Here is a 144,179-nt window from a genome sequence, read left to right as displayed (position 1 = left end):
CAGTGTCAAATGTGAGTAAAAATCGGCCCTGACGAGTATATGAAACTGTCAATCGCCAGTTGACCGGTATCATTTATATGAATTCTAACAATGCAAGGTTGTGAGAACATGAACGTGAACGAAGATTGGGACAGTTGACAGGCCAGCGCTGCATCTTCACAAGTGTTTAAGACGCGAAAGGGAACTCAATTTGTTGCACGCTGTCTGGAAAGTTTTGTGAATATAAGCAAATACTGAATTGAGCTCTCTTTCACGTCTTCTTGCGCTTCAATGGACAAATTCACCAAAAAAAAATGCCCGTTTCGGCGAGTATCCTAGTAAACACAGTCGGTTATGAGACATCAGTGAACGTAAACAGAAGAGAAAGATGAGTCAGTATCAGTATATTGGATCAGTGCTCTTGACTGTTGTAACATTTATAAGGATTCATCTGTTTAATTTATACAGTGAAGACGGTTCAGTGTTATTTTACATTTGATTATTTTATTCAATGTCTCTACCTGAAAACTACAGTTACTTGTCTTTACTTGTTTTACATTTATACTAGTTAGGCTAATAGTTTTAGCTGTGGTATCGAAATTGGAAAAGAGAATTGTGAATTTTCACTGGTAGATTATTTCTGTCTGTTGGTGTCTAACCACCTGTTTTTGCAGAAGCAGTAAAAAATATTTATGGCTGGTAAATTTGGTAAGTCTCCAGCCACTGGAAGGTGTGGCAAAAAGTTCAGTTTTAGACCCAGAATGTAAATATCTAAAAATTAATTAAGAATAAATGCTGTAAAAACTTGTTTTTGTAAAGTCACCAAGGTAATTCTATTATAAAAATGGGATGTCTGATGACATGTACACCTTCATTTTAATCTCTGCAAATAAATACATCAGAGCAGATGAACATAAATCAAAAAGCATGTTAGACGGAAGAACTTTAAGCATTTGTACAATATCCATTACGGAACATCATCCTCAATCATGCATGTCCCTTTAAGATGTAAGAACATCCAGGTCATTGTAATAATGTTCTGTAAACATTCAGTACTGTGCTGGTAGATAGTGACTGATAAACAATTCAAGTTGACAATTGATGCGCATGATGAGCAGTGTGGGAAGCTAAAAACCCCACCAAAAATTATGCTTTAGATAGATGCATATCTCGCTCTTTCTTCCTTTTTTTGATAAAAGTGCACTCATTCTCTGCCCGCTAAAGAGAGAAGCCCTGCAACTGACAGTCTTTCTACCTTGACATCAGGAACAGACCAGAGGAAGAGCCCTTAGTATGAACACAAAACATATCCCTCTGATCTATCATCAGACATCATTAATATACAGCCTTGCTTTAATGCAAGTCTCCTGAGTGAAAAACAGTCATTTCAGTTCAAGTGTGCACACACATCATTGTTTCTGAATGAAACTTTGGACTGCAGAACTACTGTAAAAGAGGAGTGTATTTTTGGCTGATTGAATACACTTCCTCTGAGCATGGCACTGTCATGAGCAGTCTATCACACACTAACATGACAAACATGGCACTATGTCAGGAACTATCTGTGGGTGGGGATTATTTATTTTGGTAAGCGAGAGTGTTTGTGCCGTAGAGAGCAATAAGCACTGGCTAAAGCATCTTCAGTGTCTGTTCAGTCTGCAGAACAATCCGGCGGGCCGATGATCTCGAGCCGTTATTGCAGCTGAGATACGCGCAGTGGAGTGACACTGCTGAAGTCCAGGAAGAATGGGCCTTCTTGTTTTGGCAGGAAGGTAGTGGGGATGACATTGTAAATCCCAGCAGGGAAGCTGTCAACATCCATATAACAGAAACCGCATCTGAGGATAAACAGATCAGATTCTGTTATATAAGGTAGGATATTGCACCGTTTTGAATCGATTTTAGAGAACACATTATAAATGCGCCTTAATCTTTGAACTACTAATGCTAAGACCATCAACAAAGCTAACAACCATGCTACTGTTATCAAGATGAGATGGTGGATAAACATTTTCCTCAGTCTGATCAACTACTGTATGTCTGACCTAGATTTCTTTGTGAGGCAAGGCTGTGCTTTTCAAGCATTTGTATGCTGATGCTTAAGTGGAACGACCTACACAGTTTTGCAGTTTTGTCTATGCACGCACAGGGATATAAACAGGCCAACTGACTGTTAGTGTACTGAAATAAATATACCAAATATACCAAGGGAGAGCCAAATGGGTCAAGGGTCTTATGTGGGTATGGAAAAATTTATAAATTACCGTTCAAAAGTTTGGGGTCAGTAAGATTTTTATTTTATTTTAGACTTTTGTAGAATACAAGACTTTTACAGTGTTACTGTTATGTTAAAAATTATCCTATTTATCAAAGAATCCTAAAATCAGCATAACAAAATTATTTCTGAAGGATCATGTGACCACTGGAGTAATGGCTGCTGAAAATTCAGCTTTTGTCATCACAGATATTATAATTATACAAGTGTATTATTATAATAATATTTCTCAATATTCCTGTTTTTACTGTATTTTTTATTAAATAAACGCAGTCTTGGTGAGCATAAGAGACTTCTTTCAAAAACATTAAAAAATCTTACCAACCTCAAATTTGAAAATGATAATTATTTAAAAGGGAGGTTCCTCAAAAGGGAATCATCATATTTGGGGGCCTTGGCATCTAAAATCTGTATTATACAACTAAGAACAACTAACCCCACCTTTTTGAGAGCCTACTCTGTTCTGATTGGTCAGACGGCCCAGTCTGTTGTGATTGGTCTACCGCTTTCAGAGTGTGCCGGAAATGAAACAGCTATTACCATATTCTGAATTTCATCTCCGACAACAGAAATCAAACTCTTCCAGACCTCAGCTGCAGTGTTTGAGGGTCAAAGTAGATGCTGTTCATGGGTAGCCATTATTCAAATTTGTTACAGACCTACGTAGGTTCGTGCAAGAAGTAAGACTGGAATTACTGGCGACTCGTTTCAGGAATTTCAAAATCGGTTCTTTCTATTGGGAGAACTTTGATCGTTGAAACTTTGCAGACCTTTACCATTCACAAACAGCTATACTACACACTACATAAAAAGGTATTATCTGAAAAAGCATAATCTACTGATTGAATTTTATTGCACAATGCCCACTGTTTCACACTAATTCTAAAAGAACTGAAGGCATTATTTAAGAGTATGCAAAAAGCAGTACACTAGCATTCCATCCCAAACATAGCCAATGTGCCTAATATGGGAGAATGGAAATGGACACGGGATTTCAGACAATGTAATTATCTTTAAAGCAATAAAATAGGCATCTAGTTTTCTTCATCACAAAGAGAGTATTTCTTTACCGGTAATCTCCACTGCCCCTCTTTTGAGAGCCTGATGATCCAGAATCCCCTGCAGTAGAAACGGTCACCACCTCAAAGCCCACACTGTACTGCCTGCAGTGAGAAAGCCAAACTCGTTTATATTCACAGACATCACGCTACATCATACATCCTCACATCACTGTGAGAACACACTCTCACACTCAAAGACAGAAGGGTTCTGAATATGCGTAGGTGTTTCCTCTGTGAAGGAGTGATTACAGAGAACGGCTCTGTCAAACCTGGTGTCAAGGGAAATTTGACGGCCCGTGTAATCTTACCCCCTTCGTATGGCTAAAATAACTTTTTTGGGGCATGTTAGAGCAATTTATCTTTATAGTCCTCTTATTAAACAAAATACAGCAATTAATAACTTTTATATCATCACATATTACATTACATTTAAATATGTACACTATGCGTTAAAAAGTTTGGGGTCAATAAGATTTTCTTAATGTTTTTGAAAGAAGTCACTGATGCTCACCAAGGCTGCATTTATTTAATCAAAAATACAGTAAAAAGAGTGATATATACAATTTAAATATGTTTGAATATATTTTAAAATGTCATTTATTCATGTAATGGTAAAGCTGAATTTTCATCAGTCATTACTCCAGTCTTCAGTGTCACATGATCCTTTAGAAATCATTCTAATATGCCATCTGATGCTCAAAAATATTTCTTATTATTGTCAATGTTGAAAACAGTTGTGCTACTTAATATTTTTGTGGATTCTTTGATTAAAAGAAAGTTCAAAAGAACAGCATTTATTTGAAACATTATACTGTCACTTTTAATCAATTTAATGCATCACTGCTGAATAAAGGTATTAAACTGTTACTGACCCCAAACTTTTGAATGGTAGCGTACAAAAATATCACATTTTAAAACAGAATCACAATCTTTGTCTTTGAGTGTTCAGCTTCCTTAGTTATCTAAGCTAACATAACCTATGCAAGATACACCTAATCAAAGCAAACCTTTATGGAAATTAAGAAAATTACATATTTAAAAATACCAATTTTTCTTAAATGATAAAGGCCTTCAGATCATATTTTGATGCTCAGGTGTCAAGGGACATACATTTATCACGATTATTTTAGGGGTACCACTTTTACTTTGAAATGTAATGAAAAAATGGAAATGTGTCCTCTGGTGGTGTGAAGTAAAATAACAAGCAGTCTGACCTTGAGCCACGGAGTTCGATGAGCAGAGGGCCTGTTTTCTCCAAGTTGAACTGGTATATGGGGTTGTTCTTGAAGCTATCTTTGTAGTTTCCACAACCTCCTGCACTGGCCCCCTTCCACTGGCCATTTATCTATACATCAACAGCAACAAAGAGAGAGATGTTAAAAACAATCTGGAAATAGCTTCCAACAATAACCACCACAAACACTATAAAAAGTGATAGTAAAAGTTTGAACTCACTCTTTTGGTGTGGGTGAAGGGTGTTGGGATTTTGGAGAAATTAAACTTGCATACCGAGTACACCTGGAAAGGGCATATTCATGACAGCATTTAATAATAGGATTCATTTAATATGAAAATAAAAACCATCACACTTGAATGTGTCCTACCCTTAGTGTGTAGTTGATGGTGTTTTGTTTCTCATACTGAGAGACCACCAGTGTAAAGGTGTGAGTTCCAGGACTAGTCAGTTTGATCTTGGTTAAGTAGTGAGGGCTGTTGATCCTGATACCATCAATGAAGGGAGGAGGTTCAGCTTCAGAAAAACACAAACCAGGGCACACAAAATGTAAGTAATGAACTATAAAGAAATCAGATATACACAATTTCTTCAGTTTCTGAGAATTTTACCTGGATAATAGACTTTCTTTCCATCGGTCTTGTAAACTACTAAAGTAATAAACTCCCGATTTTGAGCAAAGTCATCCTTGAGAGTGAATGAGAAAGTAAGAACATTGTTAGAACTAGTATTCTCAATCTGATTGTAGTGTACTGCACTGAAATCTGTAGTTTTACCTTGTCAGTGATGTGTCTGGTGAGTAGCACCCATACTGCAGCGCCCCCTTGAGGACACTGCACCTCCAGCTTGTACTGAGGATTATTGGCCAAACTGTAGACGTCCTTCACAGGTCCCTGTTTGCCATCCCAGCTACTGCAATTGCAAAATACACAGACATTTTCTTATTATCTGATAACATGACTAAGTCTAAAACTTATTCTCAGTTTAGATTTTTTCTCAGGTCTAATTTCTTTTTTGTTTGGCTGTTCACATTATTTTTAAAATGTGGTCAATATCAGATTTGTATGTAAGCTTGTTTCGCCTTTCCATCAGTTACCTTAAAAACAGATAATTGCAACTTTTTCTCTTACAATTATGACTTTTTCTTTCAATTGCAAAGAAAAATCACTATTTTGAGAAAAAAAAGTCAGAATTGTGGGATATAAACTCACAATTCTGCCTTTTTTCTTGCAATTTCAAGTTTTTATCCCACATTTCTAACTTTTTTTCTCAGAATTGTGAGATATAAACTTGCATATGCGAGTTATAAAGTCCGAATTGCGAGATAAAAGGTCACCATTCTGAGATTTAAAAAAAGAGATAAAATTCACAATTACCTTTTTTATTTTGTAGTGGAAACAAGCTTCCATAGATTCGAGTGTGAAATGATCATGATCCTAAACTGACTTGCATACACACAAAGAACAATAACAAAATGACACGCTGTCATATGGAAGGCCACTGAATTCAGTGTTTATGCCTTAATTTCTAAGCTGATGTGCCGTGGAAGCCAGTGATTCGTAAACAGGCAATTGAGACGAAGACAAAGATAATATTTAAATATTTACAATACAATTCCTCAAGATTTGCTTGTATAGAACTGCCGAAATAATGCTAAGGACTTCTAACACTTCGCTGTCCCTCTACTGTCTACCTACCTTAGTAGTGGTCTTCCATATTTACCTAGTGACCAAAGAACTAGTGATATGTAAAATCTTTGGAGTGACGCCCATCAGCGTAGAATTGTGACGAATGTCGTTCCAGAGTAAAAGTCGCATGAATTTCGATATGACTGTTCAGAATGAGGTCGCACTGCAAAACCTCAGACCTGTATCTGATCTAAGACCATATATGGACCATATTTATAAAAAAAATAGAACAAAAACAGATCTGAGTCACATATGAGCAAAATAATTTGGGCCACTTTTTCCCACAGTCTAAACATAGCCTATCACCAAAGACTTTGACAGAATACTATTGATGATGTAAAAGGAGTCGGACCTTTGTATACATGAGGATTCTTTGAACAGTGCTGGATTCCAGCTCAAGTAGATGACATCATAATACTGGCACAAGTCTTCCCAGATGATCCAAAACACCCCTTAAAGAAAAACACACAGGTGAATAAGAACATTTGACTCTGTGTCATTGTTAGATAAGCACTGGCTTACCATTGTCAAACTTCTGTGCGGTTTTGGGGTCAAAATTTAGGTATTTGAGAAGATCTGGTGTCCAGTTCTTTTCGTCACGTTCGCAATATCGACCTTTCCACCTGAGATGGCTCCACGGGTTCTTCAGCTGGAGGAAGCGTTTACCCTGTGAAAACAAGGAGGAGATGATGATGTTTTTGCTGTCATGAAACCTCTCTAAGCAGAAGATATTTAACAATGACCAGGAGTCATGGGTGTCACCTTATATTCCCTGATGTCTAGAACAGCGTAAGCATGTGTGGGCACTAAACCCCACTTCTCCCCTTCCTCCTCAGTCATGACCCCTGTCGCCGTGGTGATGAGAACATCTCCTCTGTGAAACCTGCCAGAATAGATCAGTATTGTTATTGTTAACTAAAACTGAAACTATTAAAAAAAAAATTCAAAAAACTGAAATGCATAAGCGGAAAAAATATTAGATGAAAACTTAACTTAAAAAAACGAGAAAAGAGAAATGTTGCATTGGCAACTAACTGAAATAAAATAAGTTACAATTATTTAAACAAACTTAAATAAAAATAAAGTTAAAGCTACAATAAGTAATTTTTTTTTCGCCGCTAGGGGTCACTAACCTCTTACAATAACAAAGGCGTAGGTTGATGACACAGTGACAAGCAAAATTATGGAACTTGTCGTCATGCTCATGGATCTAATAATGTTTATGGATGAGTGATGGCTGTGGTATGAAGCAGGGTGCGATTGCTAATGAGAGACAGATATCAGCGCCACACACGAGTCCCGCGGATATAAAGGAATAAGGACATTTCATTCTACCGAACTACCCGCAAGTGCAGAATTACTGCTCACACAGGTCAGTTTATTTGACGAATTAAACTTGTGAGGTAACGCAGCGCTGTTTCACTTGGTCTAACGTCACTATCACACTAAACAGCATTTGAGTGTGTTGAAAGTTACAATGTTATTCTATGTGTTAGTTTGTTTGCTATATGAGACTAGCAGTAAGCTAGATCAACATTAGAATAACATACTGATCATATTCTAACATTTCATCCTATTGAGCTATATATTTGTTTTATGTACATTTGCTCACCTGTCTAATAAAGTACATGCAAGAGCGGCATCTCGGTCAAGTCCAAGTTAGTCTCGGACGTGGAGCTCTCGGCATCTCGAAAACGCCATGCCGATATTGATCCTCGTTTTAGTTCTCCTTTTGTCCCAAATCTGCTTGCCATGATCCATAATGTTTGAAAGAAACAACAACAGCGTGCCGCTAGACGTTACGCACTACGCAGTTGTCAACGTCTGTCGCCATGGTTATTATGGCAGTACGAGCGGAAACCAGGGATAACGCGGATATTACGTCATTGACAGGTGACAAGTGAACATTTAGGATAATGGAAGTACACAATTGAAAGAAATATATAACACTGTGCAAGTGGTTTTTGGATATTTTGATACAAAATTCTTACATATTGTACCTTTAAATAGACATATAAAATAAAATAAAAATTATATAAAAAAAAAAGAAAAGCTAATTCAAAATATTAATATATTCTATATTAATATATAAATAATATGAAAACATCACTGCAACATACAAACTATTTATACACAGAATCAAGACAGGCAAGTTGAATAATGCCAGTAAAGTACTGAAGTAGCTGCATACTACAAAAGGAACATATGACCTTACAGTGGCTAAAAATCAATCTACACCAGTGGACGTGTGTACTGTGAGTGTGTGCATACCTCTGGTAAAGCATGCGGAAAGTGTCATCTTTGTTAAAGGACTGATTGTCTGAGTGCATAGCAATACGCTCTGGGATCCAGCCAGTGAGAGCGTGCAAATCGATATTCTACAAATAAAAAACACACACAAACAAAAAACATGTGTCACCAAGCAGTATCATTCAGAATAATGCAGAATATAATTTAAATTTTTTGTGCTGCCTAAATTCACATGTAGCATGTAAAAGGATTGATTTTAGTGTAAATTAATGATTTCTTAAGGATCATGTGACACTGAAGACTGGAGTAATGATGCTGAAAATTCAGCATTGCTATAACATGAATAAATTACTTTTTAAAATATATGAAAATAGTATTTATTTATTTTAAGTTGTAATAATAGTTCTAAATATTTACTGTTTTAACTATTTTTGATCAAATAAAAGCAACCTTAGTGAGTAATAGAGACTTGGTCACAGAAATGTTTTGTTTGGAGCAGCATCTAAATCTGAAGTGCAACTCACAGAGTTGGAGCCTGGGAAATCATATCCTCCCATGACCTTCATGTAGGCCTTCTCAATGAGCGACACCCAAAGTTCGTTGCGATTACTGGAATAGGAACAAAGCAGCTCGCCGTTGCGGTCCACGGGTAGAAAATCATCAATGATCACCTGATAGAGAAACACGCACCTGAACTATTACAATAGTCTCAAGAACTCGTTCATCTTCAAACAATGATGAAGGCAACAGATAAAAGGAAGTTTATTTGAGGAGGCGGGGCTTAGAGAGGTTGAGTACCTTTCTCGGGACACCGTTAATGTGCAGCTTCACCATGTACTTCCCACAGGGGTTATACTCTGGCTCTCCTTTCCTGTTCTGTGGGAAGATGATGCTACATACAAAAACAAATAGACATTTTTATATCATTATGGGTACCTCCCACTGAATTATATACTTGTTATAATTAATTAAAATTACAGGACATTAAAGGTGCTTGTTCAGGACATTTTTTACATTTCAGCCTAAGGACACCAGACATTCACAAGCTTGATTCAGTCCATGAGCCATCCAAAAGGATTACAGTAACACATGAGTCACACTATTAGTGTGAACGTCGCTGTACCTTGTGATTAACTTTTTGCTGTAGCGTCTCTCGTATGCTGCACTGATGGCCAATGAGGCAACGAAGGAACAGTCTGACACAACCGTCTGCAAGCATGAGCAAACAAAACAACATTACGCGAGCTAAAAGTTACAAACAACAAGAGCTTTTTGAATGACAAAACTGCTTTAAACAATAGGCAAAACCATCACTGTTTAATTTGTTTCCAGTTAACAGATTAGCAAAGTTTTAATGAGAAGCAAACTTAGTCAATGACGCATAAAGTGAGACCTGCTTGATGCTGAAGCTGGACACAGTGAAGATCATGGTGGGGTTATTGCAGATGTCATCAGGACGAACCCAGCGTGAGAATATGGCTTTTTGCTTCGGTGACAGAGCCAGTTTCCCACATTTGTCCCTATGTGTAAACACAATCATGTCACTGAGGTCTTTTAACTATTCCACATTTCACTCAGTGTTATCGGACCACTGCTCTTAAAAACACTAACGCTCAAAAGTTGGGATCAGTAAGACTTTTAAGTCTCTTATGCTCATCAAGGCTGCATTTATTTGATCGAAAATACAGTAAAAATAGTAATTTTGTTAAATATTACAACAAGCTGTTTTATATTTGAATATATTTTAAAATGTGGCAAATTCCTGGCAAAGCTGAATTTTCAGCAGCCATTACTCCAGTATTCAGTGTCACATGATCCTTCAGAAATCATTCAAATATGCCGTTTTGGTGTTCAAGAAACATTTATTATTATTATTATCAATGTTGAAAATAGTTGTGCTGCTTATCATCTTTGTGGAAACTGTGATCCATTTTTTTATAGCATTCTTTGATGAATTGAAGGTTCAAAAGAACAGCATTTAAATGAGATAGAAATCTTATGTTATGAAAATTATGATTTATGAATGCCTTTGATCAATTTAACCCTCTGATACTGTTCGTGTGTCGGTCAAAAATTACAGATTTTTTTTTTTATTTAAGTGAAATGAAATTATTGTACTATATTTTAGTTTGATAATGTTTTTTGGGGAATTTTATGGTACTAAATTATATTTATGCAATAGTTATAATCCATTTATTTACTTTTTGAGCATGGACCTAAACTGTCATAAGTCTTGAATGCTGACAAATGGCAGATTATTGCTGAAGTGAAAAGGTTTTTCAATTTACAATGCAGTCATTTTTGATCACGAACAATACAAGTGTGATTATTTTTTTCTGAACCATTTAACCTTTTCGAATCATGTCCATGATTTTTTTTGTGCTCACATAGCAAGTGCCAAAACCTTTACCAAGTTTCATACCATTCCGATGAAGTAAAAACTTCTAACAAAACATACAAAATTTCGGTCAAAAATGACAAAACAGCACCAGAGTAACGGTTAACGTGTCCTCGCCGAATAAAAGTATTAATTCCTTTAAAAAAAAATATATAAAAAAAATAAAATCTTACTGACCCCAAATTTTTTAGCCATAGTGTAAGTGTTAGTGAAGGACAATATAGTTGTTGCAGGGTACCAAAATACCAGGGCATGTGAGAGAAGCAGCTGCACTTGTATAAATTACACAAGAATATAAATAAATACTCACGAGAACGGAACAGGAAAAGCAAACCGTTCCCTAAGATCAACACTCATGAATGGAACATATTCAATTCCATTTATCTTGGAGGTCTTTCTAAAAAACACACAAAAAAAAGCAAAAATAAAGAACTGATTATAATTTCAAAAATCTCAACAAATTATTTTTTTCTACATGCATTGTTGAAATCATTTTAAAAAAATCATAATCATCATAATTTTTCATGTTATGACTGATAACCAATAAATTAAAACCAATATTACAATTTCTATTCTAATTTGTCCAAATAAATCTAAAATAAATCATTCTAAATGCCACAAAGTGAATTTAGCCATCACAACACTGTAAATGTACAGTATGAAAAAAAAACCCCAGATATTAATTCATTCATTTAACAGTGCAATTACATTTGTACTGCTTCTGTAAGATTAACTTTGGTGAGTTTTAGTTAGATGGCAGATAAAGGCGATGGGGAAATGTATAGTGTTCTCGTGCAGTTTGTTATAACTCTGACTAAACACCAAGTTAAACCGTTGCCAATGAAGACAGAGTTGTAGTAAGGTTGATCATTTACTGTCACACTTCCTTTGTATTGCCTCTATGATGCAATAAGGTGGATGCAAGTGGATTAAAACAGAGAGCACACCATGTCTGTCTCATTGTTTCCATGCAGTACCAGGGAGGACAAACAGGAAATGACTTAATAGGAAGTGACATCACATGCCACAAATACGATACATTTTTACAAACGAGGTAGATAAACAGAGAAGTAATGATAAACTTTACATTTTTACCTGAGAATGTATGTATATATGTACCAACAAATGTTTAAAACAAATATTCTAAAGTTAAATTCCTTAAGGCGAGACACTACAGGTGAATAGGGTAAATTTTTTAACTAGCAGATATCACCATGAAACTTTCCCAGTTGATTACCTACATTAAGATGAGAAAAAAATGTATTACAAGTTTTCTGTAATTTAATGTTTAAATATGCAAATTAGGCTATATCTAATTAAATATGCGCTAATTTGTATATATTTTAAAAAACGAAATCTGAGTATTGGATAAAGCCAGATTAAAAATTATTTTTTCATTGTGTTCACATATTAGATGGGAAAAAAATTACAGAGGGATTTATGGATATCTACTTTTGTTATCCTGTAAATCAGAATATACTGTCAATAGCCTTAAAAAAATATATTTTCGCCATGTTTTTTGGAATAAAATGTTATATAAATCAGGCTAGGAATAATATATTTACAAATCCCTCTGTAAATGTCTTTATAATATAACTAGGAACAAGACTGGAAAGTTTGGTGTATATCGGTGCTACTGAAGTGGAGATTTCGTACTTGGAGTATGAGAGAAAAGTCATTTTGAGAAAACGGGCTTTAAAGATTTATCATCAGCCAATGAGATTGCGCATTCAGCCCTTTTACTTTCGCGATTGGTTGCTGATAAAAAGGAAATGACCATATTTGGATCTGACAGCATTGTACAGTGAAGAGAGAGCTTTCCAGCCGTGCCTGTGATGACAGAGAGCAGACAGAGATCGCGGATCGGCGGGAGGATTTACAACGACAACTTTTGTTGAATTTACGCAAAATCTACAGACGCAAACAGACAAAGTGTAATAAAATAAAGACCTAAATGTGTATTTCAGACTTTTTTTCACCACAGTCTGATAGAAGACATGTTATTGAAGACAGATATCCAAAAATCTCAAAATTGACCAGTAAAAAACAACAATGTTTTTGCCTGCCGTGTCTCGCCTTAAAGGACAACACAAAATGAGCATCCGCTATTAAATATCTGACATCATGTTTGCTCTGAGCCTACCTGAGCACCTCGATCTCCTCCGCTGTGTAACGCTGACCCTGTGGCTCGCTGGACTGCACTGCTCGGACCGGCTGAGATTTGTCATGGAGGGAGAAGTCTGGGCCTAGCGGGAAGAACTGCCTCACCTGAGCAGGGCCTTTGGATGCAGAGGAGACGGGCTTGTCCTGGTTTGCTGATTTACTAAGAGAGTCTTTCAGTCCCTCTGCCCTGGATGAGGAAAAAGAGATGAAAACAAAGGATTATAGGTAAAATGTATATCATACTGATTGTACATCATTCTATTTCCAAATGTGTGAAGCACCTGTCCAGAGCCTGGCGAGCAAGCTGCTTCAGTTTCCCCTGTAGTGCCTGATCTGACGTCTCATTGGACTGTGTGGGAGAGAGAAAGAGTTCAAAGCTGCGGCTCCGTTTCTAATTACCAGAGGAGTCCATATAAGCACCAGTCAGAGATATGAAACCAGAACAACCAACTTAACACCAACACCTGTTGCAAAGACTGACTACTGTTACGCTACAACTGCTGCTAGTAGTTTCTGAGTCAACACTGTATACTTATACAATTTTTACACTACTGTTCAAAAGTTTGGGGTACGATTTCTTTAATGTTTTTTAATGTTTTTAATGTTCATTGTCTCTACAGCAAATCAGTAATACTATTAATACTATATTATTACAATTTTAAATAACTTTTTTATTTGAATATATTTTAAAATGTAATTTATTCTTGAGATGTCAAAACTAAATTTTCAGCATCATTACTTCAGTCTTCAGTGACACATGACCCTTCAGAAATTATTCTAATATGCTGATATGGTACTCAAGAAACCATTCTTATTATTATCCATGTTAAAAACAGTTTAACCCCTAATCATTTTCAATATTTTTGAAGCTGTGATCATTTTTCTTTCAGGATTCTTTAATGAATGGGAAGTTCAAAAGGACATTTATTTAGAATAAAAATCGAATTATAGAAGAATTATAAATGTCTTTACTGTCATTTTTAACAAATAAATGTGTCCTTGCTGAATAGAAGTATTAATTTCTTTAACTTTCAAACTTTTGAACTCTAATGCAAGTGTTTTCTCCTTATGTGACGACTCACCGCTTGAATGCACAATTCCACAGCCTGAGTGTAGAGTTCAATGGCCTCATCCGCATTTTCCTTCTCATCCTCTTCAAAAGCCTGTGTCACCAGAAAGTACGCTCTCTCCAGATCCAACTGCTGTTTACTCTTCAGAGGGTCACTGCTCTGTGCTTGAACTGATCACAGAGATTCAGTCAGTTAACTGAGGGGTTCCAACAGAGATAGGCCTTGCAGGAATAGTTCAACCAAAAATCAGTGCCTTTATTTACTCAACCTCATGTTGTTACAAACCAATGTGACTTTCTTTCTGTACAAGAACACTAAAACAGAACAGTAAAGGAGAAAGAACTGTGTGCCGTTCTTTTCAAAGCAATTACAACAAATGGAGACTTAAGCTTGCAAACTTCAAAAAGTTTTCAAAAGCACAATAAAAGTGATTCATAAGACTTGTGTACTATATTCCAAACCTTCTGAAGTCATACGATAACTTTAGCATTTTAGCATTAATTAATGATCTTTTTAAGGAATCCATTGATGCAGTTCACAAAACAGACTCAATGATTCTGTTGCAATGGTTAACAGTTCACTTGAAGTGAACATTAATTCTATCAAATCAAATCCTAAAATTCAAAACATATGGTTTCTGAAGACTTGGAATACAGAGCATATGTTGTTTAGGTCACTTTCATGACACTTTTATGGTGATTTTACATCCATTTTGAAGCTTGAAAGCTCCAGTGCCCATTCATCATTCATAGACTGAAAAAGAGCAATTCCTCCTTTTTTGTTCCATTGAAGAAAGTCAGAGGTTTGGAACAACCTAAAGGTGAGTAATGACAGAACATTAATGTAGAAAAACATTATGTTGTTCTCAAATTACATAACACAACAGAACAAGGAAGAGAATTACATTTAGCTGTGAATTACGCATTCATTTGTGATTCCCAATTGCTGCATTAGTCACACCACTTACAAATAAGGTATGTAAGCTTTCTAAAGGTTGGGCTGTGGAAAATATGAGCATAATTTCTTCTTCTGCAATAGGGAAGAGGAGTAGGTTTCACTTTCTTGTTGACCACAGAGAACAGCAAACTAAATTCATCCTTAGAGGATCAACTTAAATAAAATTAGATGTAAATCTTGATACCGAGTATTAATAGATGAAAACAGCTTTTTGATGAGGTCACACTGGTAATAGTTGGTGTAAACTGACCGGCACTGAGTAGAGTCTGTACTCTGTCCAGGTACTCGTTCACCTTGTCTTGAATATTCTCTAGTTTGGATCCAGCCATACCTGCGTAGATGAGAGCCTGGGCAGCCTCCTAATCAGAACCCAAAATACAAAATATGATCAATTATGAGTTTTATCCAAAAATGTATATCCAACTCAAAGTAAACATTGTTTAATGACAGCTTTTATTGCCATAGTGTGGAATGCGTTGCCATTTACATTAAAGAATAGAGCCTTTTCAGAAAGGTTAAGGTAAATATTATATTAAATCAGCTTTCAATGTCAAAAAAGGAGAGCTTGAAGCTTACCTTATAGTAGAAAACAGCTTCATTGTATTTCCCCTGTTGATCATTCAGTACAGCTGATTTAGCAAATTTAACAGCATCGAGTTCAAGAGCTGTACAATCCATGATTGACGTTTAAAGACGTTTAACAGATAACGTTATATGACAAATCATTTTATCCTGTTCTTCATTAACGTATAGGCTGCTGTTCCTCCGAGAATTTGCGTTTCTTTCTTGAGTTGTTCTCGTTACGTGAACTTCCCAACCTCCAACTCCGAGATAAAATGAGGCAAGACTGAAAAATATTGATTTCAAGGAGCTTTCAAACTTAGTTACTGTAAATAAGGTGTGAACACATAACGCTTTAACTTGCTATTATGACAGCAAAACAAATGCTTAAGCCCGCAATACTTCCGGATGCGATGGGCGTGTCCTGCTGTTGTCACGACACGTCATTCGCTTTCAGCGCGGCCGCCGTCCGACTCATTTCCGCGAATCGGTTCCTCCAAATAGTTCAGTTCAAAGAACCGGTTCGAAAAAACAATTCTTATTTCATTCAGTGCCTGACATCCTCTAGCCTACCACTAATGTTATCTAGTCTAAAACACATCTTATCGATTTAATATATATATATATATATATTTCTAATCGTACTGGTGAAATAAAAAAATAAAATAAAATAAAATAAAATAACTGCTTTACTAAAGCAAATGCACCGAAAAGATCCGATACAATACAAAGAACAATTATTTTACGAATCGAACATCATCGTGAAATCCACCACTCTTAACCAGAAATGAGTAAAATCTGCTGGAATTATTCTCGTAATTATTAAAACTTTCCCGTGACCGGAAACATTACACTCATGTTGAAGTTGTTGAAAAATAGGCTGTAGGCTACACAAGTAGCCTACGTGCAAGTCATTTAGTTTAATTATGCCCCATAAAAATGGATAAAAACCAAATTCTGTTTACGGTGTTTGTTTATTAGATGATGCCTCCAGCTCCAAACAAAATGTAATATGGACGAAAATGTTTTTGAACATAGCTACAACAACAATGGCATGATTTATATTATAGCGTTAGTTACACACTATATACATGGGCTAAATTATTTTTAAGTTTACAAAATAATATATATTGTGTTATAACTCTCCAAATAAGTCTGCAATGATGTGAGATTTAGACCCAGTTTACATCTGGTTTTACTGTGTTCACATGTGAGCACATCCTCTATACATAAACAAACTCATCTGACCTTGTGTACTTTAACCTAAGCTTTTGAGATGAAGGTGCTGTTGGCTATAAAATGTTGTTTGATAATAGAAAGTAATGGACTTGACCCTGACCCATAGTGTTACAAAAATGTTAATTAACTCTGCCTGGACTTCATACTCCTCCCTCCATCAGCCTTTCATGATATTATGAGAAAGAAAAAAAAAACAAGGAAAAGACTGTTTGACTTTATTGCTTAGAAACTATTAACATAACCAAAATACTTTGCCAGATAACACTAACTGACACGTAAAAATGAATATCTCTTGATTTTTGAATAGCCTACTGCTGATTGAAGTGAAGTGTATTTTTTGTTCAGTTTTTTCTTTTTCTTTTGCAGGACACAGCTATAACATCCACTGCAGATGGACTCACTTATCACCTGATGTTTATTTCAGATAAGACATTAGTTTACCAGTAGAGCTGGACATTAAGTGCATTAAATGCAGACAGTAAAAGTGTCTGTCCTAAGACTGTAAACATGTCACTAAGAAAAATGGTTTGTATACATTTTTCCTCTGACTTAGACATAACAATGATTTGTTTGACATTTAAAACATGTTTTGGCATGAAAATGATTTGAAAAGATGAAATTGAATTGCTTTTTTTACAACCCATTGTGCATTTGGTAAAAATATGCTGTTTTGGTCTGCGTATCCTTAAAAATTGCCTCAAAACAAAAAGCTATATTTAACTGTGTGAGAAACATCAAGGTTGCTCGCAACACATACATTTACAGGAAATTTGAAAACCACGGAATTTGCACGAGATAAATCACAGCTTGCTGGTTAGGCATGAAAATCACTTTGGCAACCCACTGAGTGACTTTCTCAGTAAAAACAGAAAGATGGGAAAGAGTGAGTGAGACAGGGAGGATTATCTCTATAGGGTCTCTCCTAATCTAGAACAGTTTACAGCACCATATGGTCGACGTCTTGGATCGTTTCTGGGTGGCCTTGTTAGAAATACACATCATTAATCTAACAAGAGTGAACATCAGTTCAAATATAAAAAGTGGACACATAAGAGGCCCAATGAAAAAAAAAAGTTATTTTTTCTGAATAAAAAAAAAAAAAAAAGAACCCTGAAAGAAATCAGTACTTTTATTTAGCAAGGATGCATTAAATTGATCAAAAGGGACATACATGACTTTTACATTGTTGAAAAAAGAATATATATACTGTATATATATTATTTCAGAAAAATGAAACTTTCTATTTATCATCCTGAAAAAAGTATCATGGTTTCCACAAAAGCAGCACAACTCTTTTCAACATTGATAATTATAAAATCAGCATTATCTTGATTTTTGAAGTGACACTGAAGAAATTCGTCTGGAAATCACACAAATAAATTATATTTTAACTTACATGTTTGGCCTTATCCCTCTTTTATCTGTACTTTTTATACTTTTTCTGTTGTTTTTGGCCAGATTGTAAATCTGTTATGTAATCTGTTTGTTCTAAAACTAGTTGTCTGACCCTTTTTCAGAATTACGACTCTGATTTCAGTTTTGGTGCTAAGTTTGGACCAAGTTTATATTGTGGTTATAAGGATATATTTAACTTTATAACCAAATAATTTGCTTTAAATGAGAAGAATAAAGGCATAAAACGTTATAAACAACACTGTAAAAAATGATCGTGATTTTAACAGTAAAAGACTGTAAAAATGCTACAGTGAAAAACTGTTAATTGGTTAACAGAAAGTTTCCGTACTATATACGGTAAATAACTGTGATAGATCTAATGGTACATTTAATGTCATTTTACTCTAAAATGCCGTTAAATTTACAGTTTTTGGAAGTAAAAACGAACAAGTCATTGTATAATTTACAGTGAAAAAACGTAAATTGACATTCCCACAATTCCCTGCGTGACACTTCACATTTGATGTATTTTTGTTGAAATAACTATGTTTCGTCATAGTTTTCTTAGTTTTTTTTATAATCAGTTATGTACATTAGGGGGTTATGTTACATTTAATGTTGTTAAATTAATGTTTATTGTATTTTTAAAATTTCATGTGTGTTACCATGATGGTGTTTAATGTTTGTGTGAATGACACTGTGCACCTTCTGTATATATTATTAACTCTCTTGTAGAAGAACTACTTGTGATGAGCTTTGATCATTCATGTAACTCTCATTACTGCTGAGATTGTTGGTTTGTCAGTGTAATACTATGGTACAAAACAGATATTAATACTTCAATAGGTCATATAACATTATATCATATTACTGAAATCCAATGTTAAATATACATGTTTAAAATGTTAAATTTACACGTAACTCCGTAAGTATGTTTACGGTTTGATGTGTTTTTTACAGTATTGTTCTGGTAACCACAGCCAGTTTTTTTCCGTAAAAACTTTTTTTACAGTGAACATAAAAACCATTCCATGTTGAAAGAACATTTTGTTTTTAAAAGTCAAAAGCCTAACCTGACTTAGAAAACATCCAAACCTCTGTAGACTATAGGAATAGGAATACAAAAAGAAATCATGTAAAAATGTTTTCTTATGTCACAACTCTGACTCACTAAACTGTGAAAGCAAAACAAGACAAATTAAATGCAAGACCTCAACTTCAGGTTGGTTAAAAAACAAGTTGGTTAAAAAAAACTCTAAAACGTATTTTCAACACAAGCATCAGATTTGTTTGGTCATTTCATCAGCCTAACTGACATAATGTTACTGCACTGTCCAAAATCAAAAGCCAAGTTCAACATCTGCTGTAATCAGAGAACATTCAATGCTAAAAGAATTGCTCCTTTTAAAGCAATACCGACTTTATGACTTTGAATAAGATGAAATGTCTAAGTTGAGTTTCAAGACTTGAGTATTTTAAGAAAGAGAGTAAGGTTTCGAGATCGTGATTTCTCCCTAATCCTCCAGAGCTCTCAAACATGATGGATTTTGTAGAACTTCAGACTGAAAACATTTAAGTCTTTAGTCTATTCGCTGTCAATAAAGAGACGTTTCATGCCCTTTTCGGTGTTTATCCCATGGGCGGTAAACAAGGAAACTCATTTCCACATAATTGATGTAATTAAGCAAACTCAATCAAAAAATCTTTGGGTATTATCATGATTATCATCAAGCAATGTTCTAATAATGGTTTAGCTTTTGCCAAGGGTTTTGTGTCAGAAACATATTCAGGAAATATCCCTTAAAGTAATATATTATTATTTTTTTTATATTTATATTATTATTTATATTACTATTATTTAATAGACCAATAAGCCACTTCGCTAAAGCAACATGCAGTCTTAATTCATGTGTACAGAGACTATTGAATATTATGTTGACTTTTTTAAATTTGTTAAAGGATAGTTCATCCAGAAATGCAAATTCATAACATTCATCATGTCATTTCAAATCTGTATGACATTCTTTCCCCTGCTGAGCATACAATAAGATATTTCAAGAAATGATTTTGAGTGTAAAACAGAACCATATGAGTGATGGTGAGGGCCAGATGGCAAAATTCTGAAGAATCACAGCTAGATGCTGGCACACAGTTATTCATCCCTCACTGTTCTTTTGGCAGGGATATTGTTATACAAAGGAGTCACAGCTGTGTGAGAAAAGTAAAGAAATGCAACAAGACTCCGTTGGCATCCCAAGTGACAAAAGTATTATGGAACATAGCTACAGTAAACAGAAGCAACTGTAACAAGATTCAACTAAAGAGACATTCATTTCAATATTTCCCTTGGCTCATGGGGGGTATTCCAGAAAGCAAGCTTGTTGATTAACCCAAACCTTGCTTACTCGAGAAATGCACGTTCCAAAACTGTGGTCAGGAGTAAGTCCAGTCAACCCAGAGTATGAAACTCAGAGTTAAGTAAATCATACTTCTTTATTCTTCTTTTTGAGATTTACATTGCCATCTACGGAGCAATTGCACAAACATTTTTTAATCTTAGCTTTTAATCTTTACTGTGAACAAGAATTATAATATTTGATATGAACAAGAATTATAATATTTGACTTTACTGTGAACAAGAATTATAATATTTGACTTTACTGTGAACAAGAATTATAATATTTGATATGAACAAGAATTATAATATTTGATATTTGATGCTAATTAGCGTTGAATATGACTATAATGTTTCTTGTAAGGTGAGATGTATCACATATTAATTTTTATTACAAATACAATATAAAACGCCTTGTTGCAGCAAAAAAACCTTTTGAGTGTGATGTGTGAGTTGAGAATAATATAAAATAGAGTAAAATAAACATTTCTTTATGTTATAATAGTGCTTCATATGTAAAAATATAACACTGTGCGAAATCTGTCACTCCCACTTGAGCTTCATCAATAAGGCACATACAGTGAGGAAAATAAGTATTTGAACACCCTGCTATTTTGCAAGTTCTCCCACTTGGAAATCATGGAGGGGTCTGAAATTGTCATCGAAGGTGCATGTCCACTGTGAGAGACATAATCTAAAAAAAAAAAATCCAGAAATCACAATATATGATTTTTTAACTATTTATTTGTATGAGAATAAGTTGACATATACCCTGAAAGTTACCTAAGGTTTTGTAACCGACAGTTGAGGTTATCCGATTACTCTTCAAAGTTTGCGTTCTTGGGCCACTAAAACGCCATTGACGCGTACATGAACGGCCAGAACGCATTAAAAGTTTTCTGTTTTCGCTTGAAAATGCTGTCGCGTAAGCGGCCCCTAAGATAATAACTAATGATTTTGACAACGAAACTGAAACAATCAAAAACTTAAGCTTGACAATGACTTTCTTCTAGAGCTGCTGTACAGCCAAAATAATCTTTGTTGCGTTCATTTCCTATTATCACTTTAAAGCTGCTTTGAAACAATCTGTAATGTAAAAAGCGCTATATAAATGAAGGTGACTCGACTTGACTTAACCTGCTTTCTGGAATACCCCCCCTAGTGCTCTCTGAACACATACGTTTTGAAAGAGATGATGGTGTAAAAATTTCTCTTAAAAATCTTTAGAATTGAATTTAAATAAAGTTAATAGTTGTTATACAGTATATGTAAAAAAAAATATTTTATTTTTAAATTTTGCTACAGTAATTTGACTTTTTCTTGTGGAGCTCCACTCTTTAAAACATAAAATGTATAGTTCCTCCACCATGGTACATCTACAGAGCAATTGCACAAACATTTTTTAATCTTAGCTTTTAATCTTAAATCAGCAACAATCAAAGCAAACAGTGACTTCACAGGCAGCGTTTTGTAAAGTTCCCTCTTAATTGGTTTCAGACGGGCTTCCAAGGCACCATAACATCATGCTTAATGATCTAGAACAGTGGTTCTCAAACCCTGGACAAAAAATGTTAAATGTAAAATGCCACTCCCATTTGATAGAAAAAACAATATTGAGAGAGAACATTGATTATCGAAATCCATAAAAGGAGATGGAGCTCCTAACTCTGAGTCTAGATTAAAGACATCTTGTTAGCCAAGCTTTCATAAAATGCACCTCATAATAATCTCTGATGAAAATGTTATATGACATTATTTTGTTGCTATATAGGATGGGCCCCAGATTTGTCTTTCCTGGACACAGTCACCTGTAGCTGCTCATTGGGGCTCAAAGAGAAATTTCTTGATTTAATGCTATTTCCTGTTCATTAGGTCCCAAAGACATATTAGTAAAACGTGAATTATTATTATTTTATTTTTTTTATTTTTTTTGTAAAGCTGCTTTAGAACTATATGCACTAAGGGAGGAGAAAACACTTCCCATCTTTTATTGATGGTATTTTGGCACAAATTAATTTTTCCCTTGCCAAAATGCTTGCCAAATTATACAATGCAAGTTGCAGCCAGCATGATCACATTGCATGACTACATACAGAACAATTTGCAATGAAAATAAACATGGTCCAAGATTTGTTTTGTGCAGTGAATTATTGCTGACCAAGAGAATGACACCATTAAAAGTAAAAAACATTTAGAAACAAAACATTCAAACTATAAAGGCAAAATAAATTAACTGTTTACATTTGAATGATAAATTATTTTAGGACCAGACATTATTTCTGTTTTTTGAAGCAAAAACAACACAGGCAGAAAAGCTTAACAGGATAACAAGGGGGTGTGGCTAATAATAAACACCTGGGGAGACTAATCAACATTAAACCTACAAAGAACTGCAAAACATGGAGCAATACAGGAAATAACATAAAAGTCTAGGAACACAAGACAGGGGAACACAGGCTGGAATCATAACACATTCAAGTGAGCATCAGATATAAAAAAGAAAACTATATTTAGTGACTACATGTGTATTAGAGTAATTGTTGCCTTTCTCTGTCTAATTTTCAGATTTTGGAACAAGCTATTATCCATCAAATTTAATTACTGTTCATTCAGTTCACCAGTTCACTTGCTACTGGCCTCACGTGTAGACCTAAATTTAAGTCCCAGACATCTTAAATCCAGACAAACATAACTTGCATAAGAGATTAATTTAAAATTATTCTCTACGAAACTTCCAAATCCTGGATCTCTTCGCACAGAGAAATCCACATTGCAACATTAACAGCATACAACATCTGATCTACCACTTAGCTGGGCCGTATGACAAAAGTTGACAAGTACAGTACTGTTAGACAGATCGCTAACTAATAAACACAGAGAATGCGAGCATTGTTTGCTCTGGCGTTCTCAGCGCCGCCAAAATAAAGGTCCGTCGCGCCGTCAAAATAAAAGTCACCGTGCTTGCGTCACTCCCTTACCCCTCCTACCAGTTCCTATGGCCACTTGGCCAGTGCGAACGCAAACAGCAAAACCGAGTTTGGGGGAGAGTAGTTCTTAGAACTGTTTAGAAGTGGACAGTTCCTAGAACTAAGTTCCTATAACTACTTGGTCGGAAAGCGGCTATTGTCAACCAGGGACCAGCTTTGAAGAAGAAAGACCTCTGTAGTATCTTAGGCCAAGGAACAGTGCAGAGGTGGTTATTGCTGATGTAGGATCTACTGTGCTGTAAAAGACAGTAAATAACAGCACAATCTAGGCCAAGAATGTTTGAAAGGAGTGTTCTATCCTTCAGCTGCAAGCAACTTTTGGCAGAAGACTCTAAGAGGGAGAAGTGCTGCACATGCCAGACTCTGAATGATTAATAATTGTGTTTCTCCAATAAGACACGTTTAGAGTAAGTCATTCAGTTGGCTTGAAGATTATCTATAAATAATGGGCTAAAGCCAAAAGGACAAACAAGTAATTCAATGCACTGAGACAAATTTTGGCCTTAAGGTTCATTTGAAAAGGGAGTTCAAGAGTAAGTTTCCGGGAACTGCTCAGCAAGAAGTGACAGAGAAGGAAAGCAGTCCATTAATAACAATGAACAACAAAACTATAATTGTAGAGAAAATGCATATAGGCCAATTAAAAAAAAAAATACTGTAAGATAAATTAGCATTGTGCACTGCATTATTTTTCATAACATTTCATTATTATGACATCTTATTAATTCTGGCCCTTTACAGCCTTGCAAGACATCATGCCAGACAGAGAAACTCTTCTCTGGAAGACACAAGTCATTTAATTTGAGTGATGTGTTTGAGCATTATGGCAGCTGGTGGAGCGTGAGATTAAACAAGCGACTACTTGGCGACTAGTCGGCCAAGTAGTAATTAAAGTGACATTTACTGCTAAATCAGAAACATACTTCTAGGATCTTGTTCCTTCCACCTCTGTGTGAGAGCTGCATACAATTCCCATTTAATTAAACTAGAGGACATCCGCTGTCAGACATTTGGGTCTATTTTAAAACTTCTACAGCCATAAAGGAATACATTATATAAAGTCTTCTACGACAATGGTTAAGATCTGGCATAAAGGAAACCAGGGGCATGTAGGCTACCATGAAGCCGGTTTAGGTGGCTAGCCAGCTATGTTTCAGTTTAGTTTCCGCCAACCCTGGGTTTTAGGTACTATGAAAGTAGCTCGGCTTTAATCGGTGTTCGTTGCCATGGTATCTTACGCTGCACGGCTAACCTGCTCCGGGGCTGGTTATGTTCTGGATTCAAGATCTCAGACTGAAGTTTGACCAATCAGCTGAGAGCAAAGAAACATATAGGTGACGTAACTTATTCACAGTGTCTGTTGCAATGACTTCACCTTTTCTTCCAAATCCAGTGGACATCTCAGCGCAAATTGTTTGACGAGCACTTCGTAGAGAAAGAGTTTTTAGCATGACAAAATCCCCTTGCCTTTCCTGATAGTTATTTGTATGAAAGATACAGATTTTCCGCGGAAGCAATGTCTTATCTTTGCGAACTTCTTGAGCCGCACATAAAGAATTTAACACGTCGAATTCATGCACTTACTGTAGGCTACCGCAAAAATTGCGTTGCGTTTTTTTTTTTTGTGGTACAAGTGGTACATTCTTGCACGATGACGCACAGAAGCTATAGAGGAAAACACGGTTTGTCGAACCATTCGCAAGGTCGCTCTGCAGGAGTACATGAATAGTTTCATTAATAGTGTTCCCCAGACATTTATCGACCATGTCCTTAAAAGAGGGCTTTTATAAAATTGCCGGTAAGATATATTGATAGGGTGACATCACATGATTTTTTTTTTTTTTTTCAAAAAGCAAATTTCACAAATGTACTATACAATATAATACATGTTAAGAATTATTTTAAATCTTTTTTATTATTATTCTGTTAATCTTATGATAGGATTCCCTAGAGTCATTGCAACATGTCTATTGCTCCAATCTCCACTGCTCTAGGGGAACATGAGGCAGATTATGTTAATAGGAAGTCCTATCACAGCCTTAATGTTCAGGTAGAGATGATATGAATAGGTGAGATGATTATTTTCTGTGAGATGAATCTTTAAATTAATAGTAACATTATCAGATATAACAATGATCTACTAAACATTTCATCTGCAGATGACTTGTGGTCATGAATGTATGATCACAAGTTTGGATGCCAAATGGCCTGACTCCAGTGCTTGTCTCACAAATTTTCCGTGAGTCTTTGTGTCAGCGCTTTGAGGAAAGCAAGTTAAATTTGGTACAGTAAAAAACACTGTTAATTTGAACTGAGATAGAAAAACCTACACAATAACCCCCTATCATGACCCTCAGACAGGGCCACAGCACCGCTTCAATGTGGCCCTCAGTAAAACCAGAGTGAAGATAGAGATGGCCTTTGGCATCCTAAAGGCACATTTCAACTGTGTTCGGCGCTTCAGAGTCACCAGAGCGGACCACCCCGCTGGTGCAGATGTAGATGCAATCACCATACAATTTTACACTTAAAAAAGCACATTGAAACTGCAGATAGGTCTCAAACTGTTTTATTGGTTTTGTGGGATGGGAGGGAGAAAGAGAGCAAGACAAAGTTGAATTAATAAATATTCATACTAAAGTGTTACTTGGTTAAATAAGTTCACATACTGAGATCAGTTTTATCCAGCTGTTTGATCTCCAATTTTTTTTTTTTTTTTTTAGCCTCCTCAGCTCAGTCCAGCTCCTTTAGTGTGCAGTCTAGTTCAAGACTCCTTTTGTACAGGGCCCTGGCTGAGTCTGTTTCCACCTGAAACATAATTCCACCACAAACATGATCATTACAAGTTTTCTGGAGGCTCATCAAATCACAAAAAGTTCCTTGACTTCCTACAAACACAGGACTGACTGTAATTTATGTCAAGGGTTTTAAATCCTTACCTTGTTCACATTTCTTCTGAAGCCCATTGAGGTAGAGGCCTCAGTTTCTGGGGCAGGTTGTGAAAAATCCTACAAAAGAGATGTGTAAGGGCCAGTCCCTTTTTATGCCACACATTCAAATGTTTGCCATAATAAAAAGCCCAGTGCATTCACATCAGCAACTGTCTGAGAACACACAGACAGGGTGTCTTCATCATTTCTTCACATATATTTTTATATTTTGTCTTTATCTGCTGCCAAGAACATTTGGAGTTGGGGTTGCATCTAAAAATCTAAAAATCAATGAATATTAATCTTTCTTAGTACATACATGCACATTTTCTATTATAAAAATAGGCTATAGGCTATATTACACATATAGGCTACACATACATACATATATACATACATAATTTTACATAAATATAGAACGTATTTGTTTAACTTACACATTAACAATCAGCAATCTTTCTCCAACAGTCTTCTCTTGCTTTGGCAGCAGAGACCGTATTGTTTCGAGCTTGAAATACATATTTAAATTCATAGTAATTCTGAATGATTATCTCATGCTCCTCCGCGGAAAAATATATCGCTCTCGCTCTACCCGCGATTGGTTGTTCAGTGTCGACGTCACTCTTTTATGTGCACGCGCGCGTGGAGTAATCATACACTCAAAAAAGTCAACTAGCCACTTGCTTGATTTGCATGATACAAATATGTTTGATTAATAAGAATATAACGAGTTTACTTCTGTTAAATGATTCATTCTTGTTACTTGTAACTAAATTAAGAAATAATTAAATGAATTAGATCAGCACTTGTTGATTCAACGAGACTGAAGCGCTTCATATCAACAATTCTCTCTGGTGAGTCACTGCGCATGCTCAGCACTACGGCGGGAAGTTCGGGCACACGCGAGTCCAGTGACGGCTATAAGTGGAGTTTTGTGAGGGGTCTAATTGTTCTGCATCCTTGATATTGAGGGTAAGTACTTGATATGTACCTGTTTGAAATTAGTACTGTGGGATTATAGATTAAAAATAAATTATTAGACACTGGCCATGTTTCTAAGCAGGCTTGTTTTCCCATACTTGAAGCATAGGCTATGTTTGGTGCAATCATGTGTCTTCGTCGATACGAGTTTCACCTTAACGTTAATGTATCCGCTACAACTGGTGCATTTCTGTCACAATTCAATGTTAGCTACGCGCCTAACTATTTACTACATAACCCACGTTAAACCTGAACTCTACCTCAACCATGGGAGGGTAAAACAGGAGATAACATTAAAGTGAATGCAGTCGAACACACCATGCACTCGTTTTTTATGTTTGTAAGTTAGTGTGATGTTAGCTGGTTTATGCCTAATGTGGCATTTTTACGACATACCCGGTGTATATTTACGTAATCTACCGGTTACATCAGAAACAACAGAAGTTAATGTTGAATCAATGTGTACTTCTCATCTCTCCTTTCATGTTAACGTTTAGAGCTTTATTTATTTCTCTTTTGAGATTTTGCTGAGTGTGCCAACGGAGGGACTGTTGTTGTTATTATCTAAATTAACTAATGTTGGCCTGGCCCTTCATGTGTATATCAGAAAAAAATATTACTTTAAACGTTCTGTAACTAGACATTTCTGTCTTTTCAAACATAGTTCCAAAATGCCACATGCTACCCAGTTTATTGAATACAGTATGCAAAAATTGTTAAGTAAAATCTATGATGCAGTAGACCTACATTTGAAATGTCCTAACAAAAGGAATAGTTTATAATTAAAGTCATGATGGAATAGGTATGCATGTTTTTATTCAGGGAATATTGTTATCAATATAAGTAAAACACTTGATATTTAGTAACAACAGCCAGTAGTGGTATTTCCTTTGGCCCAGTTTTTAAAGTCAGTCTTTGAAATTAGGAGAATACTGCTTGTGTTGTGTGTTTTTCTGTTTTCTGGCCTTAGCATACACATTAGGGTAAATAAGTTGCAGTTTTGCAGATTAACTTTTAGACACTTTTTTTTCCACAGTGAAAATGTTCCTTTTCTTCATACAAAAAAAAAGAAATGCATCACAATATAAAGCTGGCGGCTGGCCCCTTGCTCTTCTGGTGTGAACCTCACCTTTTTTACATGGCAAGTAGTTTTTCTTAACACATACAGTAATGTATAATTAAATATCCTTGATTACTGAACTTTCCTTTTCTTTCTCTTTCAGTGACATGTATGTGGCAGTGTGTTGCAAAGGAGAGTTGTAGGTACAAGTTACTTAAGCATTATAAACTATACCATTGTTTTGTAAGCGGCAATCATTATGTTTGTGTATATTTAAATTTGAGTTAATCTTGTCCCCACCCCACAGGATGACACTGCATACCCGAAGAGCCTGTGTCATCAGGTCTCTGTGCACCTACTTGAAAGAAGACCCTGAAAAACTAGTGAAGGCATAAATGGTGAGTTGATGAGAAAATACAGCTTAAAAAGCCCATTGAATCTGTACTTGGGCCGTGTTTTTCCCTATTTGCTACAACAAACATGTGACATGAGAGAACACATAACTTTGTCAAATAACTGAGCTGGACAAATTGTTAATTTATAGGAAACTGAGGATACACCATGACAAAGTTCTTATGTGAATTGGTTGATGCACTAAGTACTTTTTTTTTTTTTTTTTTTTTATTCATATCGGTTGAGCTCTCTTGGGGCTTAATTTACATTAAAAAAAAAGAAATGGCATCAGAAACTGTATATGTATGCTTTTGTTTTATTGCAGTGCATTATATTCTAAGATGGTTCTAATGTTTTAGCCACCTCATTCATTTTAAATATGGTGGCCAAATAAATTATAACAATCTTATAATATAATGCACTGCAATGACAGCCCAGCACCCACTGTGACCTCAATAATAAACATAGTAGAATTATCACCTTTCTGACAGTTTCAACTTAGAAAACTGAGAAATTATAACCTTGTAAATGTAGAATAAATTTCAGATTGACGTTTTCTTAACATGTGTACCTAATAAAGCGGCCAGTGAGTGTATAATGTGCAATTCTTGTGATCAATATCTAATAGCTAATTTTTGTTTGTGATCTTTCATGTATTTCGTCCCACAGGATTCAGACATTGAGTCACAAAGTACCTTGGAGCAAACTGTGGGGGAGCGCTGTCTGACAATTACCCAGCAGACATTGGTGTCCTAATTGAAGATGTGGAAGTCCTCAGTGAAATGAGTAGCATTGCACAGGCTTGTGCTCTGTTATTTGGACTGATATACTGTTTGAACCTGAGCTCAAATAAAATAAAATACAATTTTTAAATTGTTTGCATGTTTTCTGTACTTTTTTTTTTATAGATTACTGAAGTTTTGGTAATGTCATGCTTAAGGCTGATTTATACTTCTGCATCGGACCTACGCCGGAGTCTCTACGCTATAGACTACGCGTTGGTTTTCATTTATACTTCTGCGTTGTCCACGTTGACGCGCAATTACACATGCAGAGGGAGCATGTGAAACCCCAGCGATCCTAGCAGACCAATCACAGTGCTTGCATCTGTGTAGAGTTGACGCATTGTTACATTTTTGGAGAGGTGCACGTCAGGGTACGCCGAAGGGTACGCGCGCTACACACAGCCTACGACGTAGCTACGGCGTGAGTTTGACACAGAAGTATAAATTGGGCTTTAGTGCCGTCATCTAAAACAAATCTAATTGAAACAAAAAGATAGATATTCATTAAACTACCAAAACCATACATGAACAAGACATTAACTAGTTGATGTAACAAGGCAGAATTTTGTTGAATGGAAGTGCTTTGAGTGAATGAGAATAAATTTGATTAGTCTAACACAATACAAACATTTTGATTCAATTAGTTGTAGAGAAGTTGCATTGACATATTAAAATCATGTTTAATCTACAAATCAATATTGTGTTCAAATAAAATATTCAAAGCTTTCCAAGTTTACTTGATTTGATTAGATGCATAATGGGTGCTACGATTAAATCATGTTCATTCAACAATTTATTTTTTTGAGTGTAGCTTAAGGATCAAAGCCTGAGTTGACAGAGAAAGTTGATGAGCTGCATCATGGTACCAATAATCGGTTTGGTTTTGTCAACTCAAAACCAATCCTGTAACCCCGAGTTTGTTCAGCTACCTTCATGGTACAGGCCCCAGAGCTGTAGCCTACCTCATTTTCACTTATTTACAAAATGTTTTTGGTTTAATTTGTTTAATCATTGTTATTTATTTCCAAGTATGTTCAGTGTCTGTACATTCATGTATTTTGTGTATTTTTTCAGTTAATATTTTCCCTATACAAATAAACAAGTAACTGCATCAAATGTCTCACTGTGTACATGCAAGCAATCTTAAAATAGATGTATGTTGTATCATGTGAAAACTGTCCACTAATAGTTTCTTAGTTTGTCCAGATGGTTTTTCCATGCCACAAAAGCAACAAAATAAAACTATAAATCAGGGAAACAATGGTTAAGTCAGACAAAGATGGAGAGACTCAAGAAGTGATGACAACATGTAGACAATGAATTTATGAAGCTTATGTGTAGTTATCTTCTAGTCATTGATTAGGATATTCTGTCTTGATGATATATAAATAGTGTTCAGGGGGTGGGGTTTATGTAAATTTTAGGGTTGGTGATGTCACTAACTCGGGAGGGTTGTATTTTTGAAGCAGGGATCCTATTTTTCATCTGTTTTGAAATAATAGCAATAAAACAGATGCCTTGCTATAGTTTCAAGGAATTTCTGAGGAACTTGGTGTTCCTTAGAATTTTCCTTCATCTTTGAGAAACATCTGCTTTTCATTGCAACCCTCTGACAATAATGGATTCTTGCAAGACACATCCCAGGTTCAACAATCAATTATATCAACTATAATTATATCATTTGGGTTATTTAAATGAAACAACAACAACAACAAAACACCCAGACAGCAACATAGTATCAGCCCAGATCCGGCCCAAATCTGGTTCGTGTGGATTTCACACGGTCCAGATGTGGGCCGGATCTGGGCCGACACTATGTTGCTGTCTGGGCAGGAAATGGCATGCATGCACTTTCAAAGATAAATGCAAATGTAAATGTTAAATATTCTTGTTTTAAGAAACAAAAATAGTGGCAAGATGCAATTCACCTTTTAAGCTTCACCTTCAAGTTATATGACTGCATAAGAACTTTTCATATTGGCTTTGTAATTATAATAATACGACTAAACTCATAGACTAAACCACAAACAATATATTCGCATACACCAAATCTGCTGCTTGCCTGGTCAATTCTGCATAATCTCCCTCATTCTATTTAGCTTTGTGTGACAGATCTATTGGGATATTTTGCAGAACATAAATCTTGACGCTGGCGAGTCTTTGTCAATGGTACATACATACCAATCAGCAGTTGTACAATTAGCTGTATTTTTTTTTATTATATATATAAAGATACAGCTGAACCTGACATTCTGTACTTCTTGGAAAAATCCAAGAATATGCCAGAGGCAACATGAGCAAATTTTCCTATAACAGGAACCCTGCTAGTTTTAAAGAATTTCTGAAGAACTTAGAGCATGTGAGAAATCACTCCTTGTTCTTGCTAATGTTTAATCCAAAAAAAGTTAAAAGCTGTCTGAAACAGCATACTAGTATGGTATGTTAACTATGTGTAGGAGATGTCTGTTCTTAAAGAGCTCATGTTCTGAGTTAAGACGGGTATGCAATTTCTTTTCTTCTTTTTTTTTGTACTTTTTGTGTGTTTTTAGCTTATTTACTTCAACTGCTCATACAGTCAAATTCAGGTGTGCCCAAAATTGTCAATGATGGCTATAAAATGTATCTTTACACAATATTTACAATTATTCTAAGTTTTAATATTATGAGTATAGGCTACTCATGCAAGACAAGATTTCAAGATGCCATAGGATCATTATACTGACAATGAAGTATTCTTAATAGATTGCTGTTATAGTTTTTCATTGGGTCTATAATGAATGTTGATGGGATATTTCAATATAATCTTACTATATCATTAAATAATATTGTTTACTATAAAGTACAATTACAAATGTATTTTAATATTTATTTTCTTGTATTGTTTGGTCAGTTGCATTTTCACAGCTCATAACATGAAATGTGAATATTAAAAGGTTATAACTGTTGTAGGCTAATGCTCTGTTCTGAGCTCTATAAAAACGAATAAAAAACGTTGATGCAAGGGAGATGGGTTTTTTTTCTGTATAGTTTGGAAATATTATTACACTTGAAATATGAGATTTAGAACTTCAACTCAGTGTAGAAATGAACTAATGCATGAAAAAAATGAAGATATGGCGGGGGAAGGCGGTTCACTGAGGAGTGGTCGCACATAGATGCACACACAGATATGCTCGTGCAGTGGAGTTGTTGTCTCGTGCTCCGACAGATGCACAGTGAGTACACGCGCTTCATTCTTGTTTGCAGAGGCATTAAGATACATCATTGTGTTGTTGAAACTCTTTGGAAACGTGTTAGGTTATATCAGTGAAAATCTCTCTCTGCTGGCATTTGTTTTTATTTGAAATTATGTTTAAAAATGTGTCATTGTTTATTTTTCGGGAGTTAGGTTTTATACTCGTATAATAAAAATTACAAGCTTTTCAGCAGTTAGGCTAAATGCTTCTTTGTAAAAGTTATGACCCATAACCAGTTTTATAACCCTTGTCCTTTTTTCCCCTCTTAAAATATGATTTATGACGTGAAAGGCAGCAGACAAGGAAAAAATAGTCAAAAAAGATGGGACATGGTAAAAATATACTAGGCTATAATGTAATGAAACATTTGCGTTCAATTATAGGAGGTCTACGGGGATAATGGGTTCAAATCAAATGTTATGATGAATTGGGGAAAATAATACTAGAAATGGTTTAGCTCTGTTGAATGTGGTTGATACAATTGAAATCACTCTCTCTCTCTCTCTCTCTCTCTCTCTCTCTCTCTCTCTCTCTCTCTCTCTCACACACACACACACACACACACACACACATATATATATATATATATATTATGTAGATATTGTCCTCATCTTTTTCTCCATGATTGCATGATGTATGTGCTTGTTCAGGAATGCCCTTAAGTAAGATATTCCACTAGGAATTTCCTTCAGTTTTGAAAGCTTGCAGTGCGCCAATCAGATAGGGGCCTGGTCTGATTTGGAAATGAGGGGGGAAATGAAATGTTGTTGCAGCAGTTCCTGAGGCAAACAACTGAAGCTCCTCGCATATGAAATATTCTTAATTTGTTAGGCTTGTTATTCTGAGTGGTGACTAGAATTATTCTAATGAGTAACTAATGTTCAGAGGGGCTTCTAAGGTGTTAGTTAGTTAGTTAGTTAGTTAGTTAGTTAGTTAATTTGGGGTGTGTATGCCAAAAAATTGCTCTTGGGTTTAAGGATTTTAGAACCCAACATAATTGCACATCTGCAGATTTAGTTAGAGATGATCATATCCATATGTTCTATTCTGTCATCATGCTTGATCTTACAAAAAAAAAAAACACAGCACCATGGATTGTTTATATGTAACATATGTGGCTGTGTTACATGCACATGGGTCGTTAGTAATTTGAAGAGAGCATCAAAGCCGTATGTTTACCATTTAAGATGTGTTGTGCATTGCTACATGTGTGTCAGTATAATTGAACGTTTGCCTTTGGGGAATACAATCCTGGTCGATGTCCAGATTGCACCATTACCAAGGTAACTGGTTGGATCAGAGTCAGATCTAGTGCATGGAGTTGGCAAGTTTGGTTTTGACATACATTTTTCTTGGTAATTCACATGTACTTTCATCCTTATTGTTTATATTATACAACTGTAGCGTATTGGCACAATATTCCTGTCTCTCCCTTACTTGTGTGGCAATGTTTATTTTCCTTGTTCCAGTGGTGGCATGCATAGTGGTTTTTGATGCCTGATCTAGTGGCATCTCCAATAATACATAATGCATTATAACATCATGATGAGGGACTTTCTATAAACAGTCCTTTACAACAACAACAAAAAAACAAATTATAATCTAAAATTATAATCTATGCTTTCAGTTGCTCAGATTAGTGAAATGCTGTAATGGGATGATCTACAGAGTATTTTATCCATTTGATATGTTGTCCTTGTAATATTTGTGTCAAACATGGCATGACTTCTGAGATCATACGGCAGAAAACAAGCTTGAAATGTGCACTCAAAGATTTGCCTCAATGTAGTCTCATGCATGGCCTTTGGCTTTGATTGTCTCAATTTATCAACTCTTTCTTCACAGTTTAAGTACTTCCATGTGCACGTTATTTGACCCCCCTTTCCTGTTAAAACATATGGGCCTCACAAACGTTTTTTCACTCAAATATTTGTACTTGCTTAAGGGTTTAAAACTCTGCATGAAAAGTTTGGATACATTTATTTTTCTTTCTAAATCGTTTTATCAAAACTATTGACTTGGCATAAAACACCCATAAAAATGTATTTTTTTTATCACTGTGCAATATTGCATCCTGAACTAAGTGTGTGGTTTAGTGTGGTTACCAAAGTTTGTGAATTCGAGCAACTCTATAAGACAAAATGATAAAAGAAGAATTTGGAATGTACTTGCTGCAGACTTATTTTGCATATTTTATTACAATAAAAGTAAAATAAGTACGTTTATATCTAAGTTAAGTTACTAAAATAATTAAGATATTTTTTTTTGCTTTGTGATAAAAAAAGTACTTTTTTTCTTTTATTTAAAAAAAAAAACGAAATCTGTAGAAAGTGTTCTTAATACTTTATACTTTATCTTTATTTATACCATGGTCTGGGTGAATACTCGATTCTGATTGGCTGCAGGGTGTCCGTTAAAAAGTGATAATGTACACCTAAATAAACCGTCAGGCGTAACCAAGGAAACCAAGTTATTGTTTGTAATTTGTAACTTTAGATTTCGATTGTAAAACTAATTAAAATAGAAACAAATTTTTTAAAAATGTGTTATTTGGCAAGTGACCATGGTATAAGCGGGTTAATGCCCTTCGAGGTGTCCATTATCAGGTTTTAATGGACTTTGGCGGAGGCAACCGTAAAACCTGATAATGGACACCTCGTCGGGCATTAACCCTTACATAAAAGATTTATTTATACTTGGTGCTAAGTTTTCCAAAAACAGCAGACCACATAAAAGCAACTGCACCATCCGGCTCAACTGTGCAGCTCATATTAAAACAGGCTGCGGCGTGATGCTGAAGGATTATTGAAAGAAGTTGTTTGGCAGGCAAACAAACAACCAAACTAAATAAAATACATATACCCCCAGTGTTTTTTTCTAAGACACATTTATAAAAGCTACTTAAATGTCCTAATTAAACTAAAGCATAATCCTGGCTTAATCTAAGCCCTGTCTGTGAAACCAGACCCTTAATACATAAAATATGAATCTTTCTTAATCTCAATGCTCCACTTGGTTCCTGGTAAAGGAAGTAATAATGCTGGGAAACACAAGATATAAAAACTTGTCAAGGGCTGTATTTGGAAACACTGGAGGAAATTCTTAATGAAAGAGTTTTGTTAGAAAGAATTTATTAATTAAACAAGTTGCTCTGTTAGAGTGACTGGACCTGATATGGGGACCATGTGTCTCTCATGTGTGATTTTATTGGGCCGTTTTATTTAGAATGAGAGAAAAGGAGCTGAATACAAATTAGACTTGATTTCCTTAGAGTTCCTGCTTTGGGACGGCATGCAGACACATTTGTGGTTTTGTCTGCATAGGACATATTGTACCGCTCACAAACATGAGATGCACATGTGCAGATGTGTCCGGACTCCGTTGCCTCACAGATGGGAAAGCAAAATGTAACTGATTCTGAATTTGATTAATGAAAAAAAACAATACAATTTATTGAGCATCATCTCTCTCTGTCCCTTCCTGACCATTCCAATATAGTTAATGTTTCATCAATCAATGTTTCATCAATAAATGCAGTGAGTTAAGGTGCATGGAACTATATGTGCTATTTGACTATTTGCAGATGAGGGGCAGTGTTTGAAACATGTTGGCAAACAATCAGTTTGTTTGGTGGTACTGCTGCCATATGGATTTAGAGTGTGGCATCACATAATGGAAATGATCTACACATTTTTTTACTTTTTGTTTTCATTTTTGCTTAACACATTTAGACAAAAACTTAGCTATTGAAATCGTTGGGGGGTGGGGGGTGGGAAGGGATGTCTGACATTTATGTGGTTGTTGGGTCTTTTTAGGTTTGAGGTTTTGTTCTTCATGCCATGAAATTATTGGTATTCCTTTCTTCTTACCACATGAAAGAGGTCTATGAGAGCTTGATGGTCTTGCCCTTAGCTGACCTTAAATCTCACAGCTGGTTCTTGAAACATGCTCTGTCAGTCCAACACAAACATTTCTTAACAGGAAAAAATAAACCCATTTGTTTACCTAGTAGATTATTTATATTTTACATTATGTTTCCAGTTCATTTGGGTTGCAGACAAACTGACTGACATTTCATTTCAGCACAGTGTTATGCTTTTCTTCATTTTTACATTTTTATCTGAATATCTCCATTTGCGCCATGTATTCAATCAGAAGGATTTGATTAGTGGATCTAATTTTTTGACACTGTTTATTAGTGATCTGGGAATTATTATGCTAAATTTATTGCTGTTTTTTTTTTTTTTTTTTAAGGCTTTCGGGACGCGCTTAGACAATGGGGAAGACACTGACATTTCTTTCTGTTTTATTCATTACATCATGTTTCCTACACAGCACTACACAGCAAACAGGTAAACACTTTCCAGAAAAATAATGCTATGATTTACAGAAATATATGAGGCAAACTGTGTTGTTATAATGAAATATATAACAAATAGGCTTGTTTATGGCTATTATTGTTCTTAAAAAAGGACTGTACTAATAATGCATGTTTTGTGCTTTTAGTGTTTTTTACCCGTTAGAGAATCATTTATGTAATAATTTGTATTATGATTTTTGATCATATTTATTCTACTGTTCAAAAGTTTGGGGTCAGTAATATTTTTTTTTTTGGATGAAACTAATTATTTTATTCAGCAAGGCTGCAATTAATTTATTAAAAGTGACAGTAAGTTGTTTCAACAATTTTACAAAACAAATTCTATTCAGAATAAATTCTATAAAGAATAAATGCTGTTCTTTGCTGATAAAAAAATCCTAATAAAATGTATCATGGTTCCCAAAAATATTAAGCAGCACAACTGTTTTCAACATTGACAATATATGATATTTTAATGGTAATAATATTTCAGAATATTACTGTATTTACAGCATTTTTGATCAAATAAATGCAGTCTTGGTGAGGATAAACTTCTTTCAAAAGCATTAAAATCTTACTGACCCCCAGAATTATATTTTTTTTGTCATTTATGACCATTATATATGTCTAGATTGTCATGTGTTGTATATGGTCCTCTCAGTGATAGGATGCCAGGATGAAAACCCGGCATATGACATTGTATTCCTCGTGGATAGTTCTAGCAGCATCGGTAATCGAGACTTCCGGGAGATTAAGACGTTCATACGCACTTTTGTGGATGGTTTGGATATTGACACTAAAAATGTACAAGTTGGCCTTGCTCAATTCAACACAGAAACCTACGAAGAGTTTCTGCTGGGGAAATATACAAACAAAGCAGATCTGATTAAGAAAATAGATAACCTTCCATACCGAACAGGAGGCACGTTTATGGGAAAAGCCATGAATGACCTTAATAACAATTATTTCAAGAAGGAAAATGGAAGCCGTATCAATGAAAAAGTGCCTCAGATTGTTGTGCTGATATCAGATGGAGACTCAACCGATGATACAAAGGGACCTGCCAGAGATCTGCGACAGAAGGGTATTATTATCTTTGCTATTGCTGTTGGTCCCACCAATATGACTCAGTTGAAGGCAATTGCCAACAGCCCACCTGAGCGTTTTGTGGTTAATATCGACAAATACCAAGCACTGCAAGGACTGACGACCACCTTGAAAGAGACAGTCTGTATCTTGATGAGGGATCAGGGGAAAGGTAAGTTAAGTTTTGAAGCTCTGTTCATAAAAGTCAACAAGCCTGTTTACACCTGATATCTAAATCTGTCTGGTGATACAATCACAAGTGGTCATGTGAGATCCTTGTATCAATTATATCATATTATAGTATTTATTAATATTTTGAATTTCAGTATTTTTGTTTATTGAATTTTTTATTAGTTTTTTAATATTCCTATATACCTTTATTTCATTTGTTTTTATTTTGGTTTTAGTAACTTCAGTATTTCAAACTTAAAGGGGACCTATTATGCCTCTTTTTACAAGATGTAATATAAGTTAGGTGTCCCAAGAAGGTAAATGTGAAGTTTCAAATACCACAATGATTATTTATTTATTGTACAATGCCCTAAATGTCCCCTTTTGGATGGAAGCAAAAACTGTGTATATCTTACAAATGAGCTGCTGCTCCCTGCCCCACTTTCCAGAATAGGGCTGTACCTTTACAGCTCATGCCTCTGATACTCCGGCAGCAACAACAAAACAGGAGAAACAGCATGGGCCCGTTTCCACAGGACACGTTTTTGCATTCCACTGCGCTGCTTTTAGGTTAATTTCCATGTAAACATGCGCTAGACGGACCTTGCGTTTTTTCCTCCCATTCGGGACCATTCACCTGTTTTTTAAAAGTTAAACTTCCTTTAACTTGAGCACTACATTTTTAGAACGGCGTTTCCTGCACGAAACACTGTAAAAGTTCATCTAGCGCGTGCTGTGAAATGGAATGATTCTGTGATCGTCGATACAGCCAACAACAGAACATTTAGATGGTCTTTCACGTAGCTTAGACGATCTTGCATTTCCATTAGCTGCTCTAGCGAGGAGATAAACACATGGCGGACTGTGTACCGCTCACTCATGGGAGGAGCTTAGCTAACATTGCAGTTACCAAAAACAAATAGATTTTAATAGATTTAGTTTTTAGTTAACACTGAAAATGTGTCTGCTGTGACCACATGTGACAGATTTGCATGCAGGGAGAGGGTCTCTGATATTATGACTACATACATCAAAATGTCTAACTGATATCGCCAGATCACTTACTGTATGTTGAAAATACACACCCACAAAAAAAATAAATAATGAAAAATAAGATTTTAAGTTTGCATCAAGCATGCCGAAGAACCTTAATTAAGTTTTTTTTTTTTTTTTAAGCTTTTTTATTTATTATCTGAGCTGTGGCGTATAGGCTCAGTACATAAAAAGCCCCAAAATTTTTTTTTTATTCCGGTAGATGATTGATAGGTGAGTGGGCTTTTCCATGTTCTATGCACTAGACTAGACAGACTTGTTTGACTTTTGTGCTCACGTCCCATGTCTGCGACATCTTGTGCATGACGTCGCAGAGTTCTTAAATGTGTCTCGTGTTTTTAAAAGCGTTTTGTGTGTATGGCCTCTTATTGACTTTTATCTTATCCCTAAGGAAATGATTACTGCTGATGATGGTTGATTTGTAATAATTTACTGTGTAATATATTTAATATTCAGGTATTTACTGTATATGTGCAAATACATAAAATAATTGTCCATTCATCATTGTGTTTCTGTTTCAGCTATTGCACCAAAGTTTGCTGATGTGTTTGTTCTGGTGGATAGTATGGCCGAGGCGGAAACACAGCAGATAAGAGAACTTCTCACCGAACTGGCTGTGCAGCTCAATGTGGGTGATGCATCTTATAAGATCGCTCTGGCTCAGTTTGGCGAGAACGTTGTCAAAGAGTTTCTGTTCAATGACTACCAAGACAAGGAAGAAGCCATTGAGTACATAAATCAGTTCGAGCCCAGGCCTAACGGAGAGCGAAAATTAGGAAAAGCCATATATTATGTTCGCACTCACTTTCTTAACACGGCGTCCGGCAGCAGAATTGCTAAAGGCAACAAGCAGTATCTGCTGGTGCTGAGAACAGGGAACTCAAATGACTCCGCTGTGAGCGCCATAGAAACAATGAAGAATGAGGATGTGACCATTATTGATGTCAGATTGGAAGCAAATTTACACTACCTGTCACCTACTCTACTTAGTTTCCAGATTGACCAGAATATTTTTAATGTTGCTTCAGACATCACAAAAAGGATTCAGGAAAAAGAAACTTTCAATGTTACAGGAGGTTAGTTTGCGTTTATTTTAATTATGTATTATAGGTTCTTAAAGGTGCATTAAGTAAGTTTGGCATAAGAAATAGTGACACATAAGAATAGTTATTTTATTTACTACAGATATATCAGTGACATAGTAGCTGTTTTAGTCTACATAAAGTGCAGGGTCCCCTCATGGTGGCCACCATGTTAAGATCATGACAAGCCATGTTTTGCAGTTCAACCAGATAATAAACACACATCAAACTTCTGTATTTTCCAGAAAATGTTATAGGGATAGTTCACCCAAAAATGAAAATTCTGCCATCATTTACTCACCCTCTTGTTCCAAACCTGTATGAATTTCTTTCTTCTGCTGAACAGAAAAGATATTTTGAAAAATATGGGTAACCAAACAGTTGAGGGGCCTCAGTGACTTCCATAGTACGGAGGGGAAAAAATACTTTGAAAGTCTTGGTTACTGACATTCTTCAAAATATATTATTTTGTGTTCAGCAGAAGACAGAAACTCCTACAGGTTTGGAACAACTTGAGGGTGAGTAAAGGATAACAGAATTATATTTTTTGGGTAGAGTTGAGAGCTGATGGCTGCATCCGCAATCGCATACTTCCCTTCTATATAGTAGGTGAAAAAAAAAACAGTACTGTATGCGACAAGAGAATATCCGAATTCACAGTACTCATAAAAGAGTTGGCAAACCGTACCCAGATGACTTACTACTTCCAGCAAAATTCTGAAATGTGCATATGATGGACACTTTACTATTCCATGAGGCCACGGAAGAGTATTTGTGAATGGCAGTGAAGCGAAGTAACTGATGCTGGGAGGTCACATGATAATGACACCATGGCGGATGTAGTACGGATTTTAAGTACCCATTCAAGAGAGTATGCGAATTTGGACGCAGCCAGTGAAAAGTAATTGAAATCCAATAGTAGCTTATTTTCTTAAACTGAAAACCTTGTTTACCGAAAACATTGCAGTGTACACAGAATCCACAGCATTATTAAGAATACTATTGTGAACATAGCCTTAAAAACGTTATTACTTGGTGCACCTCTGAATTTTCTTCATTACTGTTAAATTTTTATCACAATATTTTTCCACCATTTAACATTATATTAATGCATTGTTATTGTCTTCGAACAGACTGCAGATCAGCCCAAGTGGCGGATATTGTGTTTATTGTGGATGAATCGGGTAGTATCACCAGAAGCAACTTTGAACTGATGAAACACTTCCTCCACCGCACAATTAGCGGTCTAGAGATAAACTCTGACAGTGTGAGGGTGGGATTGATACTTTACAATGACAGACCCAGTGCTGAATTCTACTTGGACACATTTGAAAACAAGAGTGATATTCTGAACTATATTAATATCATACCATACAGAGGTGGAGGAACCGCAACTGGTGTGGCCCTGAAGTTTGCCAAGGACAATCTGTTTACTAGGAAGAGGGGAAGCAGGAAAGCTCTTGGTGTTAAGCAGATTGCTGTTGTCGTCACTGATGGCAAGTCACAAGATGATGTCACCGCTACAGCTGCTGAGCTGAGGCGCTCAGGAGTCACTGTTTATGCCCTTGGGGTGAAGAATGCTAGTGTGGATGAGCTCATAAAAATGGCATCCTACCCTGAAAGGCAGTTTGTGTTCAATGTGGAAAGTTTTCAGATGCTTAGTTCGTTGGAGAAAAGCCTCAGAAAGAGCCTTTGTAAGGTTGTGGTCAATCGAGGTTTTGACAAGAACAATAGATTCCTCCTAAAACAAGGTAAACATAAGTAAGTGTGCGAAAATGAGTTAAACGTGTAATGAGTTAAAAGTTCTTCATGCATATTACTCTTTAACTTCATACATTGCTGAAGCATAACATACCAATGTGTTTGTTTGATGTAAGTGGTTGATGAATTAGTTTAGAGGATTAGTTAAGGTCAGCATGAAATGAAAATTCACACCATCCAAAATAATTTTCCAAATCTATGTTATCTGTCTTATTTTGAATGATTCATCCATGCGTATATTTAATTTTTTATAAATTAGTGTTTACCTCATATTATTTTATAAAAATGTTATAACTTGACTTCTCTCTGGTGATGTATGCCAGACTTCTTTATATTTTGTGTATTTTACAACCGTTTTATAGAATGATTAGGGGAGACTCTTGAAAAAGATACCGATAACATTTTTCATAATTTTGTATTTTTTTCAACTTATTTTTATTGTATTATTATTTGTAATGTTACAATACACTTAACTTTACAGAACTTGTGCTGAATTTTATGCTTTAGTTCAAAAAGAAATTTTGTATGTTGCAACAGCCTTTGTTTTCCCCTACTCATATAATTCCATGTAATTTAACCCTCACTTTTAGGATGTGTGAACACAGAGGAAGCAGACATTTATTTCTTGTTGGACAACTCTGGCAGCACTCGTGACGACTTCGAAGATGTGAAGAAATTTATCCTTGACTCTTTGCAATTATTCAACATTGGACCAAATCGAGTTCGCGTGGGAGTTGCTAAAGTCGATCGTGATCCGACTCTACAATTCCGCCTGACAGAGCACAAAAACAGGACCTCTTTAGAAGCAGCTGTGAGGGACATCATGCGACCCAGTGGAGGCACAGAGACAGGCAAAGCATTAACTTTTGTGGCCGATCTCTTTAATCAGGCTAAAGAGTCCCGTACGGCTAAGGTGCAGGAGATTCTCATTGTCATAACTGATAAGGAATCCCAAGATGACGTGAGTGAACCAGCGGCAGAGCTGAGGACTCAAGGTGTTTCAGTTTATGCCATTGGAGTTAAGGATGCCAACCAGGATGAGCTCTTGAAGATGACGACTGATAAAACTAAGAAGTTCTATGTGAGCAACTATGATGCCCTGAATTCCCTCAAGGGCGAAATTGTCACAGATATTTGCTCACAAGAGGGTAAGACTAACCAGTCGTAGATATGCTGCAAAAACACATTTTTTTAATCTATTTTTGACTGGTTTAAAACAAGCTACATTTTGACAGACATATTAAAAGATTAATTAAAGATACGCTACCTTTCAAAAGTTTGAGGTCTTTTTTATAAAGAAATAAATGATTTTATTCAACAAGGATTCATTAAATTGATTAAAAGTGACAGTAAAGATATTTGCAAATGTTCCAACTCAACCCGAGCAATTTTCAAGAAACGGCTGAAGATGCATCTTTTTCCGCAACACCTGATCCATTTATACTAACACTTTCTTTTCTCTTCTGTTCTATATCTTTTTTTTCTTTTCTTGTTTTAAAATACATATACTGCGTTAGACTAAACTGGGAAGGGTCATATCACTTACATATTGTTGTCATATTGTTAGTTTAACTGCTTCTATTGTTCTCCTTAAGTTGCTTTGGATAAAAGCGTCTGCTAAATGATTAAATGTAAATGTACAAAAGATTTCTATTTCAAATAATACTGTTCTTTTGAACAGAAGAATTCAGTTAAATCAATTTAGAATGATTTCTGAAGGACCATGTGGCAGTGACACTATAAGGATGCTGAAAATTCAGCTTTTAATTTGCCATCACAGGGATAAATTACATTTTAAAATATATGAAAATAAAATTATAAATTAGATTTAAATTAGAAAATGTATTTTATATTGCAATTATATTTCAGAATAATACTATTTTCACAGTATTTTTGATCAAATAAATGCAGCCTTGCAAGAGATTCCAATTACTGTAAAAACATTTTAAAATCCTACCGACCCCAAAATATTTTGAATAGTAGCGTATATTCTTTGACAACCAGTCTTATCTCACACAATTTCTATTCTCAATGATTTAATTTTTAATTCTAAGTATGTTATACAGTATATATTTACTGGAAAGCAAGATGAAAAAACTGGTGAAGTAAATCATTTTTTCTTTTTTCTTTTCTACTTTCTTTAGCCTGCAAGAACGGGGTGGCCGATATCATGTTTTTGATTGATGGTTCTTCTAGCATTTACAGCTTAAATTTTACATCAATGAAGACTTTTATTACCAAAGTTGTTAATGGTACTGTCATCGGAGAAGATAATGTGCGCATTGGTGTGGTCCAGTTTAGCACTACACCACGGCACCAATTTGGCCTGAATGAGTTCTATAACAAAGTTGACGTAGAGGAAGCGATTAACGGCATTACACAGTTAGGAGGGGACACATACACAGGATTTGCACTCTTGTTTATTTCAAAGTATTTTGATGCATCCAACGGTGGTCGGCCTGATGTCCCACAGTTCCTCATAGTTATCACAGATGGGGAAGCTCATGATGCTGTTGCCTTACCTGCCAAGGCTATCAGAGACAAGGGTGTCACCATCTTCTCAATAGGTGTGGGTAAGAGCATAAACACCACACAGTTGTGGGAAATCAGTGGAACTCAAGATAAAGTGTACATGGAGAGGGATTTTGATGCACTTCAGTCCATCGAGAAAAACCTCCAATTCAAGCTCTGCAGCCCTGACACAGGTGAATCATAAAATGTTACTGTATGCCACATTTACTGCACATCCCTGTTGATGTGCAAAAAGAGTTTTGTATGCTGTTTATTCAGGGTTTGGTAAAATTTAGAATTGCTCCCTTTCATTACATGAGTTGGAATGTGCATTCCACGGGAAGTTGAATTAGAATTAGAATTTGAATTGGACTGAGATGAAGTGGAAATTGCTGATTTATAATTTCAAGAAATGCAACAGGTAATAGCATTTTTGGAAATTAAGGGTTTTCACATTGTTAAATTGAAAGTTCATTAAACGTACATGTTTGTATATGAATTAAGTTTTAAACTTTCAGACAAGACTTTGCCAATCCAATATATTCCAAGTTTATCTTGATGAACCTTCCTTTTCTAGTTGAAAATGATATATTTCTTTTAATTATATGAATTCTAGTTCCTTAAATTCACATTTGAATTGCAGTTCTTCATTGCGTTAGTTACCCATTTACTCAAATTCAACCATGTTGGTTGACTAAAACTTTTTGCTGTTGAACAACAAAGCCATGACCAGCATCAAGCAAGCACTAGAATAAACCAACTTGGACCAGATTACATGATTTTTTCCTTTTTTTCCATTAGGTTGTCAGAGTGCACAGTTGGCAGATGTGATCTTCTTGGTGCAGTGCACCAGACGGATTAATATTCGAGATTTTGAAAACATTAAAAAGTTTTTAATTTCCGTGGTGAACAGCACACAGACTGGGGGCAGTCTAGTTCGCATTGGCGTTATTGTCTACTCCGACACTCCGAATCAATTCTCTTTAAACCAGCACACAAATAAACGTCAGGTACTGGAGGCTATAACAGCCTTTCAGTCCCCACCTGCAAACGGCTACACAGCAAAAGCTCTTGGATACTCGCTCGATTACTTCAGTGAAGCAAATGGTGGGCGCCAGAAGCGAGGCATCCCTCAGCTGCTATTCGTGATCACGGACGGTGATGCTAGAGACCGGGAAGACCTCCGTGCACGGGCTGATGAGTTTACAGCCAAACGTATAAATGTGTATGGAATTGGAGTAGCCAGAGCTCAAGATAGTGAGCTGGAGATGATTACCAAGAACAGAAACAAAATCTTCCATGTTAATAATTATCTGGCCCTTCAAGATCTGCAGAAGAACATCTCAGGTGTCATCTGCAATACAAGCAAACCAGGTGAAAGCTTTTTTTTCAGACCTTAAGAACGTGAATGACTTAGATCTCAGATTTATCAACATGATCAGTATTGGCTCATCTCATTTGATTGTTCTGTCTTGCAGAATGCCAGAACGTGGTCGCTGACCTGGTGTTTCTGATTGATGGATCTGAAAGCATCACTAAGGAGTCATGGAAAACTATGTTTGAATTCTTGCTAAATGTTGTGGACAAGCTCCGTATTGCTCCAGAACTTTTCAGAATCGGTGTAGCCCAGTTCAGCAACTTATATCGGAAAGAGTTCTACTTGAATGAGTATAAAGATGCAGATGGGGTGAAAACAGCAATTCAACAAATCACGCAAATTAAAGAAGGGACATACATTGGAAATGCTCTGCGTAATGTTGTGGAATTCTTTGAGGAAAGCAAAGGGAGTCGCAGACAGAACAACGTACCACAGAATCTCGTACTCATCACTGATGGCGCTTCATCAGACAAAGTGGAAGAAGCAGCCGATGATCTCCGACGCCGGCAAATTAATGTTTTTGTGATTGGAATTGGGGATGTTTCAATACAAGAGCTCACCTACATTGCCGGGTCACCGGATAGGTTATTCAAAGTGCAGAACTTCAACTACCTTAATCTGACAACAGCAACATTTGTTGATAGCCTTTGTATTCCTGCACCTGTACCCATACAAGCAAGTGAGTAGAGGTGCCAATGTGTGTGATAGTAAATTGATAATCTGGAATATACCTTCAAGAGAAACACCAAACTAGAATGCGCAGTATATTGGTACCATATTGGTTACTAAGCATTTTTTTTTAATTGATCCACAAAATTGTAGTACATTGAAAATAACCTGGAGTATACCTTGAAGAGAAATACCAAACTAGGAATGCACAGTATATTTGTCCCATACAGGTTATATAGGTTATGCATGTTTGTGTCTTCAATTTTTACATTTAGATTACCTTTGCTATTATCTTTTCTATTTGCTATATACTTGTAGCATTTAGAATGATTGCTAAAAGTTTTATTATTATTAAGTTAAGTATAAGTTTTAATTATTATTGGTTTATGAATTTTTGATTAGCATTCAACTTATCCTCCTTATCACACATGAATTCTATTTCTCTTTGTTTAGGTTGTACTGTTGACATTGGCATCGGATTTGATAACTCTCGCACCAGTTCAAGTTCTCGCTCAATCTTTAGAGACCAGATAAAGCTGCAGATCTACCTGCCTGAGATCATCCGTTACATTTCAGTTGTGCACAACTTATGCTGTATCACCAAACCAATCCTCAATAACAACGTAGGCTTCCGATTGGTTGATGCTAATGGAAAGAAGCTGGATGATTTTTCTTTTGAAGAGTACAATGAAGGTGTGGTACAAAAAGTGATGACACTGCAGACTTCCCAATCTCTCAGATTTAACAGCCAGCTTCTACGCTCTTTTGAGGAAAAGTTCAGAGCTTCCAATTCTTATGTAAAGGTGAGAACAGCAGTAACCAAATCAACCATATCTAATTGAACAGGCTGTAATTACATAAGGATATATCTGGAATTAAAAGTGTTATGCCGTTGATTGATTATGATAGATAGATAGATAGATAGATAGATAGATAGATAGATAGATAGATAGATAGATAGATAGATAGATAGATAGATAGATAGACAGACCACTATAAACCAGATTGAACCAACAAAGGATATTCATATTCAAAAAGTTGGTATTTTCAAGGCAGAAAGTTTTTCTTTGATTTCTCTTCTTAGGTGCTGATCATCTTTACAGATGGGTTGGATGAGCCTGTTGAGGATCTTATGCTTGCCGTGAGCAACCTCAAGACAAGTGGTACAGTGATTAAACAACTTTTAATTTCTTTAGAAACTCTGTACTTAGAGATTAAAGTTCTCCGTCGCTACGATGGATTTCCGTTAATTGCAACGAGTCTACGACGGATTTCCGTCAATTGCAGGGTTTCCGTCTGTCCTTATGTCTTAAATTCACTTTTCATAATTTTAAGGCCGTAAATATGCTTACATTTCTCAAATAGTGTAATAAATGTCTTAATTTCAGTTTGAATAGGTCTATAAGGAAAGATGAGGTGATCAAAGCCTGGAGTGAAGCGAAAGCACATTCCTCTCTGCACTCTAAAGCCTGGAACACACCAAGCCGACGGTCGGCCGTCGGGCAGTTTTTGTGCGTCGGCCGACTAAAGGCGGGCATATACTGTCTGATTTTCGTCCGATTTTGAGCCGAATTCTGACTCGTGCGACTCTTTTTCGGGTCGGGCCGATTTTCAGCTTTGTCGTTTGTCGTGCAGTGTACAGGGGGAAACGAGAGGCGATTAACCTCTCCCGACCGGCAATCGGATGGTCGGATGAATTTCTGGCATGTTAGAAATTTTGGTCGCTCCTTGTGACTATATCGCACAGTTTAAGGAGAGCTAAGAACCGATTGCCCTAAACTCAGTGTTTTTTCCCTCACTGCGCCTGCGCGAAAACAGAAGTTTCATCTGCAACAAAAAAAAGAAAAAAAAAAGAGGAAGATCTTTAAGTTCTGTAGTTCAAACTAGCTACAAATTACTGTTGCTTACCTCCAGTTCGTGTTGCAAAATGGATTAACCATTACCCACTTCCTCCAAGCCACCTGCGATGTACACTTTACCTCTTTTGTTAATTTGTTAAACAGTGTTTTTGAAATAAAGCTGTTTTTAATTTTCATTGATGAATTATTGCAGTGTTCGGACATATTATAGACTGTTAATAATTAATTATATATAAATCATTGTAATCGACCTAAATGTTTTAGACAATTTTCAATAAGGAGTAAGCTTCTATGTAATATTTTATAATGCTCACAGCGCGTTGGTTTTGCGGTGATGCGCTATGAAATTATTGCGTGGCAATTTAATTATAACAGCCTATACTTTAATAATAAAAGTAGTCTAGGCCTTCCCTAATAATAATAATAATAATAATACAATAATACTACTAATAATTTAATACATAAACTGGAAATGCTAAATCATCTTGATATTGATAGCTGATGCTTGTTTTGACTATATCTCTGGATACATGATATCTATAGCGCAACCCGGCACGAGGGTTTATATAGGGTAGTGCACGAGAATAATAGCAAAACAGCGAGCCAAGTCAAAACGTATAGAAGGCTGTTCTAGTGTTACGTCATCTTACCTGAGTGTTCCTTGGCGAATATTTCAATATTAACAGAGGAGTGGAATAAAGAAAGTGTTTAGCAGGATTGATATTCAAAACGGTAAGCACTGCTTTGTTTGTGGTTTGTGTATCTGCAGCCGGCAGCGTCGGTTTCCCTTTTTGAATGACATATAGACGAATATATCTGCAGAAATAGACAGTTGTCTCATTTACATGCAGGCGCAGAACGCGCATTCTAGCTAACAGTAGGCAGTAGTTCTCTCGGTGTGTTCTAGTGCAGTTTTTTTTACCATACTGTCTATGCTTTTTACCCCGACGCGAAGCGACAACACAGTCGGCTTTCATCAGCGCTAGTTCGTCGGCGTCGATCGGCTTGGTGTGTTCCAACTTCCAGGCGTTCTGTAATCACTCCGCTCTGAGTCCACTCCGGGTTTTCCATTCCCGCTCACTGCTCCGTGTTCACTCCATTTTAAAAGTTATTCTAATATGTTTATTTTTTCATATCATGAACGTCTGATATTAGCTCACTTTTCGGTAAAAGTTCTGTTGGCTTTTATTATTTGAGAAATAAAAACGTGTGTTAAAGTTATGCAAATGGTTAATTATTTGTACTACACTACATCACAAAGAGTCAAGTCTTTTAAAAGCAATATATTGAAAACATTGACATTTCATAAAGTGTGTAAATAATAGAAACGCAGTTCAAAATGGCCTTTCTTTAAATGCAAATGTTCTTTGAGTAGGCTATTTCATTTGTGAAGGTAAAGCATGTAGCCTACTCACTATACACTCCTAATTAAAAGAACTGCTCTCAAACTGGGCGTGTGACAGGCTGTGGAATGGGGTCTGGCCGAGGAAAAAATTTTCAGTCAAAAGATTTTTTTTTGCTTTAACCCCTATAGCTTTTCAACAAAAACAACTTCATACTGTGCAGTTACAGTCTGTTAAACTTTTCCAGAAGAGCCTGGTTCAAATCAAAGGCTAATTATGTTTGCTAAAATTCCCTTTGTTACATACACAGGTGTAAAAGCACTGCTGACTGTGGCACTGGATGGATTTAAAAACATTGCTGACCTGCAGAGACTGGAGTTTGGTCGAGGGATGCGCTACAAGCAGCTTCTCTCTATTGGCATGCAGAATGTGGCCAGTGTCATGCAGAAGGAGATTGTAAGTCAATTTAAATGGAATTAAACCAAATCAATGACACAAGGATGACACTTTGAGTGAATCAAGTAACGTCAAGTAGAGATTATGCCATATTTTTACTGCTATGAGAAATTTTGGGGATTTATTTGTTACATAATGACATATACAGCATTGAAGTACATTAGCTGCCTTATGGTTTGCCTTAGAGATCAAAACAGTGTTTTGACTGCAGAGTAAATAAATGGCTTCCTGTGGTGGGGCGTGTGAGGCTCTCTAAGAAGAAAGGGAAACAGCTGTGAGTTTTAAAGAGTGTTGAAGAAAGATGTCAGGATGTCAAGTGCCTTTGTTTAACATGTCTTCAGTTACAGTTTCTCTCTTACTTACAATTCGCAGGACACAGTTCTCTCAAGGGAGTGCTGTAACGTGATGTGTAAATGCACTGGTCACGAGGGAGCACGTGGAAATCAGGGTCGTCCAGGCTTGAAGGTGATTAGCTGAAGATCTATTATTGAAGATTTATTGAACAATATTTGAAAATGGAGATAAGTGTTTAATTTGTCTTACTGTACTGCTGCTGATCAGGGGTCACCTGGAATGAATGGGCTTCCTGGTTACCCTGGAGAAGAAGGAGGGCCTGTAAGTTCTTCAATTTTAATTTTTTCATTGACTTTCATGAGACAAAAAAAAGATACTTTCCAATGCCCTTTGAACTGTTGCTGGTGTTTGTGTCCATAAAGTGGTTACACAAAGTGTATGGTTACACTAGAATAACAGAAATAAATTACATTTTAAAATATATTAAAATATAGTGTATTTGTGAGAAGTACTGTTCATTTAGTGTCAAATTATTTTTTAAAGAAAAAATAACTTAGTGCACCTTTAAACTATGTAAACTCTTTTAATACCAGAATATATACCGAATATACAAAAAAAACTGATATCCTATGATTTTCATGTGCAATGTATGTGTTTCAGGGTGATAGAGGGATTCGTGGTTTGAATGGAACTCGAGGACATCAGGGATGCATGGGAAGAAGAGGCGTAAAGGTAACAATGCAATGCATTGTTCTCTTATTGAGACCTTTTTGAGTTTTAAATGTGACTTTTTTTGCTGAAACAATGCAACATTTATCTTTTGCTGTTAATTTCTTCAGGGTGGCAGAGGCTACAGAGGCGACAGTGTGAGTACTTTCATAAGGCTATGGACACTGAGGTTTGCATAAACATTTAAGCTTTAAGGGGGAGAGTGAGATAACTTGAAGAAAGCTATATACATTAAATGTCTACCTAATTATTACCAGACAGCAGTTATTAGCCAGCGTCTGTGTTTGGATTACTGTCTTTGATTGTCATCTGGAAAAGGTTTGTTTTAGCCTGTGGTTTTTTGTTTTTTTTTGAGGTTGAAAATAAATTGTGTTCCTGTCTCCTTTCTTATTTGCTTTCATTTGTCTTGTTAATGTAATGTAACCGCTATTTTCTTCTTAATGACTTGAGTTTCTTTAATCTTCTTGCTCAGGGAGATGAGGGAGAAAATGGTTTAAATGCCGTAGTTGGTGAACAGGTAAGAAAATTATGGTGCACTTCTAACATTCAGTGAGTAATCGAAGGTCAATACATATATATAATGCAAACTAAAATTAAAATAAGTATTGTGGCGGCAAGCACATCTCACATTTTGTTTGGAAAATGTTAATATTTTGCCTTATTTTTACAATGTGGAAGTGATGCATTTTTGCTTCATTGTTTGAATTTCTCAGGGTGTAACTGGAGCAGCGGGAAGTCCAGGAGAGCGAGGAGATCCAGGAAGCCCAGTAAAATCCGTTACACATATTCTTATTTTAAATGACTCAACCATGATCCAGTCTCTCTCTAGTGCTCTAATTTCATTGATTCATTCATATGTATTGTCTTCATTGTGCCCAAACCACAGGGATCAAGAGGTATTCCAGGAAGCCCTGGAACCCCAGGACAACGAGGCCTGAGAGGAGATCCGGTTAGTAGGCTTTAGCTGCACATACAAATCTTAATAGATTACTCATTCAGGTGACAAAACACTGTTCATACTGTCTTCGAAGAATTCATTAAAATGGTGATTTTTCATTTTTATTGATTTCAAATGCAATTCATTCAGTTCAGGTCAGATTGTTCAAATTTGGTTCAAGTATGCATAATTCAGAATTGTTTGCAGCTGACATTCTTTTTTGTTACCAAATTTGACAAATGATGTCTCTAGTGTCTTAAAGCAAAATAGTGAATCGAATCAAAAGGGCATTGATGGGAAATAACAGCCAGATGTAAGATCAGCCACTGATGAATTTTATACAGCAGATGTTCTAGGCCGGGAGCCAGGTCCACTCCTCAGGATGTTTTTGCTACCTTTTTTTCACTATTATTTCCTATTATCTTATACCTTGGGCCATCACAAGTTGATAATGACTACCCCCAACTCGGCCCCATTTGGTCTCAGGGGCCAAAAAACACCCTTTTTGGGAAAAGCTTTTGGCGGAATGATGTAATTGTGAATATAAAGGTACTGCAGCTACATAAATGGCCATATAACCCTAAAATTTTGCATGGTGTATCCTGACACATAGAGGAAACTAGCAGAGAAAGATTCTGGGCATTTCTGCCTTTTTTCTGTCAAATATCACCCTCAACATACCCCAAAAGACTAAAAAATGGCTGTCCGCCTGACAAATTGTCATCAAAAGTGATCATTTTCAAGCATTTTATTATATACATCACTGCCTCAAATGTACATGAAAAACTTCCCAAGTTTATAAGCTTCAATTTAAGTCCAAGATGACCTTTCTATCTAGAGGATTATAGCTGGTATAACCAAAGTTCTCCACTGTACCTCAAATCGGAGAAAACAGAACTTTCAAGCATTACCATTCCTTATGGGTTCCATAAGTCCACAAAGTCCTCGCAACACAAGGAATAAAGATGACTCTAGTGTGTAGTCTGTTATCAAAAAAACAACCTTCAATAGAGTAAACGTTAGTAACCTTCTGTACAGGTAAACATTCTTTACAGCCAAATGGCGAAACTAAAACACAGCTCAAACATAAAATAGAAAACATTTATTTGGTTCTTAGATCTTTTTGCTGCTTATCCATGCTGTACTTCGAAGACTGGTCATATTAGTGTGTTGTATTAGTGTAGAATATAAACTCTCAATCATCATTTTCCTCATCTTCATCTATATTTGTATGGATTTCATCAGTTTTTGGAGCCAAGCACTTCGATGTGTTCTACATACCTTCAAGGAGATTGTGAATCTGAGCGAGCTTCTTCTTCTTCGGACCTCTCCACACTGGTGCGGGTGACAGCACAGCAGCGTGAGCGGTCTTTTTTCTCTCTCTTTCTTTTCTTTTTGCTTTTGTTTTGACTTGAGCAAACAAAAGCTGTTCTCACAGCTGGTAAGGTGCGCTTGAGAGCACTCAAAGGCAACGTGGTCGAGAACTTTGCCCAGCAGAAACTGGCTGAAAAGCAGACTGAGACCATCAAGCACATTCTGCCGCGGCGGTCAGCTGCTGCCTCCACCCCATTGCCCACAGCCCCTCAGTCTGCTCGTCGCCGGGGCGGCCTTCTGTGTCTGCCCTCGCTCCCGCGCCACAGCAGCAGCCTCCACCTAAGCGGAGCCAAGGAGTCAGTCGCAGGCAGGCCCCCCCCACCCGTCCAGGCCCCTGCCAAGCAGGGCGGAAAGCCAAGAGCAAGCAGCCCTAGGACGGGCGACCCGGAGATGGATGGGGCCATCCACTCCACTACAGTGAGAGCAGCTGATGCCCATGTCTTGTGAGCAGAGATCGCAGTCCTACTAGGACGCGATAGAGCCAGTCCCTCCAGCCGATATGAAGTCAGGGCACTACAGTCCCTACTTTATTGTACCCAAGAAATGTGGTGGGTTCAAAATGCTCATGCAGAAACGCATTTTCGAATGCATCCGTCCCCAAGATTGGTTTGCAGCGATCGACCTGAAGGACGCATACTTTCATGTCTTGATTCTTCCTCGACACAGGCCATTTCTGCGCTTTGCGTTCGAGGGTCGAGCATATCAGTACAAGGTCCTGCCCTTCGGGCTGTCCCTGTCTCCCCGTGTCTTCACAAAAGTCACGGAGGGGACCCTTGTTCCCATGAGAGAACAGGGCGTGCACATCCTGAACTATTTCGACGACTGACTCATATTAGCACACTCTCGAGATCAGTTATGCGAACACAGGGACCTTGTCCTCAGGCACCTCAGCCAGTTGCGTATTCCGGCCAACTGGGAGAAGAGCAAACTCGCCCCCATGCAGAGGATCTCTTTTCTCGGTATGGAGTTGGATTCGGTCGCACAGATAGCACGCCTCACAGAGCAAACGCGCTCAGTCGGTGCTGAACTGCTTGAACACCTTCAAAGGTAGGACCCTGTGCAAAGTCAGGGAGGACGAGGAGCAGGTCCTTCTGGTGGCCACCATTTGGCCCACCCGGACCTGGTTCCCAGAAATCATGCTCCTCGTGACAGTCCCTCCCATTCCTCTGAGGAAGGATCTTCTGACTCAGAGACAGGGCACCCTATGGCACCCGCGTCCAGACCTCTGGAAACTAGTTACATCTCTGGTTCTAGGTGACTTACCCCCAGAGGTACTTAACACCATCACTTCTGCACGGGCGCCGTCCACGAGACGTGTGCCTTGAAGTGGAACCTGTTCGTCAAGTGGTTTTCTTTTCGCTGAGAGGACCCCCGAAGATGTTCAATAGGGTCCGTGCTTTCCTTCTTGCAGCAAGGGTTGGAGCGAAGGCTGTCTCTATCCACCCTCAAAGTACATGCTGCTGCTATTTCAGCTTATCATGACCACATAGATGGCAAATCAGTTGCCATCTATGTGCCATCTATGGAAAGCACGAACTGGTCGTCAGGTTCCTTAGGGGGGCGAGAAGGTTAAACCCTCCTCGTCCCCCCTCCATACCCTCTTGGGACCTTTCCCTGGTGCTTCAAGCTCCCTGGTGCTTCAAGCTCTTCAGGATGCTCCCTTTAAGCCTTTGAAGTCAGCAGACTTAAAGCTTCTCTCTTTGAAGATTTTGCTGCTGATTGCACTGGCCTCTATCAAGAGGGTAGGGGGCCTGCAAGCATTTTCGGTCGACGAATCGTGCCTAGAGTTCGGGCCGGGTGACAACCATGTTGTACTGAGACCCCAGCAGTACATGCAGTACAACCTTCGGGCTAGTCCATATGCATTTTTCCACATAACTCCCTTGAAGAAAGTGGCTTCCGCAGCGTTCCCCTTCCATAGAATGGGCACGCTTTCCCAGTGTTATCCAATAATCTCACTGTATGGGTTATCATGGAACAACAGTGATGGATATGCTCTGTGTAAGCCCTTTCCTATCGTCCGTCCAGGCAAGAAGGGGTACAGGCTTACACCGGGCACTGGATGGGGTGCAGCAGCTGTGGCGCTTTGGTAGGGATTCCTATCAGTCGGTCAAGACATACGTTGAGAGTGACCGACCGATAAGGGAACGTCTTGGTTACATATGGTAACCCTCGTTCCCTGAGGGAGGGAACGGAGACGTACATCCCATCATCACATCTGCTGCTGCCCACGGGGACAGCCAGCTTACCAGGCTTGGCTCCTCAGCAAAAAAGGAGCTCACCTCGCACCTTCTGCTCATTATATACCTGCGCTGCGAGGCTTAACAGTTGATGCAAATGACTGCATGCCAATGTGTATTGGCTCGTTTTAGTTTTACTCGAAGTAGATTGGCCTCTCTAGCGAGATTCCTATCAGTCGGTCAAGACGTACGTCTCCGTTCCCTCCCTCAGGGAATGAGGGTTACCATATGTAACCGAGACGTTTCGCCATTTGGCTGTAAACAATGTTTACCTGTACAGAAGGTTACTAACGTTTACTCTATTGAAGGTTGGCTTTTTGATAACAGACTGCACGCTAGGGTCATCTTTATTCCTTGTGTTGTGAGGACTTTGTGGACTTTAATAAATCTCACATGGCTAATTGATTTTGTGTGAATGTACCCTATGTTGCACCCTGACCCCAGTCCACCTAGGGCAGGGCTATTCAATTGGCAGCCTGTGGGCCACATACGGCCCGCCAATTATCTCTATCTGTCCGAAAGGCACTCCAACCTCCCTCCGCCTCTTTTCCTGGCAGTGAGGCTACATTTGGTTAGATATGCGAGTGGCTGTAGTGGCGCATGCAGCTGTACGTCTATACGCACTGTGCATACCATGAACGCTCCGACTAACCTGAGAAACGTTTTCAGTCCGAGTATTTCAGCAGTTATTATGTGTGTCCCGTATTTCTGTCGACTGAACCAGCGATACCAATCATTTGTGAATGGTGCGAATCTTTTGTTCGATCTTTGGTTAAATTTTTTCCTTTCCATGAATTGGCTAAATGCGCTTGCATTATGGTCTGAAGCGATTCAGATTCGTTCGGACCACTCTGTCACTGAATCATCTGAAGCTGTTTCTCGGTCAGTAACAACAAATATAGAACAAATAGCGCTGTTTTCAATTTAGTTTCAGTTCAACTTGCAGTTTAGTTTACTTTACTTTGAACTACGTAGCACCGCCCAGTGGATAACGGAACGCAAGCTTAAAGGAGTTGCGTTTACTCCCGGTTCTGGGGCCTCATTTATAAACGTTGCGTACGCCGCTCTCTACGCAATAATCGGTATTTATAAAAAGCAAACTTGACGGGAAAATGTGCAGTCCTTCACGCAAACTCTGACCCAGGTGTACGCACAAAAACGGGTGAAATGAGAAATGGCGACAACATCGGCAGATGGAAGAAACGTGAAAGTGTGTGAAACTGTAGACCGTTGTGTAAAAGAAATGGCAATACTGCCTCTCATAAATAACATGAAGACTTCACAAAGCAAGTCTTACAATTAACAGCCTACACAAACACCCGTTTGTGTCGATCTGCACATCGATCTGCAGTGTAAAACAAACAAAATCAAATGAAGATTACAACAGAAATGCAAATTAACACATATTTGCAAAAAGATATAAATATGTTCTGCAATAATATTAGCATGTTATGCAATTCATCCTCATAACACATCTGTAGCTTGTCAGATGCAATCAAATGGATGGTAATAAAATGCCATTATGCCATCACAATGCGTAATGACGCACAATGGCTGATCATGCGCTTCACGCTTGCGCGTAAGTGAAGTTACGGTTCTTGGTTTTCCTCTGTGTTTGCCATGATTTCGCAATCGATGAATATTAACTTGTGGGCGTTTCACGGACTATTTATGGGCAACTATGGGCGTGCCTTGAAGCCGCAAAAGCTGCGCTACATTTAGAATTGATTGTGATTTATTAAGGGAAAACTGCGTAGGATGTGCGTGCGCACGGTTTTATAAATCCGAATATTTCTGTGCGTATGCACGTCCTATGTTTCATCCGTACGCCACTTCTGACGCAAATCCTATGCAAAGTTTTATAAATGAGGCCCCTGGACACTATTATTAAACAGCATTGCGACATCCAGTGAGAAGTGGTTCAATTCGACACACCTCTGTTACAAACCACAAATCACTCGATGATTTAACTAGTTTTAAATCAGATGAAGCAGCCTCAACATTCCCAACACGACTGATGAGGTAAACAGCAGAAACATTGTGCCATGAACGAAGTTAGAAGACTTTAAATCCCCTAATCACCACCTTTACATTTACCATGAATTTTACTGTAGTAATTTACTATGGTTTGGGCAGAAATGTGGAATATTTATACTGAATACTAACTTATAGTCATTTAGGCCTATATTGCAGTAGATTAATTAGGTTGGTAGAGGAATATACAATTCATTTTGTGTATAGTTTTTACCTGTGTTTAGGCATTTTGTTATACAGTGGTAGTGAGTGAGTAACCATGTATGGTTTTACTTGTGGTTATCAAGTCTCACTGTTAGAATATTTTCATTTAAGCCTATAATAATTATAAATAAAATAATTCTTACCAATAGCTATGATCTTGTATAATTCATATTTTTTGTACATAGCTGTAAATAAGTTATTTATTAAATACTCATAAATCTGCATACTGTTGGGTACCACATTTCCAAGTAAATACAATACTTTTTTAGGTTTACTTTAGCTTATTTATTGATACTGTTATGTTTCAATAAGTAATAAATAATGTTTCAATAAATAAGCTAAACCCACCGGCCCTCCTCAACATTTCGATTTAATAATCCGGCCCTCGAATGAAGCTAATTGAATAGCCCTGACCTAGGGGCATAACATTGCTCACTTTTCATGCAATTCATTTCATATAGTATAGCAGTACATAAGTCAAGTCTCAACTCTTGTTTAAGACATTGTTCATATGTAAAAATTATGCTTAATCCAATATGGAATGGTAATGCTTGAAAGTTCTGTTTTCTCCGATTTGAGGTACAGTGGGGAACTTTGGTTATACCAGCTATAATCCTCTAGATAGAAAGGTCATCTTGGACTTAAATTGAAGCTTATAAACTTGGGAAGTTTTTCATGTACATTTGAGGCAGTGATGTATATAATAAAATGCTTGAAAATGATCACTTTTGATGACAATTTGTCAGGCGGACAGCCATTTTTTAGTCTTTTGGGGTATGTTGAGGGTGATATTTGACAGAAAAAAGGAAGAAATGCCCAGAATCTTTCTCTGCTAGTTTCCCCTATGTGTCAGGATACACCATGCAAAATTTTAGGGTTATATGGCCATTTATGTAGCTGCAGTACCTTTATATTCACAATTACATCATTCCGCCAAAAGCTTTTCCCAAAAAGGGTGTTTTTTGGCCCCTGAGACCAAACGGGGCCGAGTTGGGGGTGGTCATTATCAACTTGTGATGGCCCAAGGTATAAGATAATAGGAAATAATAGTGAAAAAAAGGTAGCAAAAAACATCCTGAGGAGTGGACCTGGCTCCCCGCCTATTCCAGTAGAGTTTGGCTGAATTTTGACCCCTGTTAATCCATTTTATTACAATCAGGGAAGTTCAGGATTGGACAACAACGCCCGGGGTCCTAAAGGTGACATTGGCGGTCCAGGCATACAGGTATGGGACATTATTTACTTTCAGTACAAACTGTACGAACATCTTCAGATTTTTAAGTTTACATGTCTAGAAGTATTGATAGCTGCAATCTGATAAACAGACATCACTGAACAAAGACCTGACTAATTGATAGTGAAGTTGATAGTTGAAGTTGTATTTTACTGCATACCTGTTGACTATTTTTGTGATCAGTTATATCTATTCCATTGTTCTGGTTAATTTTCTCTTTCTATGGGCTCTTTTAACAGGGTGAACCAGGTCCGGATGGTCTTCCAGGCCAAATTGGTGATAATGGCAGACCAGTAAGTTAATACGTTATTATAGTACAGAAGGCAGAAGCATTAACTTAAGAATCCTGTTTTCTATGTTGATATTTTTATCTTTATCTTTATTTTCAGGGATCTGGTGGCAGAAGAGGCTTAGCGGGTGCATCGGTACAGTACTGTAGAAATTATAATTAAACAACTTCAGAAGTTATACCAATTGACTTGGTTTGCTTGTGCGTTTAGGGGCCCAGAGGGCTTCCAGGAGAGCCAGGACAACAAGGACAACCTGGGGCCTCAGGTCCACTGGTAATGTACAAATTATCCTATTTTTAAATCCATCAATAACTACCATTTATTTCCTCAGCTATCAACTTTTTGAGCTTGTGCTACCTATAATTTGAGTCTTTCTGTCTCTGTTCAGGGTGTTTACGGTCCACCTGGTCCGGTTGGGCAGAAAGGTTTTCTTGGTCTACCTGGACCTCAGGTACATGTAGAAACAGAATGAACTGACCACTTTGTTTGATTATTATTGGTGTTAATATCTAATAAACCACATCTGGCCATCAATGGTATTTTGTTGGTTTCTTTTACACAGGGATCTCATGGCTCTCCAGGAAGGCCAGGAACTAAAGGAAGCATTGGCTCCAGGGGACAGAAGGTGAGTGACCTCTTTTAAAACCTCTTCATTTATAAATTTCTGCTTTTTTAAAGGATAATTCAGCCAAAAGCTTTCTTCTTCAGATAAACACAAACGAAGATTTTTCGGAAATTAATCCATCTTGAGTCCATATAATGCCATTGAATGCATGCCGCTCGGCTGACTACACACAGCGTATGATAGTACGAGTTAAAAAAACTAAAAATATTAGTATTTTTATTACACACACCTATTGTTTTGCTTTAGAAGACAAGGATTCATCCACTGGGGTCATATGGATTACCGTCAGCCGAGCGGCACGCATTCAATGACATTAAATGGATTCAAGAGATGGATTATTTTACTAAAAATTCACGATCGTTGTGTAAGGTTTTTCAGGCATCAACCTAGCGGCATCCGTTCACTTGAATTATATGGACTCACAGAGATGGATTATTTTCTTTGAAATCTTTCTTTCTGTTTATCTATACAAAGAATGTCATCAGACAAACGCCAAACAAACAAGTTGGCCGTTGGATGTAGAATTTTATTAAAAATAACTGTCATGTTCATACTGCCCCAACAGACACCAACAAACACTGATTGAACATGTTCAGTCGGTTGAAAACAAGCCCCGATTCAACAAAACCCAACAAACATGTTTGTTGGCGTTTGTCTGTGCGGCGTGAATTGGCCTAAAGAGATTTTTCGTATTTTTGAGTAAATTTAGTTTCATGCTAAACCTACACATCATGCTTTTGCATCACAGGGCCAGCCAGGTGATCCTGGAGTTAAGGGATCTTTCGGACCTCCAGGCCACAGAGGACTGCCGGTTACTTTTTTCTTACTTTTTTAAAAAGCTACTAAAATTGTGCATTTTCAGGCCTGATCCATCATCATTCAATAAAGCTATTTTGTTCTTAAATGTAACAATTCAACAGTTTGTCTAATAATCCGTTTATTTGATGTTAGACACAAATTAACCAACTGATCGCTGCTTTTAATTATTACAAACAGGGAAAAGATGGTGCAAATGGCTATGGATTCCCCGGACTCAAAGGACAGAAGGTTTATATAGAATTATACTGCAATAATTTGCTCTCAATTAGCACATTTGGGCTATGTATAATCATAATCATATAAAAAACATACAATCGTTGAGTTTTTAGACATAGCTCTTTTGAAACTTATTTTGCCATTTATCAGGTAAAGAAAACTGCATAAAGTGCATATGTATTTATGTTTGTTTATTTATTTATTTGTTACTTTTCTTTAAGGGAGATTCTGGTTTCCCAGGTTATCCTGGACTTCAGGTGACTTCACATCCATATCTTGCCAGTGCAGTAACTATAATGCGGTTGGTTCATAAAATAATGTCTCAATTGTGCACAATGAACAATGTTTCTTCTTTGAAAATCAGGGCGAACAGGGCTTTAAAGGAATAAATGGAGGTGGTGGTCCTAAAGGCAACAGGGGAAGAGGGGTATGTAATAACATTTTACAAGCTTTATTTTCTTACTCATTCTGTGAACCTTAAGCAGACTTAATTGGATGTCTGATAACAGGGCAATGCTGGCAGAGGAGGAACACCTGGAGATCCTGGCAGCGAGGGGTTGCCTGGACACAGGGTATGTGAAAATTATTCACATCATATGATCATGGGAATTTGAAGAGATACAGAATGTCATCTTCTTCACATAGGGCCCAAAAGGACCACAAGGACGTAGACAGATATCTGTAAGTTTCTGTTTTTCTTTACTACTGCTGTATTTAACATGTAAACATTTTTATATATACTTGAACCTGGAAGGAAATTGTAGGATTTTGAAAGTAACACTTTAGTTAACACGATGTGCCAAAAATCCAAACATTTAAATGATTATAAAACATACAAAATATAATAATATAATTAGGGGTTCAAGCATGAAATGCTGAAACCCTATTGTAATTGTAAGGATTCGTAAAACGCATCGTGCAGGCCAAACCGTAAGGCCTAGAGACATGAAACCTGGCCAGATGGTAGGCCTCAATTTGGGGACAACCTATCAGAGTATGACCCCGAATGGCCCATAGGTGGCGCTACAGCAACCAAAAGTTCAAAATTGCCCATAACTCTTAGACCGATTTTGATTTAGGCAGGGAAAATTTTCTGCTATGTCGAATTTTGTCCAAAACCTACTTTTGCGAACTAGTCCCTGGTTTTTCGCCCGATCTGAACCAAACCAGTCTAGGACAATTCTCTGGACTCTCTAGATCAATAATTATCGAAAAAAAGTTGAACTTTTGCATTTGGGGGGCTGTAACAGGGTCATTTAGAAAAGGGGCGTGGCAAAATACACTAAAAATCCTATAAATCCCAAATGAAAACTCAGAACTTTACCAAAATTGATGAGCATATGTGTCAGAACATGGTGAGGAAGCATGCAGAGTTTCATGGAGATCGGACCATAGGTGGCGCTATAACTGGCAAAAAGCCTTCATTCTTATTAGGGGTTCATGCATGAAATGCTGAAACCCTATTGTAATTGTAAGGATTCGTAAAACGCATCGTGCAGGCCAAACCGTAAGGCCTAGAGACATGAAACCTGGCCAGATGGTAGGCCTCAATTTGGGGACAACCTATCAGAGTATGAGTATGACTTATTCATAATGTATGTCTGTATGCATGTTGTTTTGTTGGTTGTGTTGTTATGTGAATATGTATGTTGATTGTTGTTTAAATAAAAATGGAAAAAAAATATATATATATATATTAGATCCATCAGCATGACGACAAATTCCATAATTCCGCCTATGCATCATCAACCTACGCCTTTGTTATTGTAAGAGGTTAGCCACCCCTAGAGGCGAAAAAAAATAAAATATTGTAACTTTAAATAACATTTATTATTATTATCAGTGTTGAGAAGAGTTGTGCTGCTTACTAAAAAATTAGTAAAAATTCTCCAGGATTCTTTGATGAATAGAATTCTGTTCCTTTTGATCAATTGAATTTTTTTTATTCTTTAAAAAGCGTTAGTATTTTTGAACGTTAGTATTTTTATTTGTTGTCTAAATGCAAAGTATGTTTTTAAATATTTATAAATAAAATATAATCTTTTGTAGGACTGTCAACTGATCTCATATGTTCGAGACAACTGTTGTAAGAAATCTTTATCTACGTTTCTTTTTTTTTCCTTTCTTAAAATAGATAATAATAGCATTATGATGATGATAATGACATTTTTATGTTTTGTTTTTATTTAACAGTGTGCTGCAAAAGTAGGTAACATTTTATGTCATAAAGGACACTGAAATGAGAAGCAAAAAATGTGAAATGTTTTTTTTCAAAATAATGTCCATTATTAAAAATGACTTTTCTCTCCCATATGTGTCTCTCTAGATAACATAAAATGCCCTGCCTATCCCACTGATCTTGTGATTGGCATGGACATGTCTGAAGATGTGACTCCTCAAGGCTTTGAACGCATGCGTTCTGTAGTCCTGAGACTCTTGGACAATATCAATGTTGCAGAGAGCAGCTGCCCGACGGGGGCTCGGGTGGCTGTGGTCTCTTACAGCTCCTACACCAAATACATGATCCGCTTCAACGACTATCACCGCAAGAAGCAGCTTATTGATGCAGTGAATAACATCGCCCTGGAACGCACTTCAAACCGGCGTAACATAGGCGCTGCCATGCGGTTTGTGGGGAGGAACGTCCTAAAGCGTGTGCGAAAGGGTGTCCTGATGAGGAAAGTAGCAATCTTCCTCTCCGCCGGAGAATCTCAGGATTTAACCTCCCTCACCACGGCCATTCTAGAGTACAAAGCCCTGAACATTAAGCTCGGGGTCATCGGACTGAGGAATGTCCCTTCTATTAGAAAAGCTTTTCAGGTAAAGTTAAGCACACTTTACATTTTAATCATTTAAAGGAATAGTTAATGCAAAAATAAACATTCTGTGATCATTTACTCCCCCTCGTGTCTTTACAAACCTTTTTGCCTGCTTTCATCTGTGGTACAAAATGAAATTTTAAAGTCGCTCCTTTCTCTTACTTACCACAGCTGAAGTTAAGTTATTCACTTAAATATACTCTTAAAGTCAAAACCTTTGAGTGAACTTTCCCTTTAATTATTAAATCATCTGTGTGACTAACACACAAAGTTTGAATACAAAAGTAGACCTATTCATTTGTGGGATGTTTTGTTGTATGCAGGCAGATGAAACCCAGAGTTTTATCTTCACTCTGCTGGGTAGATTGCAAGACCAGAATACTACTCTTAGTAAGATCCAGAGTTGTGTTATCTGCTTTGGTAAGCACCAGTTATTTCTCTCCCTCCTTCTCACAACCGACATATTCTAATATGCTAATTTGCTTTGCATCGTAATGTTCAAATCTAACCAATTCAAATCTGTGTGCAGTCTGCATTGTGACTGATTTTTAGTTGAAAAAAATGTAAGAAGAAAAAAAATATTTTCCCCGTAATATACCACCCCCACTTCATTTTAATGGGAATTTCTATGTGTGTGTGTGTGTGTGTGTGTGTGTGTACAGTTTTATATTGCAATGTGGGGACCAAATGTCCCCAAAAGGAGAGTAAAACCTGAGATCACCTACATTTTTGGGACCAGCAAGCAGTTCCCACAAGAGAAATGGATTAATAAACATATTAAATTATGTTTTTTTGAAAATGTAAAAATGCACAAAGTTTTCTGTGATTGGTAGATTTACGGTAAGGGGATAGAATATACAGTTTGTACAGTATTAAAACCATTACGCCTATGGAGAGTCACCACAAAGATAGCGAAACCGTGTGTGTGTGTGTGTGTGTGTGTGTGTGTGAGAGAGAGAGAGAGAGAGAGTGTGTTCTGCGTTGTGGATGTTCTATAGTCTCATATGCCTTTGTTTGTGCGTGTGTGTGTTCTGGATTGTGATGGATTTTTATTATTTTTGTTGATGAATAAAAAATAACTCCTAATTTTTCCCCCTTTCCCATTTATTTATCATGGGGGTCAAATTGACCCGCAAGGGAAAGATTTGTTACTATTTTTAATATAAAAAAAATATTATTTTTATGTAATTTTTTGTGCATTCCAATTTCAAGTGTGAAACTTTTCAGCAAGCTCTTAGACCACTCAGACGAATACCTGATTTTTAACATTTTTACAGTAAACTCATTTCGGGTCAAAATGACCCGAGGAAATGAGTTGGGTTAAATTAAACGGAGTGCAAATTGAAACTTAAGTCTCAGATTTATCTCCTGAGTGTACAATGTATGAACTGTGTTCAGATTTGCAAAGATTTCAACATTTCTCATCAAATTAAGGTGTGATTAAAGTTATGAGTACTGCACTCTTAAAGGTAGGTGAAAGCATGAAATGAATCAAAAATATTTAATGAATGAACGTTCAAGGAATGAGGTATGTGTAGAACTTTGTGAATGATTCAATTCTGCAGAACATCCTATGGAGATCTTTGGCCGTAGTTTCTTTGTGGTCATATCTACACTCTTTTCTCTTCTAAGATCCCTGCAGACCAGCTAGAGAATGTGTGGGCACCAATCTGGAATTTGCTCCTCAGGAGTTGGGCATGGACTTGGCGGTGATTGTGGATGGCTCTCGTAGCATCCTGGCCGACGAGTACGAGGGTGTGAAGGAGGTGCTTGGCGGTGTGCTAGATCAGATTGTTGTGAGCAGTCGACCCAACGAGGCTGACAGTTATGCAAGAGTGGCCGTCTACCAGCATAGCTCTACGTACAGTGAAGCCCAGTCTGCTGTGAAAGTCATATTTGGCTTCCAACAGTTCCGTGATCGTGATCTAATGAAGAGTAGCATCTACCAGGATCTAAAGCAAACCGGAGGCTCTTCCAGACTCGCCCTTGCGATGGAACACTCCATAATGCCGACCATCCTCGCAGCTCCAAAGGGTCGCAAGAACAAGATGGTACTGGCCATCATAGGGGAAGAGATGACATCTCAGGACAGAGCAAAGCTGGACTTTATCTCCAAGGTGCTGAAGTGCGAGGGTGTTGTTCTCTTCACCCTGACGGTGGGTGACCAGATCAGCAGTACTCAGGTGGAAGAGCTTGCCAGCTACCCCTTAGAACAGCACATCATTAACCTGGGCCACTTGAAACACGGAGAGCAGGAGTACACACAGCGCTTCATGAGGACGTTCTTCCACATTATGAGCAGTAAGTGTTCCACATCATTCAATACATATTTGAGGGCAATGTTTTGCAATAGTTCACCTAATGAACACTGCTCACCCTCATGTTGCTCAGAAAGCATAAAAAACACCATACAAGTTATTGATATGACCTATGCACTATATTCCACCTCTTCTGATGCCGTAAAATAGATTTATGTGAGAAACAAATGATATAATATACATATGATACTTTTTGTCCTTTTTTTGAAGCTTGACATCACTTTTGGAGCTTTTTGTGTTCCAAAACATGACATCATACATTTTTGAGCAACGGGAGGGAGTACACGGTGACAAATGTTTTGCTTTTGGGTGAACTGTCCCTTTAAGGATGACTTTGCCATACACATGTGTGTGTTAAAGGGTTAGTTCACCCAAAAATGAAAATTCTGTCAGTAATTACTCACCCTCATGTTGTTCCAACCCCGTAAGACTTTCGTTCATCTTTGGAACACTAATTAAGATATTTTAGATGAAATCTGAGAGCTGGCTCACTCCTTCATAGGTTGCAAGGTAACTGATATGCCATCCCAGAAAAGTTAAACACATCGTTAAAATAGTCCAAGTGACTACAGTGGCTCAACCTTAAGTTTATCAAGCGACAAGAATACATTTTGTGCGCAAAAACAAACAAAAATAACAACTTCATTCAACTATTGAATTTCCTTCTGTGTGGACCTCTGAGTGAGTTCACGTAGTGTAACAGCGCAGCGCTTCTGGGTTGTATGTCAGAATGTAGGCTCACTATTGGCCAGCATCACACGCATCACACACATGACCAGCGTCGGCCAATAGTGAGCCTACGTTCTGACGTACAACCCAGAAGCGCTGCGCTGTTACACTACGTCAACAGCTTAGGGGAATGACATGGAAGAGAACAGATGGTTGAATAAAGTCGTTATTTTTGCGCACAAAAAGTATTCTCGACGCTTGATAAACTTAAGGTTGAGCCACCTGTAGTCACTTGGACTATTTTAACGATGTATTTACTAACTTTTCTGGGCCGGCAAGTTTCAATTACAGAGAAGCCTATTTTGAGGAGTGAGCCAGCTTTCAGATTTCATCAAAAATATCTTAACTTGTGTTCCGAAGATGAACAAAAGTCTTCTGACAGAATTTTCATTTTTGGGTGAACTAACCCTTTAATATAGTTTCTTTGTGAATGCAGAGAATGTGAACTCCTACCCTCATCCATCACTCCAGAGTCAGTGTAGTAATTTTCAACAAGGTCAAGGTCAGCGTTTCAACTACGAGGCTGCAGAGAGACCACTAGACAGGTATCAAATGACAAACCCTGCTCTATCATCTATCTAATGTGAAACATCTGTTTGTTAGAAATCATGGCTGTAACACTGAGCATTAACTTCTGTATTTATTTATTTACATATAAAAGAGGCTGGTGCTAATTTAATAAGCTGCAGGTTAATAAAATAATAAATACTTTATTTATTTACAATTTATTTATTATATTATGTAATTTACATAGAGGAGGCAGGTGGTTATTTTAATAAGATGTGGCTTAATAATTAAACCTGCAATACATTTATCTATATATTTATTTATGTAAATTGTATATATATATATATATATATATATATATATATATATATATATATATATATATATAATAAAATTTACATAAATAAATATATGAATAAATGTATTTTATTAACATGGATCTTTATATATATACACACACACACACACAAATCAAAGGTTTGTTTCTAGTGGAATTTATTGATTGATAGAATAAAATTAAATATCCCCAAAATATCCCCAACTGAGCAAGCCAAAGGCAACAGTGGCAAGGAACCGAAAAAACTCCATCAAGTGACCTAATGGTGTCCTAAAACTCCATCAGGTGACCCAATGGAGAAAAAAAAAACCTTGGGAGAACCCAGGCTCAGTCGGGGGCCAGTTCTCCTCTGGCATTTATGAACTAGAGGCCGGATTGTAGTTTGAACTGTAAGATTAACAATATTATATGAATGCCTGGCCGAAAAGATGCGTCTTTAATCTAGTTTTAAACTGGGAGAGCGAGTCCGAGCAACGAACAGTATCAGGAAGACTATTCCAGAGTTTCGGAGCCAAATGTGAAAATGCTCTCCCTCCTTTGGTTGATCTGGATATCCTAGGTATGACCAAAAGCCTCGAATTTATTGATCTTAAAGAGCGCGATGGATTATAGGGCGATAGAAGATAGACACACACATATATATAAGATCCATGTTAATAAAATAAATGTGAAATAAATGCATTTATTTATTATTTATTTAAAATTATTGTAGAAAGATTGTAATTGCATAGAAAAAAGGCAGGTGCCTATTTAATAAGATAAAGATTTTTGTGTTAAAATATTTTGTGCAAAAATGGCTCAGCTGTTTGTGAATATCTATTATGTGCTCAGTGTCAAAACAAAAGCTATTTCCTAGGTATCCTTTGCCATCTGCTGTATACCCAAATGTGGTGGTGGAAGAGGAAATGGAGGAAGAAGACACTGCACAGGAGGAGACTGAGGACCAGCAGACATCAGGCCATGGAGACTCATTAGTCAAGTCTCCAATTGACCGCACAGACAGTATGATCTTACTGTACAATTCTCTGCTCACATCACTGTGTCTCTAGTGCTTAAACCTATTCAACAAAAAGGATAACAAATTTATCTTTACTGCAAACTTAGGCAGTCTCATTTAAGAGTTACTTATTTAAATGATTTTCCAGCATCATTGTCATGGCTTATTAGTAAAAAAACGTTTTGCTTTCAGGTTTCTGTCACCTGAACAGTGACGGTGGAACCGTCTGTGGTGAATATATGCAGCAGTGGTACTATAAAGAAGCAGTTGATGCATGTTTACCCTTCTGGTACGGGGGCTGTGACGGTAACCGTAACCGTTTTAGTTCAGAAAAGGAATGCCTTCAGACCTGCGGCAAACAAAGTAAGTAACTGCACTGACAGTGTTGGGGAAAGCTAACTTTAAAAGGAATGCGTTACAATTTAGAGTTACTCCTTAAAAAAGTAACTAATTACATTTACTCTTATTGAAAGTAATGTGTTATGTTACTTTTGCGTTAATTGTTTCTCACCTGAGCTGGGCTTGCTTACATTTTTCAATAACAAAAAAACAAAAACTAAAGTTCTGTTTCTGGCAAATGTAAAGGCCCTTTCACGCCAAAAGTGAAATGCAAATTCACACTTGTACAGTAGAGGGCGCCGCTCAAACAAACCTTTCAGCGGTGCTGCCATTGTGGATTCCAGAAGACACAGTTGAAGAAAGTTAAACACTTACTTCAGCAATAAGAAAATAATAAAGAAACAGAAATGTTATGTTTAACTAAAGTCATTTTTGCTCATTAGATGGTTGAATTGGATCATCGAAGGTCAGCTGCAAAGACATTGGTTAATAAAGTGAGATTAAATACATAAAGTATATTTGTATTATTTAACATTTAATTATTGCAGGTTCGCATAATATTCAGAGTTTGCATTCACTGTTTTTTATTAATTTTGAGAAACACTGAATCTGTTTTTTGTGTAAGTGAGATGAGCAAATGCCTGCTCACATTTAATTTAGAACTACAATAACCATCATGTTAACTCTGCGCACACAACGCCTGCACTCCTGATTTCTCTCAACATGGGTCTCATGAGGTGTCAGTCAACAAATGGGTAACTTGCATTATTTACTTGAAAAAGTAGCTCAGATATTTGGATGTAAATTTAAAAGAAATGCTTACTTTACTAGTTACTTGAAAATTTGATTTGATTAGATTACTTGCGTTTCTTGTAATGCATTACCCCTAACACTGTGCACTGGTTCATAAATCTTTGTAAACTGTCATCATTTTTAGTTTAAGCTGGTCTGCCAGCCTGGCCAAATTTCCTTTTAGCTATTATAGTCTTGCTTCTCTTTCAGCCTGAATAGCTGAAAAGTTGTCTAAAACCTCCAGTAGCACCTCACTGCAGTACACGAGATCCAGGGGGGCGGAGTTGGATCCAGATATAAGGGGTGGAGATTGGTAGGTTTAAGGGTGGGTTTAGGGATTAGGGGGTGGAGATGGGTAGGTTTAGGTATATGTAAGGTGGGAGGAGTTGGATCTGGATCCAACTCCTCCCCCTGGATTTTGATGAGTCTGAGAGACCAACTAAGACCAGCAAACCAGTTTAGGGTAGTTTAAGATTTCAGAAAGGTAGTCCAACCCAAAACTTACACCATTAGTTGCTATTGTACACATAGATATCATTTAATAAAGGCTAGATGTCTCGTGCGCGCTGCTGGCCAATGGAGGTCGACGTCCGCACACGGCGGCCATCTTACCACAGGGTGCTCGCTCACTCGTAACATGGTGCGTGTACTTTTAAATAACCATAACTTGTTCAATTTTCTACCTATTTTCAAACGGTTTGGTTTGTTATAAACGTCAGAGATGTAGTTATTACACTGCATACATATGAAATAAATTTTGAAATTTGTAATGTATAGAACATACATGTTCAAGCATTCGGAATTATAGCCACGTTAATAATGTTTGTAAGAAACCAAACCGTTTGTAAATCCGTCAAGATTTCAGCGAGATAAGAGGATTTGTGTGCGTGCTGATCACTCACCTTAATTCACAGCTTCACTGTGGTAAGATGGCCGCCGGTGATGCCGGAAGTGACTCCGCCTTAAGACATCTAGCCTTTATATGATATCTATGATTGTACATGCATCAAGCCGTGTAAACAGATTGCAATTCCATTTTGTGCCACTAGTGACACTGAAATTACAAACTGAACATTTAAGAAATGAACGATCACACAAGGTACTTTGTCAATCTATAAAATCTGAAACATTTGTATTATTTATTCCATCTCCAGATCCTGACATAATCCTGCAGGCAAAAGAGGAAATCGCATTATATGATGGTGAGAAATGAGTCACTTCTGTAAATGCTTGTCTGTCTTTTGTCGATTCTTTAACATTTGGCCCAATATTACTTTTTTTTTTTACTCTTTCCTGATGTTTCCACTCACAGATGCGTGCCTTATGAAACAGGATGTGGGGCCCTGCAGTAACTATGTTCTGAACTGGCACTATGACATCCAGCAGAATGAATGTATACACTTCTGGTTTGGAGGATGTGGAGGAAACAAAAACAAGTTTGACACACAGGAGAAGTGTGAAGCCCTTTGTCTCAGGGACATTTAACCTGGATGACTTTCAAAATTACACTTTTTACATTTGAACAAATGTTCACTCTTGCATTTAGCTTTTTTTTTTAAAGCTAAATAATTTTTTTTTTTAATATACATTTTTACTACAAAAAAAGCTAAGAATTACCCACCGGCATCCAACACAAAAGCAAATGAGCTTTTTCATCGTACTTTAATAGTTATACATCATCAGTTAAGTCGCACTGTATATCAATGTACAAAAAGGTTGTTAGTGAAGAAGTTCTGTGACAGCACCAATAATGTGGAATTACATTTTTGGATACTAAATAAAACAGAAGTCTTTAAAAAACGTGAAAAACTGCTCGCAACCCATTTTACATCTGTAGCTTGTCGTATGTTTGAGTAAAACCAGGTTTTCCAAAATAAATAAAAAAGTAGGCTTGATTTTATTCAGTGTGAATCCATGAGTCAATTTAGATTTTTCATGTTCACTTTAAACAAGGCTAAATATGCCGTGCTACAATGTTTTTCAGCAAAAACACCAAGCAAATACACATTTCTCGTCACATTTATTCAGTAATATTACACAGTGATTACAATGGAAGTTTCATTCCATGTCTTGCATTCAGGCCTCAAAAGAAAACTAGGTGTTTACATAGCTGTGCAGAAATAACACTATAAGTGTAACTACTGTGTGAAACAGACTGCAAATACTTTTTAGCTATACCATGTCCCGTTTTCTACAGTGTGGCCATATTGTATGACCTTGATATCAGCATGAAGCAGTTGCACAAAAGAACAAAACACAAAGAAAACTGTTCACACGCAAACTGCAGGCTTACACTGTTTTATATCGTTAATATTAAAGTGGATTTGATCCTAAATGACTGAATTATATTAATTGGCATTACATTTAAATTTACATTGCACTTGATTGGACGTCCATACAAATAATGTCGTCCCATCTTGGCACAGTGTGTCTCTCACTTCCAGACTTTGACAATGCCATCTCTAGAAGAGGTGACTATAAAGCCTTGGGTGGTCTGGAACGTCGCAATATCAGTAATGATGTCATGGTGGCCCACGGGAAGGGATTCTGGGCCACGGCGAGGCGTGTCCTCGGTGGATCCGCTCTTCTGCTTACTGTGGATCTCCTGGTGAGGTTGAAGGAAGGCAGAAGTGAAGATCAGATAAATAAAAGTATGCAGAAACCAAAAATCTGATGGAAATGAGCTTCAGACCTGTACTACTTCTGTTCCTTCTATGATCTTGCGATTGTAGAACACAGAAGGGCAGTGAAGAGAGTCATTAGCACAGCCTGCGACGATGTATGACCTCTCAGGGTAGGCCAAATCCCAAAACCTGTAGATGTCATATAGAACACTCAAATGCATATATTTTCAAATTGTTTTATTTTTTCAATATTCTCATATTTAAAAATTCAATATTTGTATATATGGCCTCAGAACCTTTGGATGTCAAACATTTAACTGTATCTAAAAGGGAGCTCTTTATGTATGAAGATACCCTCGAAAACAAATTCAACTGAGCTTTGGAAATATTTAATGATTTATTTTTTCACTTTTTTTATTGATTTACTTTACTTTTTTCAATCATAGATGGCCAAAGATACGTAAAAAAAACAGCATTTTGCACCCTTGAAGGGCACTTCAGACCATTTGTAGGGGCGTTCCAAAGGAAAGTCTTCTGAATCCCTTTTTCCAATATCTTTTAACAAATCAACAGTGATTAGCTTAACTAATTAGGCACACCTGATTCTCATGTCCGATCCAGCTGTAAGTAGGAGAGGGTTGCCATCGGCAGGGCTGCAGTATATTCCATGTACACTGTGAGGAGAGGGCTGTGGGGGACAACAGAGTCCAGAATGATGACAGCTGGTAACTTGGATGAATTTACTCATTATTTTTGTTTTGTAATGGAGAAGTGACAACATGCAACAACCTGCATCTCTGAAAGCGGAGGTGCAGAGCTGGCCCACAGGGTAAACTTCCTGTCTCCAGTCTCCATATCCCACATGGACACCTCATTGTTACCTTGGACAGCTGTAGAGAATGAGGAAAATCTTTATGAACATACTATATTATATATTTATAATCTATATAGATACAGTACATACTGCATACACACACTACCATTCAAAAGTTTGGGATTATATATATATCTTTAGTTAAAAACAGTTGTTAGTTTATTGTTATTTTAGTTTAAAAAAAAAGATTTCAAAAATCTTTTGAACCTTCTATTCACCAAAGCACGTTTTCACAAACATATTAAGCAGCACAACTGTTTTCAACATTGATGATAATAATAAGAAGAAATGTTTCTTGAGCAACAAATCAGCATATTAGAATGATTTCTGAAGGATCATGTGACACTGAATAATGGCTGCTGAAAATTCAGCTTTGCCAGGAATAAATTACATTTTAAAATGTATTAAAAAAGAAAACTGGTATTTGAAATTGTAATACTATTTCAGAATATTACTGTTTTTACGGTATTTTCAATTATCAAGTAAATGCACGTAAACTTTTCACCTGCAATGACAGAGGACTGGTAGAGTGGATGCATCAGCAGGCGTCTGATTCGAGCTCGGGCTGGGTGGGAGTGGCTGGAAATCGGTAGCTGAAACCGCATATCCCAGCATGCCATTGTGCCATTACTTGTGCCTATGTAAGTAGGACATAAAATAAATCCAAGCTTGACCGAGCAAACCTAGTTTATCCAATGCTTTCATAGTCTAGGAATTTCCTGAAAGCCTTCTTCTGTAACTGGGGTTTTGATCAGCACTCATCTCTAATGTTCAATGTATTGTATAAAGTGTTATATAAATAAAAGTTACTTGACTTAATGATGTTTCTGTATAAGCACCACTAAGCATAATCTACTGTAAGCTATGCAGCTATCTTACCCACACACAGCCAACACTGGTGCATGTCCACAGCAAAGGAAGTGATGAGGCCCAGACGCAGGTCATGGCGAAGAGTCCAAGCGTTGCTGTTGCTGCGGAGGTCCCATCCCACCAAAAAGCCGTTCACAGTGGCGTAGGCCAGAACCGTCTGTGCCCCTGAATTAAAGTGATGTACGTCCACCACGCAGCCCTCATCCTTTGGATCCAGGAACCTGAAAAAGACTTAGCGGCTCACTGATCTGACTGCATGAGTGACACTGACCTAAGTGTGATGGTCTTGATTTACTTATATGTACTATTATATGGCAGCACACAAAGTCAGGAAGTGGAATGGTATTTATATGACCTGCACACACCTGGTCTGACAGGGCTGGACTTTGGGTGATTTGGGTGGCTTGTTTGCCTCAACTGCAAGAAGCTGGATGGAACCATTATCCGATGCGACAGCAAGGTAATGCGACCCCTGACAAAAGGTCAGTGTTTTTACATGTCCTCCAATCCGAGAATACGTCAGCACAGACCTGAAACAATCACATTTTCAATCTTCCCGGGTCACATAACAGTAAAACAACAAGCTAAAAAATACATAGCACCAAAAGAGTCAAAATACGGACATTAAGACATTCAATACCTTGTGGTGGTCGTCTTGCCCTCCATTTTCTGGCTGTCCCAGATCTTTACAGTTCCATCATTGGAGCATGTAGCAAAGATGGAGTGCTCGTCAGACACTCGGATTCGGTTCACAGCAGATTTGTGCTCGTGAAGATGGGCCACTAGAAGACCTTTTGGATGCCACCCTGCAATGCAACAGCTACAGTTACCAAAGTGGAAAAACTAGAAAAACTTCAAGCAACTCATAGTTTAAAGTAGTTCAGCTACAGAAAAGCCATCCTTTTGAAAAGCAGTAACTTTCAAGTATCTTTCAAAATATCTTTATGATATTGTTCAAAGTACTTCATCATAAGCATATTTTACTAGAACAAAATGATTCTGAATGAATGACCTCAATTAGGGAGAAAGCATCACATACATTGCCGTTAAAAGTATGGGGTTGATAATAAAAATAATAAAAAAAGTTATATATATATATATATATATATATATATATATATATATAATGTGTATATAATGTGTATATGTGTGTGGCCTGGTAAACCCCACATTATGGGAACAAAATGTCCCCACAGAGATGGCAATACCCAAAATCCTTGTGGGGACATTAAGATATTTTACAATTTAAAATAATATTTTTTTCTAAAATGAAATTACTTAACTTAAGGAGCTTTGCATTTTAAATATAAACAAAAAATAAGAAGAGGTCTATAAAAGGGTCAGCTGCAGCTGCTGATTTCAGTACGAGAAATCGTACTGATTTTTCGCAAGCAAAGGCACATGATATATTAGGATGGAGACGAGACTGCTGTACCTGGCAGCGGAGGCCTGCTCTCCCACTCTGCACTCTCCATCATCTGTTTGGCCATGCGCTCTGCGTTGCATTGCTCTCTTTTCTGCTGCACCAGCTGTTGCAGCTCAGCCTTGCATGTAGTGATGCGCCGCTGGTATGTAGACGCTCCGGTTACGGACTGTACCACTTGAATGCTAGGGAGCACTGTGGTTTTCCTGGGCTGCACAGATCCGGCCTCAGGCACCTGCGGTTGAAGAGCAACGGGGAGAGGTTTAAGATAAAGATTTATCACCACTATTGAGGAACAACATGCTAAGTGTATTTAATCTAGAGAAAATCCAGGACATTCCTGCATGTCTGAGTAAACATGATGGAAAACATCAGGTGACTGATATGATAGAAATGCTTTACAGACTACTGAGTGGCAACACTGACAAATGCACACTAAGATAGGTGTTGATGAAGAAAGGATGATAGAAGTGGCAAAAAGGAGAGGGAGAGAGGGCAGAGAAAGACAAGAGGGGAGGGACGATAGCACACTGTCGGCTCAGCGGTCGACCTGGGCTGAGGATGGAACATGAGGGAGGTTAAGAGTCTGTGAGGAACTCTCAGATCGCAGGCGCTCTCCAGCAAGAGTTCCACTGGGTTCCCCACCACCGCTCGGAACAAGAACATTAGGTACCGTCGAGGGAGTCGCCGTCGAGCTGGGAGGGTCCAGAGAACCAAACATGCTCTTCCACTCTTCGTTCAAGTTGGAGTCCTGTTTCGTATGCTTGCGAGCTGTCACAAGAGAAAAAAATTGGACCTGTTTTAAATGTGGTTCTGATAAATTATGCATTTCTGGTTTCTAAAACACGCTGCTCAGTTACTGTCAACATGCATACTGACACATGAAAAAGAAATCAGGCAATGGATTTAGTCAGCGCAAAGACGCAGTACTTAAAAATAAAGAAGTTTAATATTAGTTCAAAAAGTGAATATTAAGCAAACAATCAAATTTTACTTCCCAAATACACTTGAACTGAAGGGGACTACACAATATGTTGAGATCATTAACTCAGCAAATAAATCACCAATATTTCAAACCACCTACAACTTAACAAACCCAGCTTCAGTCAATTATTTTTTTCGCACTAGATAAAAAATTGTGAGGAATAATAATGCTTGCAATGCAGTAAAATAGTATAGATATAGCTAATATTTCTCAACTTTCTAAAGACAGCCCTAGTTTGAAACATTTTTTAAAACTAGGTATAAATAGGTATTTATCCATGAAAAATATATAACTGTTTTTATATTATAGGCAGGGGATCCCTCGCAAAGCGATCATCATATTTGGGGGTCATTGGCATCAAAAAAGTTTCTGCAATAATATTCCCCAGCTAATAAGGAATCTATGAGAATAAATATTTACATGCACTATTATTCAAAAGTTTAGAGTCAAAAGTTTAGAGTTATATTTATATTCTTTGATAAATATAAAGTTCAAAAGAACAGTATTTATGACATTATAAATGTCTTTACTGTTCCTTTTGATTAATTGAATGCATCCTTGCTAAATAAAAGAATTGATTTCTTTAGAAAAACCTAAAGTTTTAAATTGTAGTGTATACTGGGAAATGACTGCAACAAAAAGCATCATTAGCCCAAATGTGCTAGAGTGCACAACAAAGTGTATCTATCCACATCATATCTGCCACTTATCATGAATTCTCTGATCTAGCCACACAAAGCCTAGTCAAAGTGTTAGTCAAAGTGAGTGATTATAACTTCAAACAGAGATTAGCTGTTTGAGACCTAAACAATATACCAGAGGCAGAAGGGATGAAGTCTGTAAACAAACGAAAAAATATAATGCATTAATTTTAAATGGTGAACTAACGACATGAGAAGCGTATATATCTTCAATTGAAGTAGCAGTAAAAATGACCACAGAAAGTTTATCACCCACCTCTCTTGTCTTCAGATTCTTGCTTTGGCTTGATCAGGTCCACCTGTCGGCCAGTGATGCCCAGTGTACCGAGATCAATGACTCCACTGAGGGCTCCATCACTCAGGTGGCTCTGGTCTATGATGTTGGCTTTGGCCTTGTTGGACTTGAGCATGAAGTCTTTCAGAGCCAAGAGCTTGTCCTCCTCAGCTTCCGTCATTCCCTGAAAGAAATCACATGATAACTGCTTGATTTACTTGATTTATACAAGAGATTGCACATATTTATTAGAGCATGAAATGAAATTAAATCTTTTTCACAATGTAACCTTTTTCTGTAACTTGTCTTATATAAAGTAACCTCTTGCTATATGTATCTACTTATATCGATATTTTAAACTATCCTGATGTGGGAATTGGTAAAACATTGAAAATGTGACTTGTCTTATCTAAAGTAATTTGTTGTAATTGCTCTCTGTCATGTGATACCTGTGCAGATGAGCACCTGTGCTTCTAGGTCATGTGACCACATGCAGATATACAGCATGCAGTCTACAGACTGCCATTTTGAATTTGCCCTGAAGAAGGCCACAGAGGCCGAAACATGTTGGCATGTTTTTAATGGATAGCCAAGTTTAAATAAAGGCTTTTTAAACTTATATTCCTTGTGAGTGCCTCAGAACTACTGTTTATTTGTGAAACGTGACTTATTTTCCCTAAAATGACCTTTCTATTAACCAGTCATTATTTAGAGATAGTCAGTGTTGTGCCTGAACGCGTTCATTGAACGATAGTTCATGAACTCGTTCATATTTTGAGTGAACGTGAACTGAACGTAGGCTGTATTACTGCCTGATGAACGTTTCTGTGAACTCGTTCATTCTGGTGTCTGTGAACGGCACGCTCTCTCAGTTTAACTTCGTTCAATAGAGTGCCAGATTTCTATAGAGACTTCCAGACGAAATCCCGGCTAAAACACACCGTAAACCGGCCTTAATATGTAGCGGAAAAAACACCCAATCTGGCAACACCAGCCACCAGTGTCTACTGACTCTCTTGTTCGATCTCGTTCATCAAAATGAACAAATCTTTTTTCGAGTCATTTCGTTCATTTAAGGGGCTTTAAATGTTATACTATTAACTGGCAAATTCCCAGAACACATCCACCTACGCAATCTTGATCATATTCTGAATTAAGAAATCATTATAATGCAGTCAAAATTCGTTTACAGGGAACATAAATAATTACTTTACCTTCCGAGTCTTTCGTTCATTTGTCACGCGACAGACGCAATGAATGGATCGTTCATGAACGACTCATCACTTACATTACAAATCAAAACAAAAAGCAGCAAGGAAGCGTCGTATGGTCATTTAAACGAGTTTTATGACAAGGTCGGTGAGGATGGGAAAAATCTGACGCATAGCTTCAGTGTTAAAACTGATAAAATAATTGTCTGTGGTTCTATATGGGCTGCCTGTGGCAATCATTTTGAAAAATAATATCTCACAGTAACATGGAAAAAAGAACTATGAACTAGTTCATTTTTGGAACTGTGAACTTAGTTCAAAATTTTGAAGTATGAACTATGAACTGAACTAGTTCATGTAGAAAGTGAACTTTCCCAACACTGGGGATAGTGTTAGGGAAAGGAATATGGTTATTTCATAGAAATGTTGTTATAAAACTAAAAAGTAATTATTTATTCATTAAAAAAACAAATCACAAAGAAATCCTAACTACAGTAGCAACATTATATATTTATGTAAATAAATAAATAATTAAAAACTAGAATAGAACTTAAATTTCTTTTCCTAACCTGTGAGAGAAGTTTCTTAAGGAGCTGTGCAATTGCAGGATCCTCAGGAATGGGGCATTCTGGGATGGAGCCATTGCGCTTTTTTTGGCGGAGTAACAGGTGTCTGAAGAGGCTTCCGATGTCTTTGGAACGCAGTGCGTAGTCAAAGATGGAGCGACTTACAGGTTCTTTCAGCACACTGAGCAACACAATCTCCTTATCAATCTGTCCAAAGGCAGAAAAATGGTTTAACCAAAATGAAAATTTTGTCATTTACTCACCCTCATCCAAATCTGTATGACTTTTCATTTCTCCCGTGAAACACAAAAGGTGAATGGTTTAAGAATTTCAGGCCATAATAACTTACATTTTGGTCTGTTTGTCTGTCATATGAACCATTTTTATGATAGTCCTCAATTACCTTTATCACTGTATATTAAAAGAATGGTCAGCAGATTCATTTAAAACACACCTTTTGTGTTCAGTGTAAACAAGAAGTGTAGCAAATAAGTCACAACTAATATGATACACTAGAGCCGAAGCCCGCACTAATGTAACCTCACCTGTATAATCGGCTGAGTGATAAAGGGGTTGAGATGGGGCATGAGTTTGCAGTAGACATCAGCAATGTTTAAGTGCTGAGCGACAACAGTGATGAAACCCACGGCTCCATAGCGGATCCACAGATTGGGATGACACAAGAAAGGAGCTGTGGGATAGTAACATTTTAAATAATAAATGATATACAATAATTACGAAGCACATTATGCAATGGACTATGAATGAAGAGTTTTTCTGACCAATATCACTGACGAACTCGTAGATGTGAGGTTTCTGCAGTAGCCCCAGCTGACACATGCAAGTGAGAGCATTGAGAGCTTTATAAATGACAAACTCCTCAGCGTCACTCAGGCCTTGCTGCAGAAGAGGTTTCAGGATGGAGGAACTCTGCCAGCCCACATATGCTGCAACACCTGCAGAGAGGAGGAGATTTGGTTACCATGTTGCAAGAGCCTGCCTTCATATGAAGCGACTGTGGTGGCAACTTTCCTACTATGCTGTCAAAGAAAGCTCCACGGAGGTGCCAGTCATTCTTGTCGTTGAGGAAGGTGATCATGTGGGAGAGGAGGACATCGTTGGCTTTCTGTCTGCCGAAGAACACGCAGAGCCGTGTGATGCCGTTCTCCATCAACGTCTGTTTGACGATGTTCTCAGGGTCGCTCAGTAAAGTCACCACCTTCTGCTGAACCATCTCATGCAAGGCCTGCAGCTCTTTGGACGATAGATGGATCATATCCACAGCGTTTTAATGATAGCATACAAATCTTTTCATGCAAACTGGTTATTAATGTTGTTTCAAAACTACCATAAAAGTGAGCTTTAATTGAAGGACCAACATTTACCTGAATCATAGTTTTCATTGGGGTGAAGAGTTTCTTCTGTGTCCTCTCCATTGAGGTCTTGTTCAGAGCTCAAATTATTCTCCTGCACCAGCTCCAGAAAACGCAGTGCTGTCTCAGCCAAATGTGCTATGTTCTCTATAAATATAATATAACAATATAACATACACTACTGTTCAATAGTTTAGAGTCTGTAAGATATTTTAAATGTTTATAAAGAAGTCTGCATTTATTTGATCAAAAACACAGTAAAACATTAATATTGTGAAATATAAATTAAAATAACAATTTTTCTATTTTAATATATTTTGAAATGTAATTTATTCCGGAGATGGCAAAACTAAATTTGCAGCAGCCATTACTCCAGCCTTAAGTGTCACATGATCCTTCAGAAATCATAATTATAGTGCATTTTTGTTTCAGAATTCTTTGATGAATAGAAAGTTAAAAAGAAAAGCATTTATTTGAAATATAATTTTTTTGTAACATTATAAAAGTCTTTACTGTTACTTTTGTTCAATTGAATGCATCCTTGCAGAATAAAAAGTATAAATTTCTTAAAAAATAGCTCTTACTGACCCCAAACTTTTGAACATTAATATAATGTAATATAATATTTAAGTCAAGGTACTTCCGTAACCTTAAGTATTTCCAATTTAATGTTTGTTTTTTTCCATTTAAAACCAGAAACTTAATGGATCGTGAAAACTATGTACAGTCACACATTTAAAAGGCAGACAATTTAGACAATTTTCTCCAGAGATTTCTAGCACTAGAATACCTGCATAAGCAAGTCTGACAATCGTTGCTTCATCTTGGGCCAAGTGGGCAATCCCAGGTAAAATGTATTCTGGGTAGATATTAACATCATTGCGAGGAACCTCCTTGACCAGCGCCAGCACTTTAGTCAGTGTGCGAACGGCCTCGGCCCTGACGCGCGGCATCGAGTCATTGCAGAAATGCAGCAAGTATGGTGTGATCCTGTCCAGCAGAATCTCCACATTTAGCCGGCCCGCCAGATGAAGGATCAGTTCCAGAGCTGCCAGTTTGGAGTCGCAAAAGCGCAGCGTCTGCAGACAGGATGTGATCACTGACACCAGCACCACCAGCCCTTGCTCCTTGGATGAACTAAGTTCCTGAGATGCCTTCTCCTGCTTTTCAGCCTTCCCAGTCTGCCCGCCACTGCACAGGTTATTGAGGATGTTCTCCAGGTTCTTACGTATCACCAACACCCTTTCGTCAGCAGACTGGAAGGTCTCCTTGGCAAACTGGGCCATGTAGGGCTGAAGGAAGGTGTAGAAGATTTCTGGGAAAGCTTTGCCTCGCTGCTGCTTCAGGTATTCTTCAGCCGTCAGGCGCTTTTCCGGTTCTCGCTGCACCATTTGTGCCACCTGCATAAAGTGGATGAAATTATTTAGAGTACTACGTAATATCTAATTAAGAGTACTGACTAGTATCATATTATTTAATTATTGTAGAGTCAGTAAAATTTTGTTTGATAGAAATAACACATTATTCAGAAAGGATGCATTCAATTGATCAAAAGTGACAGTAAAGATTATTTCAAATAAATGCTGTCCTATTTGTCAAAGAATCCTGTAAAAAAAAAAGATCATTGTTTCCACAAAAATATTAAGCAGCACAACTGCTTTCAGGAGTGATAATAATAAGAAATGTTCTTAAGCACCAAATCAGCATATTAGATTGATTTCTGATGGATCATGTGACACTGAAGACTGGAGTAATAATGCTGAAAATTCAGCTTAACCATCACAGAAATAAATTGCATTTTAGAATATATTAAAATAGAAAATAGTCATTTTAAGTTGCAATTATATTTCACAATATTACTCTTACTGTATTTTTGATCAAACAAATGCAGCCTTGGTGAGCATAAATGCCTTATTTAAAAATAGCAGCTCCAAAATGGTAGTGTATAAGTTTGTAGAACCTAAAGTGAAAATGTGAAATAATACAAAATATCTAAAATCTCAAATGAATAGAAATGCTACCAGTTCTCTAATACTGTGATCCTCAATTTTCATCAGCACTTGTTCGGTCTGGAAATGTCCTTTACGGTAAGCCAGCAGTTGTGAGAGGTCGAAGAGCGGGACGCCCTCTGTGAACAATTCTGCAATCACACAACCTAACAAAAGAAAATGAAACAAGAAAGGTCTTTGAAAAATATTTCATATATTATACTGCACCCGCTTTAAGCAAACAGAAAAAATATATAATGGATACCAGCTGAGAAGATGTCCATGGGTTGCTTGAGTTCTCCCCTGGTCCGTTGGCTATTGCTGGAGAGATCCACAAGCGGTGTTGTCTGGTCACTTTCGGTGGCAAACATACTGCCATCCACGAATCTCTCCGGAGCAATGTAGCACGTTCTCCTCCTGGACGTGTCGAAGAAGTAGTTGAAATCTGCAGGGTTGTCTTCAGGCAAGTATGTGGGTTTAAAACTAGCAAAGTCTGTGAGAAGCACCCAGTTCCAACTTGTCACCATAACATTCTCTGTTTTAATGTCACCATGACGCACACCAGATTTATGGGCCTGGTCCACGGCATTGAGGAGCTGGAAGGCAATCCACTTCTTCTCCACGTTGTTGAGAAACGGCCGTGTACTGATACGGTCATACAAGTTATCCCGAACATACTGCCGAAACAGTATGGCTGCTTTCTCAGTAAGTGTGGCTTTTTGAAAAGGCAGGCAGTTCTGACAGGAGTGCAGTCTGATTTTCAGCTCCTCCAGTTCTTGCTTGTAGCTGGTCAGGGGCAGAGAGGGGTCCTGGATTGCAAAGACCTTAACCACAACCAATCCTTCTCTATGTTTCGCTCGGGCCACTTTGAAAAAACGCGTACTGCCCAGACTTTTGTCATATTCATAATCATGGATGTCAGAGAAATAACTGTCCACTGAAAGTATCTGCGATGGAGCAATTCCAGCCAGTTGGTTCCCCATCTCACTGGATCAGAGATGGCTGGCCCAAAAGACAAATCTATACCTATGATAGATAGATAGATAGATAGATAGATAGATAGATAGATAGATAGATAGATAGATAGATAGATCTGCAGTTAATTACAAAAATCTACTTTCTCTTAAAATGATTACTAATAACGATCTGCAGCTAACGTTAGAGTAAATAAATACATGAAAAGTTTTGTCATAAATTCAATATAATCTTCAGATCCAGTATACAGTCTTTTCACAACATAGTGTCATCGGATATTAAATGCTGCATCATATCTGTTAGCAATACTAGCTAGAAAAAATAACTCAAATATTTACATTGTTGTCATTTTCTATCCACATAAACTTCCAGTTATAACGAAATATGTCAAATACGTGTGCGTATATAGTGTTTGTTTACAGCACTGATGTAACGTTACAAATAAACGGTTGTTTACCTGATTGTTTGAGCCCCGGCGCGCTGTCAACCGACTGGTTAACTAGAGTTATTACACAAAACCACCTTACACAAAATGACATTCTACATTTTGCCTAAGTTAAAACGAACAATATTAGAAGAAATGTAAAATAATACAAACGATACTTTATACAGATATTTACAAAAAAGAGCCGCTTCGTTTGTTATGTCTCAGGAGTGAACTAGAGGTGTGTATCTCCAATGGCTGATCTGAGATCTGATCGTCAGCTCATTAGCGACACGCTATTGGATGAAAAGCCTGTCTCGACTGATCTCAGATCAGCCGGCAAACCGGAAACCGGAAGATATCATTCAGGATTTTCGGACTTTAGTTGTAGAGTGATTTCAATGCGTCAGAGGCATTACTGAGTCTGACTTCACTAGTTTATTTGTATGCTTTTGACTTTGTTGCAACACGTATTCTCCCTCTAAATATATATATATATATATATATATTTTTTTCCTTTTGACGTTATGGCTGTGCTCAGAAGACTGGCCTTGTTAAATGGAGTTTTAACTCGAAACAAGTGTTTCACACCAGCACGAGTAAGAATTTTATTTAGTTGTGCATGCATTAAATTGTAATTTAGTTTCAAAATCTCATAAGCTGAACTTTTAGTTTTATAAAATATACGTTTTTAAATGGCATTTTAGGGAATTAAATTTTAAATAGCTTGCGCAGTAAAATTAACTCTTTTAATTGTTATAATGTACACTGAATGTAAAAATCATGCCTTTCATACATGATTAAGGCTACATTTGAGACATGTTCTATTAATTATAATGTACATTTCCCTAAATGCATAGCTTAAGCAGTAAGTACTTTATACTTGCATTGTCCTTATGACCTTTCACCCAGTTTTTTTTTTTTAATACTAGCTGCTGAATAAATAAAATGACCCTCTTTGCATCCTTTAACAGTTGTTTGGAAATGGGACAAACACTTTATACCAGAGCAGTCCCCAAGCTAGATTCTTCCCACCTTCTGAAGGTGTTATGCTTCTCCCAGGAACTTTCAAAAACAAAGTGGCCTTTATCACTGGAGGAGGAACAGGACTTGGAAAAGCCATGACCACTGCTCTGTCTTCACTGGGAGCAGAATGCGTGATAGCCAGCAGGTTAGTTACCCCTCTCATAAGATCATCAAAAAAGTATTAAGCAGCACAACTGTTTCCAACATTGATAATAGTAAGAAATGTTTCTTGAGCAGCACATTAGAAGGATTTCTGAAGGATCATGTGACAATGTAGACTGGAGTAATGCCTGCTGAACATTCAGCTTTGCCATTACATGAATAAATTACATCTTAATATATATTACAACAGAAACCAGTTATTTTAAATTGTAATATTTCTCACAATCACTGTTTTTACTGTTATTTTGTCTTCCAGTTAAAAATAATTGATGACACACCCTGCAAGCAATTCCAAAAGCTTAAATCATGTTAAATTTGAGTGATTATTCATGTTAAAATAGTTGTGTTAAGTCTCCTGTTGTCACTTCCAGAAATCTTGATGTTTTGAAGAAAACAGCAGAGGAAATCTCACAACAGACAAAAAACAAGGTACCTCTCGCATCTAAGCAAACATTGCCATGTTTTTGGTGAGGAACTTGTTTTCATCCTCCTAGAGTTTGATAAATGTGTTGATGTTTCAGGTCCATGCCGTCCAGTGTAATGTTAGAGACCCTGCTTCAGTTGAAGCTGCTGTTGACCAGCTTGTCAATGATGTCGGCCTGCCTGATGTAGGTTTAGATCTCCATCTTAACCGCAGTGGTACAATAGATTCCACACAAAACTCCTTCTGATGTGTTGGGATTCTGTTTGCCAGGTGGTGATAAACAATGCAGCTGGAAACTTCATCTCTCCTTCAGAGAAGCTGTCTCCCAATGCCTGGAGAACCATCACTGACGTAGTGTTGAACGGCACTGCCTATGTCACGCTAGACATCGGGAAACGCCTCATCAAAGCTGAGAAAGGTGATTATTATTTTTATAGAGATGTAGCAAAGTAATTGTAGGGTAATTTAATCATGATAAAGATCTGCTTATATTTAGTATGCCAGTGGTTCCCAACCCTGGCCCTGGAGTAGGCTACACCAAGCACCGCACATTTTTGATGTCTCTCTTATCTAAGGTTCACATCTAAATCTTTACTGACGAGTTTTTGATTAGGTTGACATTTAAGGGGCCGTTTACACGACACCGTTTTCAACTAAAACGGAAAACTTTTTATGCGTTTTGGCCGTTGACAGTATATGACAACAGCGTTTTGGGGGCCTGAAAATGCAAACTTTTGAAAACAAGATTCAAACTGCACGTTTTTGAAAACGATACTGTTATCGTCTCTGTGCAAACGATAAAAACACAAACAAGTTTGTGAAAAAACGGTGATGTTATGCACCACTGGTCTGGCAGGCATAATACAGCGGCATAATACAGAGTTTCACTGATCCGTGTGAACAGGGAAGCTTTTGACAATGTTGTCGTCTGTACTTGAAAAATGCAAAAGGAAAAACGTTTCCATCTTTAGTACATCGTTGTCGTGTAACTGTACTCTAAAATGTGTAGTTCTGGGGGAACTCCTGAGCTGTGTTTGAAATCGCCCCCTATACCCTCATTCACTATTCCCTACATTAGTCCACTAATATAGTCCACTTGAAGGAGTGAATGAAAACGAGTGAGTGAATTCTAACACTGAGTGTGTCAGAAGGGCTGCTGCTTTTGTATAGTTTGTGCTTTCAGTTTAATAACTATTTGAAACTTGGCAAACTGGCAGCTCCAGTAGTAATGAAAAGATTTATCTTGAACTCTGTCATGGAAACTAGCATGTATAAAACTTTATTAAATAATTAAAAAGGAATTTATACCTGCATTATATTACATTGTACACATATTGGACCAGTGGTTTGGAAAATGAATGTATGGATGATTCACCTGCGGGCGCCATCTTGTGAACGACCCTCACAGTGCATTATGGGTATTCTCAGCCATTGAGTGTCAGTTGTACACTCGTTATTGCGGTGCATTATAGGATTGAATTAGTGAACTTGTTAATATCCATTATGGTTTCGGACAAATTTCCCTCAAATAAAGTCCTGTTTAAGGGAATAGGGGGCGATTTCAGACACAGCCCAGGGCCAGGGTTGGGAACCATTGTAGTATGCAACGCTGTTACAAACAGTAGAGCATGGTGCTTGATTCCCAGGGAGTGAGTGAACTGATTAAAATGTGTACCTGAAAGTCTCTGGATAAAAGCTTCTGCCAAATGCATAAATGTATGGTTATTGGTTGGCTGGAGGTGGTTGATTTGGAGTGCTTAACCTCTAGAGGGCAGTAAATGCAAAAAAAATAAAAATCCTACAGCGTGCTCAAGTCACTGATAATCTGTACTATTCATTATCATCTGTGATAACTGACAGCATGTCACAGATTCTGTCAATAGAGATAAATAGAGAACCCAGAACATTTCTTAACTTTTAAAAGGTAGTGTAAAATGTTTATTAAAGAAATTAATACTTTTATTCAGCAAGGATGCATTTGGTTTATCAAAATTGAAAGTAAAGACATTTATAACATTAAAAAAGATTTATATTTTAAATTAATGTTTTTCTTTTAAATAAGGGTCATATGACACTTGTGTAATGGCTGCTGAAAATCCAGCTTTGCCACCACAGGAATAAACTGCATTTTAAAATAGATTAAAATAGAAAAGAGTTATTTTTATTTTGTAATAATAATTGTAATAATATTTCACAATATAACTATTGTATTGAACACTGTGCTGTATTTTTTACTGTAATTCTTTTTTTTTTTAAATGCAGCCTTGGTGAGCATAAGACACTTCTTTCAAAAGTATTAAAAAATCTTACTGAATACAAACTTTTTATTGTTCTATAATAAAATATAGTGTGATGAATTGAAATGTGGAAAATTTTACAGCATCACATCTGTTTGTGACTAAGTTGTCCAGATGATCCACGTTTGTCTTCTGCCCATTGTCTTGATGTTTCTACAGTAATGAGGTTGCCTGTGGCTTCTTCGCACATTCCATGAATAATGCTTTTTGGAAAGTGGCATAAAAAAAGTTGTCAAAGTTGTTTTGCTAATCAAGCTTGTTTTTGTTATGGGCTAATTTATGTGCATTCGTGCCGTTTTCTGCTCTCTTTGTTTTCCGTGAAGATAACAGCTTCTGGCTGTGACCAGTAAGCTGCAGCATAATTACTCGTGTAAATTAAGACATCATTAGTCTTTATGTAGTACATTTATTATATTTTGCAATGATAAGACCCAAGTGTGTGTGTGTGGGTAAGATGACAACTAGCAAGATAAGATAATTCCATTTCATTGCCTCAGTCATATTTGTGTGTTTGTTGTGTGTATTTGTTGAATGAGCTGCTCAGATTCAGACATCCAGCCTCTCACCTGATTATTTTGACCTCTTTCTGCTTCCTCGAACATGGTGATTACAGACTGTTCAATTACTCCATTAACTCCAAGTGCAAAGATATTATGTTGCTGATAACAAGTCTGACCTTCAAGACTCGGTGCGTTCATTGTATTTTCATTTCAATGGTGATTTAAAACAGGTATTAGATTCTTGATGCACATAGAACTATTTATAAATTGTCATGTCACGGGTGATCTGCAGCCTATAGTTTGATGTCATTTAAAGCACCAGAAACTGATAATCTTGTTGAATTTATAAAGGTGCTGCTTTTCTGGCCATCACCACAATCTACGCTGAGAGTGGCTCGGGATTTGTTGTGCCAAGCGCTGCGGCTAAAGCTGGAGTGGAGAAGCTGTGCACGTATGTACTCCGTTACACTACAGACACGTTTTTAGGTAATTCACCTCCTGGCAGGCCTTTGAGAATCAGGTCCTCCTGTCAAATGCCTTTCTAATATATTCCTGAAAGGCTGCATATGTTATCATAATGAAGGTGCAGTGGCTATGTTTCATTTACATTTTAATTGTAAGATGGGGATCTTGATCCTATCCCCTTGAGGAGTGTTAAATATGCTGGAAATGCAATAGAGAGAGGTGGACACTGGACAGCACATTATATACCTAATGATTTAGATCAGTAGCTTATTAATAATATCATCTCTGCTTAAATGTTTAGTTCAACGACAGGATTTACTTCAAATAAAACAATTTTTTACTTTTTTTGAAGACTGGAATGAGGAGCTCAATTAAACCAAGCATGTCTTATTTCAGGATGATACTGCATATAGTATAAGCACCATGACACTTATTTATATATCATGCTTTTTAAAATTGGTTTATATCATGAGTGATAAACAGAGATGATCTTGATTCCATAAGAAGTTGTTTGTCTGAATCAACTGCCTTGCATAATAAAAATAAAGATTTTTTTCTTTGCATTTGGTATGATTAGTGAGTTCTAAATACTGCAGAATCGTAATTTTTTTTAAATAAAATATTGTATTATTATTGTTATGAATTTTAGGTATTATTATTTTTTTTCAGACACTGCATTAATTGTATACTGGATTTAGACCCTACAAAAATATCTGTTGCTTAATTGCAAATCAGCCACATACAGTACTTTTAATCAATTACTGATTGTCTGATTTGACAAATTTTGATTGATTTGTGTTCCATACATTCTTCACATGAGATCACCAGAGCCTTAAAAGCCATTTGATTGCATTTTCCTTGGCTTGACTTTGATCCACCATGTTTGCTAGTGCTTACACTAGTGCTGTGTGATAAACCTAATGGAAAAAGGTCCATCTTATGGAGATAATTACACTAGAAGCACTAGTGGCCATGTCAGATAGAAAGGATGACCAGATGTCCCCAAAAAGTGGGACAAATTTCAAATAAATCAGATAGGGATGCACAATATATCGGCCACCATATCGGTGTCAGGCGAAAATGTTCATTTTTAATGTTATTGTTATCGGCCCAATACGAAAATTTGGCCGATATATTAAAGGCAATATATAATGGATTTCCTTCAGCTGAGACAGTTGAGATGCGCACTGTTTGCCATGATGGTTTTAAATTGCTTCAAATATGATTGAAATCATTTCAGAAAAGGAAAATACAGTTCAGTGCAACATGTGCAGCACAAATCTGTCATATAGGCTACATAAAATTATAATGAGAACATTTTAATTGTGTGCTTGGGACATGGTTTTTAATGATGAGACTTTTGTTTTTGTAATCATGCTCTCAAAAATGAAATAAAAATTTGTATTTAGAATTATTGGCCAATATTTTGGTTATCGTCTTTCAAATATAAAAAATTATCGGTTATCGGTATCGGTTAAAATTTTCATCCCTAAAATCAGAGCATGTGTAAAGGCTGATTGTATCTACCTACAGGTCTCTGGCTGCTGAGTGGGGCAGATACGGCATGAGATTTAACGTTATTCAACCAGGACCAATCAAAACCAAGGTAGTGTGCACGTTTTAAGTTCTTCTTCTCTGAAAATGTTGTCCATCCCTTGGTGTGTAGAGTGAATTTGAAACAGAGAACCATTTTGAATGATTTGTTCACAAATCAGACTGATTCAGTTCTCCAGTTCAACTCACTGACTCAGTCCAGTTTGGATTATTTTTATCTTTCAAGCTTTAGTTTTCCAAACATTATAATAACTCTCCCAGTATCTTTCTGAAGGGTGCATTTAGCAGACTGGATCCCACCGGACAGTTTGAGAATTTGATGCTCTCGAGGATACCCGTGGGTCGTCTGGGCACTCCTGGAGAGATCGCCAACCTTGCCACCTACCTCTGCAGCGACTACGCCAGCTGGGTATCAGGAGCGGTGAGTTCGATGACCTTGCGTGAAAAGTGCTTCGCCTCTCTGGGCAAGAGCTCACCTAGAGAGTCTTCCCCACAGGGCCTCTCCATTTACAGCCAAACGGAGACAAGGGCACAACCTACACCTCTCTTTCCCTCTGTGATGGGTAGCAGAGGGAATTTTGTGAAGAATTAGGGGGGGGAAAGTAGTGCTCCAGAGATCAATATGAAATTATATAGTCCGGCGCATTACTGTAATGACTCTACTTATAAAGTTGAGGAGCCCTGACAGGGAAGCTAATATGTTTTTCACAGTGAAAGACAAATTTCCAGCTTTAACAGCGCCTCTGTCCTTAGATCATTCGAATGGATGGTGGTGAATATGTCTCCATGGCTGGCGAGTTCAATGGTCTGAAGGAGGTGATTTTCTTTTTTCTTTCTTTTTACTCAGTCAATCAGATATTTACAATGGGGAGTTTTCATTACTTTATTTATTATGTTTTCCTTGATTTTATTTGCCAGGTCACAAAGGAGCAATGGGCCATGATGGAATCAATGATCAGAAGCACAAAGGGATCGTAAACCTCTAAAACCACAGTAATTCAGCACTAATGACAGTCCTAATCTCAATCTCCCATTGTGTAACAGAGGATCAATTGAAATATGGTTTGTCGACTGTATAAATCGAGACTTAAGTTGTCTTGGCACATACACATATCCATTCTGTGACACATTTATTACCTTGAGGGCTGTAAGGAATTGTTGTTTGGAGTATTAGAGCCATGTTGAATTAAAAATGTGTGCACATTTGACATTTAAGTTTGGCCTGTCTGCCATTTCTGCCTTAAAAATCCATTGTAACAATGGCATTTACATTCTGTTGGCTGTAAACATGTAGGTTACATATTTAGCCTGCATGTTGCCCCAGTGCCCTTGGATAGGATCCAGCATCCCTGCGACTTATACAGAATATTACTGGTTTGAAGAATAGAAGTGTGGATGGATGGATAAAGCCCACAAAGAATGTTTAAAAGAATGCATAAAGTCAACCTAAACCTGATCAAAAGATTTGAAATCTTACAACAACTTTCAACTGCCTTATAATGTAATGACTAAGTACAAATTAAAGTTTGGTGTACATTACCTTGTTTCATGCAAATTATTTTAGTCAAAAATAGAATAAATTCTGCATTGTTTCTTGCTTTATTCTTGGTTAAATACCAATTAGTGGATAAATAACTAAATATTTGAGTGAAATGCATTTCGGAGCTTTAATTGCTTTGTATTTCTAGAGTTTTTTTTAATCTTTGAAAGTGATTTTTTTTTTTTAAATCAGTTTTCCTTAAAATGACCACTGAGGAGTCTCCATATTCATTTTTTATTCATTTTAGTAGTTCCAGATTATATTATATTACTAATTGTGGTCTTTTTTGATGGGCTCTTGACAGCACAAAAAAAAAAAAAAAAAAAACTGGTGTGGTACCCTTATGGAAAACTGCATCTTGTTGACCTGCCTTTGTTTATAGTAAATTATAATGCTTGTGTAATACAGATAATCACATATAAATCACTGTTCATTGAATGCTATACCTTTATTTGTGTGTGTGTGTGTGTGTGTGTGAGTGTGTATGTATATATATATATATATATATATATATATATATATATATATATATATATATATATATATATATATATATATATATATATATATATATATATATACAGTGAGGAAAATAAGTATTTGAACACCCTGCTATTTTGCAAGTTCTCCCACTTAGAAATCATGGAGGGGTCTGAAATTGTCATCGTAGGTGCATGTCCACTGTGAGAGACATAATATAAATAAAAAAAATCCAGAAATCACAATGTATGATTTTTTAACTATTTATTTGTATGATACAGCTGCAAATAAGTATTTGAACACCTGAGAAAATCAATATTAATATTTGGTACAGTAGCCTTTGTTTGCAATTACAGAGGTCAAACGTTTCCTGTAGTTTTTCACCAGGTTTGCACACACTGCAGGAGGGATTTTGGCCCACTCCTCCACACAGATCTTCTCTAGATCAGTCAGGTTTCTGGGCTGTCGCTGAGAAACACGGAGTTTGAGCTCCCTCCAAAGATTCTCTATTGGGTTTAGGTCTGGAGACTGGCTAGGCCACGCCAGAACCTTGATATGCTTCTTACAGAGCCACTCCTTGGTTATCCTGGCTGTGTGCTTCGGGTCATTGTCATGTTGGAAGACCCAGCCTCGACCCATCTTCAATGCTCTAACTGAGGGAAGGAGGTTGTTCCCCAAAATCTCGCAATACATGGCCCCGGTCATCCTCTCCTTAATACAGTGCAGTCGCCCTGTCCCATGTGCAGAAAAACACCCCCAAAGCATGATGCTACCACCCCCATGCTTCACAGTAGGGATGGTGTTCTTGGGATGGTACTCATCATTCTTCTTCCTCCAAACACGTTTAGTGGAATTATGACCAAAAAGTTCTATTTTGGTCTCATCTGACCACATGACTTTCTCCCATGACTCCTCTGGAGCATCCAAATGGTCATTGGCAAACTTAAGACGGGCCTTGACATGCTGGTTTAAGCAGGGGAACCTTCCGTGCCATGCATGATTTCAAACCATGACGTCTTAGTGTATTACCAACAGTAACCTTGGAAACGGTGGTCCCAGCTCTTTTCAGGTCATTGACCAGCTCCTCCCGTGTAGTTCTGGGCTGATTTCTCACCTTTCTTAGGATCATTGAGACCCCACGAGGTGAGATCTTGCATGGAGCCCCAGTCTGAGGGAGATTGACAGTCATGTTTAGCTTCTTCCATTTTCTAATGATTGCTCGAACAGTGGACCTTTTTTCACCAAGCTGCTTGGCAATTTCCCCGTAGCCCTTTCCAGCCTTGTGGAGGTGTACAATTTTGTCTCTAGTGTCTTTGGACTCTTTGGTCTTGGCCATGTTAGTAGTTGGATTCTTACTGATTGTATGGGGTGGACAGGTGTCTTTATGCAGCTAACGACCTCAAACAGGTGCATCTAATTTAGGATAATAAATGGAGTGGAGGTGGACATTTTAAAGGCAGACTAACAGGTCTTTGAGGGTCAGAATTCTAGATGATAGACAGGTGTTCAAATACTTATTTGCAGCTGTATCATACAAATAAATAGTTAAAAAATCATATATTGTGATTTCTGGATTTTTTTTTTTAGATTATGTCTCTCACAGTGGACATGCACCTACGATGACAATTTCAGACCCCTCCATGATTTCCAAGTGGGAGAACTTGCAAAATAGCAGGGTGTTCAAATACTTATTTTCCTCACTGTATATATATACATATATATATATATATATATATATATATATATATATATATATATATATACAAACTTATATAAAAAACTACTGTTCAAAAGTTTGAGGTCCGCAAGGTTTTAAAATGTTTTTGTAAGACTCTCATGTTCACCAAGGCTGCATTTATTTATTTATTTAAAGCTTTTCTTTTCAGCATTTTTTAAATGTAATTTATTCCTTTGACAAAGCAGAATTTTCATCAGCATCATTACTCCAGTCTTCAGTGTCACATGACCCTTCAGAAATCATTCTAATATGCCGATTTGTGCATAAGAAACTTTTCTTCTTATCACAGTTGAAAACAGTTGTGCTGCTTAAATTTTTCGTGGAAACTGATACTTTTGGTCAGTATTTGATGAATAGAAAGTTAAAAAGATCATTTATTTAAAATATAAATATTTTGTAACAATGTAAATGCATTTACTGTCTCTTTAATGCATCCTTGCAAAATTAAAATGAATAATTTCTTTAAGGAAACTTGTTGACCCCAAACTTTTGAAAGGTAGTGTAGTTTGTTTCATAAATTATATAATATATGTATTTTATAAAAAGTATTATACATTTTAATAAATAAATGTTTATTGTATAATTTAATATATTTGGATTTAATTCATTTTTATTTAAGTTTTAGTCCTCAAGGCCCCGGTTTCATAGACAGGGCTTAGATCAGGGCATTTAAGTAGCTTTTATAAATGTGCCTTAGAAAAAAAAAACATTACTGATGTGCATCTCGAGACAAAACAATGGAACTGACAAATTTTAAGATATGTCAGTGAAAGTTGCTTTCAGTAATAACAGCTCAAACATGCATTTTAGTCTAAGACTAGCTTAAACCTTGTCTGTGAAACCGGGGGTATATGTCCTCGAAGTCATCAGTGCTAAATATCAGTTAGCCTCAATGTGGCACTTTCAGGGCAGCCTAAATCACTACTGGCAGGGTGATAAAATAGCTCATAAATTGGCATTGAAATTCTGGTATCAAAACAATTTTCCGGCTACAGCGCAGGAGAGAGAAAGGCATTTCTCTCGATTGCGATTCATCCCTGGTGTTCCAGTCCAAAGGTGTTTAATCGAAAATTCCAAGCATAAAATCTTGAGATAGATATGAGAAAATATGTAAATAAAATGTGTTTTCAATATGCGGCTATCCTAGATGATTTAGTTCAGTCAAGCTATCAAAGTTCCAACTAAACAATGGTTTAGATTCTGAGTGTTTCTGTTAGTTCACAATGACAGAAGCTTTATGTCTTGCAGTGTCCGCTTTGGGAAGGTCAACTGTTCAATTATAAGATAAGATCATGATCTGTTTAAACTTTAAATGGAGAGGGGAACTCTACTGAGAATTGTTTTGTGCTTTTGCCAGAACTCCCCAACACCAGCTTTATTTTCATGTACTGTTTCAAACCAGGCATTCAATTTTAGTATGCTTTTATTTACTGAACAAACTAACATTTGCATGTTATGAATATGTTGGACCAAACCACACAATGAGCTTCTTGAGATCTGTTTACTCATATTGATCCAAACCTAACTTACTTTCTACACCGGAACACAAAAGAAAATATATAGAAGAATGTTTTAACTGTTTTTGTCCATACGATGAAATTGAATGGGGTCCAAACAACATTGGACCCCATTGACTTTCATTGTATGGGGAAAAACTTTTCCACAGAAGAAAGGCAAACAAGTGAGGGCTTTTATTACTTCAATATTAAGCTGATTTCTAGGGACTGAGGGATGTTCAGTATGACACACAACTGGATACAAGTAGTCATTCAATAAGTTTAATATCTTCTTACACAGTGTCTGTGGTGTTCAGCATAGAGGAGCATGTCATTCTTTACAGTGCAAAATCTAACATTAAAGACAGGTCTGGGGCGATGCATTACGTTCGGCATGTGCTTGCAGTCAAAAATACCCCACTAGCAGGGCCTGCCATCAGCTACAGTATAAACATGCATCGCAAAAGTATATTTTGTAGCCTTTGAGTTTTATATAGATCCCACCAACAGGCCATGTTTCATCAGCATTCCTTGAGGACATTATTGCTTTTGTCTACGATAGTGTTAGATAAATCCATACTTATTATATTTGCAGAATAGGTATTGGTGAATATTTTGGATTTTAAAATCATGATGGGAATTTGGTAGCTTTTGGGGTTTCCTCGTGCTGAGGGAAATGTAGCGTTCATCTATGCAGTGCAGGTTGTATTGTACGTGTGTCATTGTTAAAAAAATCTGTACATTTAGAAACAGTATAGAAACAACAAATTGAAAAGTATGTGCCACTGGTTGCCTGTCTATGTGAAATCCATGTTCAAAATGAAAGAACGTAAGAAGGTTCTAGCTACATTACGCATCACAGGTGAGCTGGGGACGGGGTTCTGAGATGGTGCGAGTACAGATGGAGGCGTTCACATCTCCTCTGCGCACAACACCAGCGCTAACTCTGTTCTGTAGAGCTTGCCTCCGTCAGACAGAGCCATGATGGCGCTCTTATACGTCGGGATCTTGTTGACTTCTAGAACCTGTCAAGAGATCAGAAGAGTATGTTCAGTGATTTTATTGTCTGTCAATGTGGCATTAGACATATTCAGTTTTCCTGAGTCTGAGAGGCTTTGTTCAGACATGCAGAACATTTTTTTTAAAAATTGTAAATTAAATTAATTTACTTAAAAATTAAAAAGCAGATTGAAAACATTACAACATTTCTGTGCTGAAGACTGGCATAATGGCTAATACAAATTCAGCTTTGCCATCAGAGGAATAAATTACATTTTAAAATATATTAATCTAGAAAACTTTTTTTATATATCTGTAATAATATTTCAATAATATTTCTGTTTTTACTGTATTTTTAATCAAATAAATGCCAAATGAAAAGACTTTCAAAAACATTAAAATGTCTTAATGACCCCAAACTTCTGAACGGAATTGTAGATATGTAATTTAAAAGTATTCCATGTTCAGACTATTGGCAGCAAATACATTTAAAAATGAATTCACGAGTTATGCACTTGAAATAGAAATCGAAGGGGACAAGAAAAAGTAGCAGACTGCTAAATTTTTCATTTTTAGAGTTTTTAGCTTTGAGGTCATCTATATGCTAGTTGACAATATTCACCTTTAAAATTTAGTCTTTCTCTTCCAGGAAAATGGACAAAAAATATTGATGAAATCCTGCACTACACAGATTTGTATCAAATTAGATGCTCTCTAGAATGAAAATTCCTCTCCCCCATGTCCACCTGCAACCAACTATCAAGTCGCTAATCGTGGCTCACAGTGACGCAAATAAAGCCTATTGGCTATTTATTCAAACTTCCTGTTTTAAAAGGAAATACATTGGCACGGGAAAGAAAAGCGAACTTCATGGCATCTTCAAACCTTGCAAAATGCTTTTCCCCATAGACATCCACCCAGTGCATGTCTATGTGCTATGTGTGTTTATTTTATACAAACTGAGAGATTGAAATGGTTTTCTTAGAGCTGAACTTATACTGAACCCAAACTATTCCTTTATTAAATTGATAGCTGTGTATCACAGTAGTTTTCTCCCTTACATAATGTAAAGTTTCTCTGTCCTGCTCTAAAGTGAAGAATTTGTATGCAACCCACGTGCAGCAGCAGAAGATTAGATTTCTTTTATGAGTCTGCTTAAAGAAATTTGTTTGTGCCCATCATGGGCTTCAACTGAGAGCCAGAATACATCAACAGATCTCGGAAAATGAAAGCATGAAACCTCAGATTAGCCTGGTTTTTAGATGCGTACCTTTTTGTTTTTCTCACAAAGGTCTTTGAGGAGGGCGTCAAGCTCATTTTCGTCCATATAACCGTTCCTGTCCTGCGAGAGGCAGCAAGCATAGTGAACATTAACAAGCACAGATGTGTGACAGCCACTGAGGAAACTCAGCGTCATGCCACTTAACCATCATTTCCTGTATTCTCTATTCAGACATTAGGGATGCCTCATGAAATGTTCTCTAGGGAGAGATTGGAAATCAGGGCATTTAGGATCGGTTTTGCACACAGAGTCAATGCGATGACATGCTGAGTCTTGGGGTGCACATTTGGTACTCTGAAGAAATAATAGCCAGAGAAAGTGGGCCAGTAACTTCCTTTAGAGGGCTTGTAACATTTAAACGTCCTCCTGAAAAAGGTACTATATGTAATGGCTTTGGATTAAAGGAAAAGTTCACCCCCATTTTTTTTTATTTAATTTTTTTACTTTTTTCAACTTCTTTTTTATTCACCGTCATGTCTTTCCAAATTCTTTTTTTTATATTATATATTTCTTAATTTTTTTAAACACAAAAGTATATAAATAAATTATTTACTACTTTTTTGTAATATTTTGTCAATCATTTTTTTAATTTTTTTTACATAGTTCTTATAAGTAAAATAAGTTTATTGCAACCTGGGGCTGCAAATATGCGCCAAAGTTGACCAAAAAATTATCATATGATTTCAAAAGATTGGAATATAGTGCACACACTTATGGATTTTCAGTAAAAGTGTGCGTTTGTGTGTGCGCACGCGTGTACACACACACACCTTTAATAATATATTTTAATATATAATTGAATTTTATATTATTATTTTTTCCCTTTCGATTCTTTAAAAATGTCAACTTCTGTGTTGAAAAAACAAAAACAAAGTTAATGGTAATTTTCATTTTTGAGTGCTTTACTAATGTATCCATATTGCATCAAAAATAAACATCTTTATGACATTATACCATTTTAGGAGGCATCTAAAAATTAAATGAAGAATAAGTCAGTCAAATAAGTCAGTCAAATTGTATCTCCATAATTTTCATAATGTGGCCTTTAATCATCTCTTAATGATCTGATGAAAGAACAAGCTAGCCTTTGCATTAAGCGCAAACAGTATGTGGCAAAGCCATGTGTCTGCTTAATGCAGACCAGCAGTCGGTATGTCTGTAATGAAATGCCTCAAAGCTTTGAGCATATGCTGCCACCTCTAATGCCACATCATTGAGCAGTGTTTTCTAATAGCCCAAAAATGGGTATGTGTGTATTTGAGCCAGTCTCTATGGGAGTTCGCAACTTGAACCTGCCAATCAATAAAGATCAAGGGTGCTGTCATCAGCAGTGAGGAATTTGCCCTATTCAGGGACACAGTAATACATTACAATTGAGCCAGGGCTTCAGTGGTGTTAGAGGTGCTATCCAGAAAGAGTACCATCTTTGCATACTAATGGCTGCTTTCCTCACGCCTTGTACAATAGAAGACACTCTGGCTGATCTATGCATGCCTGGTAATGCAAAAAATCAACCAGTATTAAGTTTAGGCTTGAGTTATTTTAAGGCGGCCAGGCACAGAGTATTTTGATGATTACACCATTTAAAAGAATGACTGATCAATGCAAGAGACTTACCTGATCATATAACTCAAAAATCTTGTTGAAGTCTTTTCTGGCCATTTTTACCCCCTGAAGAAAAGATTTGTACAGTTTTAGGTGGGTATGGGTAAATCCAGAGCATTTATGGGTTGATTACTAATGCAGATTTACCTGAAATTTTAGTAGAAAGTTTTCCTGGTCTGGTAACAGCCTGTTAAAAAAAAAAAAAAAAGTATATATATATATATATATAGAGAGAGAGAGAGAGAGAGAGAGAGAGAGAGAGAGAGAGAGAGAGAGAGAGAGAGACGCCATATTTCCAATTTCTTTATAGCAAAGTTTATAGCAAATTATAATTATTCATAAGAAATTTGCAAGCTCACTAACCGTGCCATTTCTGACAGACATAGTTTCCCATCTTTATTTGAATCAAACATTTTCAGCTGTAAAAAAAACAAAACAATATTTATTCCCTCAAAATACATGTAGGCCTATTTGTTGGGCTCTGTAGTTCACTTACCGTAGTCAGTGTGTACTCCTCTAATTTCTTCTCATCATATGGTTTTTTAGCCCTCTGCAGCAGATCTTTCAAAAAGTTCTGAAAAACATTAGATTGGATTATTTATATAAGTTTGGCGTCAATAAAAAAAAATTTCTTTATGAAATTTTATTCAGCAAGGAAGCATTAAATTGATCAAAAGTGACAGTAAACACATTTATAATGTTACAAAATATTTTCTGTTTCAAATACATGTTCTTTTGAACTAATTTACAATTCACAAGCTTTACTGTCAATTTTTAGTTAAACAAATGCAGCCTTGAGCATAAGAGATTCATTTTCTTTGTGGGGGAATTGATTTTGTTAATCAAAGGTATATGCTTTTGTTGAAACCATCAGCTTTCAACTTATTTTCAAAATACTCATGTTCAGCAGCAGAACTCCTGGTAGAAAAACTACAACACTCATTAAAGTGGTTAAATTCACAGTCTTGTAGTTGGTTGGTATATTTCATGTCTTATAGACCTTATGTAGCCCCGCCCCTTTTCAGCGCTGCGTTTGTTGTCTTTGTCGTTTGTATTTCCACAGCGATCTTACGCATTTATGAATTAACTGCCTGATTTAAAATCTTCCCGGTCTACTGACATATGTTAAGAAATCTGCTTTAAACATGACAATGCTCGTGATAACTTTTGTTAACTCTACAATAAGTAAATCCACTTCACCAGCTAATTACTCGTCGACGGCGATGCCATAGAAATATACAGAGCTACCGCTAAAACTGAAGTTCAAAGACAATATTCTAAAGATGGCTGCGCACTTGTTTCTCTGGCGCATAAGGTCTATAACTCTTGAACAGACTTAAAAAAAAGTGCACTGTTGCAATACTATGGAATATAACCAATTTTGACCAATCAGCATCAAGGGCCAGAACTATCCATTTTATGTTTTGTATAGTGGTGCTGTCTCCAAAATGCAACATTCATATTTCACAGAGCTCTCAGCATTTCCTCTTCCTGCCGGAGGTCCATTAGTGGGTCCAAAAGCGGTCCAGTGTTAACAGATTGCACTCATCAAATCATTGACTGTAAATCTGGCAGATGTTCAAAGAAACCATTCCCCATTTTAATTTAAATGCCAAAATCCTCAGTGCTTAAACAAGCCCCTTTGAGGGTTGCATATGGTTATTAATGTTGATCTAGAAATTAAATGTTTTGTTCCATTTGTTGTTGTACCCTTGTTGTTGTATGGTTTCTCCATGCTGGAGAAAGACCTAGATTGACTTCTTAAGAGGGAAACTCCAATGTGGGTAATCCCATATTGCTATGATTGACCTCATGAATCAGTCTCTTACATTTTAAGAAGGTACAAGTTGCCTTCTGAGATGACTTGCATCTTAAGTTCAGTTATATGTCGTTAATAGGTTTACACTGTAAAAGGTTGTCCTAACTGATATGAGACAAGATTGTGAAGAGATAATAGGGTGGAATTGTACTTTAAGTATGCTGGTCAGCAAGTTTGTGTGCCAAGTGTCATAATGCTTAACTATCTGCCAAACTTAAAAGATATTAATCCTCATTTCCAAGTTTGTGTGCCAAGTGTCATAATGCTTAACTATCTGCCAAACTTAAAGGATATTAACCCTCATTTCCATGTTTGAGATCCGAAGGCCAGTTTTTTAACCCAAATAACAAACTTTTAAGCAACTGGTTGATATGATTTTTTTCTAAGCATATGAGCAGATTATAATGAATAGCTGCAATACATTTTACCTATTGTGACTGCAGTACACTCCTGCTTATTTGGATTTGTTTTATTGTGTTTTTCTACAATGTGTTTTTGCTCAGACAGAACCAGAAATGTTACTACTGGATAACAGTCACTTTTTTGAAAAGTAAAAAAAACTTTTTGGTCAAACATAGGGTTAAAGCTGTAAGGGTGTCCTGGTTAGGTCAGAGCAACATATATTTTAGAGGGAAAATAATAGTTTCAAGATTACTAGTATTAAATAGCACTGGGGTCTTCACAGACAATGAGCATAAAAAGTCAATCTCAGCTGAACATGGTTAAATTCAATTGCTCACTGAGCACATATCATTTGAGTGGTTAAAGTTTGCTTCTCACCTTAAGTTCATCAGCTTCTATGTATCCACTGTGATCAGCATCATAATTTCTCCAAGCCTGGAAGAGAAATTAATAACATGGATGTGTTACAGAAATCTGCAGATTCAGTGTTTACATTTAAATTGGCACTTTTTTAAAAGACATATTTACACTACCGTTAAAAAGTTTGGGGTCAGTAAGATTTTGTAATATATTTGAAAGAAGCCTCTTATATGCTAACCAAAGCTTATAATATAGTTAAAAAAATGTATGTTGTGAAAATGTCATGCTTGGTTGCAGAGAGTCGCACGAATACGAGGAAAAACAAAAACTTTCTTTAATGAGCAGAAACTACAAGAGAACATGTACCGTAGGAGATAACTATGAAATAACCGACAACCAAATAAAACACTGATGACACGGAACAATCAACCGAATTAACTGAGTGCTTCAATGCAAACAGAGAGTAATCAACGGAAAACAGAACAGGTGTGTAAATTAATTAGCAACCAAGGAAACTAATGATATGAACTAAGAGCACAGGAAACAACAGAAAACAAATCCAAAACAGACTATACACGTTACAGAAATATTATTACAATTTAATTTAAAACCTAATTCATTTCTGTGATGGTGCTATGATGCTTAAGAAATATGTCTCATTATTACCAATATTGACAACAGTTGCGCTGCTTACTATTTTTGTGGAAACTTTAAATAAAAAAATCAAAAGAGCATTTTTATAGAAATATTTTGTAGCTTTATAAATGTATTTACTGCCACTTTTCATCAATTGAATGCATCCTTGATGAATAAAAATATAAATTCCTTTAAAAAAGCCTTACTGACCCCAAACTTTTGAATGGTAGTGTAGTTTACCTAAATATATTGCTCTGTATATTTTTAAAAAGTACTAATTGTACTTCAAGACATGCAATGGTATTATCTATTCTATAGTCAGCACAGGTTGTTTAAATTGTGTACATTTTAGAATCACCTCCATAAATTCTGCACAAGACTTCAGCTGTTGTCTGAAAAATAGCAAGAAGTTTTCCTCTGTGGGAAGTATTTGAACCAGCTGTGAAAGACGTAAAGAAAAAGTTCATTTTTTCACTTTCTGATTAATGTAATGTACATAAATTCCTAGTTGACAGTGTCATCTATGAAGGAAAAGGAATGTCAGTTTATGAAGTGTCAAAGGCTGCTGGATCTGAGGATATCTGATCAGAGATACCCTCTCCAGAGAGCCGCTGACAGCTGCACTGATTGCTGTAAATCCACACGCTTTCACCGTTTTGAACAGTTTACAGATTTGACAATGTGAACAATCAATTCTGTTTTTACAATCGATGTTTTGATGGTCAAATGTGGCTCACAGTGCTTGGATGAAAGCATAATTTAAACGAACAAACATTTTTGTTCACCGGTAAATCAACACAGAGCAACGTTAAGCTCATGTCGTTTACTGCAATGTCAACATGACAAACCTTTAAAAAAAATTTGGAGCCTAAACATCACAGTCTGTGTCTGCCAAACAATATTGCTGGCGACAGATATTTAAACAGTCAAAAAATCTCATTAAATAATTTTAATTAAAAAAAGTATATTATTGTAATACCATAGCATACGTTTTTAGTTTCCTTACCTCAATGATACCTATTTTCCCATCAGCATTTTGCTCATATTTCTCTATAAAGGCCTTCATTTTGTCTGTTAGTTCCTGGAAAGAAAATGACAATTCAACAAACAGGCATCCTAAAGAATAATTTCTGTAACTTTCTTGCATTCTAACAAAAACTACAGTTTGCCGCAGACTTCAGTGGTTACAATCAAGCTTCCGGCTGTTACAATCCACTCCTTCTGCCTTCTAAAAGCCATTGATGTGTAAGAACAAATACACACAGGCAGATGGGATGTGCAGCTATCTTCAGCCCTCATTGCACAATGCTGATTGTGTTTTCATACTGATTTTGATACAGACGAGCGGAGTTCTCATTCCTCAAAAAAGCCTGCCCATCTTGGCATAGGATGGAGAACGGCGACTGTGCAAAAATCAGTAAAATAATGTGAAACACTTCAGTTCATTCACATGATGAGGTCATGGTTTTGATGAAAGTTAGGCCCCGCAGACTCCAGTTTGTTCCATCCTTATGATATGCCAATAAAATGCAACCCACCAAGTTTTCTAAACTTTTGCCTGTTTACATCTTACATCTTACAAGTTATATATCTTACTACAGACTCAGTGAGAATCAATAGGGTGGCTGAGACAAATGAAAGCATATCCTCAAGCAGGCATTTCTGAAAGGGCATTGCACTGGTGTAATGCTGACTTTTAAATGAAGGGTATACTAAAATACTGGATTAGATATGTGATGTATAGGTCTTTTAAAAAAAATAGATACATTACTTAAATAAATTTGTGTATACAATAGTGGCCAAAACTGATGTCCAGCCAAAGAAAATTTACATCTTCAACCTTTATTTAAATATAATTTAAAATTTGTTAGATTTTGTAAGAATATTGCGTAGTTGTGCTTGGAGTCCGTTTTATTTGTGTTAATTCAATGACACATGCCAAATTGTGTGATCATTTCTGACCGGGTTGTCAAAGAAGAAATGAGAGAATCAACAAAATAATAATAACTGATTATGTTGTAGTCATTGTCAATTTGTATAGTAAAATTAAACCGGTTGTTGTTAATAATTTTGTCAGATAAATACCTTAATCAAGTTTAGTGTTTTATTCTTCCCTCATAAGTATATATTTATAGATTTTAATTCAAATTGTTAAAATGTCTTTTAAAGTTTTGAAGTTTATTTGCTTCTATTATAGTGTGCAATATCTGTCTGCCATTTATTGTTTTTTGTCAGAAAATATGGCAACTTTTTAATGACATTACACTGGTGACCCATACTGTTGAATATAAACATTAGAATAACTTTTTGTAGATCTCTGCTCATTTATTGGTCTATAATGCAGTTTGTCACGAGCATTAATCGTATTACTTATAGCAATGCTTTTGTCAGGACCCTTTCTTGCTCTTTAAGCCTAACATTTCTGAACTGGTGATGGTATCTATAATGGCTACCATAATGATTAATGAAGGTAGACTTGTGAAACTCTCTTCTATATTTAATACGCAGAGGATTCCATGTGATTGACTGAAAAGGCCCATTGATTAAATCCACACCCATCCTGAAATCCTTCTGTTCTCTGGTTTCATTCTGGAGAAGTGATCAACATGTTCATCCAAACATTTCTGCTTCAGCTGATATGACAATGAGGACAGTAAGGGATGAAATTAAAACATGATTTAAAGAATTGAAAATGAAAATGAAACAGTTTAGGTTGTCTTCTTTCAGATGATGATAAACAGAGTGAGTTTGCACTTTTAGTAATGATTAGTAGTAAAAGTGGAGTAAATTTAACGTGGGGCCTTTCATAAACCAGCTGCATCTGACATAGACTACATCTGCTCTTTTTATTTGCATTAAACATGAATGGGAAAAAATAAATTTACACAATATTTTATTTATTATAATATAGTAAGTGTAATAGAGTTAAATCATCACATAATTTATTTTATAATTTATAAATTAATTTGAGTCTACTAAAAAAAATCCCCTACATGTAATCCCAACTCGAGTGGTCTGAACAAGCAGTTTCATATTGAGAAATGTTGATTTGTTCAGTGTTTGTCAGCTCCCAGCATGCATTAATGCATAAATAATGCAGTAAGTGATCAAGTATTGTTTTGCTGCTAGCTGTCTTCATGCTGCTGTTGTTGATGATGATTTTTTGTTCATCAGTGTTAGTTATTTGTTGGGTGAGGTCATTTTTTTACTCATTTGATGTTTGCAATTATTGAAGTTTGTGTGTTGACTTGAGGTCCATCTATAAATGCATTTTTAGTAGGCCTTATTCAAAGAGTTTTAGGCGAGCAGACCTGAAGTAACGTGGGCACATGTATAAGATTAAATGACACCTGAACACATGCATTGTCTAGAAATCTGAATAAATTAAATTGTTATATACAGAGCCCCATGAGGGACATTTAGGGAGCACAGAAGCACAGCACAATATCATTAGAGGTGTGAAATGACCCAGTGGCTGCTTTTCCTCAGTCCTGTCACAGTCCATCACCTCCTCTTTATGCCTAATAGAGCCGTAACTCAACGACATAGGAATCTCAATAAAGCAAAGCCACTGGACACCATTTCAGGGACAACATGGAGGACAAGTGTCACTGTTTTATACAATGTCAGACCAACCGCAGACCTGTAGGTATATTTGAATTCTCCAATTACAAAATACAGATGGTGGGATTGCTGAAACTCAGTGCTGGTAACTTGAAGGTTGCAGGTTTGCACAAAGTGTCATACTGTAATATACTGGTGGTTCACAATGTAACTAGGCCTACATCATCAGGTTCAGCCATTTTCACCATTCATGGCCATTTCAAATTAGGTGTGTTTTCTGGTGAATTTTGCTGCGAGCAACATGTATTGGTAATATTTTACATGTCCAATTCTTTAATTCCAAGGGTCCTAAGCCACACGAGCAACTGCTATTTAGATGAATGTAAATGCTTCCTGCAGGTATTAAGGCCCAATCACACCAAGGACGTAATAATAATAATAACTATAACGATATAACTATAATGATCTGCAAATTCCTCTAAATGTAAAAAAAGTAGCAGAGTCCACACCACAACTATAACGATAACGGCACAGATAAACGATATAACTGGAATCACTTTCAGAATGATTTTTTCTAGCTGATAAAAGATAAAAACAATGACAGCCAATCAGAAGCCACCAGACTTTAAAGGGTAGAGCATTTAAAGCGGCAAACGACAAAACTGCAGCGCAGGCATATAATAAACGTTATTGTCCGTTGGTGTGGACACTAATATAGTTATCATTAGTTATATTTATAGTTATTGTTCTTGGTGTGAACGGGCCTTTATAGTTTATAATCCGATCCCATAAGAAGCGACCCTTGAGATCTTTAGTACAGCACTTAACCCGGGTTGCTTTGGGCGAATTGTCCATATAGTGAGTGTAGTTTAACTGCTAAATTGCTACATACTCTGACCTTCATGATGGAAGAACTGGAAACTTCACATTTATTATTATGACATTCATTACAGGCATTCAGTTACAGAGTATTCAGCATCTATTCAGTCATTCTTGGCTCTTATGAATGTAGTTTACTTCGCAATTTTAGCATGTGCATTTTCCAGACAAGAACAAACCATCATTCTTATACCAGTAATGAGTTTCATCCAAGGTCATTCCACTACATCAAGTCTGCACGCAGTTCCCTCCAATGAGGCTTTGGCTCTTTCATCTTTGTTTTCTACACACTGTGCATTGCTGTTCTTTATAGATAACAGCATAACCAGCAGATTGCAACTACAGAAGTATTGTAAAACAAACGCAAATGAGGATTTATCCTCTATGAAGCAAATGAGGGGAGGAGCCTGCAGCAGATGTGCATGGACACAGATGGGTAGACAGACTGACTCTAACGTGCTGACTGAGACAAACTGGGACAAAGTCTCTGTCCTCTATCAGAGCTTTTACCAGGTCTGATAACAAGCCACTCCATCATATGATACAGCAAAGGAATTCACCATCATTTATTATAAATGCTATACTGGAGACAATGTGTATGCCACTAAAATTGCAATATCTTCTATAAAAAGGTCATGTGGTTCATTTTGATGAACGAAAATGAGATCCATTAAGATGGATTGTGACCATGACCAACACCTCACACCCTCATATAATGCATAGACAGATATTATCTTGTGGGGGGCAGTGGTGCCTGAAGTTATTTTTCAGTGGTAATAAAGTTATTACTTTTATTATCTTGTTATTGTGTTTATTATCTATTATAAATTTCGTTCATTCTTTCATCTTTTCCTTTCATTTGTATACTTATGTTTAATATACAATATGCATTTATTTTAATGAGCATTTTATTATAAATTATACTTATATATTATACTATTACACATTATTTATTATTATTATTATTATTATTATTTGAGCATGAGACCTGAGATGGGTCTCCCAGGTTGGATGGTCCAAAATGTCACCCACTTCACAGGCAAACAGTACATACCACATACCACAGAATTAGTTTTAGCTAATTCTGAAACTTTATGTGCTCTCCACTATTTTTCATTTTCTGGGAAAAAAAATAGCTTTTTCAAACTCCTTCTAGGCTGCTAGTCTAATTTACATGACGTTTTGCTATGTATCATCGTATTCGGAAAAAGTTGTAAAAATATTTTTTTCAAAGCAGTTTAAAGACACAAGCTAGTAAAATATTTGGGTGTGGCCCATATTTACTTCTTGACATATATCTTCTAAATGCCTAGTCCAACATTCATAAACCTGGACTATCCAACACCAGGATAATGCATGTGAATTTCTTTCTACTTATGGCCATAGGGGGAGATGCAACTAAAAAACAGTTGTTTGCAAAGGTTTTATGGAGGTAAATTAATGACAAATGTCATTGAAACAAAAAAAGCCTATTGAATTGCACTAATTTTGGGAAAAAAGCATTGCATTAACAGTGCTTGCATTTGAATGCATTGCATTTTCAGGGCTTGCATTTTTGGGGGCTGAAATTCAACATTGTATTTTTTAGCATTGTAAAGCAAGTAACTGCAGGAATAGCAGTAGAGTACCAATGCATCTCCATCTGCTGTTAGTCGGCCATACGCTATCTTCCATGCGCTTAATTCAAGGAAGTTAGCAATCTATAATAAATCTGATAGCTGCTTGCACATCAAACAAAATGGCCATCAAGAGCAATCCTATTTAAGCATATTAATGTGTGTGTGTGTGTGTGTGTGTGTGTACGCAAACACAAATTCATTATTATATATAGGAAAATGTGAGAACACATTAAATTTAATCATTTTCCAATTTCAGGGGATGTTATATTTGAAGAAGAAGAAGAAAATAAAGCTATGCAAAATACAATCAAGAAAAAAATTGTTTACATAGGACCCTTATTTGGCTATTTTTGTCTATATTTTGTCATTTTCTCCAGAAATGACTTTTTTGCTTGGACTCCAATAATTGATGCTGGCAGCTAGCTGTATTTATAGTAATAATAATCATAGTAATTTATTCCTAAGTGTCATTTATTATAGTTACAGTTGTTGTTCTTCTTATTATTATATTGTGTTATCAACCCTTCTTGGTATGTGTCACATAAATCCCTGCCTTCTAGCTGATATCACTATGCAGCTGTAGATTAAAAAAACAGTTTGACTTACCAGTCCTGCTTGTTTTCGTGCTTGTTGAAGTTCTTTGATAAAATTCTGCAACTCCTTCCCCTCGATATATCCATTACCTGAGAGCATTTACACCCCAAATCAATGACACAACACAGTTTCAATTCAGATGAGCTTTCATCAGTCTGCCAAAAAGTATATTTCAAAACCATCTGAAATGACTAATGGTATACCCCACAGGTTAATGCATGTCAGATAGGTAAGATAAATTAGACAAATAATTACAACCAAACTTTTGGAAACCAGTTGCAAAGCAGGTGGCAAAGAATAATCCCAATTTTTTTTCTTCCCCAAAAATGTTTCAGTTCATAAAATCCACAAAATAAGGAAATAAATTACCATCGTTGTCATAATGATGGAATATATCCAGGAACTGAGAAGCTGAGATCTCTACTCCTTGCAGGTACGCGTTTGCCATGTTCTCTCCGTGTATCAGGCGCTGATGCTGTGAGACCGATGCTGTGAGAATGGCTCTCTGATGTCTCCAGTATTTAAGTGAAGTTCCTCCCTCCCCTCCCCTCGGATGATGGCAAACGCCCAGCGCACCTCTGTCTCCGCACACCGCAGGTAGCGCGCAATAATAGTGCTGAGCTACACAGATGTGAGACGCATTTCAATCAGGACTTCTTTCTGGTGCGGATGTACAGACTCTAAACAGAGCACACTGACACTAATAAAACTCAAAATAGGAACTGTGGAGCATCTGGCTACAAAAAAATAAATTAAAAGATCACAATCTGACATGCATGAAGTGCGCTATTCGCTTACTCTCAGTCTCATCGACTACTTTTGGGAGGGTAAATGTCTTTTGGGCCTATATTTTCTCCAAACATTTATTAGTTTTAACAATGTTTTCGAGCGTATATTTCAGGTTACTCAGAGCGTCCAAACAGATTTTGATTCTGAAAATCTCTGATTTTGAAAAATTCTGTTAGGCTCACCCTTGTCGTTCAAAACCTTTCGTTTGTCTTCGCCAGAACACAAAATTAAGTAACATGAACTAATGGTGCGTTCAAGTCATGTCGAACAGTTCGTATTTAGGAGTTGAACGCGCACATGAACGCCACCACAAAGTAGTAAATACGAATGGCAAGCCCCAATCTTTACGTGTTGGGTCGGGGGCGTGTCAGTGAAAAACGTTGGAATAGCCTACCATAATATTATTTATAGGCTATATTGAGCAGATACATTGTCAAGCTTTTTATTTACAACAAAATAAGCTAATTCCCTGCACATGATATAGCCTAATAGCATGCATTTAGAAGTATAGCCTAGAGTTAAAAACCTTTCTGTATTTTTGTGTAGTTAATTAAGAGAAGGTAGCCTACACCGCCATCTTGCTCTGACGAAAGAACGCACCTGACGTCGTAAACTTTTTTTTTTTTTTTTTTTACCTGACGTCGTAAACACGACTTCCCTACTCGTAAATAGACTACGATCGTTCGTACTTACGAGGTGGGAAGTCGTGACTCGTGTTTAGGACAGTAGGTGCGTTCAAGTCACTTTGGTGAGAGTAACTGGCGATGTACTTTCTCTTAATTAATTACACTAAAATACAGCAAGGTTCTTAAACTCTAGTTCTAGAAAATGAACAACAAAGAAATGTGCATCAGGTGTGCTTTGCTTTTTTATGTTTTTAATTAATTTATGAAGCCACTGCAAACTTTATCGTATAGGCTATTGTTATATTATTATGCCATCATATCCTGTGCATGCAATTAGCTTAATGCACTGTAAATAGAAAAGCCTGACATGTCACTGCTAAATACCTTTAAGTATTTTGGTATTCCGCCATGTTTCTCACTGACACACCCCCAACTTGTAAAAATCGGGACTTAAAAGAAAATCCCGAGCTTCCCACTCGGGGTCCATGTGCATTCAACTTGTATACGATCTTTAGGAGATGACTTGAACGCACCATTGAATCCACCATAACCATTTAAGTATTCTAGGCCTACTTACCAGAATACCACCATAACCATTTAAGTAGCCTAGGTAGCCAACTAGGTGTTGCGCAATTTCTGTTGTAGTCAGTTTCGGGCAATACTAAGAAAAAGCATGTCTAGCTACTGTCATTTAGCTATTTGCACATCACATATATTTCAGTATAGGCTAATCCTTTTGTGGTTTATTTAAAAAAATAATTATTTTAGATAACGTTTAACTCAAATAACAATTTTATAACAACAGTTTGCACCCTGACATTTACATTTTACATTTATGGGTGGTTGATTATGATTTCACTTTTCTAACTTTAGTTAGTGTGTAATGTTGCTGTTTGAGCATAAACAACAGCTGCAAAGTTACAAAGCTCAAAGTTCAAAGAAAAGGAAGATATTTGCTTTTAAAGAAATCGTTTTTTAAGGACTACAAACGGCTGGTAGGGACTACACAACATTCCTCCGGGTTAATGACATCACCAACCCTTGATTTACATGAACCCCGCCCCCGGGAACGCTAATCAGTGACTAGAAGATAGTAAACTCGACATCAGCAATATAAATTCATCAACTAATCATTCAGAAATGTCCTGTTGCATTCTACATGTTGTCACTTCTTCTTGAGTCTCTCCATCATTGTCTGACTCCGGTTTGAACATAAAAGGCTAAAAGTATTTTAAACTTTCAGTGTGTGTCTGTGTGAGGTAATTGGAGCTGCAAACATACAAACACATACACGAGCTCTTGAAGCTCCGCCCTCGCTCTGTGACGAGAGCAGCTCATTTGCATTTAAAGGGACAGACACAAAAACTGTGTGTTTTTGCTCACCCTCAAAAAGTGACAATTTTAACATGCTATATAAAATATCTGTGGGGTATTTTGAGCTAAAACTTCACATACACACTCTGGGGACATCAGAAACTTATTTTATATCTTGTGAAAAGGGCATTATACCACCCCTTTAATAATTTGGCTAATGTTTAACAGTGCTTTAAAAATGACGGAATTCCTTTTAAAGTCTGTCCTCTGAAAGTCAATGTATAATTCTTCTCACACTAATTAATCCTTGTATCCTGTGCCAGTTGGGTCCTTTGAGGATAAAGTTTGCAATTGGATTCCAGAAATCAAGGTGTATAAAGAAAAGTGATCTTAGGTGGAAAAACGGGTCTAGATTTTAGTTCACTGATTTAGTTTGGAAGACTTTGGGGGTTTGGTTTAGTGAGCTAGTGTAGCCCTATGTCTTTTTTTGTGTGTGACAGAACTACTTTACGATGGATATTTCTAGAGTACATATTTTGTTCAAAGGTAAACTTGCAATGTGATTGCAGTTCAGTCACATGGCTTTTACAACTGCTTGGCCTTCACAATTCAGTAGCTTTGTGTATGTGCTTTGTGTATGAATTATTCTTAGTACTGAACTTACGGAATTGATTTTCCTTTTGCCTCTGTGCATTATCCCCTTGTTCAGTTGTCTTGTTGGTTTTCTCATATTTACAGAACATTAATTTGTAAAAATGAGCAATAACCCATGAGATAATTGCTCTCCATATGTTAATTAACGAGGCTCTGTCCAGACAAATGACGGTTGGGTCTCTGGTCCTCTGTAATGGCATCCTGCCTGGCAGGTAGGCAGGCACAGACAGACAGAAAGACATCGTCACCACACACAGAACTTTCCTGGCAGATAAGCTTAAATTAGACTACATGGTGCTAATGATGAATCCATATGTTATCACAAAACTGGTGTTTCCTAGGTCCCTAGCTCTCAGAACATTAGTGGTTCACATTCACAACACAGAACCAATGAGTTAATACAGACTCCTGATCAACCTGTTGTGACTTTTAGGCAATGACTAACACAATGTCTCTGTGCCTCTAGAGAAAGAGAAGCAGGACAGGGTGACATGTTTGTGGTGTTGGTCACTAATTGCTGTATAGACACACAGATGGGTTGGCTGGCAGTTGTAGTGTGAGCCCAGGCCATTATGAAACACTCCTGCAGAGTATTGTTGTGAGGAGCTTACATCACACCTTAGCAAGTAAACAGTGACACCTGCACATGAAAACAACTCATCTACACCTCAGATGCTGAGATATACGCCATATGATACCTGCAATAAGAGTTGGAAACTTCTTTTCATGACAGTTAAGCTAAAAAAGAAAGATCTGAAAGAATCTGAAAGAGTCTGAAAGTTGCGGTTGGTGTGTAAATGTATGTTTTTAACCGTTTTCCAGCGAGGGTGGGACAACCTGTCAATCACATGAGATCACAGCAATAGCAAACGACTATGATCCAACAATCCAATCAATTCCCAATGGACAAAATCAAGTCCTGCCCAAAACATTTTCTTGTCCAAGAAGCCGTTTTACACTGCACCACTTCGATAATAAGAAAACGGTAAAAACGGTTTCCAAGATGCCACAGCATTGCGCAGCCTCTGGTTGTTAAAACAATTCTCAGATTTAAATTCCTGAAGAAATGCAATAAACTTTCACAGATAAGAATGTGTTGGTTTGTGTTTTTATATTACCTCAATATTACAGTGATTTAAACTATGGTAACTTTTTAATATTGGGTTAGCTAATGCCTTTGTCTTGTTTAGTGTTAATGATAGTTTACTGTATAGTTTTCAACACAGTTTAGTTGTTTTTTACTTTTTATAATTGGTGTAGAAACTCTCCTCACTAAAAGATGCCTCAGAGTATGTTATTCATGGGAGAACAATTTATCCATTAAGCAGATCACTGTTGAGCAATCAGTGGGAAAAGGGAACCATTTTGTGTTTTGTTTTTGTTTGTCTTGATCACTCATATGCCTATTTTAAATTACATTCATTACTTGCTAATTTGACTTTGTTTTTTCCAAATATAAATGTCTTTATTGAAATCATTGTGACGTGAAAAATGCTTGCATTACTATTTTTCAATAATTTGTATCTCTCTCACAAACTAATTCAGCTCTGCTGCCAAATGAATTGCCTGCTATTTTTAGGAAGTCCGATTACAGTCGGTCTTAGCCTGGACGTCTAACATAAATAAAGTACTTTTTTGTCCCTCAGATAGCAGCAAATTGCCTACTGCGCTATAAATCTGTGACAGGTGTATCAGCAACCACACAGACATTTTGTCCTGGGTATTTTGGAACAGCTTCTAACCATGATGACATTTGGGAAGAAGTAGCAGGTCTGGATTTCTCTGATTATTCCACAATAAGCAGTTTCGTCCTTGCTAATGTATGTGTGAGGCTGTGAGCTTAAATGGTCGAAGTTCAGCCTTATGTTTAGTGAGAGATTTAACAGTCTGAAAAGAGTTTTAGATACGTCTTTCTAGCAGAACTTTCAAAGACCCAAAGATTGTTAAGAGGGGAGCAATATTTCATGCTGACTCCAAAAAAACAGGAATGCGAATTTGGGCCCACTGAACTTTTGGTTTCTGCACTTGACATTCAAGGAAAATCAAAGAAGGTTGTGCCCGCAACATCAACACAATTCAAAACTCCTGATTAAGTAAAAATCCATTTTATTGATAAGAATACTCATTATAAGATGGGGCTAATTAGAAGAATGACTTTTTGACCCTGAAAGTTGCATCTTAGAAGAGCAAAAATTAAGTAAATTATATGAGTTCTTCAAAATAGTTTGACCCAAGCTAGTATTTTTACCGTAACTGACATTATCACATAAATACCTGCACATAAACAACTCATCTACACTTCAGATGTTGAGATGCATATGATAGGAAATTCAAATTAACATGTTAACATGGTCAATATGCTCTCAAAAGACTAACCAAATAGATAATGCACTAATTTATCATTTCAATCTGCTAATCTGAACATTTTAGTCATTAATATTTCGATTGATTAATTTTTGATTAATATTAGGCGTCTGTCAAAATAGATCAGCAAAATCACTTTGTATGATTTTTATTTTTAAAGTTAGGTTCATATTGTTTTGAAAAACAAATTAATCTTTGTCCGTAGGCTCACAATAATAGAAAACTCACTGATGCAATAAACGGTTATACGAAAATGCTATATACATAATTAAGTTGTAAACACTTATGAAAACTTTTAGATGACTTCCTGCTTACAGTCAGCTTTTATATTCAGTTTAACACTTTCAGTGTTGATCTTAATGCTCGATGGAAATTATGCCATTTAACTGTCACTCTGACAGGAGTCATTTTGATGTCAGGAATTATTCATAAGTTAAATTTACCTTCCTCTGAACATTTACAAGTTGACAAGAAAACCTCAGATATCCTGATGGACTATAGAAAATTATTAATTATCAACAGTATTATGGATTTAAATGTGTGTCAAAGGAGGTATGTTTTTTTTACTTGCATGTAGTCACTGCATCTACCAGAAAAAATACTGATCAACCAGTGTGGTTTGACACTGCGTGTAACAATTATTTGAAATATTGGTCCATAAATCCCACTGGGTGTATTAAGTTTGTAGTTCCAAGTAAGTTTGTCAATCTTATCACATGTACAACATATCAAGAACTATTTGTTGCTGTGCTTTTACACTGTAAGAAACAAATCTGTGAATCTCTAAAACACAACACCATGCAATGCGTAAATCAAAATATGGGTAAGACACCTGTTAAAAATTCAATACAGAAAATTCCTTTTTATTAAAGGGTCACTTATAGGTTTGGAATTGGAACAACTCTATGATGAGTAATTGACGACAGAATTGTCATTTTTGGGTGAACTAACCCCTGAACTCAGTACATTGGACAGCGTTTTTATGGACTTTTCTTAACGTGTAGATTAAGAACCGTACCTTGTGAAACAGAATGTAGTTTTTGGCTTATAAACATGGTTTGAAACATATTCCCATTGAGATGTCAAACTTTTCATTTCAACTATAGGGAGCTAGGTTTATTTACAATTTTTTGTATTATTTTCATATTGAAAAGTCAGGAAAAGTCAACAATCACAATCTGGAGATCAAATACATCCTCTCCAAAAGCACAGTGAGGTCTCACATTTTATTTTTTTTAAAACAACCAGATAAAGGCTAAACATAACATAGAGCCTTTAGATCTACTGCATCCAATCACATGACTTCCACAGCGCCCATGATTGAACTGGTTTGATTGACCCTAGACGGTATTAGAGTAGATGCAGTTGTTGTTGTTGAGGGTCTCCACTTGGTGAGAGCGAGCGATGAAGGTCTTGAGCATGTTCTGGAGCATCTCAGCTCTCATCTTGCTGATCTGCAGCACCTCCTCATGATTCACTTTCTCCTCACGACTGTAGTCAAGAGAAACCTTGTTGGTGATGAGTGATAGCCCAAGGACCCGCAGTCCGCAGTGCTTGGCTACTGTCACCTCAGGAACTGTGCTCATGCCTGTGAGGGCAGCAGGAAGAAAAGAGAAAGAGAGAGAGACTATTAATTCATTTTCTGTTGTGGCGCAGTAGGTGATTCATTAATAAAGCAGAACAGGTCCGGGTCTCACTCTCACGTAACACTTAATGAGGACTATTGGGGTCCTGATGTATATACAGAGGGAGGACGCACACAGGAACCAGTTGTTGACCGGTCTAGCCAGAGGAGCCTACTTAGCACATACCCCACACTGCCTCCGTTTGGTAATCGGAGTCCAATTATCTAAGACATCATTCAACTCATCAGAGGACCAGGAGTAAGTATAGTTTATGCCAATCATATGGACAAGAGAGTTATTCATATCACCGATTAACATAATCACATTGATTGAAGTGGGCTACTTTGGCCCTTTGGGTGGGCCTAATTTCCATCAGTTAATATGGCAGGTCTGCTAATATGGCACATCATTATTAACGAGCTATAATTTTCCTGAAGCACCAATTAAAGGAGAGGCTCTACACACAAAAAAGAAAACAGCAAGTTAAACCACTCAAACTCCTCAGAGAGAGGAAACCCAATGCAGCATAATTGTATTATTTATAAACTACATTATCCTCTTTATATACTAGTATTTATTAATTTTGAATTAGCTTTCACTATTATATTATCGGTTTTCAGTAAGTTTTAGTGATTTCTGTTATTTTTTGTTAATTTTCATTAGTGTTTAGTTCTAATAAAATATTCAAGAACTAATAAGCATTTTTATTAGTTCTTTTTATATTTCTATATACATTTATTTCAATATAAGTTTGTCATTTTAGTACTTCAACTTCTTTATTTCAGTTAGTTGCCAAAGGAACATTTTTATTTTAAGTTTAAGATTATCAATTATTATTATTATTATTACAATTATAGAACATTATTTATTATTAGTTTTAGCTTTAGTTTTAATTTTACAATAACAGCCCTGCTAAACATTGCAGCTTTTTCTGGCCAAGAAACTTCCACTTAAACTGAAAGTGGGTCAGTGCATTTATTTCTATTATTATCTATTGTATCAAGTAATAACTTATTGCAACTATATGCTAATGGATGTTTTAATAAGAGTGGAATCTAATTTGTTTCCCCCTTTTTGATTTATTTTCATTTTTAACCATTTTATTTCACTTAATTGATTAACTAAGTACTGTACTCATGCAATAATTGACTTCTCAGCACAATGTAATTTATGAGTATGAAAAACCATACATTAAGAAAGGATTGTAAATTATTTTTAAAATATGACCTAATAGATGTTTAGAATTGACACAGAATTTCTGACAGAAAATCAGTATTAAAATCACTGTTGAAAAGATAAAAAATAAAGAAATAAAAATGTCATGTTGTTTTGATGAGTGTTTCATATAAAGTGCTCCAATGTTTTTGACAATTTGAGTTGTGCATTTTCCCTGCGGCAGCGTTTTTGCCAGTTTTCCCCCTTGTGTATTGTGACTGTCCATAGTCCATACCAACAGAGTCGCTCCCCAAGATGTGCAGCATGCGTGCCTCTGCGATGGTCTCAAAGTTGGGTCCACTAACCATACAGTAGACCCCCTCACGCACAAAATTGGAGTAGCCCAGCTCAGTAGTGATGTCCAAAACTAATTTCCTCAGGTCTTTGCTGTAAGCGTCAGACATACAAGGAAACCGGATCCCAAATCTGAGGAAGACAAGAAAGAACATGCACCATCACAATTCTGTAAAATAATTCCTCTCACTCTTTCACACTTTTCTCTCCCTTATCTGCGTACCGTTCATCATTGGGTCCACACAGTGGGTGCTGTCCAGCAAACCCCGGCAAGTTAATATGGTCCTTAATGACCATAATGTCTCCCACTTTGAAATCCTGACAAAGACCTCCAGATGCATTTGTTACGATAATTGTCTCCACACCCATCAGCTTGAAGATCCGCACGGGGAACGTGACCTGGAAAAATTCCCCAGAAAACACAAGCTGTTATACAGCTGGATCTCTCTGACATATTATTTTCACTTTTAAATGATTAAATGAATGATACTTAGGCCTGGTTTAACAGAGGATTAGGTCTCTTAGTTCAATTAGGACATTTAAGTAGCTTTTATAAACGTGCCTTAGAAAAAAACATTACTGGCATGTTTCTTGAGACAAAAAAAAAATGGACTGCATTCTTAAAATATATCAGTGCAAGTTGCTTTCAGTTAAAACAACTCAAATTGGCTTAAGCCTTGTCTGTGAAACCAGGGGTATATGTTGTTGGCCATACAATGGCCAGGTCCAGACGTTTTTAAAGGAATAAAAATATCATGTGGCAGGTGAGTCTTCTCAAAATTTGGATAAGAAAATAACTGACAGTACAGAAATAAAGTAAAACAAATAGAAGATTAATATTTGTTTATATTTTTACATATTGATATGTGATGAGGTTCAGATTTATTTGATCAAATTTATAGGCTATTGGACAAAAAAAAGCCTCTTTTCATTTCAGAAGACCACGTGGGTATGTGCAATGGTACCCCACAGTGCCTAGTAACCACAGTTTTAGGCAGGTATTAAATAAGCTTTAGTAATTCTAAATGGGATAAATATAGGAGTGTAGAGCAGGGAGCCATTAAGGGAGGTGTCAGTGTGAGCAGGAGATGAATAATGAACTTGCGGGCTCGGTACAGCACATCTCAAGAGGGATGTCACAGTCTGTCAGCCTGCTCTCCAGCTGACGAACCAGGGTCGACGTGTGGGGTTTCCGCGAGCAATTACAGATATACACACACGGGCCGCCGAGATGGACCAGAAAATACGCCTCAGTTTGGTACCCTTTAAATCAAAGATGACTTCTTTGTGGAACGTAAACTCTCAGAGATCAAATCGCTTCATATTTGAGTATTTAACTCTCCTGAGAGAACTAGGTGCTGCATTATAGGTTACCCGTCACCCGCAGTTTAATTAATGCGCACTATTACAGAGTAATTAGAATATGTCTATAAGAGAATCTTGTATGTCTTGGCACTGTATCATGAATTGGCATTTATTTCAATTTCAGGGAATTCACTGAGAATGGATTGCACTCGATGATTGCGTCATAGGCTATTTGCACACGCTGTCTGTGTCCTTTTAGCACCGGATTCACTGAAGTAGTATGCAAATTAGGTCATTTGAATATTAAAAAATGTCTATACGTCTGGTTTCTGTTATGCATAATAAGTCTGCATGTAAATAAATACGTGCATGAAATATTGATGTGAATTGAAATTATTTTATTATATTATTTTATTTTGTTTTGTTTTTACAAAACAATTCAGCCAAGTAACAAGACGAACACTGCTGCAACAATATTACAGTAATATAATACAGAAATCCTCTGAGGTCATTGCCACTATATCAGTTACTGAGATGCAAGATGGTGTCAATTGCTTTTGTAACAAGAGTGCGAGAGTCTGTGGTGTGAGAGAAATGAAGCCGGTTCAGTTTACTGTTGAGTGAACTGACATAAAGCATTAATATTAGGAAACATCAGATGGCTTAAACTGCTCAATGACACTTATATTACGAGGCCACACAATAATGACCTATCAACTCTCTTTTTGTTTCTGAACAACAGAACGCAGAAGTAGGGTAGTGGAATGAAAAAACCCCAGTACAGTCTAGAGATGCGTACAGTTGAGACAAGCCCTCTAAATGCATCTGAACACCATAAAGCTGCTTTACTTGCTGCAGAGAAACAGAGGTCAGTGAAGGGCTAACTAATCTTGACTGTCCAATTACCCACCAAAGCACATCTCTCCACAACAATGAGATCACTTAAAGAAGCCATAATAACTGTTTGTGTTACCAAGGGCAAACATGAAAGCAAGTTTGCATCATAAACTGTAATGGAAATGAGTTGGGTCCAATTTTAGGATACAGTGAGTTGGCACCGATTTGCACAGTGACTCACAGATATGAGTCAGCTAAAGCAAAATGAACAGTGGACTGAAGGTACAAAACCAGCTGTCACAGTTTGACAAAAGATTTAATAACCAGATTGGTTGAGCTTCTAAATTAATGAAAAAAAATAAAGACTAAACATTGCTAAGCAAAGAGGACACTGACAACGCACCGACAGAGCAGGTTACTTTTGATATGAAACAAAGTCTCAGCTTTCAAATTCTGTCAATTTTATTACAAAATTCAAACAAATGTGGCATGACAGATCGCTGTGTCTGTGTTTTTATTGCCTCTTTATTACTAGTTATAGCACCAAATAAACATGAATGAACATCAGAAGGTATGCTGAAAGATACAGTACAGCTAAGTAAAATGTATTAGTCTCATGTAGTCATTCAATGAGTGTTTCAACGGCAGAAAAACGTGAATAAAACAGTTTAATGTGAACAATATGTCACTTAAAGCCAATCAATGACCATTTTACATAGCTAGAAAAATTAACTCTAAAGAGGAGCATTTTGCTAAATATAGGCACTATATTAAATTTGTTTTATTTTACTCTTATATCGTTAAAAAATATTAGGCTATTATAAAAAATGCATTATATTAATTGTATAAGAATGAGTTGTTAATTTTTAACCTTTAATAATAATGCCACAGCATTAGTTGAGAGAGATTTGATTCCTTGAGAAAAATGTATAAACCCTACTCTTACTCATATTTAGCCAAATGAATCAATATTGAATCAAGATCAGAATCGAATCGCAAGCTTATGAATCGAATCACCCCTCACCACCCCATCCGTAATTCTCACTCCAGGCTAATCTGAAAAGTTGGCAGCCCTGCCTTACAATACATAATTAGATTCCCAATGCCATGGCAGGTTCTTCCGCTCAATCCTTGTCATTTTTTTTAATAGAAACAGTAAATGAAAAAAATATGTACCCAACGCTTCGCCCAAATGTTAGGATGTTGCGCTGGTAATGTCATGGGTGAAAATGTCATCATAAAATACTATAACAGGGACATTTGCCTCACTATTTTTTAACACCTGCCTGATTTGATCTGACATGCGAATTGTTTTCCTGCATCCTATTTAGGACAGATATGCAAATTGGGCTGCAGTGTGTGTTTATGCGCCACAGCCATTAAGACATTAAATACATAATAGTGCTGTGAAAAGCTTGAGTTTGATAATACAGGGGGATGATGGATTTAATGCCCCAGCCTCATATTAAGACTAAAAAGCTTTTGGCTGGCTGTAGAGGGCATGGTGGCCATGACAACTGATTGTAATGCATTGTGTCATGCTGTCAGGGCTGCAATTACAGTGACAGTCCCACTCCAGGGCAAGAGGTTGCAGATTCCTTGGTAAATTAGTAAAAAGTGGCTCTCTGGCCCCATGTGCAACAGATCATTTATTCCCCTGCAGACTTTGATGGAGAGAAAGCCAAGAGCTCACACAAATCATGCTGCTTGGTTGAACTCCGGGGTAAATTAACATTTGAAAACTTATAAATTAACAAGGACTTTTAACCGATGTGAAAATGTATTCATGATTAATATCAACATGCTAATGCATTCAGATCCTTTTTAAAAGGAACAAAACTGTTTTCCTGTTCACAAAGGACTACAAGAGCAAGCTGAATATTATCAATGAACTGCTTTGATACGAGAGTGACAAGAGCAGTGAGCAGTTTGTTTCTCCTCCACACCTGCTTTCGCAGCATTCAGCCTCGGTATTCATGCATCTCCTGGTTGGGACAGATAAAGTTAATGACCCATACTGGAGGCAACAGCTCCTCTCTTTTTTAACAAATAGGAGCTGTTTACAATGAGTTTACTTGTCCTTGAGGTGATGCTAAAAGGAACCAAGGCCACTTCTTGAAACGCACATCACATTACTTTACACGACATTGATGCCACAGAGTTAACAAAAACGGGATTTGTGATATAGCTTTTACTTCAAGTAAAGAAACCACTGTGCTTGTAAGTATTATAAATGGATACAGCTAAGAACCGTATCGAAAGGCAAGATGAAGTTAAATCAGTTAAGGGCAAGATAAACAACAAGATGGCTGTGGTAGCACCTGCAATAGAGGCATCAAACTGTGTATTTGAGCTCACCTTGCATAATGAGTAACCCTCGTACAGATGGAACCTTCCTTGCATGAAGACACAGGACTCGCCTTTAATGTGACCAAACACCAGGCACCCTTCATGACCAGGAACTATGCATAAAGAGACAAACATATCAGTGAAAAACATGCTTACTCTTTTTTTGTATAATATAATGTATATACCATATTAATATTTTATTTGAAATATATATATATATATATATATATATATATATATATATATATATATATATATAAATAAATAATCATCATCATGATTTAAAATCATTGTAAATTGTAATTTTATATATATATATATATATATATATGTATGAAGAGTTCAGATGCAAAAGCCTCTAAGTGCCATCTATATATAACAAATTGCGGTTCAACACACTGTTTTGCATCATTTAAGAATGTGATCATATCCAAATATACCAACTTGAGGAGATAATATCACGAGAGCAACGTTTTTGGAGGTAAAGGATAAAGGGAGACACATTGTAATTGCAGCATTTCACATAACTAAGAACGACAAACTCTACAAAACCATTTAGGGCCAGATTTACTAATCAGGGTGAATTAACGCAGCCATGGCAAGCGCAAAATGGGTTAAGAACTGCTTTTTTGGGTGTTAAATAATGGCTCAAATAGACTACCGCAAACCTCACGTGGCATGATTTATTTAAATACTCTCCTCCCATAAACTTTGAAACTGAAAGGGAAACTCCAACAAACGCATATGAAATAAGGTCAGGTGCAAAAACAACTGTCCACACATTTCCATCTCTAATTTTTCACTGCAAGTCTTTAGTAAATCATGCAAGTAGTTTTTGTTTAATGCCAAGTTTGGCATAGTAAAATTGGTCCTTAGTCTGTGAAAAATAAATAAATATGACTCTACCACAGTGTGATGTATGAAGCTTCTTAATAATAAAAATGCAGTGTATTGGGCTCTAAAGCTGTCTCTCCCCAGTAAAGAACCTCCTGCTGTAAAGAATTTACTCTTTGCTCTCTCCCTAATATATTACGTCTACCTAAGGGGTTTTTCATCTAATGCAAAACCTCTCTGTAATGTGCAAATAAAAGGTCAGATGCTGCCATTGATAACAGATGTCATCTAATCCTTTTCTATTATATGGCGTTAACTGACTAATGACTTTCCCCAAATCTAAGAGATCCTGCTGGCTTGGCTGTATTTAGAAGTTGATTGATTTGCATTTGCATGTTCACTTTGCTCATTCAACAGTCTTAAAAAAGCTAATACCTGCTGCTTAGGGATGACTGCTGACGTCATCAAGAATGGCATTAGTGAGACTGATTGTGTATCATTAGTGTACGAACAGGTGGAGCAAACATTGTTTTCTAACGTTATGAGCCAGTAGGAGGCTGCAGTTTGTTTGTGGCTTCAGGAACTTACTTTGACATGTGAACAGGCCGACTGAGCCAATTGAATGTAAGCTTATGTAAATATAACCTTGAATTTTGGTCGATGAGATGTGTTTGGCCCTAAAACCTGCAGCGTAATGAGGTTCTGCTGGAATAATAGCTCTGTTTTTACAGGGGCCGATTCCTCTTTTCTTGCACGAGCATTGATGAATGGCTCTGAGGAAAAAAACTCATTCAGAGAGGGGGCTTATTACACTCACCGTGAAATGTATTTCCTGCAACATTGTAAAAATGAATGAGCAAATTAACGTTTCAGTGCATGCCGCCCGAGTTTTTTTAAAATCAGATTGTCACAAATTGCCAAAACAGTGGGTGTAATGAGAACAGTTCTGAGATAAATTTAGTAATGCTTAAAAATGACTAATTATCGAATTAGTTGTAATGAAAAATAAGTGACATATTCAAGAAGTACATATTTTGAATTTAACTTTCAAAATATGTATTATTTTGTATTTTTCTTTATTTTAATCTGTCTAATACATATATAGATTAATATAATAAAAAAATACAAAATAATATGCACTTGAATGCAATATGAATGATAATTAAGTATAATCATATTAATATTATAATTGTATACTATAAATACTTCTTAAAATGCATCAAATCACATTTTTACTACATGTAGCAGTTATGTGTGAGTATATTGTCTATTTTGTCCATATTTTGACTGATTTGATTTTGATTTGACACTTGCTGATTTATATGAATGATGCAATGGGCAATGTGAAGAATTTATTATTTAAAAAATAAGCACAGAGCATCCATAGTTCATTCTCATTATTCAAACTGTCAGTCATTTCTCTGTTAGTCTCCATAAACCAGCGAATTTAAATTATGAAGTGGATTAGACAAAGAATGACAACACAAATGGATTCTAAGACCCTTATTATACTTTCCCTTATTTACAAGGGCTCTTATTCTTCAGCCATCCGTCATACACACACACACGCTACAGGTAGTGCAAATATCATTTGATGCATCTGAACACTTCCCAAGATTATTCACCTCACCATATTAATATTTAAACCTGTCAAAGATATCATAACTCCCTGTGGCAGATATTAGGGGCTATTTTTGCTCCAGTCATAATATTTTATTCATAGGCAGTAGTTATTCATTTTGTAGCTCATATTACCAGGAGCTGGGCATAATTTGTTAACCATACAATACAATGAGGGACAGAATGAAAACCTCTGTGCTTTCAGATTCCCTCCAACAACTCCTGTATCTGTCTAGTGCCATTTTATAGACTCAACATGCTGACTGAAATGACCACACTATGTAAATTAACATAAGAACATCCACCGACTTCATCCTTTGCTTTATTATTGCATATGCCAACTAAAATGTATTGTGTAGCACTATGAGGGTTGTTTCTTTTGAAAGAAAGGAGCAAGAAAGAAATTTATTCAGCTCTGATACACTTCCATGAATCCGGTACCTGTGCTCACTGGGAAATTGGGAATGTCCTCATAGCGGATGATCTGTTTATTTGAGACACAGTCTGCGAGAAGTCCCAGTCCAGAGCCGCACACGATAGCTATCTTTGGCCTGTGTCTCGTCCTGCTCAGCAGCCATTCTGTAGTCAGTTTGCAGTCATCAAAGGAACAGCAGCTGAGTCGGGAGAAAGAAAGATACATTAGAACAGGTCACATTGATAACTGCTCAAATTGTGTCTGATAAGATGCAAAGTGAAAATAAACAATCATCTGATTATCAGCCAATGCTTACAATGAGAAACATGATAATCTTTCGAAGATCATCAAGACATTTTTATGCAATATCAACATCATATCATGATCAGATATCAATACACCATATATATCTTTGACATTAAATTCCACCATAATGTAAGAACAATCAAACTTCACTGTATTAATTTTTCATAATTTTTTTATTACATCCCAAGATTTCCGGAGTCAGTTATGGAAATATAATGGCATAGCACACAGGAAATTAACTAACATAAATGAAACCACAGAGACCCTCTTGATAGTTGAAAATATGCTTGTAGCAAAAAAGCTGAGAATATAAAGCTGGCGTAATGTGGTTAAAGCACAAAAAGTAAAAAGCTTAGTAGCAATCACAGTGAAAATGCAAACAGTGGACACATTTACAGTTTCTAAAAGCAGTTTTGATGAGTCATAAACGCAAATTTACAGCATGCAGTTGTCAAGGCTCTATTTCATTTGCATCTCATTTGAATATAATTCTGCATAGTCTTCATATTGTGACTCAGCTGTGTTTGGCAGGGCTGATATTTTTTATTGGCCTTACTGATTTGATTAAATGCATAAAGGATCTTACTTTAAGATAACAGCTGTGAATCCAAATTACAACTCTTATCATCTCTTTAAGTAAACAGAAAATGTAAATATGTTTTCAGCAAATATGTTCCTTTACTCATTCTTTGGTATGTACAGTATATATATCAATGACATAAAACTAAAATTTACCATGAGTTTTCCTTGGAGTGCATGATCTCAGTCACAAGTAGTCACAGGCTGACAGCACCTGAAAAAGTGTGCACTTGTTCTATGAGAACAGATAAGAAAGATACAGCCCAGAATAACCCCTCAAAGAACTATAAGGTCTCGTCTCATTGGCTGCATTAATGATGAGAGCAGGAAATAATCCTTTCCAAGAAATTGTATGACCCTGTCCCCTGAGAAACTTTACTTTCAGACACTAAAATAAATGCAATTTACTCAAAATGCAGACAACCGTCAAGAAAGCTATCGTGTAGAGGCTATAATGCACTGTCTTTTATGTTAGATCAACTGGTAACTAAAAATGGGTTGAGAACTATCACTTAGATTATGGGTCTTAAAGGGATAGTTCACTTAAAAAATTAAATCCTGTCATCATTTACTCAACCATCCAATCTTGGCTCTGACTTTTTTCTTCAAAACACACACAAAACAACTATCTATGAACTATCTCTTCAAGAGGGAATGTTCTGACTTAAGGAAACTTAAACAAATATTTTGTTCTGTATAAAGCTGCATTTTTACAGTGACAGCTTGAGAAAATAATCACTATGAAAACACATCGTCTACCCACACCAGTCTATGCGAGGTAGCGTGACTTAGACTTTGGTAAATAGCAAACATTTTTACATGTTTGTGCACTTTGCTGAGCTGTGTGATTACTGTATACATTATAGCTTAGAGCTTCGAGGTCCATTATAATTCTCTAAAGCCCTAATACTGTGGCCTGGAAATGGATTGGCAGACTCAGTGTTGGAAAGGTGCGACTCTAAATCTAAATACGCTGATGCATTTACAGCAGTGTCTGAAACATCATTTTTACTCATAGATATTGAGCGGAATCCAAAGATAGAAAACTTACTGTAATACAGAAAATAACCTAATCTGAACATTATATGAGAAACCACAAATAGGCAAAATATGTAACTTATTGTTCACTAAATTGCATAAAATTGTGACTTTCATTATTTACGCATTTACGTAATTTTTTTAATGAAACAAGCTTAGTATCAGGACTCTTTATTTTGTGCCAGGGGTCCAAGGTAGTTCGTGTCAATGAGTAACATAACCAGATGTTAAATTATATAACAGATAGGCCTACATGATACCCACGCAAGGCAGACTGACCAACAGTGACAGAAAAGTGAATGGATTACTCATTCATTCTACTTTTACTGAGTTCAGATGGTTCAAAGATTTGTCAAGTGCATATTTCCAGCTGAAAAGGAACATAGGGAAACACAGATCATGACTATCTGTACACACATAGGCTAACTATTAACCTAGCTCTGTTAGCATAGGTCAACTCACTATCAACAGCTCACATAAAAACTCTTTATTTTTTGCCATTTCACAAGTTTAAATGGATAGTTCACCCATAATGAAAATTTTGTCATCATTTAATCACCTTCAAGTTGTTCCAAACCTGTATGAGATTCTTTGTTCTGTTGAACACAAAATAAGATATTGTAAAGAATGTTGGGTGTTTTTTTTTGTTTTTTTTTTGAGGTTTTTGGGTGAACTATCCAACTAACTATTTAATTTTGTAAAAGTTTTCAATTCAGTAGGAAGAATTAATGCCTTATCGAATCAGGACATTGATAAGTTAAGTATTATTCCGTATAATAATGTTAACGTTACTCTGTTTATTAGTATTTAGCTTATAGGTCCTTTACATACAATCTGCAAGCAATCACATCATCATCGCATGGCACAAGCTGATTGGCCTCTGCTGATCCTGCAGTCAATGTGATTGCTTGCTCAAAATGTAAACAGTCATGGTTCATTGTTTGCTGTAAGCTAGTCCTGCAGTGTGCTATCAGAGTTCCTCTGAAACCCTCCACCTCCCCCAGCTCCACCTGCCTACATCTGCTATGGGATTTATGCATCTACTCTATTTACGCAGCAGCAGCAGCATATCTTACATGCTAACAGCAGCATGCCTGTGCATCTATTAGCAGTAGCAAGTCCATACTTGCTCTGCAGCAGCAACGAAATCAGCGAATTCTTGTGCACCAAATCAGCATTTTAGAATTCCGAAGGATCATGTGACATTGGACTGGAGTAATGGCTTCTTTTTTCTGTATGTATCTAACAAGACTTTGTCAGACAGACAAACAAATATATTTGTCAAGTCAATACAATCAAAATCTGACAATCTCCATCTGGACTGCTATTGGACTGGTGTTGTGTTTTGATCAGATTTCATTTGATGAGCCCTGCAGGGAGGACGGGTGAGACTGACCGTGACTGTTTGTCCAGACATACAATCTGCCAGCTGTCTCACCAACATACAGGTGCTGGCAGAGCTGTGGGGTCCCTTCAGTTAGCAAACAATCTTCCACCGACCCATCAGAAGAGGGGAGCGGGAGGGTGTGGTCAAGGTAAATGAACATTTTAAGAACTGGCAGTGCATGTTACGTATTGCATGTGTGTGTTTAATGGATGACTTGGCATGGATATTTATATTTATATATACATTGTTCACTCATCACAACATAGCTGGTTACACTGTAAAAAAATTGCTGTAGTTATGCAGCTATTTGCCAGTAACTTACTGTAGATTTAAATTGATGTTATTTACTGGCAACAGTTTGTTCAAAGTTAAATGAACATTAAACATTAACAAGTCTTTGTCTTTACAGAATAAAACTATAAAATAACAATCTAATGCAAAGCATTCTGGGAACCAGAAATCTTCATCAACCTTTTTCTGTTTTTTTTTTTCCTTCAGATTTTGGTTCCCAGAATGCTTTGCATGAGGCTGTTATTTTAGTTTTATTCTGTAAAGATAAAGACTTGTTAATGTTTAATGTTCATTTAACTTTGAACAAACTGTTGCCAGTAAATAACATCAATTTAAATCTACAGTAAATTACTGGCAAGCAGCTGCCAGTAATACTGTAATTTCTACAGATTTTTTTTACAGTGTAGGTACACACATACACAAAATTATTTGATAAGATTTCAATAATGATGCATGCTATTTAAAAACAGTATATTACATCACACACTCTCCAGTACGATAAAATCACTTTGGAAAATCACATAATTGTGAAACATATTTGCAGTCACAGATTAAGAAAGTCAAGCAAACCCCGAAACTTACAAGAAAACTTACCAACAAGAAACTTACATTGATAGGGTGATGTAGCACGTATCATACCTTCATCATTGTTGTAGCAGAATTATTTTCAAAAAGGCTCCCTTCTGTATCACCTATATCAATTCTATAATGCATCCAGACTGGTTTAATTGCACATATAGCTTCACTAACATCAGCTCAATGGACTTAGATCAACCTATAATTAATCATCTCACCTAACTTTATTGAGGTCAAAGGTTAATGATCCATCAAGTCTATATTCGCTGGGTGGCCGTGACTGAAATGTCAAGCCTGAAACCTCTAGACTCTCCTGACTGGTTTGCTCCACAAGCAATTTGTAAGATGACTAGACTAATAATGACATCACTTTACTTAGAGTCAATACCATCTTACTTTTGAATCAATATATGATCTTTGTGGAATTCTTCCTTCATCTCTCCTCTGTCAGAAAACATTGCTTATTTAACTGCGGGGAAAAAATTGACTTGTTTCTCTTGTGGGCAATTTGAATCAATAATATTTCTGCTTCTTACTCACATTGTTCATGGATCTTCTGCCAATAATGCACTTCAAGGTCACATTGTGCGAGTATGCAAAATCAGATATTACATATCCAGGCCAAGATCTCTGAATAAAAAAACAAATATAAGTAAAATATATATTTCTTTTGTTGTCAACAGATTAATCATCATAGTCCCAATAAGTTTCTGTCCCAACGAACTTGACAAATCAGACTCAATTAGGCTACATTTCAATGGAACAAACTGCTGATGCAATCAGGGAAGCACATATCCAGATCTATAAATCTGTGCGTCACATCAGCAATTTCTCAGCTGAGAGGTCAGGACTAATCATGTATTAATAATGATCTTACAGCACAGTCATTGTGAAGCTGTTCATGATTCTGTCATTGTTTACTCATTCCAAACTTGAATTACTTACTGTACTTTCTTCTGTGGAATGCAAAAGGGGTGTTTACTGTATGTGTATTTGGGCATTTTCTATTAATCAACACATTAATAAATACATGACACCATGTTTTACCTTTACATCGACCTCATAAGTTAGATTGAAAGTAGCATATTTGTAATTTAAGTTCTCAAAACGGTCTTATAATTGTTATTAAGAAAATCATGAATCATGAAAAGCAAGTAATGCAAAAGAGTAAAAAAAAAACAAAAAAACATATAGAATAATAGTTATAAAATGTCTCAAATATTGCAATCTATTGCTAAATTCTGCATAGGTGTCTATTTTAAAGCCAGGATTTAGATTTTTGATGCATAGTGAAAATCTATATGAGAGAAGGCAGCAGATTGTGAATTTGTCATTTCATTTCTGCCTTTAATGGTTATGCACATACAAACACACACACAGAGAAATGTTTGGGAACAGCAAATCCAAACTTCAATCACTGATACAAATTTATACCACTCCAATGCTAGAAATGTCTTGTGTAATGTCACAGAACGGGTTTTACATTATCCCCAAAAATGCTTAATGTTCCTTGAATGGAATTTTCTTCTGGTAAATCAGCTGAGGAAACTGGGAAATTACTTTTTGACAAATCACACGTGAAACACCATTTTCTATTAATCTTTGAATAAATTCAATTGCAAACGAAGGTAGGCCTATTATAATTCAGATCTCATTCTCCATACATACATGAATACAGCTTATGTGTGTGTGTGATTACTAGCTTACTGTCTGCGTACAGAGATATTAGATAATTATATAATGCGTCTCATTCCTATCTGTATAAGTTGCGTTAAGTAGCCTAACGTAAACACGGGCACTGCAGGGTTTTGGTCCACTAAACATCGGGACACTATTAGTAGCCTACATCGCTGGAGTGGCTGTGACGCGATTACCTGGTCACGTAATAAAACGTCACTGTGTATTTATCAACGGCTTTGCTGTATTTGTCAGAACGGTTATCAACATTGTATTGTAATTTGTTTGTCGTGCTACTTCGTTGTCCAAACTTTCTAAACGTAACTTACCGTCAACAAATATTCGCTCATCCTCCATTTCTGTTTTCTCCAGACAGAAAAAAAAAAACAAGATGAGATGACATTTCCGGTAAGTGAACGTTTGGTTTTTATGTTTCAGTGTTAGATTTTTTTTAGAGAAATAACGTTCTCTTTCGAAAGGGAACTCGCGCTGCGTCGAATGACGCTCTGGGGAACGCCTCATGCGTTACAGTTAACTTAGGTGTCTGAAATCATAATCAAATCACGACAATCAGATTGACCGGCAACAGCCCATTAAGCATTAGCGTGCGACCAGGAAGTATAAAAGGGCGCCTTGCAAACATGATAATCATCTTTTCCTCTTCAGGGACTGTTCTGTTTGTAAACGCTGAAGGATTATGGTATTTAAAATGTATTTAAAAATGAAATGTTTTCAGAAGTGTGCTGACCTGTGCCCATTGAGATATTTGACACCTGGCGGTGACACACTTGAACTGTGCGTTTTCTGTCAAAATGGGTGAAGAGCACGCACAGGCGGTTCTCGAGGGAGCCGCCTGTGCAAACTGTGAGCGGTTTTCTTTGATGCTCCGCTCTCGTCTGGCCCTCTTCTCGAGTGAGGAGGGCTCAGCATCTGGACCTCGTGGTTCAGGTCCCGCTCGTGCTGAGGCAGAGTGGTGACTTGCATCATGGGGTTCCCAGAAGGATCTCGCCGATCGCCTTGAGAGGGGTGTATGTGTTGATGCCGCCTATTGGCAAGACATTTGCGAACTATCGCATGTCTGGGCGGGTGTCGACATGAGAGCTCCAACCCTGAAACCCAAACCACTGAAGACCACAGCATGTTTGAATGGCAGAGCATACACGGCAGCGGGTCACCATGGCGGTGTTGCAGGTGTACCAGGCCGACCTGCTGGGGGATCTCGACCAGGGATGTCCCCTGAGGCGGTTGCTGAGCTGCGTTGCACCACAGACCTTGCTCTCCGGGCCACTAAACATACTGCTGCCGCGATCGGTCAGTCGATGGAGGCGATGGTGGCCACGAAGAGGCATCTGTGGTTAAACCTGGCTGACGTTGGGGAGAAAGCGATGGCCTTTCTCCTCGACAAGCTGGTTTCGCCCTCTGAACTTTTGGCATCTCCGTGGAGGCAGTGGTTGAAAAGTTCAGGGAGGCGAAGGCGCGCTCAGTTGCTTTCAGGACTTGTATACCGCTGAGATCCGGATCCACGCCCAGACAGGCTGGAGGGTCTGGCCCTTCACGGTCTGAGGACCGTAGACAGGGCCAGAGAGCCAGTGCCGCCTCTCGTGCGCCCCCTCCATGGAGGAGCAGGTTGCAGAAGAGGCGTGACTCCTGCAAGAAGAGGGATCTGAGGGAGGTGATCCGGCACAAACACATGCAGCGTTGGTGATGGATAATTCCCTGGAGGATGTGTTAGAGGGTGCTCCTCTCTTCCCGACTCCCCAGGCGTTTCTTACATCAGGCCTGGTGCTGGGCCCATGATGAGAACGATGTTCTGATGGCCCGCCTCGGCTTGGTTAGTGAGAGCGCCTCTTTCAGGCATGTAAAGTGTAGACCCCATGTTCATAGAGAACCATCTGGTGAGTCTTCACTCCGCACGCTGCAGGTGAGCTGAGTGGTCTTCTCTGAGAATTTTTTTTTGTGTGCAGCTAACACTTGTACACAATGTATTTCTCTAAAGACCTTTTGTTCCCTGTGTAGAGTTATGGGGTCATGTTATTGTACATTAAGGTAAGATAAGGTAAACTTGGATATTAGGGCCCTGAAGTTCCCCTGTTAGGTGGCTAGAACGATATAAAGAAGCACCAATTATATTGGTCTTTTGTGAGTATGTGATTGCTTCCTTTTTGTGTATTCACGGGGTGTGCCACCGCTCATTCTAGTTGTAAGGAACTATGTTAATAGCTTAGACCGCCGCTCATTCACATAAATGGAATGTCAGCGGAGCGCTATAAGTGGCAGAATGTCATTCTAGAAAGAATGGAAGTGTTTTATGCTGCCGCTCGTTCCAAGCATTTTTGCCTCTGGCCCTTCACTATGTGAATGTAGGCTTTTTAAGCATCCCTATATGACAGCCTCCTCCCATGATGGGAGTCATTCGACCATTGCCCACCCCCTTCTCTGCATTCAGGGGTGAGAAAAGTAATGCAGGCTGGTGCAGAGGCATGAGTAGTAAAGACCTAGGGTAGGCCTTCAATAAGGCCTCCCTGGTACAATAGGTCTTTTTTGAGCAGGGTTTAGGCCGTCTTTCGCCTCACGAAGAGACTGATTTGTTGTTTGCCCGACCCCACCGTGCAGAACTAGTATATGGACCCAGACCGCCAGAATAGGCTCCACTCAGCTCGCTGAGCTACAGGCTCGAGCAATGGGTTGTAGGTGGCTGGCTTTCAATCAAGCCCCACTTCCCTAGGCTGGGCGCAGATAAGGTTCTGTTACCCCTAGAGCTACTTGTATGCCCGAACCCTGTTGACTCTCAGGGTTAGGTGGTGGTACTCCCCTGTTGATACAGGGTAGGTAGTGAGTACCCCACTCTCAGTTCTGTATTATTCTACCTCGCACCACTATGGCTCAGGTCAAGCGGGAAGTTCTAACCTTCACTTCCTTTTTGGGTTTCGAAGTACGCTCCCGTGAAGCCAGAGCATTGCCATGAGCTGACACCCATGCGTACAGATGTTGCTGAGTACACTGCTTTCTGCAATGTTATTAGGTACCAGGATGCTGTAGGCACTGTATAAACAGCTTATCTGCCAACGAAGGCTGCGCGGTTAGGTGGTAGGCCTCACCAGGCCTTCCGGAAGGTGAGTTTCCACATTTGGTGGTTACCAGGTAGTAGGCCTCACCTGGCCTCCTGGAAGGCGAGTTTCCACATTTGGTGGTTACCAGGTAGTAGGCCTCACCAGTCCTCCCTGAAGACAAAGTTTCCACATGTGGTGGTTGTCAGGTAGTAGGCCTCACCAGGCCTCCCTGTAAGTGGTTTCCCACCGATGCTGAGTTCGGGCAGCTAGTGGCCGCTTGCTATCAGTTCAGCTGGCCTTAGCAGGCAGCTTCTGAAGGCGAGCTTGCGCCCTGGCTCGACTAAAGTATTCATTCTCTGCTGCTGGTTCCTTCCCGGAAACCTCTTTTTATCCTGCCTACAGCCTGGTTTGCCTACCAGACGGACTATGTGCTCCCCCCACTGAGGGTCACTATGGGTACACGGACTCCTGAGTCTGGTCAGACAGTCGTAGGCCTCTCACAAGGCCTCCCAGTTAGATAAACCCTTAGGCCTTCTCAGGGTAGATCCGTGGATCAAGCAGATAAACTCCCCTCGCTGGCAAGGGTTGTAAGCGCAATGCTGAGTCATGCTCTCCGGGATACCCCATCTCTGAGATCTGGGCCGAGTGGTTAACTGTCAGCTTTGCAGTCCCTCGGGTTGGATGCCTTATCTAAAGGCAAGTGTCCAGAGGCTTTGTCATCGGACAGACAGGAAGTTGGCCAGGCTGCAGTATCCAATGTAAGTGACACCAGGTCAGGCCTTCCTGGTGGCATTGCGGGTGAGTATGTTCCCCTGAATAGTGATTGGCTGGGACTCCTTTGGGTTACCTAGCCACATTCGCTAGAAGGGACCCCTTCTAATTTGAAGCTGTGGTTCCAAGCCCTTGAGCAGGCCCAGGTAGGCCTTTTGGTAAACTGTTTATGGAGGTTTTCCTGTGAGGCTTATAGCTTGGGCTATGATTGTAGGGAATGCTGTCACTGACAGCCCAGTGACCTGAGGGTGAGTGGTTCTAGCGTTTCATTTGAATTTGCTGGTTCTGACAGTTGTCACTGCCACTTGCACTCCCCTTAGCATGGTGGCGTGGGTATATCGTTCCCCAAAGCGTCATTCGAAGCAGTGCGAGTTCCCTTTCGAAAGGGAAAGTCTCAGGTTACGACTTTAACCTATCTTCCCTGAGAACAGGGAACAAAACACTGCGTCTTTTCTCCATGCCTCGGGGCCTGCCTGCCTAATGGTCCCTTCAGATGATAAGGTGATTATCATGTTTGCAAGGCGCCCTTTTGTACTTCCAGGTCGCACACTAATGATTCATGGGCTGTCGCCGGTCAATCTGATTGCCGTGATTTGATTGTGAATTCAGACACCGGTCACGTCTGAGGCGTTCCCCAAAGTGCCATTCGACACAGTGTCTCGTTCCCTGTTCTCAGGGAACATAGGTTACAGTCGTAACCTGAGACGTTTCCTATGGAAGCCTGTTTCCGCCACATTTTTTACTCAACTGTGGCAGAAACGGGCTTCCATACGTTTCAGTGCACTGACAATGAGACAGCTATAGAAATTCTTGCATTTTATTACGAAATGAGAGTTAATTACATTTTCTTTTGGGATATTGAAGATGACACAATAACTTTCCCTGTGTTTGATAATCCATTGCCAAGGTCATTTGAGTGGTTGCCAGTGTGTTGCAAGTGAAAAGAAGTGAAAAGTTTACAAAATCGCCAGTGAGAGCTTGAATTACCTATAGAGTTTAAATCAGCATGAAATAAAAATTCACCAATTCATCTAGGCCTATTTTCTAAATGCATGTTAGCATAGATATTATTGTGAACAGTTCATCTGTTATGTTTTATTATTTTTTTTAAAAAACAATTATGTTCTGACCTTGTAATGTTTAATTAAATTATCATAAATGGACATGTTGGTGAAAACAACTTTTCTCTGGTGATGTATGCAGGACACTCACATTCATCTGCTGCACTTTTGAGTGCAACGACGATGTCTCAAATACAAAATACAAATGATTCATAGAACAGTCGCCATGCACCCTACATTTTTTTTCTCACTTTCCGTTACACTCAGATGTAGGCCTACATCACAATATGTAAAATTGATCTGTCGCTACTTCCGACTTTAAGAATTGCAAGCAATTTATAGATAATTATAATATCACCCTTCAACTAAGAAAAAATAAAAGGTAAATGTAATATAATATGAAAGCAGTGTATTCCATACTGAGCTTACTTGCTGGAAACAGTAAGGGTTGGCATTTTCCCATATTAATCTACACAGGAAGGGAAGTAATATAAAAATGTTGTTTTGAACTTCAGTGTGATGATTTCCTCTGGGTTTTGGCGGATGCTGAAAAAGAGAGTCATTACTGTCGCTCATAGATCTTTTTTAGAAGAGCCATTGTTGAACATATGAATGAGATCATTTCCCTTCTTCACACAAGGACATGGGTACTTCACATGGCTAATCAGGCCCACCGACAGGCCGGTTCATAAGGAGTCCAGTCAGTTACCCTCCTTGCAGTGTTTCAGGCTAGTACTTCAGAAAGTTAATTATATAGCAAAGTAAAGCATCCTTATTCATTATTCACCATGGGGTCTTAACATGGTGAAAGGTCAAGAAAAGGAAAATGCTCTTTCTGTTAGTCCACTTATCTCTTTGGAGATTGATAATGTTTGTAGAGTCATATTTTTACATTTGAATAAACAGTACATCAGCACTTTGAAAATAGAGGTTTTAGCTGAATGAGAACATATGCTTCTAGGCAGTTATTGAGCACTGCATGTTTTATCCAATCGATGCATCTCATTCTGAGCTCAACAGGAGGTTTAAAATAGAGGAAAAGTGAGTGAATCAATCACAGCTTAAAGACCAGGTGAGAATGGACCGAAAAATAGATCTCTATGTAATCAGATCAGAAAATACCCACCAGTTTTAATAGTCTTAATATATGTTTTCCCATCATTCTCTTAGTGGCAGGTGGTTATGACATGCCTCAAGCATGTTTGTGCCACAGTTGAGCATCTTAAAGGTGAAAGAATGCTCATTGTGGAGATGACAGGGTTAGATTATGAGTGATGACATTTATCTGAGGATGTCATTGGTGGAATGACAGTTCAGTGATGGGAGAATAGATTATCAAGCCCTCTCCATCTCACTCAGCCTGTTATCTGTCGTTGCCGTGTCATGAGAACATGTACTTCCATAATCTCTCTTCGGGGATTCCTTACTATAATTTACCTCCCATTGCCACAGATCTGTGCAGGGACATGTTTTTTCTCCCCTCTCAATGGCTCATATCGCTTTTAACCTAGAAAAAACCCCTGAGGCAACATATCAGCAATGATGTGCTCCTGATGTGACCATTATGAGATATGGTCAGGAAGATGTCCAGCTCGAATCATATCAGATGGTCAGATGAGAGGTTACAAATTATGATAAAATGCCTCTTTTTTTCTGTCACTGGTCTGCTGGTGGAAAATAAAATAAATAGATAATGAAAATAATGGCCTTGCAGTGCTATATTTCACAAAATGATGTCTCAAACTCATCGGGGCTAGTTGTCACACAGAATTTTAACCGAAAGTTATAACAGGAAAAGGGTATTTTTCATCTGGTTGGGGAAATTCATCACATTCTATTGACACTTTAAATGATTTAAATATTATTAATTACAATAATTGTTGGACAAAAATATAGTTTTATATTTTTTAATGTTACATCTTAAAAAAAAAAAGTAGTTTTTTATTAATATTTTAGTTTCATAATTGTTTTACTGAGATTTTGCTTAAAATTCTTAAAATTGCTCATTTTCTTTGGAAACCCATTTTTGGAGGATTTAAAAGCAGTGTTTTATCAAAAAATAAACCCACACTGAGAAATATTCACTATAGTAAAAAGTGACAACTAGCATTCGTCTCCCCTATATAGTATGAGAATTGTCCATTTTCTGACTGAAGCAAAATATTTTAATATTTTACTAGGACTAAACGGTGATTTAGGAAAATGTCTGATCCTCTGGTGAAAAACAAAAGCAAGTAGTTTTGGTCCTTTTCAAAAGGATGTCCCTGGCCTGCAGGCAGCATGTTGTCTTTTTGTGCATTTGACCTGAGAGAAAGCGAGAAACGTCAGTCCTCTCATGCCTGACAAGTGAAGAAAGGTTAATGGTTGTGTATTTCGGGAATGTGATTCATTCGGTTTCACCTTATCTGAATAAGAGCCCCACGTGGGTTTGCATATCTTTGAATTCATTAGAGCCCATTAGCGACAGAGCTTGTTACAGACTGATCCATCGCAACATTCAGGACGCCGGAGCCTTTTGTTCCTCAAATGCCAAACACTTAACAAGTGAGCACCGCAGTCACTCTTCTTCGGGCAAGGGTCAGGTTTCAAGCGAAAATAAAATGAGACAGAGGTCAGACAAGATCAGAAAGTGAAGAGGGCACTTTCAGGTGTCTGACAGATTTACTAAATGACTGGAGAATATAATTTGGTAAATAGGTGAATTAATTGAACCCCCATACTGCTTGTCATTGCTAGAATATTCCATAGTTGTTGTTGTTTTTTAGATTGTTGGAGGATGATAATTCAGGCTAGCTCATGAAACAAAGCATCTTAGCCGCAGTGAAATGGACTCAATGTTTCCCTGTTTGAGAAGTTGTCAACTTTGAGTTTTTATGCATTGCCTGTCTTGGCAATCAGAGCTCTGCTACAGTCAGTAGTCTAAGCCACTCATGCTGACTAACAACATATGGTGCTAATTCTGTCAAACTTGCATTTGCCTGTTGTAAATATTTTTATTTTACATGAGATTTAAAGAAAAGCCACAGTCAAACTTTTGAATCCCTTCAACTAGGGGTGTGCGATATATATCGTCTACGATGTGTGACGTGTCGTGGAAATTCTTAATACAAATACAACCTACTAAATCTGGCTTCTTCACCACGGACTATTTAAACAACTTCCAGTTGTTAAAAATAATAACTACAGTATCTCGAGGTAATTCCCTAAATTCTCTGAATACTTACTATACAATACAATACTTCCCTGAAGTAAGTTGACGGCGTCCGGTCAAGAAGCTACTATCACTACCTCAATCACACTTGAGCTGTTTCTTTTGTTGTCTTTTGAGTCTAGAATCTTTAGTACTTCTATTACTACCTCAATCACACATAGATGTTCTGTTGTTGTCTTTTGAGCGTAGAATCTATTTCTCAGCTGCGCAGCATATACGTGACACGACTCCCAAGTTGCTCTTTGTAGAAATTAAGTTTTATTCATGGCCGGGAGATCACTGGCCACAACAACAAAGTGAGTCTCCTGAATAGAAAGAAGCATGTACATTTAAATCATATGGTTTGTTTGTTAATGATCTCCGAATGCAACGTAACAGGAAGGAGAGTAAAGATGGAAAGCGCCTAAAGCTTAGTTCCATACAAATTCACGGATAATTTGTTTTGTCATTAGTGAAAATCAATATTGACCTTGTATTTGAAAAAGGATCCTCATCAGAGGCGGACAGAGTACACAGCTACATTACTTGAGTAAAAGTACAGATACCCCTTGCTAAATTTTACTCAAGTACAAGTAAAAGTACTACAGTCAGATGTCTACTTAAGTAAAAGTACTAAAGTACTTGTTTTTAAAAGTACTTGAGTATCAAGAGTACAAGAGTACATTTTCTAAATATTGCATTACTACTGCCACAGTGCTTACATTGGTAAACACAGCAGACACTTGAAGCGAAAACTATCATTAACTTGTTCAGAAAATTGAAATAGTCTGGCGAGGTGGGGCCACGGGTTGGCACATTCCCGGGATGCGATATTTTTTTCCCCAGGATGGTAGGGGAAGACTCATGAATATTCATTAGGGAAGTCATCCCTGATTGGTCTGATGACCTACCCCTAACCCCACCCCTAAACCTACCCGTCACTGGGGGTCTTATGACCTCCCTAAACCTACCAGTCACTGGGGTTAAGACCAATCAGGAATGACTTCCCTAATGAATATTCATGAGTCTTCCCCTACCATCCTGGGAAAAAATATATTGCTCCCGGGATGGACCTGCTGCGTCTTCATCCATTGTTTCGTCCATGGTTTCGTCTCTTATCTAAATCTGACCATGGAGTTGACTTTGGCGGAAAGCTGAAGGTGATTGCTGATAGGCTGTCCCAATCAGTGGCGCTTGCACAATCCAATCACATTTGAGAGGGAAACAACAAATTGAGGGTGTCCGAGATGTTTCTTTTTTCCTTTTTTTTTTTTTTTTTTAGAAGAAGTAACGGGTACTCACAGTTATGGATAGAAATGTAGTGGAGTAAAGAGTACAATATTTGCCTCTCAGATGTACTTGAGTAAAGTCATGAGTACTCCCCAAAAATGATACTCGAGTAAAGTACAGATCCCTCAAAATTGTACTTAAGTACTGTACTCAAGTAAATGTACTCCGTTACTGTCCGGCTCTGATCCTCATATAAGAATCAGTTCATTCGCATTCGGAGATCGACTATTTTTGACTGACAAAATGCCGGCGGACGGAAACAACAACAGCTACAGTGAGTTGTTCAAAATATTTCTTTTTAGTAAACTCTGTGTACACAAACAGTGTTCTCAATGCTCGAGTTCATGTGTAGAGCCCCTGGTGATACTTCGAGCAAAGTTTCATGTTGTGTCGAGCCTTCTTAGTGTTTTAAAAATAGCTATTTTGATGCCATCATAGTCGTGCCCCTAGCACTCCCATTCAAAAGGCAATTTGACCCAAAACGAAAATACAGTCAAAATTAAAAGTGGCGTTTCCATTCTAATTATGCTTTTAAATGAAAATTTGCCTTGGGTAGATTAACAAAAAGACCCTAGGTTGCATTTTGGCGAGAGTTACGCTTTAAAATAACTGTCAAGGAATTTATACCTGTATGCTATTACGCTGTAGCCACATTGGACCAGCGGTTCAGCTGTGGCGCCGCGGCACCATCTTGGGTATTCTCATCAGTTGTACACTCATTATTGCGGTGCATTGTGGGATTGAATGAGTGCACTCGATAACATCAACTATGGTTTCAGACACCACTACAAATGGCTGTCCGTCCCCCCAAATAGTGCCCTATTTAAGGGTATAGGGGGCGATTTCAGACAGCCAAATTCTTAGTTTCTGAATGAATCAGCCGTTTAAATGAATCGGTTTAAATCAATTACTCTCTCATTAACAGTGACTTGCTGCCAGAGGTGTCAAAAGTATTCACATTCATTACTCAAGTAGAAGTATAGATACTAGGGTTTAAAAAGACTTCTGTAGAAGTTGAAGTATCAACTCAAGCTTTTTACTCAAGTAAAAGTATAAAAGTACTGGTTTCAAAACTACTTAAAGTATAAAAGTAAAAGTAATGTAAGGAAAAAAATGCCATTAAGGACAAAAGCTTAGGCCGCGCCACAGGGGCCTATATAGTGCACTACTCCAGCTCCTCAAAAAAACACATTTTTCTAAAGGCCATATTTGACTATAATTATATTAAAATGTTGATGTTGAAAAATTTGGGATGATGCATTAGGCTACCTGTTTCAGCCGTATATATGCCCATATAAAGTTAATTTTCTAAATAAATAAGCTAAATAAGCGGAGGAATCAGGAAATTAATAGGGTAATGTTTTAAGGTTTTTAGTCTATATTGACCTTAACAATACGTAAATTATTTAATTCTGTAATGTTACAAATAACTAATAAAGACATGGTGGCAGTTTAACAGAGACTTAACTTTACTCCGCTCATAGTGCAATGCAATAGTGCAATACTGTCTTGTTCCTTGCTTTTTGAAGAAGCCAAACACATGTCTGCATCTTTCATTAAAGGGATATAGTTCACCCAAAAATGAAAATCATATACTCACCCTCAAACTGTTTCAATCCTTTATGAATTTCTTTCTTCTGATGAACACAAAAGAATATATTTTGAAGAATGTCGATAACCAGACAGTGGATGGACCCCATTGACTTCCATAGTAGGAAAAAAAAAAATACTATGGAAGTCAATAGCTACCATCAACTGTCTGGTTATCGACATTCTTCAAAATATCTTCTTTTGTGTTCAGCAGAAGAAAGAAACTGGTTTGAAACAACTCGAGAGTGAGTAAATGATGACAGAATTTTCATTTTTAACTAAGTGAACTAATCATTTAACAGAAATTAACTGTTGGCATATGTTTCACAGCAATACTGTCCAGTTTGTCCTGTTGGACACGACACACAGCAATACTGTCATGTCACTTGTGACCATTGCTCTGAGCCATGTTTTCAGTGTCCTAAGAGCACTGAAACTTCTTTCAGTCCAGCTGATGAGACTGGGATGATTTGATCAACAGGCCTCTCATTTCAACAAGACCAGCCTTCAACAGACCAAGCAATGTTATTTTTTCATGTTTTATGGGGACTTTCCATAGACATAATGATTTTTATACTGTACAAACAAACTGTGTATTCTAGCCCCCTATAGACTAACCTTACCTATCACAGAAAACTGTCTGCATTTTTACATTTTCAAAAAACAAGTCTGATTTATAAGCTGTTTTCTGAAGAAGAAAAAAAATCCCCAAAAGGACAAGGATTTTGGATATTGACATCTTTGTGGGGATATTTTGACCCTATAATGTAGAGTTGCACACACACACACACTCTCTCTCTCTC

General features: G+C 37.2%; 6 protein-coding genes and 1 long non-coding RNA gene across 9 annotated transcripts; 3 read left to right on the top strand and 4 right to left on the bottom strand.

The window, feature by feature from the left end:
• Window positions 1-836: 836 nt before the first annotated feature.
• On the bottom strand, window positions 837-16,081 carry capn7 (calpain 7). Its single transcript, XM_084089665.1, has 21 exons — window positions 15,652-16,081; window positions 15,326-15,434; window positions 14,131-14,288; window positions 13,330-13,397; window positions 13,029-13,235; window positions 11,196-11,282; window positions 9,881-10,007; window positions 9,611-9,696; window positions 9,286-9,379; window positions 9,012-9,158; window positions 8,509-8,615; window positions 7,000-7,120; window positions 6,760-6,904; window positions 6,590-6,689; window positions 5,326-5,461; window positions 5,161-5,236; window positions 4,920-5,065; window positions 4,771-4,833; window positions 4,530-4,660; window positions 3,325-3,417; window positions 837-1,817 (listed from the first exon to the last, which is right to left on the bottom strand). The coding sequence occupies exons 1-21, from the start codon at window positions 15,751-15,753 to the stop codon at window positions 1,673-1,675; spliced, it is 2,448 nt and encodes an 815-aa protein (XP_083945791.1). The 5' UTR covers window positions 15,754-16,081; the 3' UTR covers window positions 837-1,672.
• An 11,161-nt stretch (window positions 16,082-27,242) lies between these two features.
• LOC311067405 lies at window positions 27,243-30,134 on the top strand. 2 transcript variants are annotated; one of them, XR_014603220.1, is made up of 5 exons: window positions 27,243-27,554; window positions 28,600-28,704; window positions 28,787-28,826; window positions 28,931-29,021; window positions 29,686-30,134. It is a non-coding gene; the product is annotated as an uncharacterized lncRNA (long non-coding RNA). The 2 variants fall into 2 exon arrangements; XR_014603221.1 differs by having other exon boundaries at window positions 27,243-28,704.
• Window positions 30,135-32,955: 2,821 nt separating this feature from the next.
• Window positions 32,956-72,500, top strand: col6a4a (collagen, type VI, alpha 4a). Its single transcript, XM_084089327.1, has 41 exons — window positions 32,956-33,016; window positions 37,292-37,389; window positions 38,059-38,655; window positions 40,229-40,783; window positions 41,923-42,540; window positions 43,141-43,698; window positions 44,695-45,255; window positions 45,863-46,435; window positions 46,540-47,118; window positions 47,562-47,911; window positions 48,193-48,271; window positions 50,621-50,766; window positions 51,139-51,231; window positions 51,328-51,381; window positions 51,721-51,792; window positions 51,900-51,926; window positions 52,262-52,306; window positions 52,503-52,556; window positions 52,676-52,738; window positions 59,738-59,803; window positions 60,052-60,105; window positions 60,202-60,237; window positions 60,313-60,375; window positions 60,491-60,553; window positions 60,665-60,727; window positions 61,476-61,538; window positions 61,724-61,774; window positions 61,984-62,019; window positions 62,127-62,189; window positions 62,272-62,334; window positions 62,408-62,443; window positions 63,812-63,848; window positions 63,956-63,967; window positions 64,089-64,582; window positions 64,905-65,001; window positions 66,214-66,882; window positions 68,065-68,173; window positions 69,329-69,474; window positions 69,662-69,832; window positions 71,755-71,802; window positions 71,913-72,500. The coding sequence occupies exons 2-41, from the start codon at window positions 37,314-37,316 to the stop codon at window positions 72,083-72,085; spliced, it is 7,713 nt and encodes a 2,570-aa protein (XP_083945453.1). The 5' UTR covers window positions 32,956-33,016; window positions 37,292-37,313; the 3' UTR covers window positions 72,086-72,500.
• A 103-nt stretch (window positions 72,501-72,603) lies between these two features.
• Window positions 72,604-85,153, bottom strand: pik3r4 (phosphoinositide-3-kinase, regulatory subunit 4). Of its 2 annotated transcripts, none has more exons than XM_084089325.1 (20): window positions 84,922-85,153; window positions 83,755-84,515; window positions 83,523-83,656; window positions 82,292-82,901; window positions 81,514-81,648; window positions 81,163-81,382; window positions 80,911-81,086; window positions 80,674-80,819; window positions 80,132-80,335; window positions 78,334-78,535; window positions 76,942-77,162; window positions 76,404-76,626; window positions 75,609-75,774; window positions 75,334-75,498; window positions 74,978-75,189; window positions 74,604-74,735; window positions 74,014-74,114; window positions 73,824-73,912; window positions 73,293-73,413; window positions 72,604-73,205 (listed from the first exon to the last, which is right to left on the bottom strand). In XM_084089325.1, exons 2-20 carry the CDS (start codon window positions 84,470-84,472, stop codon window positions 73,035-73,037), a joined length of 4,146 nt encoding a protein of 1,381 aa, XP_083945451.1. In that variant the 5' UTR covers window positions 84,473-84,515; window positions 84,922-85,153; the 3' UTR covers window positions 72,604-73,034. The 2 variants fall into 2 exon arrangements, with proteins under 2 accessions (XP_083945451.1, XP_083945452.1); XM_084089326.1 differs by having other exon boundaries at window positions 77,065-77,162.
• A 160-nt stretch (window positions 85,154-85,313) lies between these two features.
• decr1 (2,4-dienoyl CoA reductase 1, mitochondrial) lies at window positions 85,314-92,855 on the top strand. Its single transcript, XM_084089144.1, has 10 exons — window positions 85,314-85,487; window positions 85,863-86,059; window positions 86,448-86,505; window positions 86,598-86,684; window positions 86,771-86,918; window positions 89,649-89,748; window positions 91,296-91,368; window positions 91,591-91,737; window positions 92,070-92,132; window positions 92,235-92,855. The coding sequence occupies exons 1-10, from the start codon at window positions 85,416-85,418 to the stop codon at window positions 92,292-92,294; spliced, it is 1,005 nt and encodes a 334-aa protein (XP_083945270.1). The 5' UTR covers window positions 85,314-85,415; the 3' UTR covers window positions 92,295-92,855.
• A 3,983-nt stretch (window positions 92,856-96,838) lies between these two features.
• On the bottom strand, window positions 96,839-111,015 carry calb1 (calbindin 1). Its single transcript, XM_084089840.1, has 11 exons — window positions 110,699-111,015; window positions 110,342-110,418; window positions 104,680-104,754; window positions 104,032-104,112; window positions 103,056-103,112; window positions 100,953-101,030; window positions 100,820-100,875; window positions 100,604-100,643; window positions 100,469-100,522; window positions 98,840-98,911; window positions 96,839-97,595 (listed from the first exon to the last, which is right to left on the bottom strand). Exons 1-11 carry the CDS (start codon window positions 110,775-110,777, stop codon window positions 97,482-97,484), a joined length of 783 nt encoding a protein of 260 aa, XP_083945966.1. The 5' UTR covers window positions 110,778-111,015; the 3' UTR covers window positions 96,839-97,481.
• Window positions 111,016-116,911: 5,896 nt separating this feature from the next.
• Window positions 116,912-127,944, bottom strand: pnp4b (purine nucleoside phosphorylase 4b). Its single transcript, XM_084088056.1, has 6 exons — window positions 127,612-127,944; window positions 126,597-126,769; window positions 123,711-123,814; window positions 119,434-119,609; window positions 119,152-119,342; window positions 116,912-117,664 (listed from the first exon to the last, which is right to left on the bottom strand). The coding sequence occupies exons 1-6, from the start codon at window positions 127,632-127,634 to the stop codon at window positions 117,417-117,419; spliced, it is 915 nt and encodes a 304-aa protein (XP_083944182.1). The 5' UTR covers window positions 127,635-127,944; the 3' UTR covers window positions 116,912-117,416.
• Between the last annotated feature and the right edge of the window lie 16,235 nt (window positions 127,945-144,179).

This window comes from Abramis brama (genome assembly GCF_963993115.1).
Source record: "Abramis brama genome assembly, chromosome: 17".
Taxonomy (NCBI): Eukaryota; Metazoa; Chordata; class Actinopteri; order Cypriniformes; family Leuciscidae; genus Abramis; species Abramis brama.
This window is presented reverse-complemented; position numbering and strand designations above follow the sequence as displayed.

Bases quoted from the DNA above. Each gene is read 5' to 3' on its own strand.
- calb1 (XM_084089840.1), bottom strand. From the start codon at position 110,777: ATGGCAAACGCGTACCTGCAAGGAGTAGAGATCTCAGCTTCTCAGTTC. The intron at 104,113-104,679 runs GTAAGGAAACTA...CGTCTTTCACAG, and splicing joins GGAAAATAGGTATCATTGAG to CTGGTTCAAATACTTCCCAC. The intron at 100,644-100,819 runs GTTAGTGAGCTT...TTTTTTTAACAG, and splicing joins TGTCTGTCAGAAATGGCACG to GCTGTTACCAGACCAGGAAA.
- col6a4a (XM_084089327.1), top strand. From the start codon at position 37,314: ATGGGGAAGACACTGACATTTCTTTCTGTTTTATTCATTACATCATGT. The intron at 51,382-51,720 runs GTAAGTTCTTCA...TATGTGTTTCAG, and splicing joins CTGGAGAAGAAGGAGGGCCT to GGTGATAGAGGGATTCGTGG. The intron at 69,833-71,754 runs GTAAGTAACTGC...TTCCATCTCCAG, and splicing joins TCAGACCTGCGGCAAACAAA to ATCCTGACATAATCCTGCAG.
- pnp4b (XM_084088056.1), bottom strand. From the start codon at position 127,634: ATGCACTCCAAGGAAAACTCATG. The intron at 119,610-123,710 runs GTGAGCTCAAAT...GAATTTTTCCAG, and splicing joins AGGGTTACTCATTATGCAAG to GTCACGTTCCCCGTGCGGAT. The intron at 117,665-119,151 runs GTATGGACTATG...CTGCCCTCACAG, and splicing joins CTTGGGGAGCGACTCTGTTG to GCATGAGCACAGTTCCTGAG.
- pik3r4 (XM_084089325.1), bottom strand. From the start codon at position 84,472: ATGGGGAACCAACTGGCTGGAATTGCTCCATCGCAGATACTTTCAGTG. The intron at 80,336-80,673 runs GTGAGGTTACAT...GCCTTTGGACAG, and splicing joins TCACTCAGCCGATTATACAG to ATTGATAAGGAGATTGTGTT. The intron at 74,736-74,977 runs GTAAGATAGCTG...CTACTTACATAG, and splicing joins CCAGTGTTGGCTGTGTGTGG to GCACAAGTAATGGCACAATG.
- decr1 (XM_084089144.1), top strand. From the start codon at position 85,416: ATGGCTGTGCTCAGAAGACTGGCCTTGTTAAATGGAGTTTTAACTCGA. The intron at 86,919-89,648 runs GTGATTATTATT...GAATTTATAAAG, and splicing joins CCTCATCAAAGCTGAGAAAG to GTGCTGCTTTTCTGGCCATC. The intron at 91,738-92,069 runs GTGAGTTCGATG...CTCTGTCCTTAG, and splicing joins CCAGCTGGGTATCAGGAGCG to ATCATTCGAATGGATGGTGG.
- capn7 (XM_084089665.1), bottom strand. From the start codon at position 15,753: ATGGATTGTACAGCTCTTGAACTCGATGCTGTTAAATTTGCTAAATCA. The intron at 9,380-9,610 runs GTACAGCGACGT...TTTTGTATGTAG, and splicing joins AGCAAAAAGTTAATCACAAG to CATCATCTTCCCACAGAACA. The intron at 5,462-6,589 runs GTCCGACTCCTT...TTGCAATTGCAG, and splicing joins GAATCCTCATGTATACAAAG to TAGCTGGGATGGCAAACAGG.